Below are 144,179 nucleotides of genomic sequence, written 5' to 3' on the forward strand. Positions count from 1 at the left end.
CTGGCTTCATCTGCCCAAGGCTCTCTATTTGATCCCCAGGGTCAGAAAAAAAACAAACTCTGACTCCGATTGTAGCCTTTTCTGAGACTGTGGTTTAAAAACTCCATGGATAATTTTATTCCTGTTTATTAATAAATAATAATGATGATAATAGTGATTTAAGGTAATATTTATTTTTAACTACACAAAGCAATCCAAGATGGCCACAGCAGACAGGGATGGCAAGGTAGGGAATGGGGTAAGAAGAGTAAGAATTTACCCTGCAATGCTGTCAAACAATACACTGTGTTCTAGAAAATTGAACTAACAACCCCTAAAGAAAAACTAGGTCACAAAACAAAACAAATCAAATCCATTAAGGGGCTGCCTGCCTGCTCCAAGCCTCCCAGCTATCAGCTATGGTGAGTTATAATACACAAAGACAGGTGTCAATCATGACAGCCACTCAACACCACAGCTGGGGTAACGCCATCAAAATGGAGCGGAGCCTACCCAGATAAGATTATAAATCATATATGTGTGTGTGCATTTTAATGGGAACTGTATGAATAAATAAAATAAATAGATTGTGTTCCTCGGTCGGAGGATTAAACATGATACAGATGTCAACCTTTCCAGTTTCATTAAATTCAGCACCAACTGCCACCAGATAGGAGCTGCCCTGCGTAACTAACGGACTAATCCTTGAAGGTGAAAACATTCAGGAAGAGCAAAGTCAGTCATCGGAAAGAAGAGCAGTGAGGTGAGAATTTAGACACAGTCAGACTGTGTAACAAGCGATCACCAAGACGCAGGAAAAAACCTCAGAGCCAGAAGAGGGGGGGGGGCCTGCCAAGTGCCGCCTTCCGGTGTGACAGCCATTGCAATCATGAGCGCACAGCAACAAGACTGACCCTGTCGGCAGTCAGGAGGGCATGGGGAAGTGGAGGGACCCTGGCCCTCCATGTTGAACTTCCGGCTATGAATACAGTCTGGGAGGGAGCGGTCAATGTCTTCTGTTGCATATCCACTGAGGAGCTCAGAGTACGTAAGCCAGCCGGATACACGACGTGGGTTATAAACTAGCCAGGGCTGTGTAGTGAGGCCCTGGCTCAAAAACAAATGGACAAAATGGCCTTTTAAAAACTGGGTGGCTCAGCACAGTCATCACAGTGTTTGTATGCATGAGACCCGAGTACAGTCCTCAGCACTGGGAAAAGATACTGCACCGACTAAGGGCACTGTACTATCATAAATAAACAGCTATCTCACAGCACTAAAAATCCAATGTGTCTACCAAAACTGTGGCAAATTGGGGCCAGTGAGAAAGGTCAGAGGTTAAGGACATTAGCTGCTCTTGCAGAGGACCCTGGTTCAAGTCCCAGCGCCCACATGGCAGCTCACGACCATCTGTAATTAGTTCCAGGAGATCTGGCAACCTCTTCTTACCTCCAGAGGTATCAGATGTGTAGGTGGTACAGAAACATACATGCAAGCAAAACACGTATGCAAATCAAATAGATAAATTAATCTATGGTCCTCGTGAGGAGCATTGTCAGCGTAACTACCTTATCTCTGTGTGTGTGTGTGTGTGTGTGTGTGTGTGTGTGTGTGTACACATACTTGTATTGTGTATTATTTTAGGTAGATATATAAAATAGTGTGATTGATTCCTTGTGGCTTTATCAGACAGCCTTGGTGTTTCTTCCGCCTCATCTCTCTTTCTCCTTCTGTATTGACCTTGCTCCCCATTTTTCTATTCCCCACCTCATATCATCTGTGTATTGCTAGTCCCTTCCCAGGCCCCAGCTCCGCCAGCTCCCACCCCCCCTCCTGGCCCCCTTATATTTTCCTGGTTCCTGTGGCCACTCCGTGCTGCACACTCACAACCGAGGGTTTGGACTCAGGAACTGCAGACCGGCAGGAACGTGTGGCTTCTGTCTTTCCGGATCTGTGTTACCTCACACAGTTCCTCCCATTTACCTGCACATTCCAGAGTCTGGTTTTCCTTTACAGCTGAATAGTATTTGACCGTGCGCTCATTATCCACTCCTCTGTGGAAGGACATTGAGGGTGTTTCCTCTTGGCTATGTAAATAGAGCAGCTGTGAACATGGCTGAGGGAGTGTCTGTGGAGTGTGATGTTGAGTCCTTTTGGGCACATGCTAGTGGTCTAGGTGGGTCATGTGGTAGATTTATTCTTTGAGGATTCTCCATGCTGATTATCAGGGTGACTGCACCAATTGGTAACCCCCCCAGCAGTGAGCGAGGTGAACGAGGCCCCTTCCTCACACCTCAGTTATGTTGGTTGCCAGCTGTTCTGTCGACCTTAGCCATGCTGACCGGGGTGAGATGAACTCTCAAAACCATTTTCATTTTCATTTTCCTAATTGTGAAGAATAGATGAATTCTTTTGGGGGTATATCTTAACCATTTTTATTTATTCTATTGAGAATTCTGTTTAGATTCCCTATCCCATTTATTAATTAGGTCATTTGATTCCTTGACACATACACATGCGCTCGCTCTCTCTCTCTCTCTCTCTCTCTCTCTCTCTCTCTCTCTCTCTCTCTCTCTCTCTCTCCTGGATATTAATCCTCTGTCAGAGGTACAGCTGCCAAAGATTCTCTCCTATTCCGTTGATCATCTTTTCCACACAGGTGACCATTTCCTTAGCTATACAGAAGCTTTATAATTTTTTGAACTCCTGGTTGTCAATCATTGGCCTTAATTCTCTGGCAGATAAAGTCCTGCACCGGGCATGACAATCCTCCTTTCAGGTGGTGGTCAGGGTAACTCAACTAGTTCCCAAAACAATACAGACCGTACCTCTCAGGAGCTTGGTTGGTGGGAAAGATACCACGCACTCAGTACACAGGACTCGGATGATGCAGCTGGATCTAACCCGAAAGCCTCTTTCCCATGGTCTAGCTTCTCTGGGACCAGAAAATACTATGCAAGTTTCCAAGGGAGAAAAGTACTTAAACAGTTCTATCCAGCCAGAATACCTAAGACCCTCATCAGTGACCGGCGTGACAAGCTATCCAAAAGACAATGTGACGCTCACATGTCAGTGGTTCCCAACAGCGTCTAATGGAACCTAAGGCCTACTCAACAGGAGGGAAATCGGGCCTGGATTGTTTCAACCTGTATTTCCCTAATTGCAAAGAATGACGACCACTTTGAGTTATCTCTTAACTATTTCTATTTATTCTATTTAGATCTCTGTTTATATTCCCTAGCCCATTTAGATTCCCTAGCGTCCCACGGCCAGTGGTCATTGGACCTTAGAAAAGAATCTCCTACTGCCGCTTTGCAGTGGCAGCTAAGTGTGAGGCTGTAATTGCATCCTTTATCTTATCCCTTCACCCACAGATAAGTGCGGCTTCCGCCTCTCATCAAAGAAGCCTGTCTTTACAGCAAATGGAGGCCATCGCGGAAAACCACAACTGGACACAATACCGAGATCAATGGATCATTAGAGCCCAGTCCTGATAGACGCCTCTGCAGATTACAGCTCCCGCATCTGTGGCTCGGGGGATATTGTGGAAGAGGAGCCTGAAGGGTTGTAAAGGTCAGAATACCAGGAAGTCTGCTGTGAAACTACCTTTCATGGAAATGGTTGCATAAGTCAGACTGGAAGAGAAAATTTCTCACGCGGTGCCATTCCTAGACAAAGAGTTACAGGCAACTACTGACTTCTGAGAAGAGAGTTACGCTCTCCCAGGGACCAGCCCCCTTGTTGGTTGTCCAGTGCATAGCAGTCATCCCTGAAACTATGTACACACTAACAACAAAACACACTCGGGGTCATGTGTGTGCATGTGTTCCTACAGATACATATGGACACATATGTAACGACAATGATCAAGAACAAGAGAATGTCGGTGAGAGTGGAAGGAACATGGGTAGGATTGCAGAGAGGGTGAACTGATTCTATTTCGATTAAATATATATTTTTAAAAAAGAAACAATTAAAGTTTTATGAAACTATGGCAAGTCAGGCCTAGTGGCCCACACTTTAAATCCCAGCATTTTGCAGGGATGGGGGGTGGGGGGAAGGCAGGTGGATCTCTGTGAGGTTAATACCAACCTGATCTACATGGTGAGTTTCAGGGTAAAGACTGTCTCAAAACAAACAAACAAAACCCATGGCAAATTTAAAGTAAGCTGTAAAGTGTAAAATTAAAGAAAGGATTTTTAGGGGGCCGGAGAGATGGCTCAGCAGTTGAGAGCACTGACTGCTCTTCCAGAGGTCCTGAGTTCAAATCCCAGCAACCACATGGTGGCTCACGACCATCTGTAATGGAACCCAATGCCTATTCTGGTGCATCTGAAGACAGGTACAGTGTTCTCAAATACATAAAATAAATAAATCTTATTTAAAAATGAGTTTTAAATGCATTTGTGGATGAAGAGACTGTAACTGAGGCAGGAAGGCCAGTACTCTGAGACCTGATGATGGTGCCTTGACGCAGGGTGCTGGGAGAACCAGCAGTCTCTGTAGAAGAAGACTGTACCTGTCAGCCCCCACAAAAACCAGTTCTAAATGTACTGGACTGGTAGAGACAGACCTGAAGCCTGGAGGCCGCTAGAGCAACATTAGGCCTAAGACTTCAAGACAGAAGGGTAAGCAAGAACTTTCTGAAAGACTCGACAGCACAAGAAGTAATTCCAAGACTGACAAACGAGATGACATGAATTCGAAAGTCTTCTGCACAGCAAGAAATAATGATAATAACAATCACCGAAACGATTATAGAGTGAGAAAATGATCTTTGCTAGCTACATATCAGTGATGGGATTTATATTTAGAATATCTGAAGGACTGCAAAAATTAAGTAAGTACCCTCAAAAAAATTATCCAATCAATAAATGGCCTGGTAAACTGGATACGCAACTCTTCAAAGCACAAATGACCGCATGCACTTGGAGAGGTGTTCCGTGGGAGTAGCCATCCAGGAAAAGCAAACTAAAGCTGTTTCCATCTCACGCCACTCAAAATGACTGTCATCACGGACACGATGGCCACAAGTGCCAAGGAAGATGTGGAGAAAGAGGAGTCCTCGTTCCCCACTGGGAGAAATGTCAATGTCTGCTTCTCGTTCTGTTGTTGAGATACAAAAACAGCGTCAGGATGGGAGGGTTTGTTGTAGATCACAGTACACTAGAACCATCACGGGGAGTCAAGGCACTTGGAAGCAAGTGGTCCCATTATGGCTGAGGTCAGAGGAAGACAGCGATGAGTGCACACAACTGCCCGGTTCCCATTCTTGAGAATTCCCCGCCCAGGGGACAGTCTTGCCCTCACCTCAGATGGCTCAGCATCTCAGCCACGGCAGCTGAGACTGATCCGGGATGCAAGGATGACTTCCACAGGAAAACACACACACACACACACACACACACACACACACACACACACACACACAAATGAATAAAATTTCTAAAAAAGTTAAGATGGGGGTTGGGGATTTAGCTCAGCAGTAGAGCGCTTGCCTAGCAAGTGCAAGGCCCTGGGTTCGGTCCCCAGCTCCGAAAAAAAAAAAAAAAGTTAAGATGGGTCTTCCTCCATCAATGAATCAAGATAGTCCCCAGAGGCATGCCAGAGGCCGTCTCCCAGGTGAGTCTGCATTCTATCAAGAGGACACTAACCACCACATGCAGCCACTGTAGAATTCTGGATGGATGGGCCTCAGAAAACTAAAACTAGAACTATTGCCATGGGATGCGTTATACCACTCCCAGGTGTATCCCTGGAGAACATAAGTCAACATACCACAGAGACAGTCCTGCCGCCATGTTTACTGCTCTACTACTCACAGTAACTGAGAAAGGAACAAGGGTAGCCATCCAGCAATGGATGAATGGATAAAGAAAATGCGATCTACACACACAAGGGAGTCTTATTCAGCTGTGTGGTGAAATTTAAAAGGTGACCAAAAGAGGGAAAAGGATGGAAGGAAGGAGAGGAGAGTGGGAAAATGTAGTAAGGGCATCCCAGTGCGAGGGACTATTTGGGGAAAGGGAGGGGAACGCAAGAGTGGGCAGGAGGTGGAAGCAGTAGGAGTGAAGCATCGCAGGGCTGGAGAGGTGGCTCCACAGTTACAAGCATGGGGTGCCCTCCGAAGGGTCGGGGCTCAAGTCCCAGCACCCACATGGCGGCTCGCAATCATCTGCAACTCCAGTCCCAGAGGATCTGTTGCCCTCTTCTGCCTCTGCAGGCACAGGGCACACAGATATACATCCAGGCAAAACACCTAACACATTAAACTTGAAAATTAAAGAAGCACAGTGATACATTTATGAAGCACCATAATGAAACTCATTAGTTTGTATGCTAACTTCAAGTATTTTTATTTAAAGATTTTGTGTGTGTGTGTGTGTGTGTGTGTGTACACTGTCGCTGTCTTCAGACACCAGAAGGGCATTGGATCCCATTACAGATGGTTGTGAGCCACCATGTGGTTGCTGGGATTTGAACTCAGGACCCCTGGAAGGGCAATCAGTGCTCTTAACCGCTGAGCCATCTCTCCAGCCCCACTAACTTCAAATTTTAACTTAAAAAAGGTAAGTCATGGGGAGGCCACACAGGAGCATTTGATAGGCAAAGCGCACCCTGACACATCAGTGAGGTAAACCAACAACTCAGTGGAGAACAGGTGACCCTAAGAAGAATTCCAAACATTGGAGCCTCGGAAACACGGGCAACATACAAAGAGCATGTTCACTTGTCGGTTGACGAACACTGGTGAGGGAATAGTTGGGGCAGTGTTTGGAGAACAACTGAACATAGCTATTAAATCAAAATGTGCGAGCCCTAGACCAAGAGTCCCCACCTCCTACACAGAGGTACAAGGACGCTCCTTTTACAACTGTCTGTAATCACAAAGCATATATATAATATATATATAATGAAATAACCCCTATGCCCGTCATCATAGAAAAGTGCAAATAAGTGGTCCGTGTTCATCTCCTCAGGAATAAGGGTGCCCTATATGTACTAAGATAGAAAGTTCTTCCCTGATTATATTAAGCAGAGAGAGCATATTGCAGCAGTGTGGATATGTAGGGCACCGTTTGTGTTAATTCACACATGAAGCCCAAAATATGCAAATGCAAATTAAACAGAAAACCATCGAGAAGGAGGGACACACCCACCTGTCGCCTTCAGGGAGGGCTTCATGCTTGGCCAAGGGGCAGGTGGCCATGCACCAGAGCTTCTGCAGTCATTCAAGTCGTTCCTTTAATTAACAGATGTTCCTGTATTAGCGATGTAATTTGCATATGGCCAAGTGAAAGCAGAAAGGATTCGATGTGGTTTGGAGCCAAGAATCAATGCACACTTTAAAGCGTGGGGGAGAGGGGCAGATGAAGTCCTGAGCGCACGCCTGTTGTTGGTACGAGCACAGAACTCTAATGCCTCAGACCCATGGGAATGGCAAGGTCTTCCCCAGGTCCAGGCACGGAGGTTGACAGTGTGCAGGAAGTGTCCATCACAGTGTCCAAGCACACATCTCCAAGATGACCACAGCCTGAGACGGCCTCCCTACCGAGAGTCGCTCACTGGCCTCCTCGTCCAGCGCTGTATAATTTCTTACTGCGTCTCCAGTACAGGCTGCTGCTCCGTCTGGGCACACGGCTCGCTGGTCTCAGCTTTATGTTACCGTGTCTGTCATTTCATTGGTCCCTGTCACCTCAGTCTTGTCAAGACCAAAGCTGTGCAGGTTGTAACATCAAAGCACCTCCCCAGCCTTGTTGATACTTAACATGGAGTCCTGGGATGTGTTCCCAGGCCATAAACTCCCCAGGAAGCATTAAATGTGTCAATTCAAGTGTCTGCTCTCAGTAGCCAAATTGGTCACTTTGTCTTTTCCCAAAGACGTGTTTTACTTTCTTAAAATCAGCAGTGGGGGGCAGACGGGGGTCCATTTTATATCTTCGTGTGTGAGGGAGGAATAACTTTATTGTGTTTTGAGGCAGGGTCTCACAGTTCAGCCCAGCCTGGTCTTGAACTCATGACCCTCTTGCCCCAGCTGCCACACCCAGCCTGGTGTTTACTTCCTAACTCTGAGATTGGTGTCCAGGTCTTTGCACACAATGCTATGTGCAGGAACATGGCGTAAGGCTCCACTGTGGAGCCTACCCTGTTGTCCCTTGACTCTTCCCATCCCCTCAGGAGGGCCAGACGCCATGCTTTCCTGATTTCACTGAGATCAGGGTCAGCAGAACATTCCCAAAACTTCTTATCACTCTTGCTTACTCTTGCTTCTTCACTGTCCTCTGGGGGTCTGCTGAGGAACAAGCTGGGGTTCTTAGGGCAAGGACAAGTCCACCAAATGGCATCCCTTCAGGGCATTCCACACGTCTATGGAGAGCTACATGTTCCTTCCTGAAACACAAGTCTGAAATGTTCCGTCAGGACCCAATGTCCCATGTGTAGAGAATCCTAGGGTCAGGAAGAGCCTTCTTGCCACTCCGTTGTATGATGAAGGCAGGTCACCCCAATTTCACAGAAGCTCAGGTGAGTCCGACCCTCAGAGACTTGCAGAGGAAGGGTTTGAACTTAAGACCTGCGGCTCTGAGTCCAGTGCTCATTCTGCTTCTACCCTGAGATGCATGAAAAGTGTTTGCCACCCCCTGTGACATCCTGAGGGCTCAGCATGCTTTTCCCTGTTTGTAGTCAGGAAGTGATGCTATTAAAGTCATGGGATGAACCCCAAGCTGTGTTACAGGGACCTGCTTAGTACTGTTGTAGCCCCCTCCTGCTCATCTTGCACCAGACCTTCCCCTACCCCCCGTGAAGCCACCCCACCTTCTTGATAGACCCAGGGCCTCTGAGAGCCCCAGAGATACAGCTCTGTGATATCCCCAGAAGGAGCACGTGTGTGGTGCTTACTTCCTCTGCCTGTGGCTTGAGGATCTAAGTGCCGTGTCTAGGTTGGGTATCCTGGGTTGGAGTCTGTGGAAAGGCTAAAGTTCTTGTTGGTCCCCTGGGTCCAGGAGGCACTGTAAAGGAAGCCTCTGGCCCTGGGAAGCTGGTCGTGTCTCCTACACGTGGGCATCCGGGCTACCTTCTAGGAGCCCTGGATCATGGAGGGAAAATGAGAACACAAAGGACTCGTCCTATCACCAACAGTGAATCCTCTCTAACCCTAGACAAGCTCAGGGTAGCTAGAGGTAGGCTTTCAAGAGTGGCTGCTGTGGGAGAGCAGCGGCAGCGGCGCGGGGCTGCAGTGGCCGTCACGTGGCCGAGACCATGGCTAGAGGCAAAGCTGGAAAAGACAGCGGGAAGGCCAAGGCTAAGGCAGTGTCTCGCTCACAGAGAGCCGGGCTCCAGTTTCCTGTGGACCGCTTCCACAGACACTTGAAGACTCGCACCACAAGCCATGGACGGGTGGGCGCCCCTGCTGCTGTGTACAGTGCTGCAATTCTGGAGTACCTCACAGCCGAGGTGTTGGACTTGGCAGGTAACGCTTCTAAAGATCTCAAAGGAAAGCGCATCACCCCACGCCACTTACAGCTTGCAACCCGAGGTGACGAAGAGTTGGATTCACTGATCAAGGCTACCATAGCCGGGGGCGGTGTGATTCCGCACATCCACAGGTCTCTGATCGGAAAGAAGGGGCAGCAGAAAACTGCTTAGGACGTGAGTCACTGACCTGCTGTCCTCACTGTGTGTGACTGGGCAGAGGGTACCAGTCGGTGTGTGGGGAAGCATAGACAACTGCTGTAGACAGAAGACACGTTTGTATGTTTTTAGACTCTCGAAGTTTGATGAACTCCTATCCCTGTGGTCAGTCATGTGTTGATTGGCCAGGTCTCTCCCTTGTGTTTTATACAAAAAAGAATTGATAAACATTTTTTACAGAAAAAAAAAAAAAAAAGAGCAAAAAGGTGAGACCAACCAACCAAAGACACTGCTCACCCTCCCCTCCTCAGACTACTTCACTCCCTCCTCTGGTCACCCGCCATCTTGGTCCCTCTCCTGTGAGTACCTGCCCTCTTGATCAGTCTCTGTTTTCTGGGATCTTCTGCCTTCCGGCTGCTTCTCTCAGCAGCCCGTGTCCCTCTGCCCACCCTCTCAGAGCCTCATTTCTGTGAAATGGCCGGATCACTTTGCTTCCAACCATGCAGGAATGCATGAAGGCTCGCCTGGTCCCTGACATGTGTCTAAGTCTTCATAACGGAGGAGTTTTTATCCAAGAATGGCCTGCTCTGAAGTGCACAGTCAGATCTGGTTTCCTGCCATTCCCCCAGCAGCCCCCTCCCATCAGGATCAACCCACACAGAAGGCAATGATAAGGTTGCTTTGGCCAAAGAGACACAAGAACATCTAGATGGCCTCTTCCTCCTCTGAGCAGAATGTGAAGAGACAAGGAGTTGTTGTCAACCACTGGTCTCCATCCTTTCCCACAAGCCCCATGGGCCCAGGGCGTGACCTGCATCTCCACCTTGAGCCTCTGATACTGCAGACTTGGGCAGAGCCGAGACTGTTAGTCTCCTGAGACAAGGGCATGTGGGTAAAAATTATTCCTGCAGGCCAGAAGCCACTGGAGTACAGGGCATTTGTTCCATCTGCATGCTTTGGCTGAATTGTGTGAGTACAAGGCTCTCTCCATCTCTGCTTGAAGGATGAGAAGATATTGTGCTTCCATGAGAGCAATTAGAAGGTAAAAGCCCAAGCCGGGGAGGGGGGCTTTTAATCCCACCGCTCGGGAGGCAGAGGCAGGAAGAGTTGAGGTTAGCCTGGTCTACAGAGCCAGCTACAGAGAGCAGAGAAAACTTTGTCTCAAAAAAAAAAAAAGAGAGAGAGAGAGAGAGATTGAGAGAGAGATAGACCAAGCCCCAAGGTCCCAAGGTGCAGCAGAGGCAGCGTGATAAGACCTTTGGGAGTAGCAGGAGAAGGGCCATGATCTGGGGATGATGCAGTGGAGGGGTGGTAGGATGTCAGGCTGGGAGGCTCAGAACTACGACTCCATCACCCTCTAGCAGGAGGAAGGTGATCAGCATGTCTGGAGACATACAGAGAGTAACTGATGGAGGTGGGTGTCTTGGCCGTTTCAATAACCGGTTGCTGGACTCCTCTTCCGGGCTGTTAGATATGGGTGAGATTGTTCTGTGCCTGTTTGGGAAGGTGGACGCTGAGGGTGTGAACTAGGAGCCTGCTATCTAGTCAGAGGCTGAGGCTAAGCCCAATGATCAGGGACAGGTGCAACAGGTGGGTGCAAGACAGGGCCACTTAGAAAGTTCTGTCCTTGCCTCAGGCTCTTTCACAGGCGAGCAGGTAATAGAGCAAGCGGCTGGGGCCAGGCTGGCCTTGGTGCTTTGTAGAAAAGTCGTCCATCTATGTTCTTGATCTGGAGGAGAGAGAGGACCTCTGGTGCAAGGAGGGGCAGCAGGCACTAGGGCTGGATCCTCAGCAGAATCCTATATTCTGATTAGCATTGAAAATAGTGACTCCAAGAAAGAATCCTTCCCTTGAAGACATGGGGTAACCCCATGGGAGACCTTTATCTCGGCAAATGTGAAGCCCAGACACAGAGATCTGAATGGAAGGGAGTTAGATGAACCCCTTGCTAATTTCATGGCTGACTTAACCCCTGTGATGATGCACTCAGAGGCCATTCCTTCCCCAGCCTTTCCCCTCAATCTTTATTCCAAAAGGTTCAACCTCTTGCCAATAAGTTCAAGGATACACGGGCTCCCTCCTTTATGAGAACATGTTTATTTTTGTTGTCATGGGAGACACACTATAGAGAAAGAGAGTGATAAGGAAGCAGTGGCTGCTGGGAGCCAGGCTGGGCTGTGTGCACAGTTTGTGTATTGTCTCCAAATTCTCTCAAGAACTGATGAGTGGTGGCATCTGGAATGAGAGGTTCATGGGCACAGCCAGGCATCTGGAACAAGGCCTAGCACACAGTAGGTAGTCAGTAATCACTCTAAAGGAACATCTCTACCACTTACACTGTATTTATTTTTTAAGAGATGGTTGTTTCAGGCTGGGGAGAAGGCTCAGCAGGTAAAGGCATTTGTCACCAAGCCTAAGGACCTGAGTTTGGTTCTGAGAACCCAGGAGATGGAAAGGGGGAGCTGACCCCAGCTGGTCCCTGGAGCTGGAGAAATGACTTGGCAGTTAAGAGCACTTGTTGGGCTGGAGAGATGGCTCAGTAGTTAAGAGCACCAACTGCTCTTCCAGAGGTCCTGAGTTCAATTCCCAGCAACCACATGGTGGCTCACAACCATATGTTATGGGATCTGATGCCCTCTTCTGGTGTGTCTGAAGACAGCTACAGTGTACTCATATAAATAAAATAAATAAATCTTTAAGAGCACTTGTTGCTCTTACAGAGGACTCAGGTTCTGTTCCCAGAATCCATCCAGGAGATCCAACATCTCGTCTGATCTCTACAGATATCAGGCACACACATGTACACATACAAACATGCAGGTAAATTCAAACACAATAAATAAATACATGTAATAAAATTTTTAAAGAATGATGGGGGGGTGGGAGTGGTGTCTTAGGGTTTTCCTGCTGTGAACAGACACCATGACCAAGGCAAGTCTTATAAAGGACAACATTTCACTGGGGCTGACTTACAGGTCCATCAAGGCGGGAGGAGGGCAGCATGTAGGCAGGCATGATGAGAGTTCTACATCTTCATCTGAAGGCTGCTGATGGAAAACTGGCTTCCAGGCAGCTAGGTTGAGGGTCTTAAGCCTACGCCCACAGTGACAAACCTACTCTAACAAGGCCACCCCTCCTAATAGTGCCACTCCCTGAGCCAAGCATATACAAACCATCACGAGTGGGCTTGATAAAGTGCCCACGCAGGCCATAAATATCTTGGCCTCGAATCATCCTCCTGCCTCGGTTTCTCAAGTGTCTGGGAATTCAGATACGTATGCCATCCTGAGGCTTGTGGGGTCAGGAATTGAATCCAGGTTCATTCAGCTCATAGGAGACCGAATAGGAATGAGAATATCTCTCGGACGCACATGCTCTCGATTCTGTAGAATACACTAAGTCATTAAGATAGCCGTCTAAGGGGCTAGAAAGATAGTTCAGCCATCAAGACCACGTGTCGTTCTTGCAGATGACTAAGGTTCAACGTCCACTACCCATACGATGGCTCACAACCATCCTGAACTCAGAATTCCATGGACACCAAGCATGCACACCTTACACATACATACATGATACATACATGTAGGCAAAACACTCACATAAACTCACATGAATAAGCCTAATTTTAAAAGCTTTAAGAGAAAACAACTGCCAGTGAAGCATTTGTACGACTGAAAATGCCTACTCTGTCACTTACCTGCTGTGTACCTCCCAGTTGTCTGGCCAGCCTTGTCAGAATAGAGTTTGTTGAAGACTTACAAACAAAAGTAGGTTTGGGGTAGGAGCAGGACAAGATGACCACCTACGTCCCATACCCCAAAGCAGGAGGAAGATGCTTCCCAAAACCGTTAGGTAGCTCACAGGTTCCTGTAACATCAGCCCCAGGACATCAGATGCCCCTGGCCTCAACTGGTACCTACAGTCACATGCATACACCTACACAGAGACACATAATCAGAAAATACTCAAAATACGTCTTGAAAACTCCAGCTCAGGCTAAGGGAGCCTCAGGCTCAGCACCAGGCTCCCTCTGGTGACCCAGACCACTTTTCCCCTACAACCCAGGCAGGTCACATGCCCCCTTCTCTTTCCAGACCCTTACAGCCCCAACAACTGACTCATGAGTAGAGTTAGCTTGTGTCCTACAAGGAATGCTCCAAGCTGTCACCTGCCTTGTGTCCCACAACTCCCCATGGGTCATGAGTATGAACAGAGCTTCACCCTGGCTATGCTGTTCCACACGGGGGCTTGTGAATGCTGGCCACATGAAGCAAGGTACAAATAGCACTGTACAAGGATATCCAGCTGGTCCGACATCATCAGCTGAAAAGCCATTCCTTCCTGGGCTGCCTTGTACTTAGGTTCAAATCGAATGAATGCGCGAGTAGGGCCTGTTTCTGGATTTCTGTTCCTTTCCAGTAATTGACTCATGCACCCTTACATGAGAGGCACAGGATCAGGGTTACTGCTGCTCTAAGGCAAATCTTGTTATGTGTGTACATGTGTGTGTGCATGTGTGAGGAAGAGGGGAGACCAAAAAAAAAAAAAAAAGACATGTGAGAGAGAGAGAGAGAGACAGAGACAGAGAGAGAGACAGAGAGAGACAGAGAGACTAGGGAACCCAGGACCCTTGCACATGATAAGCAAGGACTCTACTACTGACCCACACTCCCAGTATTTTTTTTTCCGGAGCTGGGGATCGAACCCAGGGCCTTGCACTTGCTAGGCAAGCGCTCTACCACTGAGCCAAATCCCCAACCCCTCGGTATTTTTTTTTTTGAAACAGGGTCTATTTAGTCCCCACTGTCCTGGAATGTGTACGAAAACCAGACTTTTCTTGCACCCACAGAGCTCCTCTCCCCCCACCTCCTACACGTGGGGATTAGAAGCGAGCACTGTCAAACCCAGCTGCTCCTAAACTTTCTCACTTTTTATTTTGAGACAATTCTGCTTCACTGCCCAGGCTGGCCTTGACCTCACTCGGAAGCCTATAGGCCTTGACGTTTCAATCCTCCTGCCTCAGTCTCCTGTGTAGCTGAGATTACATGTACATATCACCAGGCCTGGCTAAAAACTTAATTATTAATGAGGGAAAAGCACAAAAGCTTTAATAAATTCTCAGTGAACACACACCGTAACTTCTGACGTAACCTATGTCCCTAGACCGACATTTTGATGGAGCAAGCCCACCTGCTGCCACCTAGGAGATGAGCCCAGGCCTTTGAGCCACTCCTAAGCTCTGTGCTTTTCCTCCTTTGTGACCATCTCCTTCCTTCCCTCTGCCATGTTCCTGCATCAGGTTAAACCCTTGAAGAACGCACGGCTGGCTCTGCGTGCCCTTCACTAGCCTTCTTGGCTGCTTATGATTCAGCCGTGAGTCCAGTCTATTCCAACAGGCACTTTAATGTCTTATGACCAGACACTAAAGTTAGAGGAGGGGAAATCAAGTGCTAAATCAGTTCTTTTCAACCTGTGGGTCTTGACCACTTTGGGGGTGAGTGACCCTTTCACAGGAGTCACATATCAGATATCTTGTATTATCAGCTATTTACATTACCGTCCATATTAGTAGCAAAAATACAGTTGTGAAGTAGCAGTGAAAATCGTTGTATGGTTGAGGTCACCACAACATGAGGAACTGTGTTAAAGGTCACAGGAAGGTTGAGAGCCACAGATGCCTCCTGGACAATCAAAGGCTGCAGAAACTTGTCCTTCTTACCACTGTGGCAGGGCAATCCCACACAAACGAAGTCCTAGAAATGACGGGCACAGTGGCACTCTTTGCATTTAATTAGGTCCAGTTTTTGATCTGCTTACTATTCAAGAGCTGGCCTGCTGACCTGTTTATCTGGTCCATGGGCTAGAAGGATGCTCTAAAATGTGAAAATGAAGTCCAAAGATTAACTTTGTATGTGCAAATGTACAGAGTATTAATAGAATGGGGTATTAATAAAAATGACCTAGAATCCTTACTCTTCAGGGTGACTAGAGAGCCCTGGGCTATTAGTGTCCTCACGGTTTTGCTCCCTGAGGACACCGTTATGAAATAGTTCTGAATCAAACCCCAGAAGAGACGATTGCTTGCTTCCTTTCTTCAGTAGCTGGTTCCTGGATGCATTTAACCAGGCCACTCAGTCATGCCACCCTTGCCAAAACATCTCTTCATCATTCTTTTCCTCATTCTGTAGAGGGAACCCAGGCTTAATGCATGCCAGGCAAGTGCTCTACCCCCAAATTATACCTCCAGCTGAAAACCACTCTATGCCACAAGCCAAAAATTGTATCTCCAAAAAATGGTCATCTCAGCGACAGAGTGGGAAGGACTCAGCAAACAGTGTTATATGAAACTGATGGTAGGCTGGGCACAGAGCATGGGCCCATGGAGCAAACTACCTGGAAGGCTGGGGGAGACGAGTCATCTTGACCCTAGGGAAGTTTGACGCCAGCCTGAGCATATAAAGACCCTGAAAACAAGCAAGCAAAAAAAAGCAGCCAACTGTTGATAGCATAGATGGATGGACGGACAGACAGACAGATGGGCGGACGGGCAGACGGATGGATGGATGAATGGATGGATAGATGTACCTGTGCACATATGTGTCTCATGTTTAGGGGGAGGTGTTATCTGCATGTATGTATGTGTATCACATGTATCACATCCTAGTACCTGCAGAGATCAGAAAAGGACATCAGATCCTCTGGAACTAGAGTTATGAATAGTTGTGAGCTACTACATGAAGTGGAAACCTAAGGGTTCTTTGGAAAATCGGTTGGATTTTGCTGGGGCAAACTCGTGAAGGAATGTTTCGTTAAAGTGGACACAGGTGTGAAAGGCTAAGGCCGACTCCTCGTGAAAAAATGTTTCACTGAAGCAGACCCAGGAGAGAGAATGTTCTGTTAAAGGAAACACGTGAAAGGACACGTGATGAAGGATTCTTTGCTAACAACACAAACTAGCAGCATCTGCTGCAAAGGTCGCTGGCATAGCCAAGGCTGCTTTCATATATGGCTATCTTATGTAAAAGTAACAGTGAACCAGGCTCATTCCTTTGCTGTGACATTGCCCAGGACTCCTGAGCAAGGAATAAGGGTTATCAATGGAGATTCAGCCCTGTTTTACGTAATCTGGCCTCACCTGCCCCTAAGGAGTCTGTGGGGATCTCTCTGAGCAAGGCAGCTTCCTGTGGCAAAGGGGCACAGCTATGGCTGGCCAGGTGTTAACCATACCACAGGAACGAAGCATCTGGAAGACCCTAAGAGCCTCTGGGAGCTGCCAGAGTGAGCGCCTTCCTGACTGGGCAAGGACAGGGCTGATCCCACAGAGGAGAGGGAAGGGCTAAGAGGCCTCTGGTGTGGGAACAGTTTCTGCATGCCTGTGTGCAGATAATGTTACTGAGAGCACAGGATGTACCCTCTGAGCTCCTACATCCCCAGAGACACAATCTATAAATGAAAGAAAAGGAAGGAAGGAAGGAAGGAAGGAAGGAAGGAAGAAAGAAAGAAAGAAAGAAAGAAAGAAAGAAAGAAAGAAAGAAAGAAAGAAAGAAAGGAAGAGAAAGAGAGAGAGAGAGAGAGAGAAAAGCAGAGGTATGAGGACACACACTTGTAATCCCAACAACTGAAGATTTTCTTCTGGGATGGTTAATGGCTGAACCACTAATAAGATAAAAGATATTTTTAAAAAAAAAAAAAAGCCAGATTCTCTATTTAAAAAAAAAAAATCAGGGTTGGGGATTTAGCTCAGTGGTAGAGCGCTTGCCTAGCAACCGCAAGGCCCTGGGTTTGGTCCCCAGCTCCAAAAAAAAGAAAAAAAAAATCTTAACCATCTCAGAGTGACAAAAGACAGTAGCAGTCATGGCCCAGTGGCTGACTTAGAGTCTAGACCATGCATCTAGACAGCTAGAAAGGCCTGGAGGGGCTCCAGCAGGATGGGTGCTGCCCACCAGGCACTTATTGGGCTCAGAGGTTGGCCCTGCTCAGTTCTCTGCATGATGTCACACAGGGCTTCAAGAGGCTTTTCTGCCCAGAAGTCTGAAACTTGCCTGTTAGGATCTTAGAGTGTATTGTTTTGGGGAACCATTTTCTTGGTTTTAAAATTAGTTGTTACCAGATCATTGGAATTTTTGTGGAATGTATTTTGAACATATTCACTATCTTCCCCAAACTCTTCCCAGACCTGCACCCCCTAACTCCCCAACACCCTTCCCCTGACTCCCCAACAGCCCCCTTCCCTGCCTACCCAACTTCAGGTCCTGTGAGTTTTTTGTTTTTGGGGTTTTTTTTTAACCCATTAAGTCCACTTTGCACTGGCCATATACTCTTGGGTATGTGACCTTCCACTGGAACATGGGTGACCCACCAGGAACCTTACCCCTATCAGACTCAGTGGGTTAGAAAAGAAAAACCAGAATCCAGAAAGCTGGGAAGGAGATGTGTTGAGGTGGGAGGGGGGGTGGATATGATTAGGATAAAATGTTCTTTTTAGTCCTTTATTGCATTTATTTATTTATAGCTGGCATATGGGGAGGTTGGAAAACAGTTCGTGAGGGTCAGTTCTCTCTTTCTGCCATCTGGGGTCCCAGAGGTTGAACTCGGGTCCTCAGGCTTAAAGTCAAGTACCTTAACCCACAGAGCCATCTTGCTGGCTATGGAATTGTCAAAAGATAAATAAAAAAATTTAAAAAGAACTTAAAGGGGTTTAGGGACATATCTCTGTTGTTTTAAAAAGGAAAAAAAGAACTTTGCCTAACATGTAGACGGTTCTGGATCCAATCACTAGCAACACACACACACACACACACACACACACACACACACACACACACGGTGGAGGTTTGAGTGAGAATGTCTCCCATAGGTTCACATAGTTGAATGCTTCCAGTTTAGTGGACTGTTTAGGGAGGATGAGGAGGTGAGGATCAGCGTCTTCCTTTCTCTCTGCCTCTGTCTTTCATATAAAAATGTAAGCTCTCGGACTGCTCCAGCGCCATGCCTGCCTGCCTGCCTGCCTGCCTGCCTGCCTGCTGCCCGGTTCCCCACCATGATAACAATGGACTCATCACTGAAGCTGTAAACAAGCCCTCAATTAAGTGCTCTCTTTTATAAGTTGCCTTGGTCATAGTGCCGATTCACAGCACTACCACAGTCATTATATATATTTATATAATTTACATAATTGTTTATATAAACATAATATATAAATTTAATGCTTCTAAAAACATTGAAAACAAACAAACAAAGAAGCCAGGCAGTGGTAGCTTTTAATCCCAGCACTTGGGAGGCAAAGGCAGGCAGATCCCTGACTTTGAGGCCAGCCTGGTCTACAGAATGATTTCTAGGACAGCCAGTGCTACACAGAGAAACCTGTCTCAAAAAAACAAAAAACAAAAACAAAGCAAAAGAAAGAAAAAAAGAGAAAAGAAACAAAACTATAAATTAGTCCTTATTTTAATTCTAAGTGGAGACAGAGCAATATAAAGATATGCAAATATACACACATTATAATTAGCAAAGTTATACATTTGCATATACAGTGACTAGATAATACAGTGCTTTTCCAGGAACTGTATATAAAGACTATGCATATACGCTCATATACATATTCATCTTTTAAAAACAATGCTCAGGATGGAACCTATGGTACAGTCCTCACTAGGCAAAATGTGCTGGCTAATCTTATGTCGACTTGGCTACAAGACAGAGTTGTCTGAAAGGAAGGAACTTCAGTTGAGAAAATGCCTCTTAAGTCCAACTGTGAAGCATTTTCTTAATTAGTGATTGATGGGAGAAGGACCAGCCCATTATGGGTAGTGCAATCCCTAGGGTAGTGGTCCTGGGTTCTATAAGAAAGCAGGCTGGGGGCTGGAGAGATGGCTCAGCAGTTAAAAGCACTGACTGCTCTCCCAGAGGTCCTGAGCTCAATTCCAAGTGACCTCATGGTGGCTCACAACCATTCATAATAGGTTCCAATGCCCTCTTCTGGTGTGTCTGAAATGCAAAAAATAAGTAAATAAATCTTTTTTAAAAAGAATGAGAGAGAGAGAGAGAGAGAGAGAGAGAGAGAGAGAGAGAGAGAAACAAAGAAAGAAAGCAGACTGAACAGAGACACGGGAAGCAAGCCAGTAAACAGCAATGCCCCCTCCATGGCCTCTGCATCAGCTCCTGCCTCCGGGTTCCTGCCCTGATAGAGTTCCTGTCTTGACTTCCTTCTATCATGAACAGAAATATGGAACTGTAAGTCACATAAACCCTTTCCTTCCCAACTTGCTTTTTGGTCATGGTGTTTTGTTGCAACAAAAGAAACCTTGAGACACAGGTCTCTACCATTGAGCTACATGGGGCCCCATCCATTTCTTTTCAGACTTATTTTATGCATATGAGTTTGAGTGTTTCACCTGCATGCATGTATGTATGTGCACCACATGGGTGCATGACCCACATAAGCCAGAAGAGGGCATCAGATCCCCTGGCAATGGTGTTATGGGTAATTGTGAGCCAAATGTGGGTGCTGAGTATTGAACTCAGGTTCTGAAAGAGCAACAAGGGCTCCTAACTGCTGAGCCATCTTCCCAGCCCTTGTACTTTTTAATAATACATATATATTAAAAATATAAAATATATCATGACCCAATTAATATTAGACAAGATACCTTGTATTTGGTTAAGTTTAGTGGTCAAGGCACCTGGATGGTGTGAAAACGTTCCTGCCCCACTAAACATTCCTGTCCCATCCCTGCCTCTACTTCAGTCAGATCAAGCCGTGAGTGGTCCCGTCCAGTCCTTTGGGAAAGCTGAGCCCGTGCCAGTCTTTGAGCAAGGGAGAGCAGCAGCAGGCAGGGAAATGGATGGGAAACGCACAGCGTGCAATGTGGCCCAAGTTCTCTGTGTATGAAATGCTGGGCTGCAGCCTATGCAGGCATGTTTCCTAGTAGTGTTCTGACAGCCTAACCGGTGTAGCATTCACCTTATAAACCTCTACAACAGCATGAGCGGTGGGAGTCTAAGGCCGGGAGTGAAGAAACATAACAACTCCAGCACTCAGGAAGCTGAGACCAGAGGATTGCCATCACTGATGTTGAGGCCAACCCGAGTTACATAGTGAGATCCAGTCTGTCCGGAGTTACATAGACCCTGTCTGTCTTAAAACCACAAGCAAGTCCTGACTCTGGACAGAATTTCAATTAGATGTTCAATGACCAGGAAAGGGGCAGGGAAGTGAGACTATGGCACTTCCTGTGGGCTTGAACAGATTTGTCGACCCTGAATTCACTGCCCCCTAACCTGGGGATGGGTATCTCGGCCGGGAGCACAGCAGTGGTGGGAATGAGGCTGAGTCTGCTAACTGTCCCTGTTCTGGTCACCAGAAGGGGACCACTTTCCTCAGAGACCAGGCCCAGCCCACAAAGGCAGTCCAGCACTCAGCGGGCACACGAGAGAACTGTGAGTATCCAGACAGAGTGTTGCTAAAACTAGCTCAGAGGATCAGGGCATCTGGAGTCAGAAATTTCAACAGACAAACAAATACGGGCAAGCCCCATAAAACCAGGAAATTACAGAGGTGGGATGAAGAGGTGGGAAGTCACGCAGAGGCTGGAGAGGAAGGCACAGACACAGGCAGACACAAAGAGAGGCAGAGGAGCAGCGTCGCAGACATGAAGGCAGAGAAGACAGGACTTCAGGACCACAAGGGCCATGCTTCATTCCTGAGGTGAGAGTACAACAGGGAGAGCCCCATCAGCTTTTCCCATAGGTCTCCAGCCGACCCTAACCCCGTCTGAACAGCCAGCTCCAGGAGAGTTGGCCCTGAGGACAGGTTGTTATAAATGGGTTGTAGGACCTTCCCCAGACGGAGCAAGGCTGTCGCTCTGCATGGTAAGTCCAGTCGTACGTTTTCCCAGACTCTGCACCTTACCTCTTCCCTGTTAGAGGAGATACAGATGAGCATCACTTTCCCCCTTTGCCATATAGAAATACAGATGTGCATCACTTCGCCTCTTCTCCATTGTAGGGAAGACGGACATACATCGTGTTAGTCATATTCAGGAGAAAACAGAGCTATGGACCTGGTAGAGTACCTGCTTAGCCTGTGTTGACCCCTGGCCTACACACAAAACAAAAACAAACAAAAAAAAAAACTAAAAAAAATTTTTAAGGATCTGGGCTTGCCAGGTGTGATAGCACACAATTTTAATCAGCACAGCACTTCGGAAACAGGGACAAGTGGATCTCCGTGATTTTGAGGCCAGCCTGGTCTACATAGTGAGATCCTGTCTCAAAAGAAGGGGCCTGGCTTGGTGCTGCATACCTACACTTCCAACACCTAGAAGGATCAGGAGTTCAAGCTAAAAAATGAGCTTGAGGCTAGCCTGGGCTCCATGAGTCAGAGACAGAAGAATTTGGGTGAGGTAGTGGTCCTTCCTGGGCTTGACTACAGACCTCTGTAGGCCTGACAGCCTGCAGGACCTGTTCCAGCCTTTCTGGACAGTCCTGTGTCCCCATGGAGCAGTGACCCATGAGTATTTCATGCTCTGATGCATGCCAGGAGTATAGGGGGAAGGACTTGGGGGCAGTAGCGAGTGCAACTCCATGAAATCGTCATGGGAGAAATTCCTGCATGAACCCCTTTTGCCTCACTCACTTGGCCCACATTCAGGCTTCCTGCACAAAAGCTGCCACTACCAACTTCTGAAACTGACTACCCACATTCCAACTCTGCTTTGACCGCTTAGCAACAGGTGACACTGCCACTCGGTGCCTCTATTTTCCGATATCACCTGCTCCCCTGCAGGAAGCTGGGGCTGTGGAGACGGATGAGCCCCGCAAAGTCTATCCTGTCCAAACTTCAAGTTCTGTTCCGTAAAGGAACACAGGGATTCTTAGCCCTTGGGGTACATGAAGCCAATTAAATGCACTGAGAGCCCCTGGAAAATGTCAAGCACTGTTAGAGGCTTTCCAGAGTCCTCCTCCCCCTCCCCACATGACCAGCTCTTCCTGGTCCCCTTGGTCCTTCCTCATGCCTCCAGCCTGCCCAGCCACAGCTGCTCCCCGCCACATCCCGCCCCCAACAACCCCTCTACTGCTCTTAACGTGCAGGTTTCCCAGGCCACAGGTTCTGCCCGTGTGGAGAACAGACTCCAAACACCAGTACGCCCCCTTCCCAACTGGCTGCACCACCCCGTCAACCGCCCATGCGTTCCTCAAATTAGCCATGCTGCTGCTTCTTCAAATGGTGAGTCGGAAGACTCTTAACTCTGCCAACAGTGCCTTGGCGCTGTTTCGCCTACATCCTAAGCTGCAGTCAGGCAAAGAGGCTGCAGCGGCAGACAGAAAGACCTGCTGTTGCAGGTATGTGGAGGTGTGTAACACCCATCGCTCACTCCAGTTCTCGCAGCTTGAGGTGAACCCAGTTTCAACTGTGCACTCGTTTTAAAACTTGTGTCGATTCAGTCCTCCATCTAGTTTATATGACAGTCTTAACTCCGCATAGGTGATGTGTTAGCACCCTGCTTCCCATCCATGATCTGCCACCTACATTAACCCTCGTAGATACATACGAGTTCGAATCCATTCAGTTCGTAAGTCCAGAGGGAAAAAACCCATTTGCTTCATAGATAACTAAGCTCCCAGCCTGAGAGAACTTATGACTGTCTTCTTCTGGTCAGTGTGGACACTCTTTTTTTTTTTAAAAAAAAAAAAAAAAAAAAAGATGTATTTATTTATTATATCTATAGCTGTCCTCAGACACACCAGAAGAGGGCATCAGATCCCATTACAGTGGTTATAAGCCACTATGTGGCTGCTGGGATTTGAACTCGGGACCTCTGGAAGAGCAGTCAGTGCTCTTAACCACTGAGCCATCTCTCCAGCCCCGTGGACAGTCCTTTAATGCACATTTACATTGTTTTAGTTGGTTTTTTGTTTCTTTGTCCTTTTTTTTCTATTCAAAATAGCCCTCAGTAGAGACATTTCTATACTGACGAAGCTTCTGTATTTTAAACTCTGCGTCTTCCCCCACACTGACACACACACCGGTGTCCTGACCCTCCTCCATGCCCAAGTCTAAGCCCTTGTCCCACAACCAAACCCTAACACAGTCCCACTTTACATAGCCAGACAACATCCAAGTTCTGTCACTGAGGAAGGGGGATTGAGAATCTCATTCCATGAACTGTTTTTAGTATGGATCCTAAATCAACTCTGATGTGAGGCAGCGCGTCAAAGGAAAATCGCAGCCTCCTAGAGTCAATCTCTCGCCCATCAAGTTGCTAAAGACAAACCTAGATACACCTTGCAGGCTCACCAGCTCTCAGCCAGCTTAAAGGTGAGTTATTTTACAGGTCACATGCTTGGCAGAGAATAGCTCTTCTGCCGTATGTTATGATGTTTACCTAAGTTACTTTTCATGGTCTTGAAGGCCACTTCTGTGGAATACAGTCATTTTTGTTGCTGTTTTAGGAATTGTTTTTGTTTTGTTAATCTACCTTTCTTTTCTGTGCATTGGTGTCTGTGTGAGGGTGTCAGAAGACCTGGAACTGGGGTACAGGCAGACGTGAGTTTCCACGTGGGTGCTGGGAATTGAACCAGGGTCCTCTGGAAGAGTAGCCAGTGCTCTTAACCACTGGGCCATCTCTTCAGCCTTTGGTTTTTTTGTTTGAAATCAGGGTTGCCCTGGCTGGCCTGGAATTCCTTATATACACTAGGCTGGCCAGACTCTGCTCCCAGAATGCTGGGATTAAAGGCACACACCATCACATGGGGCCCACGCCATCACACGGGGCCTACGCTGACTCCTCAGTGGACTTGCAGGTGTCCAGTGAGTGCCCGGGACAAGATGTGAAGGCTGAACATTTTCCAGTCTGTCCCTTTGGCTGCCTTTACATTTTATTAACTATGCATATTTCTGTGTGGGTGGTATGGGTGTGTGAGTGCAGTTGCTAACAGAGGCCAGAAGAGGGTGTCAGATCCCCTAGAGTTGTTGTTATAGATGGTTGTAAGCAGCCCAATGTGGGTGCTAAATACTGAATTCTGGACTTCCAGAAGAGCAGGAAGGGGTGTTAACTCTGAACCATCTCTCTAGCACTCAAAAACAAACATACAAAACCAACCAACCAAACAGGGGCTGGAAAAATAGTTCTGTTGTTAAGAGCACTGACTCCTCTTCCAGAGGACTTGGGTTCAAATCCCAGCAGCTACATGGCAGCTTATAACTACCTGTAATTCCAGACCCAAGGGATCGATCGCTCTCTTCTGGTCTTCATGGGCACCAAGCACAAAAGTGGTTCACAGATATACATACAGGCAAAATACCCATACACATAAACTAGTAAAATAGAAAACTTAAGAACATGCTCCATGTTCCAAAGTCATTTGATTGACTGACTGATTGATTGATTGATTGATTGATTGAGTGTGGAGGGTTTGCACAAGATGTGCCTGTGGAGGTCAGAGGACAACTTAGGGGAGTCAGTTCTGTCCAAGGATCCAACTCAGATCATCAGGCTTGAAGGCAAGTGGCTTTATCCACTGAGCCCCATCACCAGCCCTGCCTTAACCTTTAATTCAGCTACACAGCTCTTATGTAGACTTGGTGATCACCAAGAACCGCCTGTCTCAAACTGTAATACAGGGTTAACTTATCCTGGATTTACCCAATCTTTCTTTGTCCCCTTGAAGACTGCAGACACCCACCAGCCACCATGACTGAAAACAGAGGAGAAAGGAAAAGAGACAACCCCCAATTCCTAGAAGACACCCAACTGGTCCCAGAAAAGACAAGAATACCCTTCTCCCTAAGCCCATTCTGTGCCTTCACTATTTCTGCCCTACATCTGGAGCCTCCTAAACTCCTGAAATGGAGAAGGTGCCCTGTGGGCAAAGCTCCCTCCACTCCACTCGTTAGCCACGCAGAAAGCCCTTCTTGCTCCCCACTTAACTCCAGGACATGGGCTTTCTGTGGCACGAGCTTCTGGGTCAGCGTCCAGGCAGCTCTGCTTCCATTACGGCCCTTCCCCAGACTTGTGCACCCCTCCTGAAGAGTCTCTCCCAAATCCACCTCCCAACCTCATGACCTGATCCCCCTTCAACTCCACCTTCCCTCCATGCCTAGGGCCTTCACTGCCAGCCCCCGATGCCCTACCCCTGTATTCTAGACCCCTAAGCCTCGAACCCAGGCCATTTCCCCTGACATCCCAGATCCCCAGGTATGACTTTACCACACTCTGGCCATTCCCCAAGCTATGGACCTACCCCTAATCTGCCCTTTCTCCAGCTCAGGACTGTGGTTTGTTTGGTCAAAGCGACACAAGCTAGAGTCATCTAGAAATGGGGATGCTAATGGGTGCATTGCCTTCATAAGACCGGCCTGTCGGCAAATCTGTGTGACTTTGTCTTAATAAATGATAAATGTGGGAGGTCCCAGCCTACTGTCAGTGATCTACCGCTCAGCAGGCAGATGTGCCCGGGTTTTATAAGATAGAAAACTGAACAAACCAGGGTGATCCAGCTCTCAGCCTTCCTCCACATCCTCTGCCTAGCTTCTACCTCCAGGTTCCTGCCGTATCTCCTTTTTCCGTCTTCTCTCAGTGATGGGTTTTGATGGGGATGGGGTTTAAGCCGAAGTTTGTCATAGGCACAGAAAGCAAACCAGGAACAGGTACCCACCCAAGCCTGGACCTCCTCTGCGGATTGGGCCTGCTTCAAGTTCCAGGACTTGAACTCTTTTAAGGGCTCTCTTAAGGCCATTGAGATATAAACAATATTCTTTTTTAAAAGAGTTATTTATTTATTTTATGTATTAGAGTACACTGTAGCTGTCTTCAAGCACACCAGAAGAAGGCATCAGATTCTATTACAGATGGTTGTGAGCCAGCATGTGGTTGCTGGGAATTGAACTCTGGACCTCTAGAAGAGCAGTCAATGCTCTTAACAGCTGAGCCATCTCTCCGGCCCAACAATACTCTTAAAGACCATCGCCTACTCAAAGTGTATTTAAGACCGGGCACTGCACAAACAAGCATGAAGTACCTACCCTTGAATCTTGCTTCTTATGTTTCTACAGTATTTGGCCAGTGTTCCCAAATTTGACAACATTCAAACATTTTACATATTAGCAATAATAAATGATAATCCAAAAGCACATTTCCTAATCCATCAATAAAACTTTTAAAGGAATCACACTGGGAGACCTATTTCTCTTTCATAATTTCTTGTAGAAATTAATTTCATGTTCTGAGTCACTCCCCCATGAAGCAATGAGCACACAGGTAATATTATCAACAAAGTTAAAATGTGATAGGCAATTAATGTTAAAGGTTTTTTTGATTGACTAACGGCTTAGTTCCCACTTCTAGGTCTCACTGTGTTACTGAGGGACGTAGGGCACAGGATGCTGGGCACAGTGTCTATACAAGTCAAGCTTTCAGATGCAATGCTGGTCTGTTTGTCTTCTCCAAGGCAGATAGACCAACTCAGAAGTGGACCTGAGGCTTGTGGACCCCGTGCTCAAACCAAAGAGCACAGCAAGGAAACAGAGACAGATGAGCTCATCCCATCTCTTCAGGACAAATGGTTCTCCAGCCCCGTGCTGCAGCTTCAGAGCCTCAGTGTGGAGGATCACAACGCTGCTCATGAGAGGTTACTATATTAATGTCTGACTAGTTTGTTATAAACAACTAGGAGCTCTCAAGAATTTACATGATGGCTGGATGAGGTGGTACGCACATTGGCTTGACTAATCAGAAGGCTGAGGTAGAAGGATATTGAGCACAGGGCTCGAGGGCAGTTTAAACATAATGGCCAGGGCTGGAGAGATGGCTCAGCGGTTAAGAGCACCCGATTACTCTTCCAGAGGTCCTGAGTTCAATTCCCAGCAACCACATGGTGGCTCACAACCATCTGTAATGGGATCCAATGCCCTCTTCTGGTGTGTCTGAAGACAGCTACAGTGTACTTGTATATAATAAATGAATAAATCTTTAAACATAATGGCCAGCCAGGCGGTATTGGCACACGCCTTTAATCCCAGCACCTCGAGGAGCAGAGGCAGGCAATCTCTGTGAGTTAGAGACCAGCCTGGTCTACAGAGTGAGTTCCAGGGCTACACAGGGAAAACCTGTCTCAAAAAAAAAAACAACAAAACAAAGAAATCGTAATGACCATTTCTCAAAAAAGTACCACATATATTAAAAACTACAAAATCTTTTCATTTGATTTTATCTTCCAAAAAGAGAGGTCAGTGGGTAAACTGTTAGCTGTAGAAGCACTGGCCCTGGGTTCTGATCCACAATACCCATATAAGAGCCAGTAACACTAGCACTGGAGCACTGCGGATGCAGACAGGTTGGTCCAAGGTCAGGCCTTTGGCCTCAGCCAGTCTAACAGAAATGGCAAACTTCAGGTTCAATGAAAAGACGCTGTCTCAAAAGATAAGGTGATGGGGCTAGAGCGATGGCTCTGGAGTGAAGAGAACATAGTCCTCTTGCAGAAGACCCAGGTCTAATTCCCAGCATCCTCGGCAGGTGGCTCTCAGCTAGCTGTAATGCAGCTCCAAAGGATCTCATGCCCCTGCCTGGGAAAGCGCCTGCACTCATGAGTGCACACCCACACATGCGCGCACACAATTTTAAAACTAGTGAAATCCTTTTTTAACGGTGAAAAAAGAGGAAGATTCTCAAAATTACCTATGACCTACACAGGCATGCACACACACACACACACACACACACACACACACAGAGTCAAGTCACTACACACACATACACAGGAGAAAGAAGAAAGGAGACACTGCATATACATGCATACACTACACACACACACACACACACACACAGAGAGAGAGAGAGAGAGAGAGAGAGAGAGTCAAGCACATCCCCATATACATATATATATATAAACATATATATATATGTATATATATAAAACACATGTATCACTACACACACATACACAGGAGAAAGAAGAAAGGAGATATTGCATATACATGCATACACTACACACACACACACACACACACACACACACACACACACACACACGGAGGAGAAAGAGAAAGAAAGGGGCCACTGCACACGAGAAATAATCCCAGCATTTGGGAGTAAAAGTGACAAGGTCGGGAGGTCAAAGTCAACTTCAGCTACAGAACAAGTTCAAGGACATGTCGGGCTCCTTGTGACCTGTCTCAAAAAAACAAAAACATTAGCCAGGAATGTACCCATAACCTCAGCACTCAAGAGGCAGAAGGATGATGAAGTCAAGACCAATCTGTGCCTGTATATAGAGGACGACCTTCAATCTGATCCCCCTGCCTCCACCTCCCAAGTGCTTCATTACAGCTGAGCACTCTAAGCCCCTCTACTACAAAACTGGACACACACACACACACACACACACACACACACACACACACACACACACACACAGGGGGGGAGGGGGAGGGGCAGGGGGAGGGGGAGAGGGAGAAATAGAGGGAGAAAGAGAGGGAGAGAGAAGAGAGAGACTATCTTGGTGTGAATCATCTTCACTGGCACAGGGATATTTGTCACTGTGGCTGACAACTGTCCCATGAAATTGTTTGTTGTTCGGTGCTATGAATTGAGCATGCTAAACCTTCCCTCCCACCAATGAGCTGCATCCCAGACCCAAAGCGGTTTTCTTATTATAAGAACTGGCTGTCATTGTTTTGGTTTGGTTTTTTGAGACAGGGTCTCACTATAGTGTGGCCTGACAGTTCACGCTGTAGACCGGGCTAACCTGGAACTCACAGAGATACCCCTGTCTCAGCACAGGCCTTTAATCCCACATTCTGCTGAAAAAGCAGGGGGTTTTGTGTTTAAGGAAAAAAAATGAGTGTAAAACGTTTGTGAATCATAGAGGCTGCAGGTATGGGCAGCCCATTGGTAACGCACACACACTCGGCATGCACAGGGCTCTGGGGTTAATTGCAAGCACCAGACGAAAACTACAGGAAATTGAAACTAAAACTAAAGAACATGAAGGCAGAGGAGGGGAAGTTGAGACTGTGCCCTCTCTGTCCCTCCCAGGTTGGGACAGTCCCTATGCTAATTAGGCCATTCCCCAGGGACTCCTGTTTTAAAAACACATGGGATTCCACTCTGAGGGCAAAATTGGGAGGCCCAAAGATCCTGGATCTGGCTGTGCAGATTGAAACGCAACCCATCTAGAAGCAACCATGAGGCGCGGACTGATAAGTGTTTCACACCTGCAAGGGAGAGGCAGCGCAGGGACACAGCAGGGTGCTTCGCAATCCCCGAAAATTCCCTTATCAGAAAAACCAGGCCCAACACATCAGGCCAGTGAAGAGTGTGGCGCCCTCACGTGGACCCCCAAGAGGAGGGCGACCTAACACCTACCCACCTGTCATCTGCTACTTAATGTATGGAGGGAGTGACAGAAACTCCCCATTGTCTCTGGAGCGTTAGCTCATGCTTGACGTGGCCTCAAGTTGTTCTCTCCACCCGCCCAGCCCCAGTCCTTGCTTCTGAGACTTGGTATGCCTCCACTGCTCTCAGCAGCTTTCCGGCTGAGTCGCTAGTACCTTATCTAGCCACGCCAGTCCTTAGCTAGTCAGTCAGATGTCAGCAAGCTCGGAGACCATTGAGAATGGATTCCCTCCGTCAGAGTCAGCCGCGGGGCCCAGCCCTGGTAGCCCTGGTAACACACTAATTTTGAGGAAGGAGGAAGTATTATAACTGCCCTGTCTCAGAACTTGAAATTCCATGGTCATTCATCGGTGACCCCTTTTACAAATGGCTTGCTTGGCGATAAGATAATTCCTTTTGATAAAAAAAAAAAAAACACAGCCAGGGTTTCCCTTGGCCAGGCAAGGCCCAGGCAAGGCCCAGGATCACCAGGTTGTAGCTCACGACCTCAAAAGAACGGTCTGCAGCCAGGTGGACGAAGCAGGACTTGTTAAGGGGCCAGGACCCACTGCTATCCCCTTTTAAAGAGCTATGTACTTGTACAGGCCAGAAACCCCTCCCACAGTGCAGGGCTGACACTCCCTGCTAAGCCCGCAATAGCTTTTTCTTTTCTCTTTCCACTCCTAAACCAATGTCTGCCTCAAAACAGCTTTACTCATTACCAAGAAACCCTCCCCTCAGGCTCCCACACTCAAACTTCCATTGCCGAGTCAGCCTTCTTCCTCGACTCCTAACTCAAAAGCCATGACTTTTCTTTCCTTCTCTCTTTTTATTTTTTGAGACAAGGTCGTGTGTATAGCCCAGGCTGGCCTCAGCCTCACTGTGCAGCCATGGACCCTATCCCTGAACGTCTAATCTTCATGCCTCCACCTGAATGTTGTGTCACAGGCTTGCACCGCTCCTTACAGACTTGGGTCCCAGGATGTACCAAAAAGGCCAAGTTTGGCCATCCATCCTTTAAGAAGCCAATTTTTAAAACCCAGTTACCAGTAAAAAGCAGAAGGGGGGGGGGTGTCTGCTTGGTAAGGACACACTGGGGAAAGGGACAGTGACTCAGTGCAGTCTGTCCTAAAGTGAGATGACAGTTTAAACAGAGGCCTGCTATAGTCACACCTCAGCCGTTCTGACCAACCACCATTAACGCCTCATTGTCTGGGCTTGGCTCATTCCGTAAGAAGGCTGGACAAGTAGTTAGAACTGTATGACATCTCTTTCCAGTAAGGCAAGTTTTCCCTCTGTCTGGCACCTTTCCCTTCTGCCACCATGAGATTCCTGGAGAAAGTCCCATTGCGTGGAGTGTCCTGCATGGAGAAGCATTCTACCAACCAAGCTGCGTCCCCACTCAGTCCGATTTCTTTATTTCTAAAACAGGGTCTCACTGTGTTTGCTCCGGCTGACCAAGAACTCCCTGTGGAGTCCAGGCTGGCCTCAAACTTGCAGCAATCCTCCTGCTGCAGTCTCCCAAGTATAAATAGACGGCACCACTCCAGGCTGAACTGTACACTTTACATAAGTGAATGTCATGGTGAGAGAATCAGATCTCCTTTTGCTTGTTTGTTTCTTTGGGAGTTGTTTGTTGAGAGAAGTCTTGCTATGTACGGTGTACCAGCCCGACACCTGCTATGTACCGTGTACCAACCTGGAATCTGCTATGTACCGTGTACCAGCCCGGCACCTGCTATGCACCTGTGTACCAGCCCGGCACCTGCTATGCACCTGTGTACCAGCCCGGCACCTGCTATGCACCTGTGTACCAGCCCGGCACCTGCTATGTACGGTGTCCTAGCTGCCTTACGCCGGCTGTGTACGGTGTGCTAGCCTAGTGCTTGCTATGCAGGTCAGGCCTTGACCTTTTGGCCTTAGCCTTCCCTGTATTGAGTACAGCATGTGCCACCACACCCAACTAGAATCATATCTCAATAAAACTGTTTTATGTCATATTAAAAATAAATTGGGAACAAAGCAGGTGAGGAGAGAAGTCCAAGACCTGCCTGCTACCAACCTGCATGGGCGGGCCAGTAGACTCACAGAAGACACCTCTGTCACCAGGCAACTTGGGAAGGGAAAGAAGTCCAAAGACCCGTCCAGCGCCATGCCACACAGGCAGTTTGTAGACACCTAGAGGCTCCCCTGCCACCATGCCATACTATGAGGGCAGAGAGCCCCCAGCCACACGGCCCACCTGCAGCAGGAGCCACTACGATGTACAAGCAGTGGGCAGATGGGAGAGAAAGAGAATTATGAAGCATTATGAAGAGGGAACGAGAGACGTTAGGGTGGAGAGGAGAAGCCTATTGTGAGTGGCCAGCCCTGCCACCTGAGGCCATGGTGAAGTTCCAGTCTGTGCTGCCACTCAGGGCCATGCAGCAGGAGGGGTCGGTGTCAGTGTCACAGCTCATATTACCACTAGGGATCATGGAGACTGCACTGGTTGGAACAGCCACCTGGGACCAAATAAAACAGCCAAGGACTATGCAGGACTGGCCCCACCCCTCACTGGCTGCAGCACTCTGGAAAGCTGACCCCTCCTGGCCTTGCACCTTGCCCAGGCAACACAGTGGAGCTGCTGGCCCTGGTGGTCCAGGTCTGCTGTGAGGTGGGCGGGTGGGGAAATGATGCCCTCTTCCCCCTCGCCACCTGAGGCAGCCAGAACAGCTGACCCTGGGGTCCTGAGGGCAGATGAGCTGGCTCGACACTCATCTGACATGAGCTGGCTTGGGCACGAGGGCGATGCCCTCCCTCTCTGGCTCCTTATGAGGACAAGTGAGCTGGCCCAGCTCCTCACTGGCTGTGGCACTTGGGGAAATGACTCTGCACCTTGCCTGGGCAGCACAGTAGAGTTGGCCCCGGTGGCATGGGTGAGTGGGCCCCAGTGGGGCGAGAGGGAGAGCTGACCTGGCTGCAGCAGTCGGGAGAGTGGGCCCCATGCCTCACTGAGCAGCATAGGGATACTGACTGCGGAGGCGTGAGGGTAAGAGAGCAGAGCCTGCCCACTGCTGGTGGTGGCACTGGGTGGGCTACTCGGAGCAGTGCTGTTGCGCTCACCCTGGGGGTGCAAATGCAGGAGAACCGGGAGGCTGACCAGCTCAGCTTCCGCCCAGGTCAAGATCCAGGGCTAGAGTTGGCCGGCCCCAACGTCTACGCCATCTGTGAACTACTGGGGCCCAGGAAAGGACCAGTCCTGCTGATCCAAAGCTGCAGGACTCCATGACACAGGGCAACAATGGGATAACCAAGAGTCCCCGTGAGGATCCAATATTGACAGCGCGGCAAAAGCCAGAGGCCTCAAACCAGACCAATGATTCAGTGCAATGAGCGTTCGCAAGTGAAGATGTATGGACAGAGGGACGCACTGTGGGACACACTGACACACTACAGCTTCCGCGATGAGATCTTTCCTATGCTTTGCTTTGCTGTGTTTCTTCTTTGTTTGTTTTGGTTTTTTGTTTGTTTGTTTGTTTGTTTGTGTAGTTTTATTGTGTGGCTGCAAAGGCCAATATGTGGAAACAGGGAGGTGAGTGGGACTGGGGTGCACAACGTGAAGCTCACAAAGAACCAATAAAATGTTGTAAAAATAAACAAATAAATAGTTAAACTGGGGACAAGGCTATTAGAGAGACTCTATCTCAAAAAAGATAAACTACATTAGAGACAGTGAGATAGTTCAGCATGGTAAAGCACTTGCCACCAATCCTAATGACCTGAGTTCAATCCCCAGGACCCCTATTGTGGACTCTCACGGGTTATCTTTCTCACCACCACCACCACCACCACCACACACACACACACACACACACACACACACACACACACACACACTTAAAATTAAACCTTTTTAAAGAAATAAAAACAAACTACATTTGCAGTTGTACTGGTCATGAAGCCACCTCTGGGGACAGACAGCTATGTGACTTGGGCACAACACTTAACCTTTTCAACACATTTTCTTACCCTAAAATTGGGGTGATGAGTCTCTTTTTGGAAAGTCGTATCTGGAAGCTGCCTTCACTTGCCGCTTCCTCTGGCCCAGCACTCTAAATTCTAAAGGGAACCAAGGTTCCCCTAATGGTTAAGATGTACAGACTAGGGCTGCAGAGACGACCAGACGGTATGAGCACCAGACTGCTCTTCAAAGAGGACCTGGATTCCATTCCCAGCACTCACACAGGGGCTCACAAGACATCTGTAACTCCAGTCTAGGGGTCTGCTGCCCTCTACTGGCTTCCTCGGGCAATGTACACACATGCGGTCAAAACACCCAGGCCCAGAAAATTAAAAAAAAAAAAAAAAATGATCTTTAAAAAACAGAAGAGTTGCAACTGCTAATTAGTCTTTCTTTAGATGTAGCAGTCAAACCCAGGATGCGTGATGACCTTTGTAACACCTTTTTAGCCTTCATTTTCTGTCTGAAGAGAACTGTGGGAGGAAGCTAAAAGGGGGCTGAGTTCCATTGCTATGGCCATTTCCTGACCCAGTACAAGGGAGAAACCACATGCCAGGATGACGGGTAAAGCCCTCACAATAGCCTTCTGCTCGTCTCTTTCCCTGTGAAAACCTCTTGTGCCCCTAAGCCTCCAAGATGGAGTCTCGGGGGGGGGGAGGAGATTCTTCTCAACATTGGCAACATTGAAATACACCCAGTTCCTCCCTCACGACTCCCATCTCTCAGATGTTGACCTTTGAGAGGTGGGCAGCCCTGAATTATAGTAGCAGCTGTAAAGGTGGCATGCGTTAACACGTGGGGGGTTCTGGAAAATAGCCCACAGAGAGCAGGTACTAGATAAAGGAGAATATCCTCCTCGCTAAGAGGCACACCAATGCTGTGAGAAATTGTGACCAGTGCCAGGTGAGAGGGCACACCTTTAATCCCAGCACCATGGAGGCAGAGACAGATGCATTGGAGGCCAGCCTGGCGTACTTAACCAGTTCCAGGGCAGCCAAGGCTACAATATCAGAGACTTTTTTTTTTTTTGAGAGGGGGGGGAGAAAAGGGGAAGGAGGAGGAAGGAGAGAAGGGGAGGAAAGAGAGAGGGAAAGACAGAGAATTTTGAATGGTAATTAATAAGACTTTCAAGGATAAAAGAATGAAGTAACCAGGCGATTAACACCTGCCATCCCACAACTCAGAGCTTAAGTACAAAAAAGGAGACTCTGGAACCAGCTTGGAATACACAGTAAGTCTCTGCATAGGGAAGGGGAGGAAGGAAAAGCAAATCGGGAGGCTGGAGAGTCGGCTCGGTGGGTAAGAGCACTTGTTGCTTTTGCAGAGGACCAGGGTTCAGTTTCCCAGCGTCCATGTACTAACTCACAAGTGTCTGGAAGTCCAGTTCTAGAGGATCTCATACCCTCTTCTGGTCCCTGTGGTCACTGCAGGTTTGTGGTGCACAGACATCCAGGCAGGGAAAAACATTAATATACATAAAAAATAAAGATAAATATTATCTTTAAAAGAAAATAAAAATGTTAAACATGGCATATGCCTGTAATCCCAGGACTCAGGAGGCTGCAACAAGATTCCTGTGAGTTCAAAGCCAGTCTGTGCTACACAGTGAACTCCAGGATTGTTGGGGGTTGGTCTTATGCCCTATATATTCAGCTGCTGGTCTCTGTGTCCAGAGATCTGGTTACAGTCCGTATAGTAGCGTTGTTATGGTTACTGAACCATCTCCTGTATCAGGGTTGTGTAAAGAATCACTGACTGAATAATAAAAGCTGGTCAGCTTATGACTGGGCAGAGAAGAGAGAGAGCAGGACTTCAGATCCCCAGGCCAGGAGGGAGAGAGAGGCAGGGGGAGGAGGGGGCCAAGGGCGTGGGGAGAGAAGGACCGTGAGGAAGAAGGTGGAGAAGGCTGTGAGGAAGAGGGTCCAGGAGAAGCTTGATGAGCAAATTGCCAAGGGATTTGCCATGAGACACACAAGGGGCAGAGCAAGCCAAGGCGAGACTCAGATCGAAGGTGGAGGGCCATGCGGCTGGGGAGTAGACAGCTTAGAGGGCTAGAATAGATGGCTATCTGCCCAGTCATAGTGCTTCCAGCTTGCTAATCAAAATACCAGGTCTCTGTGTCAGTTGTTCCGGAGCAAAGATGGGCTGGGGCAGGCACAGAAATGCCCTGTAGGTATTCAGATGCAAAGAGGGAACAGGAAAACCCCAAAGAATTACAGTTACACAGGATAACCTGGGCTACAGTGTGATAACCTGTCCCCTAGTCCCCCAAAAAAGTGTGTGTGTGTGTGTGTGTGCATGTGTGTGTGTGTGTGTATGTGAGTGTGTGTGTGAGAGTGTGTGTGTGAGTGTGTGTGTGAGTGTGTGTGTGAGTGTGTGTATGTGTGTGTGTGTGTGAGTGTGTGTGTGTGTGTGTGTGTGTGTGTGTGAGTGTGTGTGTGTGTGTGTGTGTGTGTGTGTATGTATGTATGTGTGAGTGTGTGTGTGTGTGTGTGTGTGTGTGTGTGTGTGTGTCTGCAGGTCAATATAGTCTGAGATCCCAAAAAACTATGAAACAAACTAATGTTGTTTCTGTAAACTTCAAATGGATTATATGGTACAAAATAGTGTGGGTATTCGGAGCTTTAATATATAATAAATTCTTCGCAGCTGTTTAAGCTTATGCTAAAGGTTTTAAATAGCAAAGTCAACAACATTTGTATATACTTGAAACTGCAGCACTTGGGAGATGAAGGCAGGCAGGTCAAGAGTTCAAAGCCATCCTAAGTTAAATAGTTGAGCCAGCCTGAGCTACGTGGGACCCCACTTCAAACAAACAGAACAGAAACTTTAAACATCAACATAAAATAGAATGGTACCACTTTTCAAAAGAGAGCAAATACTCCTTTTCGAATAGATATGTGTAGCAGGAAGTGCCCAGAGGAAACAGCACTTGCCAAAAAAGCACTTGGTCTTTGGGACAGGGTTTCTTTGTGTAGCCCTGACTGTCCTGGAACTCTCTGTGTAGGTCAGAGACCCACCAGCCTCTGCCTCCAAAAAGCTGGGATTAAAAGGTTGGGCTGAGAATGTAGTTCTGCTGCTACAAATGAAAGAACTCCTGAATCCGGTTTCCTGTGTCTCATATACTCTGCAAGCTGAGCTCGGTCTGTAATCCCAGTGTTCAGAATGTAGAAATATCCAAGGCTCAGGGTCACTCCCAGTTACACAGAGTCACAGAGCCTAGGACACGAGACCTTGTCACCCCCGTTGCATACAGAGTTACAGACAGCCTGGGATACTTGAGAGCTCGTCATTTAATTTTTTTTTTTTTTTTTTTTTGGAGCTAGGGACCGAACCAGGGCCTTGTGCTTGCTAGGCAAGCGCCTACCACTGAGCTAAATCCCCAACCCCTGAGCCGCCATTTAAAAAAACCAAAGAACAAACTTTTGAAATCATCCTATAGCAACGCATACACATGGAAGGATGGCTCAGTGGGTAGGAGCACCTTCTATGCAAACACGAGGACCTAAATTTGGATCTCCATGCAATATATCTGGGCATGGCGGATGCCTGTAACCCCCGGTGCTGGTATAACCTGTGCTTAGCATCTGGGTCTGCGTATTTCTAGGTTCTTGGTATGTGAGTCAAAGGATTAAAATAAGAGCTCACCGAGATTCCAATGTAGCAAGCATCCTTTATTCAGAGAGAAGCAACGGAACAGACAGATGTACTGTCGAGAGTGACAGACGGACGATCACACAAGTCAAGGTGTCTGATTATTGTTTGAGGCTTCTTTTTACAGGGCTCAAAGAAAAGAGGAGTTTGGTTAACCAGGGTAGTTTGGGTGGCTCTCTATTTTGATTGACAGATTAAGTTATCTAACCATTCTCTGTTGTACACGTCCCTTCCCATAATGCATCTGATTTTAATCATACGCATGCCCAATTATGCATAAGCATAAGATGGTAAATACAGGAATTTCCCCATAAAAATCTACTCAAGGAAACATTTTGCCTTATTGCACATACACCCCAAACTAGTTCAGGCCAAATCATCCGTCCTTCCTTTGTATCTGGATATAACTGGACTATGACTGAGTGGACTCTAAGGTGGATGGTTGCCATGGAGAGGAGAAACTCATCCCACTGTTAGAGTGGGGTGTGCACGCAGCTTGGTGCAGGTGGGAGGTCCTAGGTCACTGGCAGGTGGGGAGGTGCATTGTTTAAAAAGGACTGTGTGTTCACAATACATGCAAGTAAGGGCCTTGGATTGCATTATTAAGAGAGGCATGCGCTGTTCCCTAGGCTTGCCAAATAAAATGAGTGTGGAGGGGGAGGGGCAGGGAAAAAAAGGCCTCCTGCTGGGGCTTGCAAGCCAGTCAGTCCAGCCAAAACTTTTGTTCTCCATATGCAAAGAGATCCTACGTCAAGGAAATAAGTCAGAAAGTAAGGGAGCAGATACTCCCATGAACACACACACACACACACACACACACACACACACACACACGTGCGCGCACACACAGACACCATGTAAAGAAAGGTCTGGAGGCTGGGTTAGGTAACATGCACCTGTAATCTCAACACTCGGGCAGCTGAAGCAGGAGGATCACTGACACTCGAGACTAGCCCCAGCTGGGGAGATGGCTCAGCAGTTAGGAGCAGTGTCCGCTCTTCTGGAAGACCTGGGTTCCAGATCGAGCAGGGAAGCAGCAAACCACAATTGTCTGTCACTACAGTTCCAAGGGATCTGACACCCACCCTCTTCCGGCCTCCAAAGGCACTGCATACATGTAGCACACAAACATGCAGACAAAACACCCATGTGCATAAAATAAGTCTTTAAAAAGAAAGACTAGGCCCGTATTTAAAAAGAGAAAGCCTGGAGTTCCCAAAGGTTTCGAGGGTTGTTGGAGCACAGTAAGCACAGAAAAGAGCTGAGCAAATAAAGAAGTGTGGGGTCTCAGAAGCCAAATTATGTATTTGTGGGACTAGCAGAGCAGCAAGGGGATGATTTACAGCTACAGGCAGCACCAGTGACTTGCTTGCTGTTGAATGAAGAGAATGTGGTGGTACACGCCTTCAAAACTAGCATTTGTGAGTCAGCAGCAGACAGACCTTTGTGAGTTCAAGGTCAGCCTGGTCTACACAGTGAGCTTCAGGTCAGTCAGGGTTACATAGTTGAAAGGACCACATAAAACCCATTTGTCTTCATTTATGGACCAGGCCTGATTTCGAAAAGAAGGCCATAAGGCACCAGCTCCAGGAAGAGACCGTAAGTCCCAGGAACTGGGCCATAAAGCACTAGCTCCAGGAACATACCATAAAATTCAAAAACAAAGTCATAAAACCCCCTCCCAAAGAACAGCCCTCGGATAACCACAAAAATGGGGAAATATCCCAGGATGGGTCGTCTGTGCTGGGCAGCCACATCTCTTCCTGGGGTTAAGCATTCATGACACAGGAATGCAGACCACTGACTGCCTGGCACAAGCCAATCAGAAGACGAACCTGTGACCCCCTAGCACCCATCAATGAAATTTTAGATTACCTAATCCCTCTAGAAAATTCTCCTGATTCCCTTCAATAAGGGTTTCCATTTCGAAGAATGGTTGACCCCCTCATGCTGGTTGTTTCTGCAGAATAAACACTCTTTTGTCTTGCATACTGAGTCTGGGGTCCTCCAATTTTCAGACCCTGATATAGTAAATCCTGCTCCAAAGGAAGGATGAGAAGGAGGAAGGAAGGGGGAGAGAGAGAGAGAGAGAGAGAGAGAGAGAGAAGAAGAAGAAGAAGAAGAAGAAGAAGAAGAAGAAGAAGAAGAAGAAGAAGAAGAAGAAGAAGAAGAAGAAGAAGAAGAAAAGAAAACTTAAACATTTAATGTATAGATTCTGGGACAGTCGGGTTTCCCGTTTTACCGCTGTATAGGTAACAGACAGTAGGCAGGAGGGTTTAAGGGGAAATCCAAGCGTTTATTCTGAGAAGTGTTTGTCTTAGCAGTTGTACCCTGTAAGGTGCTGGTAGGACATGAAAGCAATGCCCAGAGCTGAGAAGTCATGTGATGAACATGCGTAGTACAAACACTGCCCCGACAGGTGACCTGGGGCAGGAAAACACGCTTGTGAAGGACGGAGTCTCGGGATAGCATTTGACTGTTTGCAGTGGTTCTGTGGATCCTTTCGGGTCTCTCTTCTCCCAGATGCCTACCTTCTTAACAGTGTCCAAAGACCCTCATCAAATACAAACCAGGGGCTGTGGGAGGGCTCAGCTGGTAAACTGCTTGTGACCTGAGTTGATTCCCCAGCACCCACATTAAAAACAAAACAAAACAAAACAAACAAACAAACAAAAACAGATGTGGCATGGTGGTGCATGCTCACAATCTCAGCACCACAGAAGAGAGAAGGGTAGGCACCTGAGAATGGACAGCCAAGGTGTGTACATATACACAGATGTGTGCACACACACATACATATACACACACAAGCACATACACAAATGCACACAGAATGCAAACCATTGTCTCTCCTTGAAAGTTCTCTCTGATCCCACAGAGGTGGACCCTCTATAGCACCATAAGGCTCCAATTGCCTCATCCACTCACACAGGCAGGCAGGCAGGAGGGCAGAGTCAGCTGCCTTGCTCTCAGGCGTCTCAGGAGGGAGAGAATTCCACGTTTATGCCTGGACAGCCATATAGAACTGAGAGAGGAAACAGGAGAGCTTCGTCTCCTTGACACAACCTGAAGAGCCTTCCTTCAGAGAGGGTGGGCATCCCTCTGGCCTTCCTCTGTTCACTTAGGAGAGAGTAATTTTCTTTCCTCTGTGAGATCTCCAAATACATGCTCCCTGCTTCCTGGTGCTCGCTGACCACATGCAGGCCATCCAGGGTCAGCACTCAATAGATAATTACGGAATGGAACTTTCTAAGCCGGAATGGGAAAAGGAAAGCTAGTTCCTTTAACCTCTGGATTCAGAAGCGCCACCATCATCGCAAACTCTGGACGCAAACCCAGGCTGAGATAGTCGCCTGCACATTGCAGTAACCAACATATCTTCTTGCTGCCTGTTTGTGCATCCAGGAGACAGGAGAAAAACTAATCTGAATGTTCACCAAGACAGCATTTGGGGACAGCAGAGGCTCATGCTGCTAGTTCTTAGTGCAGAGGGCAGGCCGTGCAGAGGGCTCCATGTACAGCGCTGTTTGTGGGCTCTCATACACACACAGCAGATCTGCAGCCTGGAACAGTGACTGAAAGAGGAACCTCTGAGGAAAACTGTTCATAGAAGGGAGGCCCGCCCTTGCCCACCCCCGCTCCCCCAAGTCTCATTTTTGTTCTGTTTTCTTGTAGCCCACACTTGTCTCACGCTTGCTATGTAGAAGATGACCTCAAACTCCTGGCCTCCTGCCCTAGACTCTACCACTGCTCCCAGGAAATAAAAAGGGGGTGGGGGGTCTTCTATTTGCCAGGTAGGGCCTCAGCCTGAAATTCCTTCTCCTCAGATAAGTTCTATCCCCTAGGCCATAGAGGGTAATAACCACAACACGGCAGTTACCTGCAGGCAGGAAGACTTTCCTTCGAAGGAAAGGAAGGTAACTTAACTTCCTGCTCCAACAGAAGGACAACAGGAGAACAGCGCTTTTGCATAATTTCTGCCCTCTTCAAAGACCTGATCTCATTTCTACTGCCAAAATATTTAGTAAATAGAAAGAAAACATGTCCTCGTTGAAAGCAGAGGACTGGTGGGAGCTGGACAGGAACAGGAATTAGGAGCCGAGTTCCCTGTGTGTAACTTTGCCAAGCACAAAAGGGGAGAAGCCACTTCATCTATGGGATGCGTCCTGCTTGGACACTGCGTGACTCCTCTCAGAGGCACCCATGACTGACCGTATACTCAGTGGCTGACAGTCATGCCTTTGCGTTCTATGCTATGGCCAGCTCCTATTGCTAATGTACCTATCTTTTGTAGATGTCATGCCTAGTGTTAACCAGGCGTGGGGAGGCAGAGGGAGACAGATCTCTACAAAGACTGCAAAGTGAGTTCCAGGACAGCCAGGGCTACACAGAAAAACTCTGTCTTTAAAAGGACAATAAAGAAATATTGGGAGTGGGACCGGAGAGATGGCTCGGTGACTAAGAGTAGTTAATTGCTCTTCCAGGGGAATCCAGGTAATTAACAGTCACCTACAACTTCACTTCTAGGAAATCCAGTGTCCTGACCTTGGACACCTTCACATAGTTGATGCACACAAACTCATGCTGGCACACATACACATAAACCCACTAACACACACATACATACACATAAAAATAGTAAACTTGTCTTTTTTAAGGAGCTGTTAAGGAAATAGTGAGATGGCTCGGGGGGTATAGTGGTTTGAATGTTAGATGTCTTCCAGAGTCTCAGATATTTGAATACTTGGCCCTGGTTGGTGGCACTGCTTGGGGACGCTTAGGAGGTCCGGTCTTGTTGGAGGATGTCACTGGAGGAGGGCTTTGAGAGTTCGAGACTTGTGCCATTTCAGGTCGGCTCTCTATGTTGATAATAGAAATGCTCAGCTGTTCCTGCCACCATGCCTGCCTGATGTCATGTTTCCCTGCTGGGATGGTGATGGACCCTCACTATGAAACCGGAAGCCAAACTGCCTTGTCCAGATAGCTTATCACAGCAACAGGAAAGTAACTGATAGTGGGCCCAGGGGCTTGCTGCGCAAGCCTGACAAAGCCATAGAATGGGATGGAGAGAATTCTGCAAAGTTGTCTTCTGACCTCCACAGGTGTCTCTGTCTGTCAGTCTGTCTGTATGTCTGTCTGTCTGTCTCTCTCTCTCTGTCTCCCTCTCACACACACACGATGATGATGATGACGATGATGGTGATGATGGTGGTGGTGGTGATGGTGATGATGATGGTGGTGGTGATGGTGATGATGATGGTGGTGGTGATGGTGATGATGATGGTGGTGATGAGGAGGATGGTGGTGGGATGAGGAGGAGGAGGGGGGAGGAGGAGGACGGTGGTCATATGAAAAAGAAGTGCTGCTGGGACTGAGGAGATGGCTCAGCTGGTGAAGTGTTTGTCAATCATGTGTTAGGACCGGAGTCACAATCCCCAGCACTCACATCAAAAAGCTCGGTAGAGCAGTTTCCACCTGTAATCTTAGTGCTGACACTGGAGAGGTGGAGACTTGCTAGACAGTGGCACTTGCTAGAGAGCCAATGTAGCCTGATTGGCAGGCTCCCTGGCTCAAAAAGCCAAGATGGTCACCAGACCCGATAGCATACACCTCCCGTCCTTGAATCGCATAGACAGAAACAGGTAGAATCTCTGTGAGTTCAGAGCCAACCAGGGATAAAGAGAGACACCATGTCACATAGAAAAGAAAAAGAAAAAAGGAAGAAAAGCCAGGACGGCTCAGTAGGAAGAGGCACCTGCCTACAAGTCCGGCAACCTGAGTTCCATCCCTGGAGTCACATAAAGGAGGAAGAAGAAAAGTAGCCCCCCCCCCAAAACTGTCCTCTGACTTCCCACATGCATCACCGCACGCACCATGCACACACACACACACACACACACACACACACCAGGCACATACACAAACATATACAATAGCTATACACCAGAAGTGCAGGGCAAAGTGGAAGGATTAAGGGGAACCACCTTACAACCTCTTCTGCTGGAACCCCAAGAACGCACACCACCACATGGCCTCCTACAGCCAGAGACACCTGAGAATTTCACCTTTACCTCAGCACAGATGTGTCAGCAACTAACTCAACTGCATACTTCTTCTTTCTTATTTCCTATCAGTAATAATCTCCAGCTTTCGAGTGAGTGTGTGTGTTTGCTGTAAGGATTCCACACTGCTTGCCGGGCACCTCTCAGAGCTGCCACTCCTCTTCCTATGTCATTCCTTCCTTTGAACATCTGTGTCCCCTCCTTCTTTTGCTAATTATCCAGAACTTCCCATAGCTTTAACAACCTGTAAATCTAAAGCTTGTGGACCCCAACTTTCCCCTCTACTTTATTTACTTCTTTTCCTTTTCAAAGTCTTTTTTTCTTTTTTCTTTTTCTTTTGTCTTCCAAGGCATGGTTTCTCTGTGTGGCCCTGGCTGTCCTGGACTCACTCTGTAGACCAGGCTGGCCTCAAACTCAGAGTAGTGGGATTAAAAGCGTGTGCCATTACCTGGCTCGGTCCAGAAAGACGGAGCTTCTGTTAGAAAAACCGCCTCCATCAGATTGGCCTGTAAACAAGTGTTTGGGGCATTTTCTTGAATAGTGATTGGTGTGAGCAGGCCCAACCTACAGTGGGCAATGCCGCCCCTAGGAAGGTGGTCCTAGGAAGGTGGTCCTGCGGTGGGCAGACAGAGCAGCACTTCCGTGGCCTCTGCCTCAGTTTCTGCCTCCAGGTTCCTGCCCGGCTGGAGTCACTTCAGTGATGGACTGTGGTGTGGAACGCACAAGCTGAAATAAACCTTTTCCTCACCAAGCTGCTTTTGGTCTCGGCACTTTTATCTCAGCCATAGAAACATAACTAAGACCTCTGCTCCCCACTCCCACTCTCCTTAGCTAACTCTGAGCCTACTCTGCTCGGTCCTTGGTTATTTATCTTCCCGCAGTCATGGAGGACAAAGCAAGCGCTGCACTAATCTGCTAGCCCAGAATTCGAGAGACAGCGTCACAGCTGTAGTCCCTCTCACGGCTGACGCCTTGCTCACGGAGTGATACTTTATGGCCTGAGCAACTGTCTGAATTACACACTCAACTATACCACTTCTGAAAATCAACTCCAAACAGAGGGAAGATGGCACGGAGGATTCTGACGTAAGGCCTGAAACTGAATCGGTGTGTGAGGGCGGGGGAGTAGAGCGCACACTTCAAGACGCAGGCATAGGTAAGGACTTTCTGAACAGGACTCACATGTTTGCTCAGAAAAAAAAAAAAATAAGACCAATAATAAACAAAAGGAACCCATGGTGGCTCACAAATATAAAAAAGACCTTGTGCACAGTGTACTTATATAATAAATGAATTAAAAAAAAAAAGACCTTAGTGCAACAACAACAACAAAAAAAAGCCCAAACATTCAGATTCAGTTAAATGAAGAAACTGCTTGCTGAATTGGAGAAAATTTTAGGCAGCTAGAAATCTCACAGGAAATCTAGAAGATACAAAAAATTTTTCAAAAAACTGAACATCAAGAAAACTAACACCCAATAAAAAACGAGCAACAGGACTGAAGAAAGTTCTCGGAAGGAGAACTACGAATGGCTAGTAAGGATTTCCAAAGTGTCGAGCACCAGGCTTATTGAGGAATGAATTTAACCCCATGGAGGCAGGTGCGGCTCCGTGATTTTCAGGCCAGCCTGGTCTACAGAGTTGAGTTCCAGGATAGCCTCAGCTACACAGTGAGATCCTGCCTCAAAACCAGCAATCGAAAGAAAGAAAGAAAGAAAGAAAGAAAGAAAAGAAAGAAAGAAAGAAAGAAAGAAAGAAAGAAGGAAAGAAAGGAAGGAAGAAAGAAAAAAAGAAGGAAGGAAGAAAGAAGGGAGGGAGGGGAAGGGGAAAGAGGGAAAAGGGGAAAGGGGGGGGGAGGGGAGGGAGGAGGAGGGCAGGCAGGCAGGCAGGCAGGCAGGAAGGAAGGAAGGAACATTGTTGGCTATCAGGGAAATGCAAATTAAGACTATTCAATGATTCCATGATTGCCATTCAATGATTCTTGGTTGCCCAGTCAGAATGGCTATTATTAAGAATAAATGACCGGCTGTAGAGAAGTTGCTGCTCTTGCAGAAGATCCTGGTTCAGTTCCCAGCCTCCCTATGGTGGCTCACAACATCCGTAGCTGCAGTTCCAGGGGACCTAATACTCTCTTCTGACCTCCATGAGCAGCCATGTGGACACAAGCACACATGGAGACAAATCAAGCTTGTACACAAAAATAAATAAAATCTTCAAAATCGATCAGGCTTCAAAACAAATGACAGCAAATGTTGGCGAGGATGTGGGGAACGGGGAAATGGCACTCACTGCTGGTGGGGGATGTCCTTCAGTACAGCCGCCATGGAAGTCACTGTGGAGCTTTCTCGGAGAGCAGAAAATAAATCTACCGTGTGTTCTGCTACACCATCCCTCAGAATACAGCCAAAGCAAGCGGCCACGTCTACAGAGAAACCCGCACAGACGTGTCTGTTGCCACTCTATTCACAACAGCTAGAAAACAGAACCCGCGTGGAAGGCCAGCAGCTGACCAGTGGACAGAGATGAGGACACACACACAACGGAATTTTATTCAGCCGTAAGAAAAAGTGAAACTGGAGGGGAAACGGGTGGGACTGGAAAAATATACTAATTGAGTTAAGAGAAGTGTACTGATTGGTTTTTATCAATTTGACTTAAACCTAGACATGTCTGGGAGGAGGGGATCTTTATTGAGAGCATGGCTTCATATCTAAGGAGAAATGGAGGCAATACCTCTGTAAGATTGACTTCCAGACAAACCTGCAAGGCTCTTTCTTGATTAACAGTCAATGCTGGAGGGTCCCGCTCTCCTGGAACGACATCATCACCCTGGACAGGTGGCCCTCTGTAGTAGCATAAGAAAACGGTCTGATGCTGGGTGTGATGTCACACATTGTTAATCCCGGTACATGGCAGGCAAAGGCAGGTGGATCTCTGTGAGTTCGAGGTCAGCCTGATCTACATAGTGAGTTCCAGGATAGCCAGGGCTACATAGAATAACTCTATCAAAAAGAGGGGAGTCCGGGGGAGAAGGTGGTGGCACACACACCTTTAACCCCAACACTTGGGAGGTAGAGGCAGGCACATCTCTGAGTTCAAGCCCAGTCTGTCTATAGAGCAAGTTCTAGGGCTACAGAGAGGAAACCTTGTCTCAAAAGACAGAGAAGAGGAGGAGGAGGAGGAGGAGGAGGAGGAGGAGGAGGAGGAGGAGGAGGAGGAGGAGGAGGAGGAGGAGGAGGAGGAGGAGGGAAGAGAGAGGCGAGAAACAAAGACTGAATGAATCCAGGATGGGTAAGCCATGAGGAATAAACCAATAAGCACTTCTCCATGGCCTCTGCTTCAGGTCCTGCCTCCAGGCTCCGGCCCTGACTTCCTTCAGGGACAGACTCTTACTGGAAGTGTAAACTGGATAAACCCTTTCCCCACTGAGTTATTTTGGGCATGGTCATTATCATAGCAATAGAAACCTTAACTAATACACCGGACCTAGAAAGAAAAATGCCAGGTGTATTCTTCTTCACATGTGAATCGTGGCTTTGTGTTTTTAGATTTACGTGGTTAATAGGGAGTGTCTGTAGAGACCAGGAAGCTAGGAAGGGCCCATGAGGGGGAAGAGTGCTCTTAAAGCGATAGAACACATATGATGGGAAGGTGTGGAGAATATTGGCAGTTAGACCTTTCCCCTGAGATATGGAAAAGAAGTAGGGGGTGAGGGGTAGTGTAGGTAAAATAAAAGTAAAGGTAAAAACACCCTATGAAAACCCACTACCTTCTAATATATTTAATAAGCATAATTTTAAAAATGGAAGGAATTTGAGCGAATATCCTACGTGGATGGAAAATGACTGCCACCAAATACTTGGGTTATAAAATGAAAATCTCAGTTCCAGACATGGGACCTCCCAAGGAGTTACAGGTCAGTGAAGCTCTCAGGGGCCCCAACCACACAGGCTATTGCTGTTGGCTCTTGGTTGCCCAGCAGAACCAGGCAGTGAGACCCTAATGCTGAAGACACCCCACAGTTTGCTTGCAGGACAGAGAGAAATCAAGCTGGATCTGACCTAAAAAATGTCCTTCTGCTGACTAGAGTTCATAATGCCAGAAGGCACCATGCAGGGCGCTCGGGGAGAAAAGCCATCCATGACATCCTTGCAGTCAGCCCTTCAGCTGTAAATCAACCTGCCTAGATGTGTGACAGTGGCATGACGTTCATGGGGTAACCAAAGTGCGTTTGGATTTGATTTAAGGCCTGCTCTGAAGGAGGGAATTCAGACCTGGAGCTTTAAACCTAGCCAAAAGCCCTGGCTCAAGAGGTCACAGGTTCTGGGAGGAACCTACTATGACTGTTTTGCTTAAATGGATGTTTGTCGAGCCACATTTTAACTATTCACGTGTCTACCCCTAGATCACTGCTTCCCTCAACCTTGGCCAGAGAAGCATCTCTCTTCAGTGGTCAGCAGTTAGGACAGACTTGTAACTGGTCAGAGTTCTGAGGCCATGTGACTGCCAGAGTGCTCAGCCCTTGTTTGTTTGTTTAGCTAGTTGTGTTGTGTGGTTCTGTGTTGTTGAGACAGCGTCTTACTATGTATGTAGTCCTGGCTATCCTAGAACTTTCTATGTAGGCCAGGCTGGCCTAAAACTCCTGGAGATCCTCCTGCCTCTGCCTCCCAAATGCTGGGATAAAAAGCACACACCACACCTGGCAGAATGCTCTTAACAGGGACTTCAGCATCAAGAAGGTTTGGGGAGCCCTGAGGAAGAGAAATGGAAAGAATATTAAGAACAGGAGGATGAGGCGTGGGGAAATGTGCTCTCTCGGGCATGACATGGCCACTGCAGTCATGAACTTACTGCCGCGTGTTTACCTGCACAAGAGGAGCTAACAAAATCAGTCAACAATCCAGCAGACAGTACTAATGCAAGAGAGAAGAGGAGAGGGAAGAAGAGGAACAAGAGGGCAGAGTTTGGATGGATATGATTAAGATACATCATAAGCACCCAAGAAATTGTCAAAGAATAAACAAAAGACATCCTAAAAAGGAAAACGCTGAACGGTGGTGGTGGTGGTGGTGCATGCCTTTGATCCCAGCAGAGGCAGAAACAGGTGGATTTCTGTGAGTTCAAGGCCAGCCTGGTCTACAGCGCAAGTTCCAGGACATCCAGGACTACACAGAGAAACCCTGTCTCAAGAAAGTATAATAATAATAATAATAATAATAATAATAATAATAATAATAATAATAATAATGAAGTAAAGGACAAACTGTAATGAAGTAATGAAATGCAATTTTGTGAAGTGTCCCACTTTTTAAAAAAGTACTCAAGGGAGGAAGGGTGACTGGAGAGGTGGCTCAGCAGTTAAGAGCACTGACTGCTCTTCCAGAGGACCTGGGTTTGATTCCCAGCACCAACATGCCTGTTCACAACTGTCACAACTGTAACTCAAGTTCCAGGGGATCTGCCACTCTCTTCTGGCTTCTGTGGGCACCAGATACTCAGACAGTATAGATAAACATGTAGGCAGAACACCACATCTACGAAACTCAAAAAAAGTTAACTGTTGAATCCTTTAACAACCCTTTCCACACCTACCCAAGACAGACAACCTCAACTCTTCTTCAGTGACCTCCTACACAGGCACAAGTTCCCCTCACTTGGAAAGGAGCAGAGGCCAAGTGTCATCCGAAGGCATGGTAGGATGATTCTGGCCAACATCGGACAAAGCTCTCCTCTGCCTGGCAATGTCCCTCCCTCTGTGTGAGGCAGGCAAAAGTCTACCTGGGAAAGTTTCTCATTTCAGCTTAAAGCAGGTTCCCCAAGTCACAGGGTATCCAGGTCTAGCAAGAAGATGGTAAATGAACCAATGGTCCCCATCAGACCCAGCCCCCTCTCTCTCTGAATACCAGGTTCAAATAAAAATAGTGCAGCTGTCAGTCTCTGTTATCTACGTCACTGTCCCCAAGGTACTCCCCACAGCACAAGCAAGCGGGGACCCAGGGCTTTTAAAATTTTTTATTTGTGTGTGTGTGTGTGTGTGTGTGTGTGTGTGTGTGAGAGAGAGAGAGAGAGAGAGAGAGAGAGAGAGAGAGAGAGAGAGAGAGAGAGAGAGAGATCAGAGATAACTTCTGAGTAAGCTTTCATTCTAAATTGTAGTTTCTGGGCTCAAATTCAAGTCTTGGTAACAAGCACTTTTACCTCCCAAGCCATTTTACCAATCCTGGAGCTTTAAGACCTGGGTAGACTAAGGAAGCCCCTTTTCCTCTGGAGCAGAGACTGAAATCCAGTAGTCCCAGTTCTCCCTTCTCTCCCTCATTCCTTAGCTCTAAGTAGCCAGGACCCAGCGCTGGCTCTACCCTGGGTGTGGTGAGTTACGGCCTTAAGAGCAGGTGGGGAGGGCTGCCTACAGGAGCAGAAGAGGTAGGACCAGTTCCCTCCAGACTGCTGGTGTGTGGTCAGGGCGGAGCTCCTGGGTTTAAAGAGCAGAACCCAGCCAGGCTATCCTCAGACTTCCTCTCTGCACCATTCACCTAGCTCGGGTCATCTCCAGGGTAAGTAGATATTTGCAAGGACTTAAGTGTGCTCCTTGGAAGAGGTGGCCGAGAGACCATCTGAGGAAGGGGTGGTGGGTGCCGACTCCAGGACTCTGAGAACTGAGTAACTGGGGATTGTGAGAACAGAGATGGCCTCTCCAGGCCTGGAGAGTTCTGACTTTGTAACTGTGTGGCAGCGAGTTCAGGACTAGGGGAAGTAAGAGCCAACCTTTAGCAGAAGCAGAAGCAAAAAATGAGACTTAATTCAGGAGCTGTGGGTTTATAGGAAGCAGGAGGAGAAACTGATGAAGGGCCAAAGAAAACCAACTTCAGAGACTGGCCAGACCAAAAACCCCCACGTCCAGAAGAATTTTTTTATCCAGTTTTCCATCTTCGGGCCCATGGGGCTCATATATACTGTAGCAGGCTTTCAGGGCTGGGTATATATATGTTTAAGGATTGGCTTATCATAGCTCCCTCAATTTCATCTGCATAAATTACAAGGTTGCTATTATTTACAGGGCACTGAAACACTGAGGCATTACCTACTAAGTCACACACCTGGTAAGTGGATGTGAGGGAACTGAGCCCAGCCAGTAGGTATTGGATCTGTGATCTCATTAGTAGACCAGAGCTAAGTACAGTAGATAGTAACCGGGACTTCAGAACGGAACCTTTGACAACAGCTGCCATTATACAGAAAGAAGGGATAGGGCTTTTTCTAAAACTTAGCTACACGAGGGCTATCACATACAACTTGTAAATGGGGCCTGGAGTAGGACCTACTCACAGGAGAAGGGGGCTATGTCTCACACACTAGTAGACCTTTCTAGCAGGTACCTGTGCTCTGAGTAGATCTGAGGCTGCTTGGAGCAGGCAGAGTTCCTGGCTGTAGATGAGGAGGCTGGAACTGCACCCTCCAGACCTGTTGCTAAATTCTGAGATAATGTATGACCCAACCTGGCTCCTCTGGGGCCAGATCTTTTCAAGAGTCAGGGCCCAGACACCTGGTTAGGAAAGCCTAGCTTAGGACAAGACATCTCACTCCTAGGTAGCACAGACAACTCCCTTGGAGTGTTTGATTTTATCTTTGTGAGTTCCCACCTCTGAGAAAGAGATGATAGTATCTTTATAAAGCTCTTCACGAAGCCCAATGTGGTCACTACAGGGTGTTCTGAACACGTAACTAGAATTAAGCAATCCACATACCCAGGTAATCACTAGTGCCATATGTAGATGTTAAAACGGAAAGCAATCCTTTTCTTCAGATAAGCGCTTGCCCATGTGGAATTCGCATACCTAATTTTCACACCAGTTCTGCCTCCTCCTAATGGGGTGAGCTGTGGCAGGTCACAGATCCCAGACCCACCTCTGCTCTGCAGCCCACCCGGCAGCCTGCAGCCTCGCCCTGGGTTGAGATGGAGGGAATAACCTGTGCCTTTCTCCTGGTGCTAGCAGGTGAGTTCTCCATACACTCCACCTACCAAGGCAGTAGACACCAGACAGCCTCTCCCCAGAGTAGGACTGGTGCCCAATAAATGTGTTCACCTTTAACCTGTGTCAGCTGCATGAAACGCTAGTACAGGAGGAATGAGGATACTGAAAAATTGCTCAACGGCCACTGAGTTGGTGAACTGTGAAATGGACAATGCTTATCAAAGTAGGCTTGTTTCCTCATGAGGCGAAGAGCCTGGCTCTGTCCAACACTTCTCAGACAAGGTTAAAAATGAATCAACCATCCTGTTCAGAGCAGACTAGCAGGGCAAGCTATATGAAGGGCGGGCTGGAGAGATGGCTCAGCGGTTAAGAGCACTGACTGCTCTTCCAGAGGTCCTGAATTCAATTCCCAGCAACCACATGGTGGCTCACAGCCATCTGTAATGGGATCTGATGCCCTCTTCTGGTGTGTCTGAAGACAGCAACAGTGTACTCATATATAATAAGCTTTTTGTTTTAAATCCACCTCTTTAAAAAAATAAAGATATACGAAGGGCTGTGAGTGGGAAGCCATGGGCCTCAGGATGAGTTAAAAAAGCCAAGGCCTGCCTGCTTGGTATCTGGTAGGCCTAGGGTCAGGGTCACTTTGCAGACTCCTCTAGACGCTGGTTTTTTGACCCCAAAGTGACAAATAATCACTTCTGCTTCTCTCACCCAGGTCTGCCTGTCTTGGAAGCCAATGATCCAGTTGGTGAGTAGCCACCATTGTACACTCCAAAGTGACACCTGCCGCCTGCCTGCATTTCCCTCCTGAGACCCCATATCCTATCTCCTAGATCTGGTACTTACTTCCTTATTTTTCATTTACTGCAGATAAAGGCAGTCCCTTCTACTATGGTAAGAGCCGACACCAACCCCCCTCCCTACCCACGCTATCATAGTCAATCCTTATATCAGAGTCAATGCTTTAGACCTCCTTCACCAGTCAACTGATGAGGAGGGTATATGATCCAGTAGTCAAGGTGGGTGGGACACAAAACCTGTTCTTCGATAAGAGCTCAACAAAATGAAGGGAAAAGGGTACCTTGGGTCATGGAGCTAGGGTTGGTCCAATGAACCTTGTCCTCCTTCCTCTCGGTTTGTCTCCTTTGTCTCTCATGGCACTTGTCCCCACAAGGTACTACTATTATATGATGTACCTATTAACCCACTTGGTCTTTTTCACAGCCATGTGGGCAAGCACGTATTTATAGGGCAAGTGGGTGCTTGTAAAGGTGCCCCACAAAGCCACACTCCCAACCCATAAATACCTCTTGAATGAATGTGTGAGGGTACCGTGAAGCAATGTCTCCTCTTTGCTCCCACCCCTAGACTGGGAGAGCCTGCAACTGGGAGGAATGATCTTTGGGGGGCTCCTGTGCATCGCTGGAATTGCCATGGCCCTGAGTGAGTAGAGGGATTGGCGGTGTGGGGAGAGGAAGGTTCAGACTCTCGATGAATCTATGTTCTTCCTCTCCTAGGTGGCAAGTGCAAATGTAGGCGCAACCATACGCCCAGGTAAGACAGGGACCCAGTTGTATGCATCTTTGGCCGAGCACTTGTACATGGTGATAAAGTTCTAGGGCCAGCAGAGCCATTACACCTTGCTTATTCATTGGGCTAAAAGTGGGATTTATTTGAAGATTAAATTCTCATAGGCCTCAAATGAGAGAAAAACCAGTCCTTTGATATTAAAAGTCACTATGGAAGAGTATTCCTGTTTGTGCCCCCATGGCAGTACACCTGCAATCCTGGCATTTGGTAGAGGTAGGGAGATCGGCAGGCCGTCCTTGGTTACATACCAAACATAAGACTTGCCTGAGCTACTACATGAGACTACGTCTCAAAAGCTCAAATACATAAATGTAAAGTATGCCCTTGTAGGAGAGTGACATGGGAAATCCTGAGGCAATGTCCTGATGCTTATCTGCGTGTTTCCTTTCTCTAGTTCCTTACCTGAGAAAGCCACTCCACTCATCACTCCAGGTGAGCTGGGCTTCTGGTGGGATTCAGGGAGAACAATAGGGTGGCAAAGGGAATAGGTCACTGAAGAACTGACCCAATTCTCCACAGGCTCTGCCAGTACCTGACGAACTGAACACAGGACCAAGTTTGGAGGCAGCTTTTTGATGACTTCCTGCTGTATCTCCCCTCTGGAGATCTTCCTCTCCAAAATGGCTTCCCGAGAGCACACTAAGTCTTCAGTGACAGGGAAGGGTGTTCCAAAGTTCATTTTATATTAAACTGGTCTTGCTGCTCTGTCCTGTGGTCTTGTGACCCCTCTGTGATATGTGGGGAAAGCAAAGATGTGGGAATGCCTGAGTTGTCTGTCCCTATGGCTTTTTATAAGGAAGCTCATTCTCAGCTAGATCCTACATTGACAGCTTCCTAATCATCGTGTGCCTCCAATGCTCTCCCATGGGTCAAAGTCCAGCAATGGGAATGAACTTGCCATAAAAGATACCACAATGTCTTATCCAAAGACTAGAATTTGTGCCCAGACCCTAGCAGTTCTGATGACATGGATCACCTCCACATGATATAACCTAGAATGATGGCTTAGTCACTCTAAAATCCCAATTCAACCCAGTGAGACTTCATTGACTCATCTGTTTTGATAAAATTTTGTGTAGCCCTCGGATTGACACATAGGAAACCTCCTCCTCCAATACCCTGGGATGTGAGTGCATCCAGCAGTCTCAAAACAGAAGAGTTGAGCAGCAAAAGCCAGAATTCAGAGGTTCCCAGGGTCAGGGACCTCTTGGTGTCAGAGATAGCAGCCCACCTGTTGGGTAGAGTGCAATGTCGGGTGTTTGGAAAAATCAGGCAGCTAGAGGCAGAGGCCCAGCATCAGACCCTGAGGCATCTGAATTTCACCTTTCAGGTTCAGAAAAGCATGAAAACTGTGGTACAGAATTGCCTGGGGGTGGGTTGGGGGTCGGGGGTACGAGACACAGACCTGCCCTGGTTGAGGGAACAGGGAAGGCAAATGGCCAGGGCACAAAACTGACCTGGGCTGTGCCACTGTAATTGGTGAGTGCCGTGAAGGTGAGATCCCAGCACTACAGCAGCTTCACAGCAGCACCCCCTTGAGGCGCTTCTCGGTGCTCTTCCGCCTGGTGGAAGCCTGCTCAGCAATGCAGGTGCCTCAGGTGAAGGCTTTAGCTAGTATTGCACCTTTCCTGGAGATGCAGGCTTTCCAGCCACACATCCGGCTTGGAGAGGCTACCATAGGTCCCCACACTTATCCTGAAAGGCTATTCCTGTATTTGCTTTATGGTAGCAAAAGAACTCACTTAACTGTGTTTTAAGGCTACCAAACATCGCACAAGATCCAGGTTGGCCTTGACTTTGAAGCTCCATTCTACTTGCTGTCACCTCCCAAGTATCATCACACTGGTTTATGTGGTGCTGAAGCACACACCCAGGGCCTCACGAATGCCAAGTGCTCTAAAAATTGGTCAAATATACCCAAACTTGTTCGTGAAATTTAGATAGTCACCAACTCCTATTGGCAACCATTCTGAGATGCAAGGCCACAGTGTCCTGTATATGGCTCTCTTGACAGTAAATGGTACCAAATTACAAGTTGTGCTGCAGCAAAGGTGGCAATATATGGAAGAACATATGGAACCCTGCCTTTGAAATGGGGCAGGATGTAGAGACAGAGAGCTGGTGTTAGCCAGAGAGATGTTTAAGTTCTCCTGGGCCTTGGACAGCAAGATTTCCACAAAACAAAAAACCTTTTTCCTCCTCTGACAAGTTGTTCAGGTAGAGAACTTCCTCTCCCCTGCCCCAGGCTTCCTTGAGGTCACTGAAGTTCTCACTAGACTATTGCACCCTGGCATAGGGCAACTTCACAGGCCCTCTCCCTCTCAGAAATGGGGGTTCTGTCCCAGTTCTTTTTTTTTCCCCCCGGAGCTGGGGACCGAACCCAGGGCCTTGTGCTTGCTAGGCAAGCACTCTACCACTGAGCTAAATCCCCAACCCCGTCCCAGTTCTTAAACCTGTGCATTTCAACTCCCAAACCAATGACCCCATCATATGAGTTACCTGAGACTATCAGAAAGATATTTGCATTATTATTTTTAATAGCAAAATTACAGTTGTGAAGCAACAAAATATGATTTTATGGTTGGGAGTCATTACATGAGGAACTGGGAAGGTTGAGAACCACATTATCCCAACTTACATAAAAGTTCTATTAACAAGTACCAGGACTCAAACCCAGTACTGTTCTAAACCCACGTTCCCAAAGTACCATGTTGCTTCTGAGATTTAGGGCTGTTCCAACGACTCTTCCTATTTTGTAGTCAGGTCCCTTCTACTTATTTATGTTGCAGATTATCATCCACTTTTCCCCCTTGGGGCAGGGTTCCCTGTAGCCTAGCTTGACCTTGAATCCTGATCCTGAGTGCTTTTAAGTGCCACTACATCTTTTTTTACTGTTCTGGGTATGAAACCTAGGGACTTTGTTGAGTGTGCTATGTTGTTCCCCCTAGCCTAGTACTTAAAACTGTAGTACTTAATATACAAATGAATAGAAGTGTGATGGGCAAGCACCCACTATTTCTGCACCTGGAAAACATATTTGAAAAGATCAGACCAAGTTTGAGGATAGCCTGGCCTAGTGAATGTCAGACCAGCCAAAGCTACATGGTAAGTTTCTCTCAAAATGAAGAAGCTGGGGAAAATGGCTCATTTGGTAGACCTGAGTACTGATCACCAGCTCTTAAAAGCCAGGCACAGCAATGTATAACTATAACCTTAAGGATAAATGTGGGATTGAGCAGATGGATATGTGAGAAACTGATCAGCCGAACTGAACTTCTGAGCTCCTGATTGTGAGATACTGTCCCCAAAAAACAAGGTAAAGAATGATCAAAGGCACCAACTTCTGACATGTGAATATGTACCTGCATTCACATCACACACATACACGCACATACACGCACGCACGCACGCACGCACGCACGCACGCACGCACTCGCGCACAACAGAGAAACGGGGTGGGCTGTATTGAGTCATCCCTATTGCTGAGTAACCCTTTACCTGTACTCGTGAGAAGAAAACATCTGGTCCACCAACTCTTGCATCATCATAACTTTGGTCTGCAGTGGGACCCCTGTCTAGGGTGAGGTGATATTCTGTGAAGTCTTTCACACAACCTAGTAGAGGTAGAGCCAACGCTTAAGTTTTCTGACCAGGCCTGGGAAAGCTGGTCATGGTGTCTGTTCGCAGTAGGAAAACCCTAAGACAGAAGTAAGATTTTCAAACTTAAGTCAGGGTCGCACGTAGCCTAGGTTGGTTTCGAATCCAAGGAAGAAAGGTAACTAAAAATAATCTGAAATACCACCTGTCCAATTAAGAGAATTTTAAAAAAGCAGATTGGCAGGAGTGGTAACACATGTCTAAAATGAGTCATCTAAGGACCAGGAAGAACTAGTCTGGGTCCCAGGCTTGCCTGGGTTACAGTTGAAACCTTGTGTCAGAAACAATGAAGGCAAGCAAAGCACTAAAAGATGTTAGGAGCTAAAGAAACTTTCTTCGAAGATATTTTCAAATAAAAACAAAACCAAAACCTCACTTGGCCAGGCATGGTGATACAAAATCCCATGCACTTAAGCAGCAGATGAGAGTTCAAGGCCAGCCTGGTTTGCAAAATTACAGGACAGCCAGGGATACAAAGTGAGACAAGTGTCTAAAAACTGAAAACAAAAACCTATTGACCACAGGATAAAGCTAAAATGTCAAACAGAGCCAGAGAAATGGCTCAGTGGGTAAAAGCCCTGGCCCAACAAGCCTTTAGACCAGAGTTTGATCTTAGGAACCAATCTACAGGGATGAAAGGTGGAGATGAAATGGTTGAAAGCTCAAGGGCCAGCTAGGCACAGTGCAGAAATCTGCCTCAACAAGGTAGAGAGCCAGAACTTGAGTTGTTCTTTTATCTCCACTTACCATGGCACACGTGTGCCTGCACTCACATGCAAACAGCAAAAAAAACCAAAAAAAAACCTCACATAGTACAATGTCAACACTTGGGAGGTAGAAAGATCAAGAGTTCAAAATCAGGCCAGAGTTTGAAGTTAGCACTGGCTGGGAACCCTTGTGGGCCTTCAAGTAACTAGAAGGCAATCTTTCAAGTGTAAAGCCAGTCTTAAGTATGCTAGCAGAAATTTAAATTCTTAAAGACCAGTTTTTCCTTCAGTGCTAGGAATGAACACGAGGCCTTACATAAGTCAGTCTCCAGCAGATACATGCCCAGTACAACATGCAGTATTTTTACCTCCGTCTTATAAAATGTCCACTGTGCTGAAACAGACAGGTTTTGATGCTTAAATGCTGTGATATACAATTACTAAGCTCCTTGGTTTCTTAACAAGAGTTAACTATAGGCAATGAATGGATGACCATGGCTATTTGAATAAATTTAGAAAGGAAGTCAGATTAGCTTTACACTAACCCAACTCCTCTCTGCTACTGAATGGACTTTCCTGATATGAGACCTGAGTTTGTCCAGCCTCTACTACACAGGTTGGGTCATAGGCAGTCCCTCATTCCTATGTAAATCCAGTCAGCACACCACCAATCTAGCGCATCCTGAGCAGTGTAAGTGGTCTGAGTCCACCAAGAGATCTTGAGTTCAGTAGCTGGTGGAACCATTTCAAAGTGCAACCTTCCGCAAGTGGGACCTAGGTTTAATTGGTATATTGGAGAATTACTTATTTATACCTTCCTTACTGTCCCACCCTTCCCTTCACCTTTTCCCACTTCCTGTGTGCCAGGGTCTCTTTCTACCACTAGCCACTAATAGTTCATCCTAGCTCTGGGGTGAAGCAATCAGTGAAAATTCTGAAAATGTGGACCAAGTCTTTATTAGTACTGAAGCCTGAGGGAATGGTATTAGGGTTCACACTTTGGACACTTGCTGAGTTGAAGAAACTGTCAGGAGGCACAGGTACTTGTTGCCAAGTTCAGTCCTTTGAACACATCCAGAACAAACTTCTGCACCTTATTAATAACTGGCATGCATAAGCTCCAAGTAGAAACATACAGGAGCTACAGTTGGCTCTATATTTAATAGCACTTCTCAAAAAGAAACATCCACATGGATGCAATGCCCACTCGATCAGAAAAGTAAAGTATGAGACCCCTCATGACTCAAGTAGGGTTCCCAGTAACCATGGCACTCCAGTTACTGGCGAACCCAATGCCCTCTTCTGGTCACCATCTAAAGACACAAAGCTGTACACACAGCATCCTTCTATACATGCAAGAAAAAAAATGCGCAGTTTTTCAATAGTTTACAGTGTATTATATACAAGAAAAGGACTGAGCTTCCTTGTCTATGGTGGACTGTTTGTGGTCAATGTCTGTAACAAGGCATATACCACTTATTTTAAAAGCCGTAAATGCCTGGCCTAGAACTATGGAGACCAAGATGACCACCTTGAGCTCATGTCATCTTCAGCTTCCCAATCTTCCTGAGACACCACCCAGCTACCACTACTTTCAAGTCCCCTTTGGAAGATGACGTTAAGAAGTCTTTCTCTTCCACCCAGGTTGCTACCTTTTGCTGAGTAGATAAGCTGTGCCAGTCATTGTGAAAAAGTCTTTATTTTAAGAAAAAAATTTAGTTAACAAAAAATTTAACAAGTTTCACTTAGCAAAATACACCCAAAAGGAAATCACAGTACAAAGAAAGCTTTAAGTCAAGGCCTCACCAATTCCTACAGTATTAGTATTGTGTCTCAATTCTCAAAACTAAGTTTTTTAAAAAGCTTAAACTTTTAAAGTTTTAAATGAAAATATAAACTAGAATGAACATGAGAAATGCTTCTCTTTGCATCAGGGATCTAGCACCTTGAGTTCTCCAGAAAAGTACATGCCCCCAGTATGTTCACTGTGGTGTGCGGAAAGATCCACTCACCACACTTAAACTGCTTAACTCAGATAACAACACTCTTAAGTATACTACCAAAAATGTTAATTGAGAAAGGCAGAAGAAAATAGTTTTCGTTCACTCAGTATTACATGCTAGAAGAAAAGTTTGCATGAGAAACACTGAAGAGGTAATTTTTTAATCCAGATTTCACAAACTCATGGTGCAAAAGTGGGTCCCCAGCTTCCACTAGAGTTTAAACTGCTCTTGACTGTTTAAGTTGCCTGGGAAATTTTCTGATTGAAATAACCCAAATGTTCCTGCAATACTAATCATGGCTGTTCTCTGGCCCCAGAACAGCCCTCACTGACTGGTTCCAGGAATTCAGGGGCAGCTGACACACCCATGCCCTGCATCACCTGGCTGCTATAAGCCCCATTGCTAGCTCCTGTTGTTGAATTCAGGAAGAGTTCTATGTATCTGACATGTTGGCCCTGTCCTTGGACATAGGGCTTCTTCATGAGTAGCAAACTCAACATCAGCTTCTCCGGTCACTCTTCCATCAGGACCAATCTCAGTATGAACCTCACAGGGTTGAGTGGGAGAGAGAAGTTGTAAATGTCGTTCTCCTCTTTGTAGGGCAGCCCTCTCATGTGGACGCAGTGGCCGGTGGTGCTCTGCACTGTGAACTCGCTGTCTCCGTATCTGTGATCATACATTCCTGAGAGACAATAGCTGAGGTCTCTCCCAAACAGGTCAGTGGTGAAGCCATAGCCATCACTGAGGCCACTGTATTCTTCATAGCCCCCATAGCCTGCACTATAGGCACCAGACCTCATCCTATCCAGGCCTGCCTGTTTCACAATGCCAATGTACCTCTGGGCTGTGCCAGGCCTGTCATAAGGCCCAGGCCTCTGGACAGACATAAACTTCAGAGGTGGATCTGAGTGTGACCTAACTTCCTCCTGACTGCTCCTGAACACTGCTCCTGTGCCCTATTCTCTCCTTGTGCCTCCCTAAAGCTTTCTCGGCTAACTCTTGTGAGGCAAACTGAACAAAGGCCTCCCCTGTAATCTTGCCTTTCAGGCCTAGAGGTAGTGTGATCCCGTTTGATACAATTTCCAACCCTGAGAAGAACTGAATGATTTCTTCCTTTGTGCATCCAAACGGGAGTCCCCAAGCCTCACAAAGCCATCATTGGCCTGTTTGGACCACTGTTTGGACCATCTCAGTTCTGCTTCAACACCCAATCCATCTCGGTTCTGTCTTTTTGACTTGAATTTACCTCAATATACCGGTGTCCCATGCTTTCCCTGTCATTACAGATTTTTTCAGGAGGAAGCCAAGTGCTCTTAACCACTGAGCCATCTCTCCAGGCTCCCTGTTTGTTGTTGTTTTTTTTTTTTTTTCAGAGCCAATTTTACATCATCTTCTGACTCAAGAGCAGCAAAAACCTCACCACTCTGCCTGCCTTCTCCAGTCTAAATGAAGTGAACACCTGCGACTCCATCGTGAATTGTGCAGTCGGAAAGGAGATTTTGTACGACCTCAATTGAGCAGGACCCAGGTAGGCCACGGGGTTTGACCACATAGCCTTCACCTCCCTCAGGGCCCAGCATCATGGACACTTGACAGGGCTGATGTCACACAAGCTTGGGCAATTTTTTGTAGCTGAAAGAAAGAAAAAAAGCCTACTTTATACAATATTCATTTAATGCACAGTAAAAATATTCATTAAATTGTTTCCCATTTCCCAGACAGAAAATGAGTAAAAATAAAACATTACAAATGTGCTAGTTATAGTCATACTCCTTTTTTCAGACAGGTACTGTTTTCTGTGAGTTCCAAGCCAGTCTAGTTTACAAATGAGATTCCCCTTCTAAAGGAGGCAGCTAGCAGCAAAGCTCCACTCTTACGTGGACCTGATTGGCCTAAACTCCCCACCCCGCCCCAATCTTTAAAAAGTAAACTCCCAAGGTGGACTTCCACACCAGGCCTAAATCACAACAAACAAAATCCCAGACAGTCAAAAAAGCCCCCACCTGATGGCCTTTTATAGAAATGTAGTGCTAAAGCAAAAAGAGAAAAAGACCAAGCAGGGTGGGTTATAGTTCTGTGGCAAAGCTCTTGTCTAATATAGGCCAGGTTTGACTCAGCATCAAAACGACCTATTACCACAAAAGGCCAAAATAATCAAGACCTTTAAAGCATGGATATTTGACAGGTATTTGGGGCGGGGGTAACTAGGTAAATAGTTCCAGCTCTCTTCAACAAATTAGAGGCCTACATGGGACTCTCTCAAAAATTAAACTAGGGGATAGCAAGACAAGAAGAGTGGGTAAATAAGATCCCTTGTCACCAAATCTCAATCCCCAAGTTTCTTTGACCCCCTAAGGCCCATAGTGGAGAGCTTTAATTCTTCCCCTGTCCTCCACAAGCACACTCACTATACTTATAAATAAAAAAATACATTTAAAAAAATGTAAGAGCCAGGCTCGGAGGGTGGTAGCACACACCCTTAGTCCAGTACTCAGGAAACAAAGAGGCAAGTATGTAACTAGTCCCAGGCCAGGCAGAGCTATAGAGCCATACCCTGTCTCAAAACATTTAAGACTAGACAGACAGCATGAGCCAGGGAAGGCAGTACACACTTGTAACCAACACATAAAATTCCAGGATATAGAGTTCATGGTCTGTTCTGGCTACCTAATTAAACCAACAGGAACCTCAGACTTTATTTTTAAAATTTAAGAAAAACTTTACTCTTAAATATGTAAGAGTATTTGAAAAGGAAACATGCTATCATTTTAACCCTAATCTGCTTACTGACAAAACTACTTACCTGTGTCCCAACAATAGTGTAATGGCTCTAATGGCACTAAACTGGCTTTTGAATATTTTACATTAAAAAAAATCTGCATTGCCTGTGGCCTGAAGATAAAAATATAGTGCAAGCTCTAAGAGATGAGTGGGGAATAGCCTGTAGTCTTTAATATGCGTAACTATATAGAAACAAACATGTAAATTGAACTGTAAGTTGCAGGCACTTGGAAGTTGCCCAATTCTAAGCTTTTTTTTTACCTGAAGTCCACTACAGCAAAAATAACTAATCTCATGTGGTGTTGCTATAAAAATGTTCTAGTACTTCTCTTTGCTCACTAAGAATCAGAGCACATGTGTGGCTGTTGGAGTAATGGGTTTATGATTATGATGCCAGTGTCAGATAGGGGTAAGTATAGCTCCATTTTCAAGTCTGTCCTGTCATCAGAGATCCCATTTTTGGTCACACGGGTACGTATAGCTCCATTTTCAAGTCTGTCCTGTCATCAGAGATCCCATTTTTGGTCACACTTTTATGGAAAAATGGATTCTGGTTCCAGATTTTAGAACCAAACACCTGTTGGGAGATCTAAACATCTATTTGCTGTTGAACTCCCTAGACACTGCTACCAATAGTTTACAAATATCTAGGTAAAAAATCTCACTGTGCAAACCCCAAGTATATCCTGTTTTTCCAATAGCCTTTGTCCTTCAGCCTTTTCCTCCCTCTTCATTCCATATAACCCACCTCAAACTTTCTATCATTTTAGCCTCTTCCAATCAACAACCTATATGCCGTTTTTAAATGTACAGCTAGGTTGATTCTACTGAACAGACCCTTGGCTGTGGGGAGTAGTTCAGCTGTACCAGAGAGGCGGTCTTTAGTTCTCATTCAGACGACTTCAGACATTTTGAACCAGTCCATTTGTTTCTGAAGGTTGACCTGTGCCCTGCTTATTGCCTGCAACCCTTGACTCGACCCACTAGAGGGCAGGAGCACTCCTCAACCCACCTTCCATAATCTATCTACCACTGTGTAGTGAATGCTGGCTCTCAGGTTACTATCAGGCCTTAAATACTACCTAGTTTGAACTGGTGGTGCCTTGTTGCCTCAGATCCTCTGGAGTGCAGGCCAGTTAAGTTCAAGGCCAGTAAGTTCAATTTGAGATGGCATAACTTAGTGAAAGTCTGCTGGGGAGTGGGGAGGGTGGGTGTGTAAGAAAGAGTATGAGGCCTACAGTCCCAGCATCTGGGAAGAATCAGGACAACTAGCTCCAAGGCCAGTTTCTGCCAATCTAATCTACACTGCCCTAGATATCTCAAGACAAAGCACCCCCCCTCTCCAAACCCCAAAAAGAAAGCTTGTATAAACTATCAAATCCACAATATTCTTGAGCTGTCCCTTCAGGTGCCTGGGCAGCTTTAAGTTGTTCTCTACTTCCAAAGGGACCAGGAATTTCCCAAAGCAAAGCCACAAAGTCTGTAAGTTTTATGAACTTATATTTCACAAGAGTTTACAACTCTACTTAGGGACCCAATTTAGAGAAAATCCTCTATAGTCTAAGCAGTCTCTTCGCACTGAATGTGAGTAGTACTAACCAGTCATTGTTTAAAAAGACCTTTGGCCAGTTTTGCCTCTAGCTACTTACTGATTTCCCCCTTTTTAAATGCAGAATCTCAAAGACCCCTCTATTGTTTCTTCTGCTCACTGTTCTTACTAAAGTTCTATCTTCATCTGCTGTCTCCACAGAATTTAACCATTCCTTCCTGGAAATCCTCTTTAGGTGTTCCAATCAGCTCCCCCACAAATGTAGCTGGACTCAATCTTTGAAGGCCTTTCAACACACAACCCTACCACAAATGAACATGGCAGTCTCAACTTCTATACCTCGTTTCACCTGAATCTACAAAAAAACTAATTGATCCAACAATCTTACATGAACATCCCATTCTCACCCACACAGGATCCCAGCACTCATCCTTTTTACTAGAGACATTTTTTTCTAGAATCTTCATATCCATCACAGGCTAACCTAGAACTGTCTCTTCCTTGATATTCCTGTGCAGTGATACATGTGGTGGTTCAGCGTGCCTTAACCCTATATTTGATCAATTATACAAATGATCTTATAAAAATTTTACATTCCAATAAATCCATCACAAACTGAACCCACCTTAAGCAAAATATGCACTTGATGTGTGCAGGCAGGACCCTATCAAAATTAAAGCCTAGACTAGCCCACCTTAAATGTTATCAGAAAACTTCCCTTAGCAAATAAACTCCCCCAGGCAAACAAAATACTCCTCTACTGAGCCATAAATCCTCTGAGCCACTTTTAAATGATTCAATTGTGTGTATAGTTGCTTAGGCGGACCATAATAATAAACTTAAGACCTTTTGCCTCACCACCTCCTGGTAGATGGAATTGCAGCCTTGTGTTGCCACAGGGCCTCGTTCAAAATTCCTGACTCCTATATTCCTAGTGTCTCTTAACTCTAATGAAAACACTTAACACTCCCTGCTACTCTATCACAACCTTAAGATTTATCTAACAACTGTAACCCAATTATGTCCATGCCCCACTTCTAAGCCCTATTTCCCACTGGTTATTAGAACAGAGACTGAACTAAAGGAATCCTTGGATCCTACAGATATTCTTAATCTATATCCATCATTCTTTTCTCCTTAGTTCCTTTAATTTCCCCACTGTCCCCTGGAGGATTTGACACATCAAATAATTCTCCACCCAAATATCCTCTGCCCAACCTTGTCCAGCTAAACCTTGATAATCCTCTGGGTCTAAGCGCAACTACCATTCCAAAACATCTTCTCACGTTCCACAATAAGTCTGACTTTCTACTTTCACGTTCCACAATAAGTCTGACTTTCTACTTTTATAACAACCTTCTCTGTAGTTTTAAAAGGTCTTCAAAACTACACTGGGACCCTACCTAGGACAATTTTCTTGTCCAGTACTTCATCCTTAGCAGAGGGAACAGACCACAGCAGGTCAAGGATTAGCTAGGGATTTACTGTCCACTTGGGGTCAACACCTTCCTTCAGAGTATAGCAGCTTAGTCAAAGCTAAAAACATGTAAGAAGCATAAAGGAACAAGTACTTTATAAGCAGTTTCAGCAACAGGGGAAGAAAGCATTCTTTTCTGTAACATGTCAACCAACACCTACAGCTTGCTTTTACTCAACCCCCCCCACCCACAAAGAAGTTCATAGTTCTTCAGTTTGACTTAACTGTAAACTCACCAGGCATTTAAAGAAAACTAAACTTTGCTTAACAAATTAATCATCTTACAGTTAAATGTATCTTTTAGTAGCTTACCTTAAAGAACCACCACAGATGCCTTCTGTAGGAAACACAGAATGGAAGATAACAAGTTTTCCTTAAAAAATAAAAACACAAAACCCAAGATTGGTCTCGTGGCCTCAGATTCCATTCATCATCACACAGAAGGGGACCTCCTGGGAGCTAGGCTCAGAGCAAGCTAAGTTTCTTTCTCAAATCCAGAAATACATTGTAGCCCTAGGACCAACATATTTAGGTTTCCTGGTTATTTATATTTCATCTTTTCATGGGTAGAGGACATCAGCAAACAACTTAGCAGAACTAATTTAAGCTTAGTTTAAATGTAGGAGAAACTTAAAATTTAAATAGAGCAGGGTTCTAGTGGGCACTTTATGCCAAGACTTCCAACCCTTTCAGTAGCATAGGAATCCAGGCCAGCATGAATTTCCTCTGGAAATGCAAAAACACTCCTGTTATTTATCTTCTCCATGCTGGAGGTGGGGGAGGGTCTCCAATGCCTTTTGCTTATCATAACCTATGTGACAAAGCTTCTCCCAAATGGTGAGGATAGGGGCTGAATCCTATGACAAATTATGCTGCATTCTTCGTTTTGGAAATGTGGTAGGCTATTCTGCCTGTTGTCTTAAAATAGGGGTAACTGCAGTTGCATTGTCTCATACTTTCTAAAATTACGCAAGATACTGGGGTGTCGGTGCTAAAAACCCATTTTGAAACAAAATAGTTTCAAAGACCCTGAAACAGGGCTTCACTTTAATGAGTTTCAACCATATTCCTGTCCATGAAATTCTAATGACTCGATCCCCTTTTTCCAACCTTTTACTTCCAGTGTGGTAGACAATACCTGTGGGCCTCCCTGGAGACACTATAGTGCATGCAGCTGGCAGCTAGACCTACATTAAGCCACTGGCACAAGACCCGTGAACATGTGAACTGTGGAGACATGCCCAGTAAAAGAGAAGATGGCATGGTGGGTCTTTGTAAGTACTGTTAGAACACCCAGACATTTGATTTTAATTGCAAGACACGCTACTGAAACCATTTGCATCATTTTGGGCGACTGACTCCTATACTCTAGCCAGGCAAGGCCTACATTTCCACAAGTTAAACACTAAAGAAAATGCAATATTAAAACAAACAAACAGGCTGAGACTTTTTTCTAACAAGCTACCCAGTCAGTGATACTGGTTAAACTGGATTTTCACTGCCTTCAGGTAGATCCAGGTAAGATAAAAGAGGTGCGCCCTCTGAATCCTGGACTAGTTAAGTTTATCGGCTGAACAAACAGGGCGGCTCAAGCGCCACCCACCTAGTTCTTTTGTTCAGGCCCGCTTGGTGGGAGCCTTGCTGCACCCTCCTCTATGCATCTTTGTGTTCCAGGAAGTCGCCGGAGTTTTCACTGGGAGCCCGCCCTCATCCTCCCTCCATTTTGTAAATGAGTTTTAACCTCCGGAACGCCGGGAGCGCATCCAGGCAGGTTTTCTTACTCAGAAAGTTCTACTCTTAAGACCAGGAGAGCCGCGGCTTCAAAACTGCTGCCTTTTTCTGCTCTGAAACTTACCACGGGAGGAAGGTAGAAGTGACTTCTATTTTCAATAACGAACGCGGCTTACGAACCCCAACTCCACCCGACGCCTTAAAAACGCAGAGGGCTCCGGGGAAAGTCCAGGTGCATCTTCTTTTTGTTCTCAACCTGAAATGGAAGTTCAAATGACCGGGGGAAACGCTTTTGCGGAAGCGGAGCCCCTTGAGACGAGCGTTTTGGCGGGAAGCAGGGCGGAGGGCAAGGTGACGCCGCTCCGCGGCCTTCGCCCGGTAGTCGACCGCGCCGCGCAGCGAGCGCCGGCCGGGCAGGAAGGTCCGCCCCGGGGCCTGCGCGGGCTCGGGCGGGAGCTTCCGGGCGGGGGCGGGGGGAAGGGAGGCTCCTGAGCCTCGGAGGGTGGGGGAGGGGAAGATCCAGAGGGCGGGGAAGAGGGCTGGAGTAAGAACTCGCGCAGGCCGAAGCGTGGAAAAGCTCGAAGAGGGAAACTTCTAAGGTGAGCAGGTCAAGTACGCAGCCGGGAACCTGGGGCTCGGGCGGGAAGCGGGGCTCACCACGCCGAGACGGGCGTTCGAGTCCGGAGTCCGGGAAGCAGCAGCCGCGTGATCTACAGCGGCAGTCGGACTGGGGTCACGGGGTGTAGAGGAGGAAGTGCCCTGCCGGGCCCGCCAATATGTCACCAATGAGAAAAGCGTGCCTGCAGGTGTGGCCCGCGAACGGTGGGTTTGGCCGGCGCCGGAAGTGGGGGAAGGAGGGAAAGGAAAGGGGAAGACTCCTCGCTGAGTTCTGGGTAAAGGAGCCACCTGAGCAAAGTACAGACTACCCGCTACAGTTGGAAAGGCGAATGCAACGAAGCGTTGACAGACTCAGCCAAGTAAAACCAAATCACCTCGGAGTACAGAATGGAAACCTGCAGACACCCTATACTTTTTTTCATTTGACCGCGGACTCCACGATAACCTAACTTTTAAAAACTCTCGACTCGACTTGGTAGCGGCACGCCTTTAATCCCATCATTTAGCCTTGTCTCAACTTTTTTTTACATAAACTAATGACGGGTATGGTACATGCATTTTTTTAATACCAACACTCGCGAGGCAGAGCCAAGCTGATTTCGAGACCTGCCGGGACTACTCGAGTTCCCTCAGAGCCCTAGAGGCTGACTAGGTTTGGATCCCTAGTATCGCCGTAGTGGAAAGAGTGCTTGACTTTTAAACCTAAGTTGGCCCATATGTATAAAAAATGAACCTTATAGGGGCTGGAGAGATGGCTCAGCAGTTAAGAGCACTGACTGCTCTTACAGAGGTCCTGAGTTCAATTCCCAGCAACCACGCGGTGGCTCACAACCATTTCTAACAGATTCTGGTGTTATCTAAAGACAGCTACAATGTACTCATATACGTTAAATAAATATTTTAAAAAATGAATCTTATAAAATCTGCACCCAACAGGCAACCACAAATCTTAATTCAAAGCAATTAGGCCTTTGAAATAATCCAGTCACTTCTTTTTTTTTTTTTTTGAGGGCCCAGAAAAAAATGGGGCAAGGCACTAGCCACCTAGCTTGTTTGACACCTGAGGGGAGAACCATCCACAGACCCACACAAGAGAAAGGGCAAAAGTTGTTCTCTGACCTAAGCACCTGTAGAGGAAAGCACTACTATAGAAGCAAGCACTACTATACAAATACTTTGAAGTATGTTGTAACTAAGGTTTTTTTTTTTTTTTTTGCAAAACCTGAGAGAAACATGGAACAAAATGGCTGCACAAAGACTCCAGACCAGCTCAGCTACTTCCCTCCCACCCTCTGGACCCAAATGAACAGACCTCAAATTTCTATTTGTACTATCTTGGGTGTTCCAAAATAAAGGAATTGGAGCTGTCGATGGAGGCACTGCAGATACCTATTACCTCAACGTTTGGGAAGCTGGGGAAAAAGAACTTTTTTAAAGAGAAGGAGGAGGAGGAGAGCCAGAGAAGGAGGGCGGGGGTTTCAAAGAAAACCATATGCACACCTTCTTGTTCTTCCAGAAGGCTGAGTGGAATGTAGCTCTTAAACACAAGTCAGGCAGCTCTTCTGGCTTCTGTAGGTACCTTTCATACATTGCTACACACAGGATGGTATTAACTAATAAGTTGGTTTTCAACAGACAAATTCTAAAACAGTTATAAGTGAGATAGTAAGATACTAAGGTTTGTCTACAAGTGTAGGAAAATATCCAACACTGGAAATCCAACAGGAGCTAAATGGCGGTTCATTTTCTTCCTTTGTTCAAAATAGCCCTTTGTAAGAATGCTCCAATTTGGCATGGCTCAGTGATTAAGAGCACTGCCTGCTCTTCCAGAGGTCCTGAGTTCAAATCCCAGCAATCACTTGGTGGCTCACTAACATCTGTCATGAGATCTGATGGCTTCTTCTGGTGTTGGTGTGCCTGAAGACAGCTAGTGTTACTTATATATAAGAAATAAATCTACCAATCCCAAAGCCTTGTTTATAAAAATTCAAATTTGAGTATGTTAGTTCAAGTATCCAAGTAGTATAGTAGGCCTAACATGACTCAAACCCTAAGTTCTACCCCTACTACCAAATAAGCCTAGTATGGTGACTGAGCAGTGCCTGTCTGATGTGCCAAAGGCAGCTCAGAAACTCAAGCCTCGAGGTGAAAATGACTGTGGCAAAGTCTGACCACCTCCTGAAGCTAACACAAGAATTGACTTCTACCTGATCTCACACAGAGAAAGAAAATAGGGGTTGAGGGTGGCTAACACTCAGAGGCAGTGCCCAGCCTGGTCTACACATCCAAAGCTACATAGCAAGATGCTGTTCTCAATAAGCAGTTTAAGATGGTCCCCAAGAATACTGAGTTCCAGGCCAACCAGGGGTTACATAAGAACTACACGTATTAAAATCCACCTAATTCTAAATCCTGTCATCAAAAGTAGATAATTCATATCATAAGGTAAAACAGCACTAAATGAAAACTTTCAATTTAAGTAGTTTGTCACTTTGCAAGTATCACTACTGTTTTTCAGTTTCTGTTCTATTGTGCACTTACAGAAAAGGAAAAAGTTAAAAGTTTAAGGTGTGATATCACTGTGGAGACTGAAGCAGAAAATTGAGTTCAATATGCCTGAGTTATAAAGTCTGAGGTGAGCACAACTGCATGAGGCTATAAAGTATGGTATGTTATTTTTCATTCTAAAGTCAATGTGGGCCATTAATGTGTTATGATTTGACTTGTTTCTCTTGGTAGATGTTCTGTTTGTTGAGTCATGGTTTTGTAGCACAGGCTAGCTTTAAAACTCAATTCTTTACCACCACCTCCCTAGTAGTACAGATCTATCATCTCAGTTTTCACAAGGCTGACTCAGGAAATGATGTTGTCAAGGCCCAGCTAGACTACACAATAGATTCAAAACCAGCCTGAGCTATGGAGACTGTCACAATGCAATCAACAAAAAGCACCTGAAGATGGGAAATAGTTATGAGGGATAGCTAGAGAATGGTAAAAATCTCTCACACACACACACACACACACACACACACACACACACACACACTTCCTCATCATCCAAGACTATGTAGTATTGAAACCCTGTCTCAAAAAAACAAAATAAATGCATGCAATGATGCCAAGAATTTATATTGAAACCCTGTCTCAAAAAAACAAAATAAATGCATGCAATGATGCCAAGAATTTACATGGAAAAGACTGGCATAGTTCTGCCTTCCTGGGATGAGTTCGGTCAAACAAAATTATTAACTAAGAAGTGCATTTAAAAAAAAAAAGTGGTGACAAATGAGCTGATCATAGTTCTAAAAATGTGATAGGCCATGGCAATTTATCCCAGCCCTAAGAAGGCAGTCAGATCTGTCAAATCCAAGGCTAGGTGGGGCTCATGTCAAAAAAAAAAAAAAAACCATTTAGCCAAATAAGACAGAAGCGACAGAATTCCATGTACAAACAAAACCAATTGCTTAAAAATTAACTGAAGTATTCATTCTCCTTTTCTTCATATTGCTATTATTTCTTCTCTCTGAACAATTTTTCAGACTTTTATTTAACAGACTAAAGTATACCCTTGGCCAGGATATTCTAGTACTTTCTACAAATGTTTGTCATTTCATCACTTTTAATATTTTATTAAATGCATAAAAGAATTTGGAATACACTTCTTTTTCTACCACTGACAGTCTACTCTTCAGGAACTCTAAATAGGCCTAGGATGCCATTATATTTAAAGCACAACCTTATAGATGTCTTGGTTTTGAAATAAACTGGTTGCAGGGCCTCAAACTTTTTTTTTTTTTAAATGTAGTGGAGGAAAAAATACTATGTAGCCAGACTCACCTCAAACTTTACAGGTATTTGACCTAGTCCTGACTGCCTCCCACTATAGGCATGCAACCAAAGCACACCCATCTTTTTAGCTTTATTTTCTGGTACTAGGGAATGGAGTGGGGGGCCTTGTACATGCTAGGCAAGCACTAAAATCACTGAGACAACTCTCAGCCCTAGACTAGCTATTTTTGGTTCAATTCAGGAACTCAATCATTTCTTCCTGTCATGAACTCACCTAGAAATTATAATAAAAATCTTAAGGTATTAAGATATGCACCAACATACACATATTACACTTAGTTTCTTAAAGATGGATCTAAGATGGACTACATTTCAAGTCCAATACTCTAAGCCACTCTAAGACAGTAAAGGCCAAGAAGCTACTGACAAACATTCCAGTGTTACTCTAGCACTATGCTAGTATTTACCAAAGGGAAGTCACAGCCTACCAAAAAAAAAAAAAAAAAAAAAAAATGAAGCTGTTTCCCACCTTTCAACTACAAAGACTTTTAACTTACTTACTTTACCTGTTTCCCCTAATGTTCATTTCACTAAGCCTGTGCTACTATTAAAAAGTTCTAAATACTAATATAGATCTTTTAGGCTTACATTAAAGTTAACCAAAGGAACAAATTCATAAAAAATAAAACACTGAAACTATCCCTCAAATTTGTTATGTAGCCAATACTTACCTTGAAAAAGTCCTTATCCTTATCCTTGAGCCTCCATCCCAAATGAAATTGTAGGCATACACACCACCAACTGGCCTATTGCTACCTTCGTATGTCTTAAGATTATCTATAGTAACAATGGAAAATAAGGCAGATGTAGTCAAACTATGAAGTTCACTTAAAATGTTTATGGAAAAAGTATTACTAGACCTGACAATTGACTTAAAAATTCCATTATTTAGATTGGCTGGTACCTCTCCCCCCCATAGTTGTACAGTAACTAAAGAAACTACAACTGAAATGGTAGAATATACTCCCAGATCATGAGCCCCATTTCCCCGTAACCATTTCCAAAATGGTCAAAGGCTCGGGTTACCTGTGGCTTGGGCCCCAGGTCTCTGAACAGACCTCCATACCATCTCAGAAAAGGATGGGTGATACCATAGAACACTTCACAAGGTCTCATGTGACTGGCTACAGGAGCTCAAAAAAACTACTGTAAACTATACAAACAATACACTGCTGTGATGGAACTCAATTACAGATGTATGAGAATAGATCTAAGAAACATAATACATAAGAATACATAAGAGTGGATCTAGCAGGGACAATTACCATACTTTACCACACAGTTTCAGGGAACAAATGCCTAACACCACCATAAATATTTTAAGGGGAAATTACAAAACACAGCACTTAAAGATGCTCTATTATGGAATCAAAACTTCCTAATATTTAAACATTTCCTTTTTAAAATTTCACAATTTTATTTCACGTATATTTTATATGCATGCACCCACGCACACCCATAGTATATGCATTCCTACAGATGGTTGTCAGACACTCTATGGGCGCTGGGATTTGAAGCAGATGTTAACCTGTGCCATCTCTCCAGCCCCCTTTTATTTCATACTTAAAATCTGAATATTTTACCTGTAGGTGTATGAGTTGCATGTTTTACTTGATGCATGCGGAACTCAGACAATCTCCTTGAAAAGAGAGGAGTTATAAATACCATTTGGATGTTGAGGATCAAACCCAGGTTCTGGGTAAGAGAAACGAAATGTTCGTTCTTCCGGGGCTATGCTATCTTTCCATTTCCAGTACCTGAATTTTTATTCTTCTACCAAAGTACTCTGGATTCTGGATTCACTATGATGTCCTGGATGTTGAGGTTTTAGGCAAGCTACTCCTACCTCCACTCAATTTTGACCCAATTTTGAGTTCATACCAAGAACAAGAACAATGGTCTTCCTACAAAATTAGAGGTAAAAAACTTGAAAATGGCAGTTTCTGGAAATAAACTTTTTTTTTTTTGGCGGGGAGGGGGGTTGTTTTCAAGATAGGATTGGTTTCTCTATGTATCTCTGGCTGCCCTGGTACTTGTTTTGTAGGCCAGGCAGGCTTCAAACTCAAGAGATCTGCCTGCCTTTGCCTTCCTAGTCTGTTATCCCCCACGCCAGGTGTACTGTGGAGGAAGGGAAAAAAGGGGGCTACATACAGGGACAAAGGGGGGAAAGAGAAGGGAAGGTCCTACTTCTGTACCACCATCCTGGCAATAAAACAAGGTTTTACTGCAAGCCTGGCTGGCCCAGAACTTGCAGCTATCTTTTTGCTTAATGCCTCATTCTAATGGGGTTCCCCCACCCCCGTTTTTGGAGGCAAGGTTTCTGTGTAGCCCAGACTGTCATGGAACCCAGAGATCCACTTGTTTCTAACTCCCAAGTGATGTTAGATTAAGTCCTTGTGCTACCCATGCTTGGCAAATGCTGGAATTGCGAAAGATCAAATTTCAAAGACACACACTTTCTAAATTTCTCTACTTTTAATGTCTTACAAACATGCCTGCATTGTTTTCATTATCCTGAAAACACCACAGAATCAAATGTTAAAATCTCCTTCCTTAGCTGTTCTCTTACCACCTTGCCAGTTTTTGTCTTTTTCTCCTTCTGAGATCTCAATTTTGATTTGACTAGTGTAGGATGTACCAACCAAGGTTATGCCTTCATCTTTTTTCCCTTCATCTTAAAAAAACTAGCTAGCAGAAGACAAACTTCTGATAAGCCACCCGATTTTTTGGTACTTTTCATTTCCTCTGCACCCAAGAGATTAACTGGCGTCTGCTTTCCCAAGTGCAAGGATTAAAGGTGTGTACTATCACACCTGGCTTTCTTAAAGACTGGCTCGGGCTAGATAAATGGCTCAGTGGTTAAGAGCACTGAATGCTCTTCCAGAGGTCCTGAGTTCAAATCCCAGCAACAACATGGTGATTCTCAACTATCTGTAGTAAGATCTGATGCTCTCTTCTGGTTCGTCTGAAGATAGCTACAGTGTACTTATATATTATTTAAGTCTTAAAAAAACATGGGCTCAAGAACCCCTTATAGCCTAGGCTTACCTTAAAACTCCAGTCCCAGGTCCCCCAATCCTCCCCCCAACTTCTTAAGTTTTAGGACCATGGACAGAAATGAGATACCTCGTATCTAGTAGTTTGTGTCTTTACTTAAAAGGCAATCCTCCTAAACCAAAGCTATCCTGTATTGTTGCTATATGCTGTTAACTATAGCCTTCAAGACTTGGATCTTTTAATCAAATGAAACTGATTATCCATCTTCAAAATTAAATTAGTTACATACGATAATTTCAGTTGGGAAAGCAGATTTTTAAAGTCTAGAAAACCAGTTCAAACCCAGCAACATACAAAGCAATTAACATCTTGACCAAGGGGGAGCAATACCTTAAAAGTTTAACTATTACTCTAATCCTACCACTCAGGAGGCAACCATAGGTGAATCTGAGTTACTGGCAAGCTAGGGCTACATAATAAGGCCAGGTCTTTTTATAAAGGGAAAAATTAACCACTACACATTAACAAAAGATCCTTTCTTCAGTGTTTCCTAAGCAATGCTATGTTGGTCCCTTACTCAGGCAGGACCCTGTAAACTATATGCTAACAAATAGAATGTGAAGTTGAAGGTATATTAGGAAAGAACTACACACAACACCCAGACTGTACTTACACTGGAATCCCAGAACCTAACAGGATTACTTGGAGTTCAAGCCTGAGCTACACAAGCTTCTCTCTCGGTATGTAGACACAATGACTTTAAAAAACATTAACCAATACTAAAGCTGGTTAGTTAAAAACACTGACTGTGGCTTAATTTGAAGTACAAAGACACCTGCCTACTTACTTAGAACCTTGTTTGGATACTGACTTAAGCTGCACATGGTGGCCCATAGCCTTCATGTTTCACTCCTGCACTCAAATCTTAGAAGTGAAGACTAAAGCATACTCCACTTTTTTTTTTTTTTTTTTTTTTTGGGGGTGGGGACCCAAACCCAGGGCCTTATGCCCTTGCTAGGCAAGCACTCTACCACTGAGCTAAATCCCCAACCCCCATACTCCACTTTTTGATTGAAGTTGAAGAGCTAAATTGATTTGTACCCACCTTTAATCCCATCACTTGCAGGAGCAGTCCAACTTCTAAATTCAAGGACAATCTGGTCTACAGAATTCTAAGACAGCCAAGGCTAGAGAGAATCGTAGGAAAATCGGGGGAAAAAGAGCCTAGAGTGGTAGTGTATATCCTTTAGTCCCAGCACTCAAGAGGCAGAGAGCCAGAAGGATGATTTTAAGGCCAACCTGATCTAAATAACCAGCTACAGGACTACAACAGAGAGGCTGCCTCGAAAGCAAAAGATAAATAAAATTCCCAAGTGAAAGAGATGACAGGGAGGAGACAGGCACCTGCTCAAAGCCTGATGACCTCAGTTCTATTCCAGAACCCACCAGTAGCAAAGTGAGCCAAAAGCTGTTCTCCTCCGACTCTGCATGTCACTGGTAGCATGTGCCCACCCTCAGTCACTCATGGGTTACACAAAGATCTAAAACATGGAAAATGAGAGCACCTGCCTAGCATTTAAGTCCCCAGTTACAATCTCCAGCAATAAGCTTTACTTTGCTGGGAAATAAAGTATGGTGAACTGTGCTCAATTCTTCCTCTGCTATCAACCCTGTAAGAACTCTCAACACAAACAGTAGAGACAGGAAAAGTAGAGGAAGGCTGGCCCTGTTAAACCTAAGTCCCAGCTTTGAATGTAACCCTGGCAAGTGGATTCTTCCAGCCTCCATTTTCTCATCTGCACCTTGAGCTTTATACAACCTTGGCTTGCTCTGTAGACCAGGCTTAGCCAGGAACTCAAGAGACCCGCCTAGCTCTGCCTCTGCAGTGCTGGGGTTAAAGGTGCGCACCTCCCGGGCTTAGTCAGGTTTTATTTAAGATTTTTTTAACACCACCTTTAAATAAAAACCCTTAAAAGGTACCCATTTAGTAGATGTGCTTCGTGGTGCATGCCTTTAATCCCAGCAATCCACAGCACTGTGGAAGCAAATCAGGTGGATCACACTTGAGTTTGAAGCCAGCCTAACCTATATATATACAGTGAGTTTTGGAGCAACAAAAGCTCAATATGAGACTCTACCTCAAGAAACAAAAAGTAATCACTTTTGCATTTACTTTTAGAATCAGGGTACCCAGGCTTTCCTCCAACTCAAACCGTAAATCTTTAAAAAAAATTACTACCAAAACAGGAGCATGATACAGACATGGTGGAGTTGACACATTGTGCCTGTCTGCCATACCCAGTAACTACTAATGGGGTGTGGTCTGGTAATCCAATCTAGTGAAGCTAGGTGATCTGGAATTCAAGGTCATCCTCAGTGACTAGAGATCTGGAATTTCAAAAAGAAAAAAGGGGGAAGACATATAAGACTTTCTAGTGCCCGTAATCGCAACATCAGGTAGACAGAAAAGGCAGAAAGATCAAAATTCAACCCAGGAATACTGTTAAAAATCCTCTAAAGTTGCAGAATAGTCCCAACATTCAAGAGGCAAAGGCAGGCAATGAGTTCTTAGGCTAGCCCGTTGTACATAGTTCCAGGAAAAGACAAGCTACAACTGTCTTAACACTTCACCGGAAATAGAAACTTACTTAGAAAAAGTAAAAGAATGTCTAGAAATTAGTACTAAAAACTCCACTTTTTACTGTTTTTTGTCTACCCGAAAATCTGCGATATTTTTACTTTTACTAGAAACTCAAGTATCTTTGAGGGGAACCAAGGGGGTTTGAGTAACCTGGTTGTCCCGGAACTTGACTATAGAATAGACTGTTCTCGAACTCAGGTTTGCCTCCGAGCGCTGAGCGCAAAGGCATGCATTACATTATCTACCACCCGGCCTAAGCCCAACCCAAAAGTACTTCCACACGGTTCAGTGGCTTAAGGCACTTTTGGTCAGACCTAGGTACCTGAGCTCAGTCTGAACAAAGATGGAAGAACTGAACCACGTTTTCACCTCCACCCCGCAGCACGAAGGAAAAAAAGACTCATCGAATAAATGAACTATTTTAAGGTTATCTTTACCGTGATCAACTAGAGGATTTTTAATTATTTAAAAACTCCCGGCGTGAGAGATAGATAGGGACCCTCAATTCAATCCCCAGGATCCATCGCTGGAAGAATCAATTTCTCCATGTTGTCCCCTTACCTCCACACCACTACACACAAATATTAAGGGAGACGGGCCAAAATAAAGCCCAAAAGTTTCGTAGACAAAACTGCCCAGGCTCGGGAGGCTAATTCCACACAGCCACATGGCGGCTACATGCGCTCGCTCGCCTGATCACTCACCAGCCCCAGTTGCAGGCTACAGCATGCAACTAACTGTGGCAGGTAGAAAGGAGGCCCACTTGTTTGTTCCGGGGTTGGCAGGGGCAGAAAAAACCGCCAAGGTCGCTATGTGGGTGTCTTAGGCCACGTGGGGCTGCCTCACGGATATCAGCAGGATGCCTCGGGCCAGCGGCCGGCGGTGTCGGGAACGCTCAGCAGAGCACGCGCCGAGCGAAGGCTGAGCAGGCCCTCAACTTTCACCAGAAACATGAAGCTCCACAAACACAGCAAAAAGTACACGGAACTGAAGCAAACAGCGGACTAACCTCCCTAGGCAAGGACTCTGCACCCCCAAATGCAAACGCGATACCTTCAGGGGACCGGGCCAATGCAGACAGGCGCTCCAGACTCCCAGCCCGCCACGAGGAGGAAGCCAGGCCCTAGGCTCGGGCCGGGCGTGGGAGGTGGGCGGAGTCGTCCCGCCCAGTCTTGTGAAACTTTGGGCGCCTCGGGCCACGTGAGCGCCCGCTTTCCTTTCTCAAAACTGCAACCAGCGCCCGGGCCTCCCCGGGGACTGGCTACAGAGCGTGACCCGCGGCGGGTGAGAAACGCTCCACCCTCACCCCCAAATATCCGGGCAAGACAGCCGCGCGCGAGCAGCGCCCGGGGGTTAGGGTACGGCCCTCAGGAAAAGTCGCGCTTTCTCCAGGCGTGCGCCTCAGACGCGGTCTCCGAGGCCCACACCTCAGTCCGCGGCCCGCCCCTACCGAACTCAACTCTTAGACTTCAGTCCCCGTTCCCTGACGGCACACCTCAGCCACGCGGCCCAATCCCTGTCAGAAATGCTCTAAACTTCGGATCCCGACCCCAAACACCAGCCACGCGGTCCCAAGCTCAGTGGGCCGCCTTCGCACGGCTAGAGGTGTGCGGCTACGACCTCGGACCCGTTCTTCCGGAGTCCGAACCCCACGCCCGCGGTCCAACGCCCGATGGGCCCAGTCGCCAGCACACCCCGTTGGCGGCCCTCACCTCGGGCTTCTCGTCTCCACGCTCCTACTCACATCCGGAACCTCGCCGGCCCTCAGAGCACCTAGAGGAGGGTGGAACCCCGGGGACTTGGCAGTTGTAGCTGAGGCAGTTGAGGCTTGTTTACTGTCACCATGGAAACCCCCACAGGCGCGCTCGCGGTGGGGCCTCCGCTGAGCGAGTCAACCGCGAGGCCGGCCTGGTCCTCAACTCCCGCCTGCCGAGCGCCCGCGGCGCTTCCGGAAGCCCTCCTGATCCCCGGTCCGATCCCCGCTCGGCCCACGCCCCGAGCACCCGGAAACAGTAGCCCGGGGAGCCCACTTTCCCTTCCCACAGCCGGCGTGACCGCGGGCTGGCCTTCCCCGAACCCCACCTTCAGGAAGACGAGGCGCAGTCCTCCTTCCACGACGGAGCCGGAAGGATGCAAGACGGTGGTGGGGCGGAGCCTCAGGCAGCGGACATCCGGGCACAGGGCCGCCACGGCGCCATTCTGACGAGCGCAGAACGGAGCCCAGGATTGGCCAGGGGGACGAGGGGCGGGACCAGAGGGTGTGGACCTGCCTCTGAGTGCTGGAGATGACAGCGACGGCGCAGGCGCAAACTTTCGGAGATCCGGGGGGAGGGGAGTAGCTGGGGGAGGGGGGAGGCGAACGGGGTGGGGGGGGGGAGGTGGAGGGGGTTGTCCATAGATAGCCTCAAGACCCATCGACTCTGGGAGGACGCTGAATGCTGCACGCGCGTCTCCGCACCCCGAAAAGCGATCCCAAAGGATTCATTGACCGCGTGCAAGCTGAAAACTAGAATGGAGTCTTATGTAAAAAGAAAGACCGCCTAAGGCCATCCCAGAGAGTCTTGAGAGATTTGAAGTTGCTCAAAGCCCCCAATCAGGGTTTTAAATTTCTAACTGCCAGCACTATCTGAATGCTGGGGTAGATTTTCTGGATGTGTAGTAATTTGGGAGGTCTCTCTGTGAGATGTCGAGATACAAGCTAAGCTGAAGATTATTTTTGAAACTTCCAGAGCCGCCTAGGCGAGCGTGGGGACACGAGCTGGTAATCTCCGTACGGAGAAGGCCGGGGCTGCATTGCATGGTCGTGAGCTGCTGTCTCTAAACACTGGAGAAATCAAATGACAAGGCAGTCAGAATAGTCTCAGGTTATAAGTCAACTATAATGATGAAGGAAACGTTTATACAACAACACACAGCAGACTGACTCCAGAAAAAGGAAAGAAAACTTTCGGAGGGAAACTCTTCAAGAAGAAAAATATTTAGAGGTCAAATGATAAAAAAAAACAAAACAAAAAAAAACAGATGCTACAAAAGTTAGATTAAGTATTCTTGAGCAGTAAACTCAGAACCTTGTACTTAGCACGAGTTTTACAAACTGTGCCCCCCCCCTCTGGTGTGTTGGTTTTGTTTTTTGTGCCCAGAGGGTGGGGCGTTAAAATTGTTTATGCGAGTTGCCGCTGCACTTTCAATGGAAGTCAGGACAAACCTTTAATATTCTGTTCCCTCCTTCCACCCTGTGGGTTCCTGATCAAACTCTGGGTTGAAAGTCCTGTGTAGCAAGTACCTTTATCTGCTGAGACATCTCACCCTGCTCCTTGGGTGGGTTTTATTTATTTTTAAAGTGTGTTACTATTGGCAGAGATTTCCTTTTTTTTTTTTTTTTTTTTTTTTTTTTTGTTGCCCCCAACCCCCAAAGAGTTTCTTTGTTGTAGACCTGGCTGTCCTGGAACTCACTTGACTCATCTCACAAGGATCCACCTGCCTCTGCCTCCTGAGGCATAAAGTGAGGGATCAAAAGTGTGCTCAATCACACCGGGGCTATTATTATTATTATTATTATTATTATTATTATTATTATTATTATTATTATTGATGATGATGTTGTTGTTGTTTTAGAAAAAAGTAAAACTTCGAGAAGATATGTCAAGGAAAAGAGGAGTTACAATCTGTACTAGGGAGTACATCTTAAATTTAAATTGAAACTTTAAAGTTTCCAGATTCATCCTGCATAGTGGCCCAAGACTTTAATCCCAGCACTCCTGAGGCACAGGCAGGCATGTCTTTGTAAATCCAGGTCAATCTGGTCTACAAAAATCGTTCCAGGCCAGACAGTGCTACACAGCTCTTCTACATGTCTCAGAATAAGAACTGAAGTGATGTCCCAGGCCTTTCATCCTAGCACTGGAGAGGCAGAGGGAAGAGGAGCTCCTTGAGTTGGAAGCCAGCCTGGTTTACATACTGTGTTCCAGGACAAACAATTACATGGTGAGACATTACCAAAAAAAAGCTACTGAATATCTTACTCAGGTGGATTTCTGTGAATTCCAGGATAGTCAGGGCCTCAAGGTGGGAGGGACCCAGTCTTTAAAAATGAAAAAGAAAAAAGTATAACAAATAAATGTAATTTAAAAAGCAAAGTTTGAAGGTAACAATAAATAGGGGGAAGGGGTCACAGTTTTTGGCCCAGGTTATTCAGATGGTTCAGGGGGTAAAGGCACTCATCACACAACTCTGGCGACATGAGTTTCATCCCCAGAATCCACATTCTTAAGAAGTCAGGTGTGGGGTTGGGGATTTAGCTCAGGGGTAGGGCGCTTGCCTAGGAAGCGCAAGGCCCTGGGTTCGGTCCCCAGCCCCAAAAAAAAAAAAAAAAGAAAAAAAAAGAAAAAAAAAAAAAAAAGAAGTCAGGTGTGGTAATTCATATTTGTATGCTGTATCAAGATGGGAAGTAAAGAAGATTTTCCTGGAAGGTCAGTGGCCTGGACTGTGCATCATGTTAGAAATGAAGGATCCTGCCCAAAAAGGTGGGAGGAGAAAACCAATCCCTGAAAGTTGGCTTCTACGGCCATTTAGGTGCTGTAATATACACACACGCACACCCAATAGACACCTCACAGAAGGTAATCAAGATTCAGGATCAGAAAGCTAACAAAACTGTTCTCCCTTTACATACATTTCTCTAGAATACTGCTCCCTGTTAGAGTTTGCATAGTTTGCGTATGACTGTATGTTGCCTTGACCCAGTTTTTATATCCTGGCCACTCAGCTCCTCATGTTGCCACTGAAGAATTCCAGGAAGCCCCAGCGAGCTCCCTTATCAGGGTTCCTTTACTACCCATCCCTACTCGTATGAGAGCCCAGAACCAGACAGAGACAGCCACAAAGCCTCTAGGATTTACTCAAATGGGCTAATCTTCAAGCTTCAAGCTGTGCTCTGCTTAACCCCATCCCCTGTCCCTGCCCCCCCAACAACAGTGAAAACCTGTGCCCTTAGCTCCCCTTGCTCCTTCTGCCTTTCCTTTTGAGATAGCGTCGTCTCTTCACTGTGTAGCCAGGCAGCCCTTGGCCTAGACATCTTTCTGCCTTCTGAGTGCTGGAATTATTCACGTGTGCTGCCGTGCCTGGCTTTCCCTGAACCTCTTGACTTATCTAAGTAATCCAGGAACAGGGTGCTGCATTCGCCCCATGAAACTCAGTACATCAATCTCCTTCCCTGAATACCTGATTTTGCTATGTGTAGTTTCAGTTACCTCTGACAAGCCATGGCCCAGAATTGGGGAATTCTAGAGAGAACTCATGTTGTATTGTGCCTTGTTCTGAGCAACAGTGACATCTCAGGTCATCCTTCCCACTCAGGCCCTCAATCTTCCCTTCATCCAGCACATTTGCTGGATAATTAGTTAACTTCCTATTAGTAAGTACAGTATAGTCAGATACAGGGGACAAAGAGGATTGCTGCAAGCCCAAGGCTAGTTGGTCTAAATAGTGAGTTCCAGGCCAACCTGGGCTACAAAGAGAAACCCAGTGAAAAAACAAGATTTCTCTGTGGTTAAAAATACCTGCTATTGGGGCTGGAGATATGGCTCAGCGGTTAAGAGCACTGACTGCTCTTCCAAAGGTCCTGAGTTCAATTCCCAGCAACCCCATGGTGGCTCACAACCATCTGTAATGGGATCTGATGTAATGCCCTCTTCTGGTGTGTCTGAAGACAGCTACAATATACTCATATATAAAAAATAAATAAATCTTAAAAAAAAAGAAGACACCTGCTGTTCTTCAAGAGGACTTGAATTGGATTCAGTTGGCTCACTACTGCCTGCAATACCAGTTGGTAAGGCGGAGGCTTAAAAGGTCCAACTCCCTCTTCTGGCCTCCATCACTCACACACACACACACACACACACACACACACAATAAAAAATTAAAGATTATATATATACATGACATGCATGCATACACAAGGCTAATTTTCATTTTCTTTTTTTTTAAGATTTATTTATTTATTTCATATATGTGAATACCGTTGCTGAAGAGGGCATCCGATCCCATTACAGATGGTTGTGAGCCACCATGGGGTTGTTGGGAACTGAACTCAGGACCTCTAGAAGAGCAGTCAGTGCTCTTAACCACTGAGCCATCTCTCCAGCCCTAATTTTCATTTTCAACCGCTGAGCATGTTTAAGAATGTTTCCATAGCACATCCTGAGAGACTTGGCGCCTAGACCTGACTGGGCGATCAGTGGAACAAAGGGCAGTTACCACAGAAGGACAGACTCCTGTGCACACGGGAAAGCTGAGGCGAGTGACTTGTGCTTAAGGATGGAGCCGCACCCACTACTGCAACACCCCCTCCCCCACACCAGCCTTCTGGAGGTTGTGTACGGCAGAGGCAGTGACGCTAGCTAGGCTCAGTAGGTCTCAGTAGGAGCAGTTCCAGCTAATAACCATCCCACCCAGGAGGCGAGAACTACCATTGCTAGTTTTTGCATACCCGGCCGACGGACATTCCCACTCAGGCTAAGGGAAGGTTTTCCCGGTTCCCAGCCTGCCCCACGTGGGAAAGGCTTTGCCGTTTTTCTAATGGGTCGGAGGCATTGGTTCTTGACAAGGCTATGCCCGTGTCAACAGTACATAACCACTCAAAGCGTGCTCTGCTCCTCACAGAGGTTTAGCAGAGGATGGAGATCCACTATGAATGTCAACGGGACCATCCCACGGGCTAGAGTCCCAGGTTTAATAAATAATGGTGGGAGGGTTACACAAACATGAAGACCGAACACCCATACACATAAAAGAAATCCTTTTGAATTTTTAACAGGGACAGAAGAGAAAGCAAGGCAAGGGCCAGCAATCCTCTCTCTCTCTCTGACTCTGGGTTACAGACTTAATATATCCACTTAGTGCATGCATTCTGCCCAGACCAAGGATGACAGACTGCAGCCTGAAACTGAGCCAAAACAAATCCTTCCTCAAGTTGCTTCTTAAAGCTGCTCATCACAGCAACAAGAGAGTGACACATCTGAGAAGGACCACAGTCATCTAACCTACATTGCCATGCGTTATTTTTAGACAAGATCTTCTCCTCTCTTCTTTTGTTTTCATTTTTTTTCTTTGTTTTTGTTTTCGAGACAGGATTTCTCTGTGTAGCCCTGGTGTCCTGGAACTCAATTTGCAGACCAGGCTGGCCTTGAACTCACAGAGATCCACCTGCCTCTGCCTTTGAGTACACTACCAAACCTGAAAGACAGGATTTTTTTTTTTTTACGCAGAGGCCCCAGATGGCCTTGAATTCCCTATTCAGCCAAATCTGGCCTCAAATTCTGGATCTTTCTTCTCCATGAGCTTTGGGAGCACTGGGATTGTAAGAAGTACCACCACACCCAGATAGTGTTTCCAGAGTTTCTCTGCGGAGCCCAGGCTGTCCTGAAACTTGCTCTGAAAATCAGGCTGGCCTTAAATTCTTAGAGGTCTGCCTGCCTCTGCCTCCAGAGTGATGCAATTAAAGGAGTTAGTCACCAGTGCCTGATCCAATTGTTAATCTTTACTGTGGCTGAGTTATAAATTTTGTCATAGTTATGTATGTATGAGGGAAAAGGCATATAGTGAGGCCTAGTGGCACAGCATAGATAATGAGTCTAGTTACTTTCAAGAATGGCACAGGAAGGTTGAAAGGTCAAGACCCGCCTGGGAAACTGTCTCCAAATAAAAATAGAAGGGTGGGCAGCGCTCTCCTTTAGCCCCAACACTTACAGACAGAGGCAGGATGGTCTCTGAGGTCAGCCAAAACTATTTAATGAGAACCTGTCTCCCGAAAAACTGATACAACAAACTTTCGTTCTACTGCAGCTTCATTTAAAAAAATTTTTTTTCTATTTTAAAGTAATGTGCACGTGTGTTTCTGTGTCCAGTATACTGAGATGCTAGTGCCCAAGGAGGCCAGATCCCTTGGAGCTGGAGGTACAGGAAGTTGTGAGTGGCCTGATATGGGTTCTGAGAATCAAACTTTGCATCCTCTGCAAGAGCAAACCTGTTCTTATCGTTGACCCAGCCCTACTGCAGCCTCTTTTTTTGTTTTTTAAAGACTTCAGCAGACTCCAGGGTGACCTCAAACTCACTATGTAGCAGAGAGTGACCTTGACCTGATTTTCCTGCTGGGCCTCCAAAGAGTAGGGTTGTAGGTGTTAGCACAACCGTCTTTGGTAGGTGTTTTGTTTTGTTTGGATCTGGGATTTCCTCTGTACTGGGCAATCTTCTGTCTCATCCTGAGGGCTGGAATTACTGTTGTGTGCCCTTGTGCCCATGTCCATTGTGGCTTCTCTTTTACACCCAGCAAGGTTGGATAGGTGGAAAGGACACTGACCTTTAGAGCCCTCCCTTAGTCTCACATTTCTGACTGAACACCAATCCCTGGCAAGTGTAGGGGACAGTGATTTGGACAGCCAAAGGGAGGTACTTGAGCCTTACTCCTGTAGGAAAGAGGGCTGGAGGACAGAGCCAGGCCAGCCAGGAGGGAAACTTCAGGGCTCCCTGCGAGAGCTGACAATGTGCTCTGCATTGGCTAAAGCCCACCCTTTGGTACAGATGGAAGGGGAAACTACACCCCTGAATGACAGACATTCTACCACGGAGCTCAGTGTCCAGCCCTGGAATCTTTGAGTTCTTGTTTATCTCTACACCAATAGCCCATGATCCTCTTGCCCCTTAGACAATAGTGTTGTTTGTTTTGTTTGTTTGATCGTTTTGGTTTTTCCAGATAGGGTGTCTCAGTGTGGCCCTGGTTGGCCTGGAACTCTTCAGGTAGACTAGACTGGCCTCCAACTCATTGGCCTCCAGACCACTGGGATTAAAGTTGGCACCACTCCCGCCTGCAGCCTAGTCTCGAATCTTAGGATTACAAACTAGAGGCACCATGGCAGCTCTTTCCTTGTGCTTTCATCAGGAGACATTCTTTCTCCTTGTTAGGACTTGATAATACTTTTTAAAACTACTTCACGAAAGTCATATTTGGCCTTGAAGGTACAGGCCTTTAATCCCAGCAACAGAGGCAGAGGCAGGAAGATCTCTCAGTTCCAGGCCAGCCCTGGTCTACAAAGTGAGTTCCAGGAAAGTCAGGCTCCACAGAGAAACCCTATCTTGAAAAGAGAAAAAAAAAATTCACATTTGAATGAAAAAAAGAAAGAAAGAAACACAAAGGCCATGACTGTCCAAAGGTGTGGCAGAGAAGGCTTATTGCAGAATCATCTGGAAGGGTTCAGAGTGAACTTGATCCTGAGGCAGGCTGTATGTGGACAGGGGCTGGGGTGAGGGGAGAGCCAGGAGAGTAAAGGGTAGACAAAAGGGGCAGGAAACCAAAACGACTGGAGCACACATAGAGGAGGGGAACTGGGGGAAGAGCAGCCCAGCCCTGAGCTGCAGAAGTTCAGGGTAGGGGGACTGGTATGACAGCCAAATCCCGGAACATCCTGAGGGATGCTGGGAAAACCTGGTGGCCAGTTTTGATTTGATATGTTAAATAAACACCACTTCAGTTAGCCCTTTGTCCTTGGGGTGAGGACTGTCTGCAGAAGTGTTACTGTTACATCTTTGTAATGATGCTTTTGATAATGTCGACCTTGGAGTTTTCTGATCCACAACAGAGAGGAAGAAAGTCAGAGATAGCTTTAAATTAATGATTAGTTAAACAAAGTAGTTTGGTATATGTGACAATGAGAGAAGGGTCAGGGTTGATCCCAGAACTGAGGAGGCAGATGCAACAGAATGACAATCTGCAGAACAAAATGCATACATGTATACATCATACATACATACATCATACATACACACATATACCATACATACATATATATATATATATCACGTGTACACCTATATTATACATATACATGCATAATACATACAAACATACATTGGACCTGCTGATAATCCCAGGCTGCCTGGATTACAGAGTGAATTCCAAACCGCTTTGGCAGTTTAGTGAGACACTGCCTTGCAAAAATAAAATAATAATAGAATAAAAAGCACGAAGCAAGCAAATCTTGGTGAGTTTGAGGCCGGCTTGGTCCACATAGTTAATTCCAGACCAGGCAGGACTACGTACTCTATCTCAAAGAAGCAAATTAGCTAGGTCTGGTGGCACATGCCTTTAATGCCAGCACTCTGGAGGCAAAAGCAGGTAGGAGACCAGCCTGGTCTACCTACCAAGTACTAGGTGTGTCAGGGCTCTTATCTTGAGATTCTGGCTCAAAATAAATTTTGTTGAGGAAAGAAAAAAAAAAAGAGGGTTGGGAATGGTAAAAGATTCAACTAGGCCACGGTACCAACAACAACAGCAAAAAGACAAGCAAGCCAGAGAAGCCTAGGGTGGTGGCTCAGAATATAGAGTTAGTTGCTCAAGCACGAGGGCCTCAGTTTGGATCCCCAGCAAGCACTTAAAAAGGCCCAGGGGTTGGGGATTAGCTCAGTCAGTGCTTGCCCTAGCAAGCACAAGGTCCTGAGTCCCCAGCTCGAAAAATAGAAAAAAAAAAAAAAAAAAAAAAAGTGGCCCAGTGAATTTCCACATCCCAGACATGGGGCTTTGGAGATGGGAAACATGGGCTTCCTGGCCGGCCAGTCTAGCTGAAGCCCAGGAGCTCAAGTTCAGCGATCGACTATCTCAGGAAATAAGCTAGAAAGAGACTGAGGAACACAGGTGACATTGATGGGTGACCTGAATTAGGGAGGGATGTGGGTGGGGGATAGGGGTGGGACAGGGGGGAACTCAGCCAAATCAAATAGATAGGACTGGAGCCTCCTGCGGACAAAACCAACTTTCCTCAGAAGCATAACAGAATGCCGGCTGCCCACAGAACATCCCTAGATGTTGCAAAGTCACTATGTCTGCTTTCTACAGAGCATTTCCTAAACCACAACACCCCTGCTGGGGATGGGGATTCAGAGATTGGGCAACATTTGGAGGACCAGCACATTGTTGTCTGTGGCCTGAAGCAGTTGCCATTCTCTAACTATAGTTTTGGCGCCTGGTGTCCCCCCTCCCTTCACACCCACTCCTTGGAAACGCAGGGCAGGGGATTGAGTCACTTGGTGTAGGAGGCCCGCCTTCTACACACCCCACTACCAAACTCAGAAAGCTTCCGTGCCTGCTCCTCCGTTGTGTAAGGACAAATCACTATAGCAGCCCATTGCATACATTTCCTGTGGGTGTTTCTCCCTTGAAACCGTAACAGATAAAGGAAAGGTCAGTACCGGTGCTAACTAGCTGACATACCCCACGCTTCAGCAGCTGGGGCTCACTGACAAGCTAGGGAGTGTCCTCCTCTGTCTCCACTTAATTTCCTCCCTCCGTTTTTTTTTTTGTTTTTTTTTTTTTTTTTTTTCTACAGGCTTTAGCGGATGTAGCTCAAGTTGTCCCCAGACTCATGCTCCACCGGCTTCCACTTCCTCAGCTGAAGCGCAGGAACTTCCGGTGCCAGCACCAACTTCACAGAGTTCTCCCAGCCGTGCTCCTAAGAGGTGACAAGTATTGATTTTATGCCTGTCTTGAAGTACTGAAGCCTTCTGAGCTGGTAAGGTGTTGTCTTTGTTTGAGACAGGTTTCATGTAGCCCAGGCTGGACCCAACTTTCTATGTAGATGAGGATGACCATGACACCATGATTTTTTTTTGGGGGGGTGCGTGTTGAGACAGAGTTTCTCTGTGTAACCCTGGCTTACTCTGTAGACCTGGCTGTCCTGGAACTCAGAGACCTGCCTGCCTCTGCCTCCCAAGGGCTAGGATCAAAGGTGTGCAATACCATAGCTGGTATGGCTTCCACTCTGCTAACTTTTAATTTTTTTCTTTTTTTTTTTTTTTTTTTTTTCGAGCTGGGGACCAACAGGGCCTTGCACTTGCTAGGCAAGCGCTCTACCACTGAGCTAAATCCCCAACCCCTTCACTAACTTTTAAAAAAGAGTATTCAGTTGTATATTTTTCTAGATTGTTGTATCATAGCCTTATGATTAAGTTGTGTGTCAGTGTGTTCTAGAGGGAGGCTAAGGCTACAGAGTAGAGAGATGGACTGGGAGTTTAGAGAACCTGCAGAGGACCTCAGTTCAGTTCCCAACACCCATACACCCATGTAGTGGCTCACAACCATCTGTAGTTCTGGCTCCAGAGGACCCAATGGCCTTTGCTGGCCTCTGTGGGCACCAAGCATACACACATGGTACACAAATATATATGAGGCAAAATACTCATATGCATAAAATAAGTAATCCCCTTTTAAGCTCTAGAAGGCTGTATGGAAGCATGTTAACAGTGGTTTTGCACTACTCTTCCTCTGGAATCCTCAGACAAACTTCAAAACAGCTCTTTCTCCTTCACTTGTTGTCTAAACTCAGGGGCCTCCTTGCAGCTAACTCATTTGCAGGTCATTTGTGTACCCTGCAGGGATAAACTGCTTCTCTTGACTCCTAAAGGTCTCCAGTGGCCCTTACAAACAGGCAGTGCACCTAGCTACCAGCAGAGTCTGGGGAACAGGGTAGTCTTCTGAGAAGTTCTCACTCTCTTCTGAAGACTTGGGGAAAATATTACCAAAGATCATGAGCTATGGACTGTTGCTGTCCTTATGCATGAGACTCATCAGTGTTTCTGTGCTTCCATATACAAAGAGCAGTTTTGGAAAACAATAAGGGTATACAAAACTAAAATCAAGTTGAATATAAGGGTGTCTGACTTTAATCCCAGCCGGTGATGGATCTCTAAGTTTGAGTCCATCATGGTCTACAAAGCGAGTTCCAGGACAACCAGGGCTACACAGAGAAACCCTGTCTCAAAAACACCGAAAAGAGAAGAGAACGAAAATCCCTCCAGCTATTTAGGAGGCTGACACAGTAGGACTGCAAGGCTGAGGACAGCCTGGCAAACAAACAAAAATCTCAAGGGGGAAATAAAAGGAGAGCAGACAAAGAAAACAGGAAGGAACAAAGCTCGAATCATAGAAACATAAAAGGCAAGCTAAAGTGGCAGAGGTGTAAGTCCGTGGCAGAAGCCTTGCCTTGCAAGCCTTTCCCACCTCTAGAACAGTAATGGGACCACCCTGAATAATGAACAACAATAAATATAATTTAAAACATACTACTTGTTCCTGGAATGTTTTTATTTTGACACATGGGGATGAACTACCTGTGAAATGTTCAAAAACTTGTCCCTGTCGCCCACCCACTCAAGGCCTGAACCAGGCTTTCAGTCCGTACAAGTTAACTCTTACATGACCCATGCACCGGGAAGTTTGTGTTCCAGGAACTCAGAGGCGTCATGAGATCAGATAGCTGTACTCAAAGGGAGCAAACGACCTCCTCCACCCTGTAACCAGAGTTCCGAGAAAAGCCACAAAGAACATCTGTGGGACCCCAGATATCCCTTTTGCCCGCTCAAAACTTGCTTAAGTTTTGAATAAGCTCGGGGACCAATCATGTATCGCCCCGCCATCCTTTTCCCGCTCCTTATCCAAAACCCTATATAAACTCTGTGCTTTTGTGGTTCGGGGCCAATCCCTCTGCCTCCTGCGAGAGGTACGTATTGACCCAGAGCTCTGCCCGAATACAGCTTGTTGCTTTTTGCATCGAACTCAGTCTCTTGTCATTCTTGGGCGCCGCTCCTTCCCGAATTGAGTGAGGCTGAGGAAGCCGGACTGAACATTTGGGGGCTCGTCCGGGATTCGAGCGAACGCCCCATGTGACAGAGACTCTCTGGAAGTTCGGAAGCTGTTTCAGTTTTATGTGTTCAGTGTGTTGCTTTTGTGTCCTCAGTGTTGTGGTGTTAGTCTTGAGTGTTGTTATTGGTGGCCTTCTTCTGTGGTATTTTCTGGGACGACCATAGAGGGGCTCCAGGTAGGAGCCAAGGAGCAGCTGCCCAGGGGACCATGAGGACGCCGGTGGCTGCGGGGAGCGGACTCGCAGGCTGTGGCCCTGGAGGGACGCCTCTGGGAGGATTGGGGAGACATGGAATCCTCCCCGTGGGGTGACGTGGAATCCGCCCCAGATGAGAGGGAAGACGTGGAATCCTTCCCTAAGGAACAAGGCGTGTGGGAGACGTGGAATCCTCCTACTTCGGTCCTTTTTGTGCCTCGAGAGGAGCGTCTGCTCCTCGTCGGAAAGACTCACGAGTGAAGTTGCTTTCAGTTTCTTGTTTGAGCGCCGCCCCCAAGGCTTTGTCTCGGCGCCTTAGTGTTTTTGTCTCTCCTAGTTATTTTGTCTTGTTTTCTGTATTTTGAGGCGGGGATGGGACAAAAGGTATCCACCCGCTTTCCCTCACCCTGGATCATTGGGCCGAAGTGAAAACTAGAGCCCACAATTTGTCGGTGGAGGTCAGGAAGGGACCATGGCAGACTTTCTGTACCTCTGAATGGCCGACTTTTGAGGTAGGATGACCCACTATAGGAACTTTTGATATAGCCACCATTAGCAACGTCAAGGCCATAGTATTTCAAGAGGGGCCGGAGAACACCCTGACCAACAACCTTACATTCTGGTCTGGGAGGATTTGGCCTTGAATCCTCCACTGTGGGTCAGACCCCGGGTAAGAAACTGGAACCCAGGGTACTGGCCGCCCGAGAGGCAGGTGATAACAAGAAAAGTAGAGACCCTGAGTCCCACAGAGGGACCCTCAGCCCCTCCACCCAAGATTTACCCCAAGATTGAGGAGCTGCCCGATTGGCCAGCTCCCATGCCTCCCCCATACCCCCAGGGCCTCGATGATGCTGGTGCCAGTGCCCTGGCAAGGGGACTGGCGGTGGCTGGAACCCACAGCAGGAGGGCTCAGAACCCTGAAGGGCCTGACTCGCCCACCACCCTCCCGTTGCGGTCGTTTGGGCCACCTGTGGGCCCCCCTAGGATCCAACCCTTACAGTATTGGCCTTTTTCATCAGCTGATCTTTATAACTGGAAGACTATCCCTCTCTCTCTGAGAACCCAGCCGGCCTTACAAGCCTTCTGGAATCCCTCATGTTTTCCCACCAGCCTACGTGGGATGACTGCCAGCAATTGTTACAGGTCCTTTTCACTACTGAAGAGGAGGAGAGGATCTTGCTGGAAGCCAGGAAAAATGTCCCCAGGTATGAAGGCGTACCTACCCACCTCCCCAATGAGACTGATGCCGGATTTCCCCTGAACCGCCCGAACTGGGACTACAACACAGCCAAAGGTAGGGAGCAGTCAACCGTCTGTCGCCGGGCTCTGGTAGCAGGTCTCAAAGGGGCAGCACGGTACCCCACTAATTTGTCCAAGGTAAGAGAGGTGATGCAGGGGCCTGCTGAGCCCCCTTCAGTGTTTCTTGAGTGCCTGATGGAGGCCTACAGAAGGTATACCCCATTTGACCCCACGGCCAAGAGTCAGGCGACAGCGGTAGCCATGGCCTTTATAGGTCAGTCGGCCCCTGATATTAGAAAGAAACTCCAGAGAATAGAGAGACTGCAGGATTATACCCTGCAGGACTTAGTAAAGGAAGCGGAGAAAGTGTATCATAGGAGAGAGACAGGAAGAAAGGATGGAGAGAGAAAAGAGAGAGAGAGAAAAAAGAGAAGACAAAAGGGACAGAGAAAGAGACAGGAGATTGACCAAGATCCTGGCGGCTGTAGTGGAGGATAAGAGAGAGAGAGTTAGACAGAGAGGGTACCTGGGCAACAAAGGAAGAGAAGAAAGAGGCCAGTAGCCTACCTATCTAAGAAATTGGACCCAGTGGCTTCGGGATGGCCATCTTGCCTAAAGGCGATTGCCGAAGTGGCTGTCTTAGTAAAAGACTCTGACAAGTTGACTCGAGGCCAGAGAGTCACGGTTGTGGCCCCGCATGCCCTGGAAAGCATAATCCGGCAGCCCCCAGATCACTGGATGACCAGTGCCTCCATGACCCACTATTAGAACTTGTTATTGACAGATCGAGTGGCCTTTGCCCCCGCCAGCCATTCTGAACCCTGCCACCTTGCTACCAGAAGCAGAGGAATGAGCTCCCATCCATGATTGCCAAGACATACTGGCAGAAGAAACCAGCACCCGGAAGGACTTGACTGACCAGCCATGGCCGGGGTGCCCTAACTGGTTCACGGACGGTAGCAGTTTCATGGTGGAGGGTAAGAGGATGGCTGGGGCAGCGGTGGTAGATGGGAAAAGGACTGTCTGGGCTAGCAGCCTGCCGGAGGGCACCTCTGCTCCAAGAGCTTTGCGGCTGGCCAGCAGGAACTGTGTCAATATCTATATGGACAGCTGTTATGCCTTTGCCACTGCCCATGTACATGGAGCCATCTACAAACAGAGGGGGCTATTGATGTCGGGGGGAAAAGGAGATCAAAAATAAAGAGGAAATCATAAGTCTTCTCGAGGCCATCCATTTACCCAAGAAGGTAGCCATCATCCACTGCCCTGGACATCAGAAAGGTACAGATTACATAGCAAAGGGCAATCGTATGGCTGACGAGGCTGCCAAATGAGCGGCTCAGGGCCCAATGGTTCTGGTTGCTCGACCACGAAAATATTGGGACCTGGAGGCCATCTTCCTGGAGACCACCGAAAGGTTTCAGTATACTCCAGAAGACCTAGATAAAATCAAGAAAAAGGTTGGGCCCTGTCTAGAGAAGACACCAGGGATTAAGACCAGCCCTGATGGACACATGATCCTGCCCAGCAAAGAAGTTATCATTATGTACAAAATCTCCATCAACTAACCCATCTGGGCTCAAAGAAACTAAAGGAACTTGTCCAAGGCTCTGATTACTACATCCTGGATTTGCCCGAGGTTCTACAGAAAGTAGCGTCCGAGTGTCAGGCCTGTGCCTTCACTAATGCAGGCCACCACCATAAGGTAACCGGGACCAGGCTAAGGGGAGATAGGCCAGGAGCTTACTGGGAAGTAGACTTCACAGAGGTAAAACCAGCCAAATATGGATATTTTCTTCAAGAGTCTAAAAGCCTCCTCTTCTTAGGGAAAGTTTCAGTTTGGAAAAAAATAGCTACAGAACACTGTCAAAAAAAAAAAAAAAACAAAAAACTGTAAAAGCAATGAGAAGCAAATGTGAAGTGGAAACTCATCATTTCTACTGGGATGTTGGCTCTCCTTGGTCCTGGCCATACTTGGCAGAAGCCCTGTTTCCATGGCTAAATTCTTGTGGGTTGTTTTGTTTTGTTTTCCTTTGTTTTGTTTTGCTTTGTTTTGTTTTGCTTTGCTTTGTTTTGTTTTGTTTTAATTTCAACACAGAGGTTCTCTGTGTAGCCCTGGCTTTCCTGGAACTTGCTCTATAAACCAGCCTGGCCTTGAACTCAGAGATCCAACTGAGTGTTGGGATTAAAGATGGGCACCACCACAGCCCAGCGATGGTTAAGTTCTTGTAATCATGGCTTTTTTTCTGCGGACATGCACACTGGGAAAACATGTTCCTTTTATGTGCCTCTAGATTTTTTAAAAACTCTGACATTGAAGACATTCAGTGTTTCTCCTGTTTTGTCTTTTTTTATTTTCCCATTTGTGTGTGTGTGTGTGTGTGTGTGTGTGTGTGTGTGTAGGCCAGGGATCAGTGTTGGGTGTCTTCTCATGTCTCCTGCCTTATTTTTTAAGACAGATTCTCTCACTGAGCAGTCTGGCCAGCAAACCCATGGGCTCTGCTGTGTGTGCTCCACAAAGTGCTGGAGTTACGGATGTGTCCAGTCAGGCCTGGCTTTTGTGTGCTGCTGTGGCATCCACACCTGGCAGGCACTTTGCTGACCTAGCCATCTCACCATGCTCAGTCCTCCTTTATACATGAATAAAATAATGGTGGGTGTAAATGTCACCTCTTCCTTGTCCAGTCCCCTACTGATGGACATCTAAGATGATTTGGCTACTAAGAATTAAGCCACAATAACATGGATGTGCAGGAATCTGTGTTCTAGGCTGACTTTCATGCCTTTTGGGTTTATTATACGTAGGGAACATAGGAAAGTCTCAGTGACTGACGTCCTGAGTGGATGTATCATAGACATGGGCACAGCCACAACACAGATCCATGCCCGGAACCCACGGGAAAGTGGAAAAGCCTTCTTTGGACGGAGCTCAGAAGGATGAAGCAATGAAGAACAAAATGTGAAGTGGAAACTCATCATTTCTACTGGGATGCTGGCTCTCCTTGGTTCCGGGCATACTTGGCAGAAGCTCTGGTTCCATGGGTAAATTCTTCCCAGTCCAAGGTCCAGGGATTGACCAGCACGTACACAAACTTCTAGGAAGCCAGCCTACAGGGACCTGGTGCTGAGACTCGCAAACTCCTCCCCTGAAGGTAATAAACAGGCTGAGGCAGGGGCAGTAGGTGACAGTCCCTTAGGTGCACACTCTCTCCTGACTCCAGCTTTCCTGTACATGTGTCTGTGTGCGTTGCCTGCTTTATTACCTGGCCATCCCTAGTGAGGGATCCAGGGTCTGAGCCAAGAGGGTTTCGGCAATTATCCTCAGCAATTATGTAGCTGGGGCATGAATTTAGTTTTTCAGGGACCTCCACACTGATTTCCACAGTAAGTGCACTAACTTACATCCCACCAACACCGCTACATTTGTTGTTTTTCTCCATAACTGTCTTAGTTAGGGTTGCTGTTGCTGTGATGAAACACCGTGACCAAAGCAAGTCGGGGAGGAAAGGGTTATTTGATTTATGTTTTCACAGCGCTGTTCATCATGGGATAAACAGTCAGGACAGGAACCCAAGCAGGGCAGGAGCCTGGTGGCAGAGCCGATGCAGAGGCCATGGAGGGTGCTGCTTACTGGCTTGCTCCTTGTGCCTTACTCAGCCTGCTTTCTTACAGAACCCAGGGCCACCGTCCCAGGGGAGGCACCGCCTCCCATCAATCACTAATTAAGAAAATGCCTTACAGCTGGGTGTTATGGAGGCCTTTTCTCAGCTAAGGTTCCTTCCTCTCAGATGACTCCAGCTTGTGTCCAAGTGACATAAAACCAGCCAGCACAGGGACAGACAGTCGGACTCGCTCTGTCTGGTTCACATTTCTCTAATGGCTATGGGAATATTTTTTCCTATACAGTCATTTTTTTTTCCTTTGAAAATATTTATTTTTATTTTATGTGTATAGGCCTTTTGCCTGCATGTATGTTTGTACTCCGTGTGTGTGGCTGGTGCCTTGGGAGACCAGAAGAGCACATTAGATCCCCTGGAACCAGAGTTAGGGATCACGCTGAGCCAACATGTGGGCGTTGGGAATTGAACCTGGGTCCTCTGGAAGAGCAGCCAGTAATCTTCCGTGCTGAGCTGTCTCTGCAGCCCCTACTCATTTACTTTTAAAAGTAGCCACCTTTCCGGGTGAGCATGTAGCTCTACATTACAGCACGTACCCAAGCATATGCAGGGCCCTGGGTTTAGCCCCAGCACCAAGAAACAAAAACAGGAACCAAACAAAATCCCCAGAAAATAAGCTTGGGTTTGATGAGAAGTCTAGAGGCAGAGGCAGGAAGATCTCTGTATTTCTTTCTAAGTATTATTGTTCAGGTGCAGTTGGATGCCAGCCTGGTCTACGTAGGGAGTTCCAGGACAGCCAGGCTACATAATAAAAATACACATACACAAACCAAACCGAACAATAACACTGGAAAGGAAATGTGACACTTAAGCTGGCTACAGTAATCTCATACTCAGGAGGCTGAGTCTAGAGGACTGTTAAGACTAAGGCCGGCCTACATTGCATAGTGAGCTCCAGGCTTTCAAGGGCCACAGAGTGAGACCTTGTTTCAAAACCCACCTGTGCCTGTTTTTGTCTACTTCAAGCAAACTAAAGTCATTTGGGAAGAGGGAGCCCCAACTGAGGAATTGCCGTCATCAGGTGGGCCTATGAGCAGGCATTTTCTTGACTAATGGTTGATATGGGAGGGCCCAGCCCACGGTGGGTGGTGCCCAGGGCAGGTGTTCCTGGGCTGTATGAGAAAACAAGCTGCCCACGCCAGTCCAAAAAGCTGAGGGATGAGCTGGACATTATATTTTCTTCTTTTCTTTCTTTCTTTTTACTTTTGCTGTTTGAAACAGGGTCTTAGGTTTCAGATTGCCTGTAGCCTGGGCCTTAAACTCATGAACAAGCAGAGGGTGTCTTTGTACTCCTGGCCTTCTTACTTCCCTAGTTACCTCCCTAGAGAGCTGGAGTCAGAGGAGTGCCCTGCACCTTGCTATGTTTTCAGAAATAATACAAGTTCTAATCAACTTCAAGTTCAAGGCCAGCCTCGGCTACAAACCAAGTTCAACAGAGGCCAGATTTTGCGATCCTGAGACCCTATTTGATGTATTTCTTTCTAAGTATTATTGTTCAGGTGCTGATTGAACTCAAAACCTTAAGAATGCTAAGTGCATTCTCTACCATTAGAGTCTTTCCAGATTCTATTTACTTCTCTAAGAGACACAGATGCATTGGCTAAGATAGCCAGCCTATAAGTTCTGATCCTCCTGCCTCAGCCTCTTGTGCTGTTTTCCTACCTTATCACTTTGATCCAGCAAAACCCAGGTCCTTGCTACTGTTCCCAGGTACTTGGAGGTGGGCTGAGCAGGGGTAGAGAGCTAGGGATCTCGGGGCTTCCCCAGGCTCTGCACAGGAGGGAATTGTGGACCAGGCCCTATCTGGAATGGCGCCTGGGAGTTTCCACGGTGACAGTAAACAAGCCTCAGCCTCCTCAGCTACAACTGCGGAGTTCCTCCTCTAGGTGCTCTGAGAGCTGGCGAGGTTCCGGGTGTGACTAGGAGCACGGAGACAGAGAGCCCGAGGTGAGGGCCGCTAACCCGGTGGGCTGAGGACTGTGCCCATGGGATGTTGAACCGCAGGCGTGGGATTTGTAGCCCTGCTGAGTCCTGGCAGAGGGAGAAGTAATTGGCCCCAGCGAGACAACAGTGTGTTTGCCCTGGAGAAAGGAGAGGAGGAAAACTAGGAGAAACCTATCCTGAGGAGGTCTAGCAGACACACTATGCCCAGAGACCTATGGCTGTGTAAGGACTTGGAGGGCAAGATGGCTGCACTTATCCCTCAGGATACCTTCAAGGGAATTAAACAGCAGCGGGAGCAAACTCTTCATAAGTTCACAGTCCTGTGCTTTCCCTCGGCTGCTTATGGGAGGGTGGCCCCATCAGAATGCTGGGTGTTCTAACTCCGCATTACTCCTGTGAGACCAGGTCTCAAAGATTGAACTTGAAGCTTGCAGTTTTCTCGCAGCTGGCTGACCAGCGTGCTCCAGGGATCTGCTTGTCACTGGTCCCAAAGCTGTAGAACCACACACAGCTTCTAAAGGGGTACCTGGGATTGGAACTCAGGTCCTCTTGCTTGCATAGCAACTGGTCTTCCCAGTGAACCATCCCCAGCCTATAAGATGTTGTTGTTGTTGGCCTTGTTCTGTTTTAGACAACACACGTTTGCACAAGGCTGTGAAAAATTTGTCCTCTTGGCCAGGCATGGTGGCCCATGTCTTTGGGTCCATCACTGGGGAGGCAGAGACCCGTGGATTTGAGTTGGAGGCCAGACTAATGTACCCAGTGAAGTCCAGGACAGCCAGGAGTCCATTGGGAAACCCTGTTTCAAAAAAGAAAACCAAAATAACCAACCGACACCCTCACCTTGTCATCCTACCTCTGCCCCAGAGATGTGTTTATCATGTGAATGCTTTCTGCCTGCGTGTATGCATAGGCACATGTGGTGTCCAGTGCCTGAGGAGGTCAGAAGAGGCTGTCAGATGGTTGTGAACCACCTTGTGGGTGCAGGGAATTGAAAGTGGGGATCCTCAGCCTCCTCCAGCTTCATCTTTCCCATTATTCCCCTGAGGGGATGCTTTCAAATCTTTGAACTTTCTTTTACAATGTTTTATTTCTAAGCTAGAAATAATGGTGCACACCAGGGTTTACAGCACTCCTGGGGCTCCTGTGGGAGGATCTGGAGTTTCTGTCTATCCTGGGCTACATAATGAGCTTGCGGCCAGCCTGAGCTACATAGAGAGACTCTGTCTTCACAAACCAAGCCCTGGAACTGGAGAGAGCTCCATGGTTAGTTCTTGACCTGTCCCATCAGATCGCTAGCACCCACCATGGGCTGCTGAGAGGCATCCAACTCCAGCTGCAGGGGCTCTCGTTCACCTCTCTGGGCTCCTGGGGCACATACACACAGAGACACATTAAAAAAAACCTCCTAAAACAAAATCCCAGGGCTGGCGGGATGATAGCTCACCTGGTAAAGGCACTTGTGGCCAAGATGGACCAACCACCTGCGTTTGATCCTCAGAACCAATATGGTAGATAGAAGGAGACTTCTGTAAACCTTTGGCCTTCATATGTGCTTGATTGATGGCCCATGGCCCTTCCCCACACCAGATAAATAAAATATTTTTAAAGTGCAAAAGAAGAAGTGATAAATAAATAGGAAAAATCCCCAAATTTATTACTCACTTTACTCCAATACGAGCAATTTTCTTTGTGCACTTTTCACCAACTCCTGGGTTCTTTTCTGTTTTCTGGATTTTTTTTTTTTTTTTTGAGCTGGGGACCAAACCCAGGGCTTTTGCGCTTGCTAGGCAAGCACTCTACTACTGAGCTAAATCCCCAACCCCTCTTTTCTGTTTTTAATGTCTATTGGGGGCCCCAGAGAGGTGACTCTGTGGTTAAGAGCACTGACCGCTCTTCCAGAGGTCCTGAGTTCAAATCCCAGCAACCACATGGTGGCTCACAACCATCTGTAATGAGATCTGATGTCCTATACTGGTGTGTCTGCAGACAGCTACAGTGCACTTATATAATAAATAATTAATCTGTAAAAAATAAAAATAAAAAAAAAAGAGCTTGCACTGCTCCTTCAAAGAAGCTGAGTTCAATTCCCAGCAACATGTCAGGTGCCTGTAACTCAAGTTCTAGGCCAGAACCTCTGCCCAGACATACACATAACTAAAGATAAAACATGCTTTGGATATGCTTCATTGAATACTTTCTTTTTGGGACAGGATCTTGCACTTTATCCCTGACTTGTCTGGAAGAAGAACGTACCTGTCCTCCCTCTCCTGAGCGACAGGGCTACAGGCATGCAGGAGTATGGCTGGCCTGCTAAGGTTGTTGTATACATTACGTTGGGCTCACTAATTTCCTTGGCCTCCTCGTTTTTTTCTGTTGTATGAATGCAGGGTGGCATAAAATGAGTTGCCTGGGAGAAACTTTTTTGTATCTCCCTGATGTTGCAACATCAAGGCTGATAAAGGCTCCTCCCAGGAGGCCTTCCCCTGCCTGCCTTCCGAAGCCTGTGCAGAACTGATAACCCTCCCTAAGAAGAGGGATGGGTGCCCGGACAGTGGAGGCAGTGGAGCTGGGATGGCCTGAAGGCTTACTAAGAGAGCTGGGAGCAGCAGTCATGGCTAGAGAGAGCCCATGTTCCTGCTTCACAGCTGAAGAAGTCCTGGCAGCCTCACAGGAGGTCCCAACAATTCATGCCTGGTTTCCCACCCCTATTTGGGGGTACTCAAAGCTCGGCTGGGGGAGCCTCCTCCCTCAGCTCCCAGAGCAGATCGTGCACAGCCAGTGCTTCTAACTAAAGAGGACCTGGTGCTCCTCCCCAGGATTCTGATGTCTGCTCTCTCTTTGCTGCTAGGCTCTCAAGTAGCCCAGCTTGTCACCAGTGCCAAGTTTCCAAGCTCAGAGAGAGATGGCAACTGCCGTTTAACTGTTGAAGAAATTTCGGGGGGTCTGGGAGCCTCTCATAGCGATGTCCCTGATGGATAGGTGATGCTGGACCCCGCCCCTCTTCTCCAAGCCCTCTGGGTCCTGAGTGATAGTGGGCTTGAAGGCTCACACTCTGGCTCCAAACTGCATTCTCAGCTGAGAGAGGTAGCCTGAGTTGTCATCACTGAGTTTTATGGAAAGAGCCAGACACAGGGTGTCTGTCAACTAAAGAAACAGCTAAACAACTTAAGAGAGGCCAGGGCAGGAAGAGAAGAAAGAAAAAAGAACAGAAGACAAGAAAGCTGGGAACTTATAAGACCTAAGTGGCCAAGTCAGAACCTGCAGGTGCTGGTCCCAACCAAGTTCCAGAGAGCCTACCTCCCTACCGGGCCGCTGTAATGCTGATGGCTGCCAAGGGTCAAGGGTCGTAGTAAGGAAAGTCTGCACGGAGATGGTAACATTGTCCTAACAGCAGCGTTTCTGCCTGCCTGCTATTCATGTCTGCAGCTGCCAGGTGCTGAGCGGAACGGAAACTGTGGCGGCTCGCATTCACTCCCTACCGGCCCCTTCCCTCCCACTCCTGCTCAGGTGGAGCCGAACAGCACACCTGTAACCCCAGCATTTAGAAGACTGAGGCAGGAGGTTGCAATTTTGAGAATTGACTGGGCTATGTAATGAGAGCTTGCCCCTATGCCACCAAAGTAAGCGAAGGCAAAACTTCCGGCTGTAGTTGTAGTTTCCAGAGTGTGGGGCCCGGCTTTAATCCCAGCACCCAGGAGGCAGAGGCAGGCAGAGCTCGTGAGTTCAAGGCCAGCCTGGTCTACAGAGTGAGTGCCAGGATAGCCAGGGCCACACAGACAACAACAATGAATAGATGGAGCAGACATCACTTCGTGGTCGCACACATTCTCTCTTGCAGAGTTTTTATTTTATGAATATGAGTATTTTATATGCACGTATGATTGCTCACCATCTGTGTTTCTGGTACCAGGAGAGGTTGCCAGAGGGCATCTCATCCCCTGGATCTGGAGTTACAGATGATTGGGAGCCACTGTGTGGGTTCTGGGAACCAAGCTGAGGTCCTCTGCAAGAACAACAAATGCTCTTAACTGCTGAGAGCTAGCGCTTGTGCTCCCCCCACCCCCCCGTTTATATGTGTCTGTCTATGTGTGAGGGGAACAGAAGAGGGTGCCCTCTATCACCCTCCACCTGTTCTTTGGATCAGGGTCTTCCCCCTCCCTTCCCCCATCTTTTTTTTAACCCAAATAACCTTCTGTCTTTGCTCCACTGGCGGCTGGGATTACAGGCATGCTCAGGACACCCAGTTTGTTAGATGGGTCCTGGTCTTAACCACCAAGCCATCTCTCCAACCCCTAGTAAGTTTGGTTTTGTTGGAGATGAAGTTTTGCTTGTGCCCAGGTGGTCGCAGAAGGCATTAACCCCTGCCTCTGGCTGGGCTTACTGGGGCCCCTCCCACACCTGGTTCTGTAATCTTTATTGGATGCTGGATTTTTATTTTTTTTAATTCCTATACATCTTCAACTTTCTTTGGGGACTATATAAGTTCCTTGAACAGGGCACGATCTATTTGGTCCTCCTCTCCTTACACGATTTGTTAGACAGGTCTGTGACATTGCTTCATCTTAGGCTAATTATTCCACCAATGGCCATGGTTTTCATACATGTATGTACTGATCAATCAGTAAATTTTCTGCCGTGACCTGAGTGGGCATGTAGCTCAACAATAGATGTCATGACTTTTGGGGGTGTCTTTTGTTTGTATGTGGTTTTTGTTTTGGTTGTTGTTGTCGTCTTTCTTTCTTTCTTTCTGATAAGATTTATTGGGGAATGGAGGGGAGTGAGGAAGAAAAGAGGTAGAGGTAGACAGATGGAAGCAGAGCCACGAGGACAGAGAGGCCAGAGGGAACATGTGGGGGCAGAGAGAGAGAGAGTGAGTTTGTGTTGTTTTTCAAGACAGGAGCTCTCTCTGTAGTCCTGGCTGTACTGGAACTCACTCTGTAGACCAGGCTGGCCTCAAACTCAGAAATCCACCTGACTCTGCCTCCTGAGTGCTGGGATTAAAAGGGTTCACCAGCACACCCTGAGGTGTTTTAAATTTCTATTCATTAAAAAGAAAATGCTCGGGGCTGGAGACATGGCTTGGCGGTTAAGAGCACTGACTGCTCTTCCAGAGGTCCTGAGTTCAAATCCCAGCAACCACATGGTGGCTCACAACCATCTGTAATGGGATCCGATGCCCTCTTCTGGTGTGTCTGAAGACAGCCATAGTGTACTATGATAAATAAATAAATAATAAAAAATTTTTAAAAATGCTCTGATGTCAGTGGTTGGCCTTGACACTCCCTTGTAGCTGATGATAGCTGACCCTGAGCTCCTGAATTCCCTACCTGTATCTCTCAAGGACTGAGACCACAGGCCTGAGCTACTGCTCCCATTACCAATACAAATTGTAGAATGCTTCTGCGCTGCAGATCTGTGGACCTCGCTCACCGACTTTCTCCCATGCAAGTGTGTGGGCTCTAAAGTCCACAGTCTGTGTCGGGGAGTCGTCCAAGCCGCAGCTCCCAGTAGCCTAGGGAGCATAGTGTTTCCGCCTCTCAAGGCCTTGAGCTGGGACACGGGTGAGCTCATCTTTGTTCCCTGCCTCCAAAGGATACTCTTTGCTGCCTGGTATCTAGACTCTTTGAAACAAATTTTCCTTATATTTCTCCCATTTTCAAAAGTCCTTTCAGAAAATAGGGTTAATCGGTTGCAGATTCTCAACCCAGTTTCTGCAGAAGCGGAGAACTGAAAGTATCAAGCGTTCATTTCATCTTGATCTGAATTCTGTGTCAGGAAGCTTATGAAATGGTCTGAAGACAGAGGGGCGTGGTGGCACCTGCCTTTGTCCCCAGCACCGAGGAGGCAGAGGGTGGATCTGAGTTCAAGACCAGCCCGGGTCACAGAGTAAACTTTCAGGACAGCTAGGACTAACCACATGGAGACTCACTGTCTCAAAAAATTAAAAGAAAGAAAGAAAGAAAGAAAGAAAGAAAGAAAGAAAGAAAGAAAGAAAGAGAGAGAGAAAGAAAGAAAAGAAAAAAGAAAGAAAGAAAGAGAGAGAGAAAGAAAAAGAAAGAAAGAAAGAAAAGAAAAAAGAAAGAAAAGAAAAAAAGAAAAAAGCGGAGGAAAGCTTCTTTGGAACATAAGTCAAACAGACTTAAAATGGATTGGTATTAAAGCTAGCGACACACGTAAGCAGCATTTAGTCAGAATAGCCCACACTGTGAAGCCAGTTTTGTAAGAAACCCCCCTTACCTCAGTCTAACTCTGTATAGGTAGCCAGGCAACTGCAATCCGCTGCTTCACAAAAGAGGGGCTCACTAGACGCTTGTAAAATCCTCCTTTTTCATTGTCTTTCGGCATTTTGGATGCCTTAAGAGGTCTTTCGACGTCATCTATGGTCTACAGACTTCGTTTGCTAATCTACATTATAAAGTTTTATACTGTGTTCTAGTGAGGACATGTGAAAAGCATGTGCCTTTGAAAAATTAAAGCTATTAGATCCACTTTTTTTTTTTTTTTTTTTCGAGCTGGGGACCCAACTGCCTTTTTTTTTTTTTTCGAGCTGGGGACCGAACTCAGGGCCTTTTAAAATCCCCAACCCCTAGATCCATACTCTTTTAAAAATTGATGATTTCTACTTTTCACTAATAATTGCGTGACAGGTCTGTCTGTACACATGTGTCTTGTTACACATTGTATGTGAATACACATTGTTACTATTGCTGTGAAGAACATGCAAAGGCAACTTAATGCAGAAACAGTTTATTGGGTGCTTACATTTCCAGAGAGTAAGTGACTCTTTAGAACTATATTTGTTTTTTTGATTTTCTGGGTGTGTGTGTGTGTGTGTGTGTGTGTGTGTGTGTGTGTGTGTGTGTGTGTGTAGCCTGGCTGTCCTGAACTAGCTTTGTAGTTTGGTAGCTTTTGTAGTATGGGTCCATAGATCCATCTGCTTCTGGCTCTGGAGTGCTGGGGTTAAAGGCTTGTCATGCACCACTACTGCCTGGCTTTAGAGCTGATTTTATAAGATTATTAGATAAATGTGGTGGTACAGAACTTTAATCCCAGCATTTGGGAGGTGGTTGCAGGAGAATCATGAGTTTGGATTTATCCTGGCTTCATTTTAAAACACTGTCTAGCCAGGCATGGTAGCACACACCTTTAATCCTAGCACTCCGGAGGCAGAGGCAGACAGATCTCTGTGAATTCAAGGCCATCCTGGACTATAAAATCTGTTCTAGGTAGCTGGGTCACTTACACAGAGAAACTGTCAGAAAAAAACTACAAAAAAAAAAAAACAAAAAAAAAAAAAAAAAAAAAAAAAAAAAAAAAAAAAAAAAAAAAAAAAAAAGGGGGGGCCCAAGAAGGGAAAGGCCCGGGAAACAAAAGCCCCTGATGGGCCCCCCCCCCCCAAAAAAAAAAAAAAAAAAAGAAAAAGAAGAAAATGACACGACTCAATTTTTTCCCTTGGAGGGGGGTGCAGTTTAATTCACTTGATAGACCGGGCTGGCCTTGCCTCCTCCCCTAAACTAAACCAGACTTAGTCATGCTCATGGCTTTGATTTATTACACTATAGGGATGCAAACCAGAATCAGTAAGAGGGAAAAGTATGTATGAGGTGCAAGTCTGAGGAAAACCAGTTGCAAAACTCTGTGGTGGTAAAATCCGATCATGATCCCAGCACTTTCGTAAGTGGAGGCAGGAGGATCAGAAGCTGGAGGCAGTTTGAGATGGGGGGGAAATGAGGGAGAGGGGAGAGAAACAACCAAAAAAAGAAACAAGGTGAAACAGAAAATAAAATCAAATATAAGCGTCCTAGAGCTGCCCCAACCCCACCCTAGAGGTGTCACATGGGCTCACATGTGCTGGGGCAACAACTGGAAACTTGTTTAAGTGTTGCCTCCTGGAGGAGCGCACCTGAAGCCAGTAGTCTAAGGTTTTCTCATTGGAGTTAGTCCAATAGGCATAGAGTATCGGTGTCATTGACAGAGTCAATGAGTTTCCACACACCCAGAAGGAGAACAGGTCTCTTGTAGCTGTAAGGAGCAACTTAAGGGAGAAAGGGCTTAATTTAGCTCACAGTTCAAGCCCACAGTGGGCAGTCACAGGGAGGCAGATAATCATGTTAGACCTACAGTAATTAAGCAGAGAGTACTGGATGGGTATGCATGATCAACTTTTCAGACGGGGTTTCTCTGTGTAGCCTTGGCTGTCCTTGAATTCTGACGGTAGACCAGGCTGGCCTCGAACTCATAGATCTGCCTGCTTCAGTCTCCTGTGTGCTGGGATTACAGGTGTGTGGTGACCAGCCTGGCCTATTGCATCAGCATATTTTGTGGGCTGACCTAGGGGAAGTACTTCCCCAGGCAGCTGCTTTTGAGGAACAGGAACCCTTTCAGCTTAAGCTGTCTTCCTATAACAAATTGGTTTGGTCTGTATTCATGGACTATGAAAAGCCCAGAACTGTGAGCTAGAAAAAAAAAAAATCCCCACCTAAAGTTGACTTTGTTGCAATATTTTATCAAAACAAAAGGAAGGAAGGAGCAGCTAGCTATTCAGCATAACCCACACTGCTTGCATAATGTATGCACACTGAATCAATCACCTTTATTATTTAGGGTAAGTTTTATATCAGTTAGGGCACCAGTCCACGCACATACTACCTAAGCTCCCAAAGGCCAGCCAAGGGCTCCCCTTGTAAGTAGAGCTTTCTAAACAGTATCTCTCTCAGGCCTACACACACACACACACACACACACACACACACACACACACACACACACACACACACACACACACACACACCCTGTGTCTGTATAGGCCAGTGGATTGGACTCAGTTAGCTGTCCCGAAGGCCTCCAGGGATCCTCCTGCCTCTGCTGGCCCCACACGGAGATTACGGGTGTGCACTACTTTCTCATCTTTTATCGAGTGAGGGGGCTGAGGGGCCTAACTCGAGCTTCCTACTTGCACAGCAAGTACTTTTAAGAACTGAGCAGTCTCCTGAGCCCTAAATTTGCAATTTTTAATTCTCTTAGGGAAAAACATATAAATGGCATAAACATAATTTTCCGTGTATTTCGTCTTCCACTTCGTGAGTGCTAGGCTTTCCCAGCTCTAGCTCATGACTGCTACTTTTAAAGGGGGCCTACAGCAATCTTTTGGACGCATTTATGGTGCTAGAAGCTATGTATGCCATAGTATATGGTATATGGTATATGGTATATAGTATATAGTATATAGTATGGTTTCAATGCAGGTTCAGGCAGGTGCTGGGTGTCAAGGGTTCAGCAGTTGTCTGTCACCACAGCCGTTTATCACTGAGGCAAGTTCACAAACCCATGTTTCTGTCTCTGTGAATTTGGTAATACATTTACAACCACCACCAACACCACACAAATAAGTGGTGTGCCTGGTCACTGCTCATCTGGGTTTAGCACAAGTGTTTGTAGACTGAAGAGTTAACAGCTAAGTGTGTACTTTTGTGCTTACTCACAATTAACGTACTCCAGGAACTAGGGATCTGTGTCATGTTGTTACACTGGGGCTCACTAAACCAAGATAACCATAACTCCTTCGTGTCAACAGTAGTCGTGTCATGTATGACAGTCTGAATTGTGCAAAGTCAAAAAATGTGAATATTTAAAAGTTGTATATTTCCCTAAGTTCCAAATACTCTGTTTCTTAATGTTTTGGGCTTTGTTTTTTTATATTCAAAATGGCCTCTGTGTACTCCAGGCTGACCTCATATTCAAAACTAATGAATACAAATTATTATTGCTATACAGTGCCTGTTTAGCACAAGACACACTTTTTTTTAATGGGTGCTTTGAGATTTTCGTGATTTGCTATCTCTGCTTCTATTTTAATACTCAGTTACCTTTTTAAAGCTCTAATATTTATTAGGGTTTTTTTTGTTTTTTTTTTTTTAGCGTTTCTGGAATCGGACTCAGGGTCTTGCACATTCTTGGCAAGCACTCCCCCCACTGAGCTCTGTTCCAAGCCCAGGACAAGAAATGTTAGTACTGTTTTCTGAAAACAGTCATACCTTTCTTGTTTCTTTGCGTTCTGAACTTTATGTTTTTGTACAAAGGCCTAGCACGCGCCCATCTATAGGAACAGAAACTGCGTACTAGGTTCGTCCTCCATTTCCGGATCTGATCTGGGACGGATATGACCCTCGCGGCTTGAGCCGACGCAGAAAGAGCGACAACCCAGGCGGATTACTCATCCTGCTTTCCCGCGTCCAACCAGGGAGAAGGAGCAGGATCGGACGCGCATGCGCTTTCCTAAGTTTGTGTAGTTCCGTTCCTCTGTTTTTTGTAAAAGTCACCTAGGGAGAAGAGGCTGAGTCACTTCCTCCATTCTTTTACCTTGAGGCGCTGGGAAGGGAACCTCAGGGCCTCGCGAGCACTCCAGCCACTTTCTCGTTTCTGTTGCACCGTTCTGCTAGGCCGGCATGTCGTAGCATGTTATTGTCATCACTACTTCCGCCGCGATCGCCAGCGCCACGTGGCTCCACTCCTAGGAGAACACGGCTGTCAATCTGATTTTCGTCCCGGGGGCCCGCACGCGTCCCTTCGAACCAGGGCGCGGCTGTTTCTGCGCACGCGCAGCGATGTTAACACCATTGGCGGGAGGGCACAGCTCGCCCCCTGGCGAGCAGCGCCGGAAACACAAATGACACGCAATGATACTCTTGCGCACGCGCAGTGCAAGCTCGGCCCCAGCGCGGGATCGCGGTTTGGCGCCTGGGAGAGGGCGCGCTGCGCAACCTGCAGCCAAGGGCTTGTGCGCAAGGCACACGCGCCTCCAGGGGTTTCGGGGAAGCTGCGCGTGGGTCGCACAGTGCGCATCATGCCACTCGCCTCCGCTGCGGGGTCTCCTCTACCTTGAGGCACTTGTTTTTGGGTTTTGTGGTGTCTCTGGGCTTTTGCGTCATACTCCATAATGGAGGGCGCCAGACCTAGTGCGAGCTACTAAACTTAGGGGATAGAACCGGGTAGCGGAAGTTCCTAGAGCAGGCTCCCGGAAGTGATCCAGCAAGTTCCTAGTCCGGTAAACTTTAACTCTGTTCCCCGGACCGCAAGAAGCGGTGTACGGGTGTGGAAATGTGAGAGCACAAGGGTTTCGTGGAGAACGCGCCCCTTCACATTTTGCCCCTATTCCTCTCTTAAGGTGTTGATGTAGAAAGGGAGTTTACTCTGGAGCTACATATAAGTGACTGGCCCGGGATGACAGATTCGGGTCATTTCAAATTCCATTTTTAATGTAGTAATGGTTTGATCGAGTGATTTATATGACGGAACCAAGTTATAAATCAAGAAAGACACGTTTCAAATCCTGTGTTCCTCACATTCAGTGCTGACACCCGAACCCTACCTTAGGGAGAGGCAGCTGTGTACATGAATAAATACGTTTGCTTTAATAAATTGGTTGCTTTAATTAATTTGGCCAAGATGGTTTGAGTCAGTGGTCTTTCTTCCATCTTTGGGATTAACACTTTCCCACTAGAGTTGCAGGTGTGTGTGTGTGTGTGTGTGTGTGTCTGTGTCTGTATTCTCGGTTGTCAGATGTCTGTCTGTGCCCACCCTACCTGGGTTCCCAGCCAGGGCCTTATAGCAAGATGTCTCTGGCTAGCTAGATCAACCCCACCCTACATACTCTTAACTATTAAAAATGTGCATATTTGCTAGGCTGGTTGCACTCACGTTTAATCCCAGCACTTCAGAGACAGATGGCAGGCGGATCTTTTTTTAAAATTTGAGATCAGCCTGGTTTACAGAGTGAATTCCAGGATAGACAGGATTTTACAGAAAAATCCTGTCTCAAATGAATAAACAACAGATAAATAAATGTGCTCTTCTGTAGGGACTAGTTTTTTTGCCTTTCTTCTTCTTTTTTTTTTTCCTTTTCTTTTTTTTTTTCCGGAGCTGAGGACCAAACCCAGGGCCTTGCGTTTTCTAGGCAAGCGCTCTACCACTGAGCTAAATCCCCAACCCCTCTGCCTTTATTCTTTAAGATTGCCTTGACTAGTTAATCCTTTTTATTTTGGTGTAAACTTTATAATTGTCAATTCTCTCCTTATCTCTACCCTCAAACTGATGAAATTTAGTATTGCTTTAAATTATAAGGTTGACTTAGAATGGTCACATTGATAACATTGATATTAACTTTACAATTTATGAACACTTAGTCTTTGATGTTGTTGTTTTGCTTTGTTTTGTTTTGTTTTGTTTTGAGACAGGGTCTCTCTTCATAGTCCTGGCTATTCTGGAGCTCCCTATGTAGACCAGGCTACCTTAAACTCACAGAGATCCTTCTTCCTCTGCCTTCCAAATGCTGAAAATTAAAGGCATGCACTGCACTTAAGTATAATTTAATTTCTCTCAACAATAGTGGTCATCTTCTATGGGGATTTTCCTGTTTTGGCTTACAAAAATTATTTGTATTTGGGTATTATTAGTGGAAATTTATGGTATATTGAACTAGAATCTGGTGACCTTATTGCCAGTTCTGATATTTTAGGTTCAGATTATTTTAGATTTTCGCCTTTTAAAAGACTTACTTGTTTTATGTGTATGGACGTTTTGCCAGTCCCCTGGAACTGGAGTTAGAGATGATAGTGAGCCACCATGTCAGCGCTGGGAGCTGAACCTGAGTTCTCTGCCAGAACGACTAGTGTTCTTACTGACTGAGCCATCTTACCAGCCCATAGGTTTTTAGCTGTTGAGATAGGCTGTTGCTACTTGTGTTTGAGAAGGTTCAGTAAAGAAGGGTAAGGTTTCTATTGTGGACAACAGAAAATATCCAGAGGCATCTGGAAGAGTCCAGAACTGAGAGAATAGAAAGCAGACAGGACATGGCCGGGGCTAGGGGAAGTGGAAGACAGGGGAGAATAGTGAGGATAGTGAGAGAGAGATCGGGGTGGACACATTATACAGATCATAAGGATGAGTAGTAGCTGGGGGAGAGATTCCTTTTGGGACCAAAAACCCTTTCACAAGTTCCTAAAGGATGCTGGGGGTTTTGTTTTGTTTGCTTTTGTTTTTCAAGGCAAGGTTCCTTGGCTGTCCAGGAACTCTGTAGACCAGGATGGCCTTGAATTCACAAATTCACAGAGTTCTGCCTCTGTGTGTGTGTGTGTGTGTGTGTGTGTGTGTGTGTGTGTGTGTGTGTGTGTGTGTGTGTGTGGTTGTGTGTGTGTGTGGTTCTTTCCACATTCAGGGTTCTGGAGATCATTCAAGTTCTGGGAGATGACAAATGCAGGTCATCGGGATTGGTGACAAGCACCTTTACCTGTGGTACCATCTCTCCACTCCTAATTTTTTCTCCACTAATTATTCCTTAATTTCTTTTTGTTTGTTTGTTTGTTTTGTTTTTTTTTTCCGTAGCTGGGGACCGAACCCAGGGCCTTGTGCTTGCTAGGCAAGCGCTCTACCACTGAGCTAAATCCCCAACCCATTCCTTAATTTCTTATACAATTCACCAGGAAATGTATCTGAGATCTGCAGTTTCTTTTCTGGAGTTTATTGTCATTATCATTTTTGAAACTGTCTTGTGTATCCCCCCACATTATGTAGGTAACTGAGCTTCTGATCCCCCTGCCTCTTTCCCCCCGGGTGCTCGGATTTAAGCATGCCTTACTAGCAGTAGCTACCCTTCGTTATGTAGAGTTTTTAAAGTTACATACTTATGATATGTCCTTTAGAATGTAGGTGTGGCTGTTTCTTCCTAGGGACACCATTTATCATCCTTAGGTGAAAGGTGCTGTCTGTTCAGCGATCGAGTGAGACTTGTGCACAGTTCACATGACCCTCTAAGTCACACTAAAGGCTTTTTTAAAATTAATTAATTAATTAATTTTTCCATTTTAAAAAAATTGGGTATTTCTTATTTACATTTGGAACGTTATTCCCTTTCCTGGTTTCCTTGTCCATCAGCCCCCTAACCTCTCTCCCTCCCGTTCTATAAGGGTGTTCCCCTCCCCATTCCCCGCTAGCCACTCCCCCCCTCCACAATCCCCTACACTGGGGGTTCAACCTTGGCAGGACCAAGGGCTTCTCCTTCCATTGGTGCCCACCAAGGCCATCCTTTGCTACATATGCAGTTGGAGCCCAGGGTCAGTCCATGCATAGTCTTTGGGTAGAGGCTTAGTCCCTGGAAGCTCTGGTTGGTTGGCATTGTTGTTCTTATGGGGTTGCAAGCCCCTTCAGCTCTTTCAGTCCTTTCTCTAATTCCTTAACCAGGGTCCCGTTTTCATTTCAGTGGATCGCTGCTAGCATTCGCCTCTGTATTTGACATGTTCTGGCTGTGGCTCTCAGGAGAGATCTACATCCAGTTCCTGACAGCCTGCATTTCTTAGCTTCATCCATCTTATCTAGTCACTAAAGGCTTTTTATAGTTAGTCTTGCTTCTAGTCTCTGTGTGAAGCTGAATCAGAGGTCAGCGGAGACTAAAAGCCTTAGCTTTGTCCTGTTCCTTAATATGTCAGTGGATATCAGAGATGACTCCCTCCCTCATGACCTTCGAGCCCATTGATTACTTTTTCTTTTGATTCTCTTCTTTGACTTCCAGGGTGTCACATGCTCTTTAAGGTCCTTCCTGGTCATCCACAGGTGGAACCTTTTGTTCCCATGTCTGAATATCTGTATGGTCTGCTAGCCCTTCCTGTCTCATCCTCACTCTGTCTCAGCCTCCAGTCTGGGCAGTGTCCCCTGTTCTCATCAGTCCTTCTGGGGGCAGATCTTGGCCATCTCCTTAGTGATGCTCCATCTGATCTCTCTGCATATCCTCTTGAATGTTCAGAAGACCCAAACTACCTGATCAAACCTTGCCTGTAGGCCTCCTGTCCCCAAGGCTGCCCCTTTCTCTTGTTTAACATCTCTCCTTCCACCATGTAGGTTTGGGAGACTGAACTCGAATTCAAGTTGTCAGCTTTGGTGGCAGCCACCTTTATCCCGTGAGCCATCTCACGTGCAGCTGGCTTCACCTCTTCTTTGTCCTCACTGACTTGGTGATAGAGGCCCAGGCACTTCTGCATTGTTCAGAATTGGTCTCTGATCCCTTGGTTTCCTCTGTGTTGCAACAGAAACAGGAAAAGGCCTTGGGATGCCATTTCCCTTAAGACATGGGCAGCTCCAGTTCATTTCTCCATGTGGTAAAACATCCACATTCAACTGTCAACTCTACCATTAGGAACTCTGTGGTCTTCTTTGTTTACAAATATGATTTGCTCTTTCAGGAGTATAGCAGGAAACAAAAGTCCACTATGATGTGGTGGTGCCTGTCATAATTCCAGCTACTTGGAAGGCTGATTCAGGAGGACTGAAAGTTCAAGGCCTTGCCTGGGTGTAAGGCCCTTCCTGCTACTCACATTGCTCTGACTTTCCAGAAGAGAATTGATATCAACCATTGTGGGGTTTCTTTTTTTCTTTTAGGTGTGGTTTCACTGTGTACTGTTAATTGCACAGGCACTCACCAAGTGGGCCAAACATACTTCATTGATTAAGTTGTACTTTCTTATCTTTTTAAAATTGAAATCGTGTCTTTACCATTTATCATTTCTGTATATTTGAATCTGTTTCTGGACTTTCTCTTTTCTTCACATGATTCTCTTCTCTTTCCTTTCCCTTCCTCTCTGCTTCCCTACTTCTCTCCAGCCTTTCTTCTCCCTTCCTTTCCCCTCCTTCCAATCTGTCTTTCCCCTCCTCTCCTGTCCCCTCCCCCTGTGTTCTCCCTCCCCCAACCCTTTCTCTCTGACAGAGTCTCAGTGTGTAATCCGGATACTGTGTAATTTTTGTACCCCCCAAAGTGGCCCTACCTCAGGAGCACAACTCACAGAGCACAAATTGACAAAGTGATTGCTGCAATAGCAAGAGGGTATAAGGTTTTTAATCCACGTACGTGGAGTTGCTCATCCACTCAGGGAGAGGCAACTCTGAACCCAAAATGCACACAACTTTTATTCATTGCAGAGGGCAGACTTCAGCAACAGGGTTAGCTGGCTCATTCTCATTGGTGGAACACAGGACAAAGGATCTGGTCAGGTATTGGCTGACCTGCTCAAGGGGCTGTTCTTGGCTCAGTTGGTCACTTTCCTCATCCAGCCCTACCCCTGGCCTTGGTGAATCACTGAGAAAGGGCTAAGTTGGCACATCCCTTGGGGTGGGAGTGGGGGCGAACTGGGTGGCCAGGCAGGGTCAGGATGACACCCTGCGGTTGTTTTTGGAATTTACCACAGGGAGGGGTAGGGGTTGTTATTGTTTTGCCTTAATTAGCTTAGAATTGCCTCAATATCTTGATCACTAAAACTTTATCATATCGCTGGGCATCCTGACGTCAGATGTATCTCTCGGAAAGGTCACGAGTTTGTCGTAGGCATCCTGACCACCAGGTGCATTTCTCAAAGCCTTGTTTTCACAGCTTCGCTTTTCACAACTACGAAACTTTATTTCTTCATAATATCTGGAGCTTACTATATAAACCAAGCTGCTCTCAACCTGGGAATCCTCCTGCCTCTGTCTCCTGGATGTGTTTCTTTTGATCAGAGGAGCTTTGCAGTAAGTAGTGACATCTGGAAAGGGAAGCCCCTTGTAGCTCTGTTAAGCCACGCTCATAGTTAAGGTCTGTGATCTTGGAGTTGACTTTTGGGCAGGGTGAAACATTGGACTCTAGTTTCCCTGTACTATTTGTTGAAGAAGACATGTCCTTTTATTCATGAGTATTTTGGGGAAATCTTTGCAAAAATCTAGGTAGACCTAGCTGTATGAGTTTTGTCTTTTGTTTCATTGATCTACGTGTCCACTTTTATATCAGTATTATGCTATTTCTTTTCTACATTAGCTCTATAACTTCAAATCAGGTATAGTGACATCTCCAACATTATTGTCTTTTTATTTTTATTTAATTTAGTTTGTGTATGGATGTGTTTGTGTGTTCATGCAAATGTGAGTACAAACGTGAATGAACGTAGAGGCTGAGATTATTGCTTTCTTTTCTTTCCTTTTCTTTTTTCTTTCTTTCTTTCTTTCTTTCTTTCTTTCTTTCTTTCTTTCCTTTCTTTCTTTCTTTCTTTCTTTCTTTCTTTCTTCCTTCCTTCCTTCCTTCCTTCCTTCCTTCCTTCCTTCCTTCCTTCTTTCTTTCTTTCTTTCTTTCTTTCTTTCTTTCTTTCTTTTTTTTGGACAGGGTCTCTTTTGAACTGACTAGAGTGGCAGGCCAGAAGCCCAGGGATCATCTGCCTCACCTCCCTAGAGCTAGTATTACCGGCTTGTGCTGCCACACCCAGCTCTTTTCATTGTTTATTTGTAGGTGGTGGGATAGAACTCAAGTCCTTGGGGAGTGGGGAGAGGGCAGGTGGGTAGGGGAGCACCCTCATAGGATGGGAGAGGGAGGGTGGAAGAGGAGGTTTCTGGAGGGGAAATTGGGAAGGGGGATAACATTTGAAATGTAAATAAAATACCCAATTTAAAAAAAAGAGGAACTTAAGTCCTCGTGCTAGTGCAGTAATCAGTTACCAGCTGAGCCCTCTCCTACCTGCCATTGTCATTAATCAGAGCTGGAGTTTTGTAGATCCCTAAACCTCACAAGAGGTATTCTTTTGCTTCGGGTTGGCTTAGGCTATCTGCAGTCTTTTGTGCTTCCAAGTAGATTTTAAGGCCTTTTGTTTTGTTTTTCTGTGGAGAGTAGAGGAGAAGTCCTGACTAGGATGGTATTAAGCCTGTAGATGGCTTTTGGTAGGATTTTCACAATATCGACTCTTTTGCTCATGAGCGTGGGACTCTTTCCCTTTTGTAGTCTACCTCAATTTCTTCAGAGTTTTGATTTCATTAATTTTCCTGGCCTGTCCCGCCTCCCTCCTCCCCTCCCTCCTTCCCTCCCCTGCTCTCCCTCCTCCCCTCCCCCTCCGGAGAGGTCACGGTATTGATGTAGAACTTAGTGAAGAGCAGACACACTGTCAGCACAGCACATAACAGCCCAGAACTCCTGAACTCAAGTGACCCTCCTGCCTCAGTCTCCTGAACAGCTAGGGCTATAGGCACGAGCCACACCACATGGCCATTTAATTATTAAAAACCACATTTTCATTTATTTTGTGCATGAGTGTGTGTGTATGTGTGTTTGGGTGCATATGTGCCGATGTGTCATAGGAGGCAAGTGGAGTTCAGAGGACACACCTCCTGGTCTTTAATTTTTTTTGGGGGGGGGCGGGTAGAGGGTGGTTTTTTCCCAGACAGGATTTCTCTGTGTGACAATCCTGGAAACTCTTTTTGAAGATAGGCTGGCTCTGAACTCACAGAGGTCTGCCTTTCCTTCCCGGATTAAAGTTATATGCCACCACGCCCTGCTCAGAGACTGTTTTTTGTTTGTTTGTTTGTTTGTTTGTTTTTGAAATTCGGGATTGTTTTGGTTCTCCTGGGTCTTTTGCATTCTCATGGGAAATTTAGAACTTTTTCAATTTCTGTGAAGAAGTGCACTGGAATTTTGATGTGGATTACCTTGAATCTATAGATCGCTTCTAGTGGGGTAGCCGTTTTCACTATAATAATCCTGTCAATTCGTGAGCAAGTGAACTGCTGTGGTTTGAATGAGATGGTCCCTTATATCTTGGGCGTTTGGATACTTGGTGTGAGTAGAGTACAGAAATAACACACTATTTTTTGTGATGTAAGCCAAGCATTAAAATCACTCACTATCTTTGTATTAGAGTCAATCTGTGTTTTGTTTTGTTTTTAACCTTTTTTGACTCTCAGGACTCTTGTATTCCTTATAATATATGCTGGTGTTAGGCCTGTATTGGACAAGTGTCCGATGACCGGGAGAGCTATGTGTAGTTTGGTAGCCTCCTTTCTTTAATACTAGGATTGACACTAGCCATGTTTGTGTGTGGACTGAGTAAGTCTTCCTCTTCCCCCATGGCCTCCTAGCTCACACCTCCCATGTGGCTAAGGTTCTAGCTACACCATGCCTCTCAAGTGTGTTGAGAGACGAGACAGCAAAGACAGCATGAAGATCTGTGCAGGGCCTATCTTCATGGTTGTAAAACCCTAAGCACCAACCACCTTGCCAGAGGCAGCTGTGCCTCTTCAAGGAGCCTCTCAGTGCTTGACCTCACAGCACGGAATGGCAGATAGGTGACTTTAGAGGTTGAGAGCACCCGCTGACCTCAGGTTCAGGGTGATCAGACCTCACTCTCAACCCAGGTCTGCTCCTGGTGCCCAAACTGCCTTTCTCTTGAAGGACCCTAGTTCTTACTGAAGTGTAAGATCACTTAAGAGGCTCGGCCTGGTAGAAAGTAGGTAGGTTATAGAGTTCCTGTGAAGGACCCTAAGGGCTTTCGCCAGCTTTATACCCACCGCCTCAGGTCAAGATTAGACCAAGTACCAGTTTCCTGCCTTGGGTCAAGGCTAGGCCAAGTTCCATTCTCCGCCCACAGTTCTGGGAGGCGCAGGGACATTCTTAAAAAACCGCAGAACGTATGGACTGATAGTCGCCTGACCCTCTGGTCCCAGATAGAGTTCGAATGCATGTCATATGCTTGCTAGCCAATAGATTCAAAGGTCAATATGCTTAGCCAATAAGTTTAAACTGTAACCTTGCTGAGGTAACCTGTACCCCTAAAAAGTATAAAAACTGCTTGTTATAGTCATTTGGGGTCACCTTGTAGTCACTCGCCACTAGGAGCTGATTGAAGGTTGACCCTGACATGCGGGAAAATAAACCTCTTGCATTTGCATTGAACTCCGTTCTCCTGTCTCACCTGGGGGGTCTCCCGGTAGTTAAGACTCACTTTGACCCTTGCACTTTGTCACTTCACTGACCTAACACCACCTGCACTTTGTGACTTGTAAGCCTTTGGTCGTCTTGCTCACCTAGCCACCTCCTGTGCTTTGCTTTTCAACCTGGGGTCATGGAAGGTTAAATTCAGGCTTCCTGCATTGAGCGTTTATTGTTTTCTGGACTCCACAATAGTCCAGATTTAAACAATAGGTTCCTTCAGGTTCCTTTTCAAGGTGGTGCCTGGCCATTGTCTTCCAAGTCACATATGTAGTCAAGATAGGATTTCTCTCCCTGACCTGCCCAGCAGTGGAATCACTAGCTTTTCAGAACCTGCAACTGAATTTGAGGCCCCTGAGCTTGTCCTATGGTTTAGTACTGCTACTCTCTCCACAGAGTCACCTGTCTTACCTTTTGGTTGATGCTTCTGCTTATCAACTCTAAGCCAGAACAATGTCTGGACCAGCTGTCATATCTATCACTCCTGTGTGAATTCTCTAAGGTTCTCTCTTTGTAATAGTCCTTTCCCCTTATTCTGCCTCCTTCACCAGATCACAGACTTGTCTGTCATCCCCCTTAGAATTCACCATCTTCCCTTCCTTCTCTTCCTCTTTCATGGTGACCAAACCCTGAGCCTCCTGCACACAGAAATACTCTACCCACTGAGCTTTTTTTTTTTTTTTTTGGTTCTTTTTTTCGGAGCTGGGGACCGAACCCAGGGCCTTGCGCTTCCTAGACAAGTGCTCTACCACTGAGCCAAATCCCCAACCCCATACCCACTGAGCTTTATCCCTAGTCTTGCTTTTTAAAAAAAGATTTATTTTTGACACGGAAAAAAAAAACCAGATTTATTTTTATTTTGTGTATGACTGTTTGTCTGAATGTATATTTGTGCACTTGTGTGCATGCCTGGTGTCCATGAAGCCAGGAGAGAGCATCACCCCTTCTGAAACTGGACTTAGTGGGTGGTTGTGAGCTGCCTTGTGGGTGCTTTGATCTGAACCTGGGTTCTTTGTAAGAGCAGCAGGTGTGCTTAATGCCGAGTCATCCCTCACCTTCCTCTCCACCCACACCCCATTGCTTTTCCACTGGTGACGTTCCCTTACATTTCCAGGACAGACCTTACTTACTTTATCATGACACATTATTATGCTTTAGAGATTGCTGGTTTCCTTCAGGCTTATTAAGAGGTTCTTGTTAAGTGGACCAGACCAGGCTCTAACTAGTTCTGCCAAAGAAGTGCTGGCAGTACAGGTGTGGACGACATCTGTAAGATTATTGTTTTGAACTTACTATGCTTTTAAAAAGACAATCCCTTCCTTCCTTCCTTCCTTCCTTCCTTCCTTCCTTCCTTCCTTCCTTCCTTCCTCTTTCTTGGTTTTTCGAGACAGGGTTTCTCTGTCTAGCTTTGGGTGTCCTGCAACTCACTCTGTAGACCAGGCTGGCCCTTGAACTCACAAAGATCCGAGCCTGCCTTTGCCTCCTGAGGGCTGTGATTAAAGGCTTGCACCACCATTGGGCTATTTTTAATTGTGTGTAAGGGAGTGTATGTGCATATGAATGCAATGCCCATAGAGGTCAGAGGTGTCAGATTCCCTCCGGAGCTGGGGTTATAGGCAGTTGTAAGCTGTCTGACGTGGGGGCTGGGGATTGAATTCAGGTCCTCAGGAGAAGCAGCTTGTGCTCTTAACCATTGAGCTTTCTCTCCATCTCTCAACTTAGTATGTTTTAGCAAGTAGATTTGTGCTTTATGTTTATGAGATACTCATATAGTTTCCTTGTGATGTCTTTTGTGGTTTTGGTTGCTGGGTCAAACTCATCTCACAAATGGATTAAGAAGGGATTCTTCTTGGGAGATTCTATGTAGATTTATATTTTTCTTTTTTGTTTTCCAAGACAGAGCAGGGTTCCTCTTTGCAACAGACCTAAGGACTGGCAGTAAAGGCATGCACACCCAATATGGATCCTTCTTTAAAACAAAACAAAAAACCTGTTTTATGTGTGTATGGGTGTTTCACCTGCAAGTATGCTTGTATACCAAGTTCATGTCTGGTGTCCAAGGAGGCCAGAAGACGTTGTCAGATCCCTTCAGTTAGAGACGGTTGTGAGCTGCCATGTGGATGCTGGAAATCAATCCCAGGTCTTCTGGAGGAGCAGCAAGTGCTTTGAACAGCTAAGCCATCTCTCCAGCTCCTATCGTATCTTTCTTCAGTGGTTGGTAGAACTTACTTGTAGCATCAAGGCCATGACTTCTTTTCTTCTCCTTCTCCTTCTTCCTTCTCCTTCTTCCTTCTCCTTCTTCCTTCTCCTTCCTTCTTCTTCTTCCTTCTTCTTCTTCTTCTTCTTCTTCTTCTTCTTCTTCTTCTTCTTCTTCTTCTTCTTCTTCTTCTTCTTCTTCTTCTCCTTCTCCTCTCCTCCTCCTCCCTCCTCCTCCTTAGATTTTTTATTTATTTATGTAGTACACTGTAGCTGTCTTCAGACACACCAGAAGAGGGCATCAGATCCCATTACAGATGGTTGTGAGCCACCATGTGGTTGTTGGGAATTGAACTCAGGACCTCTGGAAGAGCAGTCAGTGTTCTTTACTGCTGAGCCATCTCTCCAGCCCGGTCATGAATTTTCTTTGAAATAATGTTATCAGCTACCAATCCAGTTCAGTAGGGCTACTGAGATAAGGCTACTCAAGGGCTGTGGAGATGCTTCAACAAGTGGGGGTACTAACAAGTTAATGACCTGAGTTCATTCTCTGGCATGTGGTGGAAATCGAGAACAATGTCTTCTGGCTTCCCTCTGCAAGCAGCACTGAAATGCCCAAATGCATGTGAAATAAATAAATGCACTAAGATTCGTTATATTTATTCGTTTTACGTGTTTTGCTTTGCATATATGCATATGTACCACGTGCATTCTTAGTGTCCATGGAAATGAGAAAAGGGCATTGGATTCTGTCACTGGTATCAGATGTATCTAGTTTTCAGTTACTCTGAGGGTGCTGGGAAATGAACTTTGATCCTCTGCAAGAGCAGCAAGTAGTCCTAAGTGCTGAGCCATCTCTCTAGCACCAATCGGTGTCGTTTAAAACTGGAGATAGCTGTTTAAGGTATCTCGACTGATTTGTTGGTGTGTGCCTTTAACAGGAATTCTCGTCTGAGCTGTGCACTTGGGGCTACCATTCCTGTATTCCCCTTAATGTCTGCAGGATCTGGGTGCTGCTCTTCCGTTCCTGCCACCATCGACTGCTATCATTTTTCCACAAGTCAGGCTGTAGTTCTGTATTTTGTGTTTGTCCATCTGCTAGTTCATAAATTTTAAGCTCCTGCCTTTATCAGCTCTTTCTCCTTGCTTTGTGTTAAGTGTGCTATGGGCTATGTAGCCCAGGCTAGCCTTGAGTTCATGATCCTTCTACCTCAGTCTTTACTACCCCTGTCCTTTTCTAGTTTCTTTGGGAGTTTGGATCATTTTGAAATTTCTCCTGCTCTAAGGTACACATTAAACACCACACCTTTTCCTGTAAGCATTGTCTTAACATGAGTCTCTAATTCTAATACAGTTATTCAATTCAAAGTATTTACAAATTCTCCTTGTTTCTTTTCCTTTAGCCTGTTGCTCACTTAGGAGTCAGGTGCTGTTTAATTTCTAAATATCTGGAGGTTCTTCCGTTTCAAAGAGAATGTATCTTAGATGGTTTTTAAATTAAAGAAAATTAATTTACATTTTTATTTGGTGCATGTATATTCGTGCACACACATGTGTGCCACATAGTGTATGGCAGGTCAGAGGATAACTTTTGGGAGTTGGTTCTCTCTTTCTACCCTGGGAGTTCTAGGAAGCAAATCCAGCTTTTCAGGCATGACTGAGTCACTGCCCCCTCCATTCAAATTTTTAAAAGAGATTTGTTTTCTAATGATAATACACGCACTTGAAAATATATAGTATGATGTTGCTGAGTGGACTGTTGTACAAATATCAGTGAATCCAGTTAGTGGACAGTGTTATGTAAGCCATACCCCCACCCCCCGTATGTGCTAGCCAGTTACTTCAGAATATGAAAATATCTCTAACTGGAAATGAGCCTGTACTCACTTATTAACAGTGAAGTTTTATGTATATAGGAGCTAGAGAGCTGCTCTGCTGTTGGATTCCCAAGGCCAGAAGAATCTCCAGTTATGCCTCAGAACTTTTACTGGAGGGTAAGTTCTGGCTGGCTCTACATAGCAGCTGTGGAGAATAGTCCATGTATACATGGGACAAAGGGAATGTTCCACATAGCCTTGGGCTTTACTGTCATGGCTTTCCCAGCATGCTTCATTTCCATCTTTCATTTTATTAAACACGTTTTGACCTAAAACCATAACAGATCTGTCTTTTCCTTAACCCCTTACTGTTAAGCCTCTGCACTGATAGAATGCCCACCCACCCATCTTCCTAGCCTGAGAGTTCTTGCTGAGATCTCATTTGATGATTATCTTCCTCTTGTTCTCGTAACTGCTGTAGTTTTTATAAGCAAACATTTACTACTATTTTTGGGACTATCCTGAAAATAGATTAGACCTGTTTAACAAAGGCACATTCTTTAGTAGTTTCTCCATTAGTTAATAATACACACACACACACACACACACACACACACACACACACACACACACACCCTCCCTGGGTTTCTCTGTGTAGCCTCATCCCGGAACTCGCTCTGTAAACCAGGCTGGCCTTGAACCCAGAGATCCTCTTGCCTCTGCTTCCCAAGTGCTGGTATTAAAGCTGGGAGTGGGGCACCTCCCAGCTCCACTAGTCGATTTTAATTTATCAAGTCTGGCTATGGTTTCTGAAGCCTCTGATTGGCTGCCCCCTGTTCCCCGTGGACTGTTCCTCCAGCTCTGCCTCAGCTCCTGTGCTGAGTCACCCATTCTCCGTAGCACCCGATGCTAGGCTTACTCTCCTGACTTCTTTGGCTATGTTGCTTTGGGATTTCACCCTTGTTTTTCCTACGGAAGTAGCCCCGACAAACTAACTTCACTTGGTAAAAACTGATCGTTCGCATTCCTGAAAGCTGCCAGGGAGGAGGGACTGAATGGATTTCCCATCACAGTAGCATGTGGGGAAGCACTTCCTGTAGCGTGAGCGTAGACTGGTGTACATTTTTGTATTAAACACGACAGATCGCCATGGCCATTATACCCCCAGCTCCCCCACCCCACCCTCGAATGGACACATTGTGTGATCATAGGTTAAAGAGGGCTATTTAGGACTTAAAAGGAATATGAAAAACAAGGCACATAATTTCAGAGAAAACATGAATTCCAATTTCTCGGAGAATATGAATAAAGAGAACCATGCTGTGCTTGGAAAACTACAAAGTTCTTGCAGGTAAAATTGTGGAATATACTTCGAATAACACTAGCAGAATTGCAATATATGCTCTACCCAGGTGAGGAGCCGGGACAGTCCATTCCTTGTATAACATAAAAAGTGCTGGGGTAAATGGGATTTAGTCTTCAGTGGGGGCTATATGCCTAACAGGTGCAAGGCCCTTTGAGGTCCCCAAGGAAAAAAAAGAAAACTGGGGCCCTCGGAAAAAAAAAAAAAAAGTTCTTGAAAGCTTGAGACAGAATCCATGTAAAAAGTGTGGTGGCACACACCTGTAATCCTAGCCATGGTGAGGTGGGAAGTGGAGACGGATAGATCCTGGGACTCTGGCTTGGCTTACTTGGTGACATTCCATGCCATGACTAACAGACAAATCTCCAGTCTCAAAAACAAACAAACAAACAAACAAACAAACCCGTGGTAAGCATCTGCGCACCTGAGATGTCCTCTGATCTCCACACACGTGCACACGTGCATGCACACACCAGCACAATGCATGGATGTACCCCTCTCTGCATGAACACACATTCCTACATGCACAAAGTACTAAGCTGGAAACTGTGGTGGGGTACTAGAGCTCAAACTCAGGGCTTTATACATGTTAGGCAAGCACTCTACCTCTGATATGCACATTCAGCCATGAAAAATATTTTTCTTACACTAAAAGTATTCTGAACTCCCGAGGGGGGCTCATGTTACTTAGGGAAGCTCCTTCCTGTGAACCCGCTGGTGGATGTGGAGGTTGGAGCTCTGGCTGAAGCCCTTCCCACACCTGCTGCATTCATACGGCTTCTCTCCCGTGTGGACTCTCTGATGGATGAGGAGTTTGGAGCTCTGGCTGAAGCCCTTCCCACACTTGCCACAGTGGTAGGGCTTTTCCCCAGTGTGCACTCTGAGGTGGATTCGAAGGTCTGAGCTCTGGCTGAAGCCTTTCCCGCATTCGTAGCACTGGTACGGCTTCTCTCCTGTGTGGGTGCACCGGTGGATGTGCAGGTTCGAGCTCTGGCTGAAGCCTTTTCCACACTCCCCGCACTTGTAGGGCCTCTCTCCCGTGTGGACACGTTGGTGGATATGCAGGTTTGATCGCTGACTGAAGCTCATACCACACTCCTCACACTCATACGGCTTCTCTCCAGTATGGACTCTCTTGTGGATGTGCAGCTTTGAGCTCTGACTGAAGCCCTTCCCACACCTGTCACACTTGAAAGGTTTCTCACCTGTATGGACTGAATGATGGACAAGCAGACTTGAGCTCCTGGTGAAGCCCTTCCCGCACTTGTCACATTTGTACGGTTTCTCATCCATGTGGACTGCTTGATGCGGAAACAGACTTTGTGTAGCCCCGCCCACAAAGCTCAGAGCAGCTGAAGCCCCTCCCACGATGCTCACGCCTGCAGGCTTTTTCTTTTAGGTGGTCTCTCTGATGACACATTAGTTTTGAGTTCTGAATGAAGTCCTCACCACACTGACCACGAGGGTATAGTTGTTCTGACGTGGGGATTATCTTGAAGAGATGACCATCTGGGTTGATGATAAGCATCCCCTCGGAATCACCAGTCACAGGATTCCTCTGTGTGGTCTCTCTGAAGACTCCAAGTGACTAATGGCGACCTCCATTTAAAAACGTCTTTACTGTTACAGTCAGAGGAAACTAAAGAGTCTTTGAACGGACATTTTGGCAAGTTGTCTCAGCAGAGAATGATGGAGGCGCCAGTTCTTGACGACGGTTCTCAGCACAGTGGTGTATGGGATGACATTACTCCTTATTCCTTTTCTCTCCCTCCTTCTTCAGTTACAGAGACCTTTTCCCCACCGAGGCTCCTTACACAAGCTCTCAGAGGAGTCCCGTCTGGACATTTGGCTCGGGATTTCAAAGATAAATATTTTTTTCCACTTTCAATATGTGTGAGATAACTTTAAAGAGTCACCACAATTTGTGGTTTTTGGATATATGGCAAGACACTTCTCCCCATTTTTGACAGCAATCTATTTCAATTATCCTTGTGTACTTCTTGAAGATTCACAATACAAACTCAACTTCCAGTTACTGACTGGCCATTTCTTCCCAAACTAGCCCCCAAGAAGCCCACTATGGGAAGGCCCGAAGTCTTTTCTCTTTCTCCTGTGTTAAGAACTTTTATTTCACGTGTTAAGTGTGTCTGAGCTGAGCATGCCTGCCTGGTACTGCTGGAGGTGGAAGAGGTCACTGGAGCTCCTCGAACTGGAGAGACGGATGCTGAAGCACCGTGTGGGTGCCGGGAACTGAACTTACATGAGCCAGGGGAGCTCTCAGTTTCTGAGTCATCTCGCCAGACTCTTGAAGGCCTTTCTCTTGAAGATTCTCCACAGAATTGTGTTTGACTCTCCTAGGAAACAGAATTTTGTGGTAAGGACAAAGGATTCCAGACTAGGAGTAGCTTAGGCCCGAACACTTGATAACTCAGAACTTAGCTAGCTTTTTTTTTTTTTTTTTTTTTTTTTTTTGAGCTGGGGACCAACCCAGGGCCTTGGCGCTTCCAAGCGCGGCTCTACCACTGAGCTAAATCCCAACCCTGCTAGCTTTCTTTTATTGTCTTTTTTCTTCCCTTCCTTCCTTCCTTCCTTTTTCCTTTTCCTTTTCTTTTTCTTTTTTTCTTTCTTTTTTTTTTTGTGGGGACTGAACTCATGCATGATTGCTCTACCACTGAGCTAAATCCCCAACCCCCTTTTCCTTTTCTCTATGGATTGAACCAAGGACCTCATGCATGTTAGTCAAATATTCTAGCATTGTTCTGAAACCTCAGCCCTTAGTTTGTGCTTCTAGTTATATCTTTTGGGTTACTGTCAGAAGAGGGAAACCTGGGTTCACAAGATAGGCAATTCTTCCGATTATATGTGTGTGCGAGTGTGTGTGTGTGTGTGTGTGTGTGTGTGTGTGTGTGTACATTTACTATTGTGAAAGTACCGTACATGAGTCTTGTACCGTACCACAAGTAACATCTCATTCCATTTCACTTTATTTTTGACTAAATGTCTATTTAATCAGTCTGTTACTTTCATAACTGTTAGAGCTATAAGATATAAAATAGAAATCTTTTTGCCTGACAAGCCTGGGAATGAAAGACAAATACATCAACAACAATAACACCAAATTAACGTCTATAAGCATACACAATACGAAATACCATACATAATACGAAATACTGTACACCAACCAGCTGTGGAAGCAGACTGTGGGCACGAAAGCTCAAATGTTCATGTCTTTAGAATTCTGAAAGGAAAAAAAAATAGGGAAGAAAGGTACAATAAGGAAAGAAACTATGACCCGTTTAGGAAAAGTCAAAGTAGCTCACTGTGAAGGAATGGGAGCCCAGACCTCAGCCACTCCTCGTACGATGACAGTTGGCCTTGGAGACTGTGGTCCTTGAGTGACATCAAACTTATTCTCCGGACTAGCTGCTGCCCCGAATGTTCTTTCCCACCTCTCACGCCTGGCTCCTTAGCACCAGGCCTCAGCCAAGCTGCCGCCCCCCAGAAGTGTCCTTGGCCATCTAATCCAGAGCGCACACTACCATGCTTCTGGTTTTAATTTCTTCATACTCTCTATATGTCCGATCCAGCCCCGTCAAAGTTCCCCAGCATAGAGGGGATGACATCATTTCTCAAGGCCTCAAGCAGGGCCTGGCACACAAAAGGAAACGATTACCCATTTAACTTCAGGAGTCTCCTCTCGAGAATTTCGTCTGATGGCAGTATTTCTCAAACCACCTGTGGTGAAGAACCGTTACCTTGTCGTTTAACAAACATTTATTCTCAATCTCTATGGCTTATGCCTTCTCGGACCTCGGGTTGCCGCTAGCCAAGAAACCCCACTTCGCCAAGTTAGTGTGATGGAACGTGTTAAGAATGGAAGGAGCGGAACAGAGCCCAGAGTGCAGTGATACAAGGAAGTGCTCAGTAGCCATCTCTGTCTTATAACCCGGATTAGCTGAGGCAGCTTTCACCCAGGGCAGAGGCAACCGAGCAAACAGGACAGCCTGCAGCACGGGTGGCTAACTTACTGTGGGAAAGTGGACTCAACATCCTAAGGCCAAGGGCAGCAGAAGGTGAGGATACCAGGAGTCTCCTGTTCCTCCTATTCCTATTGGACAAATACCGAGCTGTCTGGTGCTACAGACAGGACACCAGATAACCTTCCACCTCCATGTCTGAGTCTCTCCTACTGTACCTAGCAATTTAACTAGGGGTGGGAAACAGTAACGCGGATGCCGAGAAGCGTGGCATCATACCTGGAGACATGGCATAGTCTACTACGGTGGACTTCCTTTTATGCTTCTGCCTGTTCATTCATGTCTATCCATCCTAGAAATGCCAGCCTCAGAACAGTTCACGAGTCTCTTTCTCAAGCATTACGATGCATCGGGGCATCCCCCCCCTTCTCTGCCACACCCTTATTATGACAGGCTGTACAGTGCTCAATGACAGGGGACATGCTCATCCGAGCTTTAAGTGCTCCAGCACCTAGCACAGTGGACTTGGAATCTAGGTGACAAAGACCCGCTTTAAACGATGACATGATACAAGTAACAGAGAACCTAAACATCTCACAGTTAATGTCTCATTTCAGAGATGCGGAAACCAGGGTTCATGATGATGAGATGCCTTTCCCATGGTCACAGAGGAGGAGGAGGTTGGCCTTACAGCAGAAATCAAGGACAAACTCTGGTACATAGAAGAGTGCTGGTTAAAGTAATGCCCTTACATCAGAAGAAATTCGAGTGTGTGCACACTGTGTGTGTGTGAGCACGTGCTTGCCACGGAATCTGTGTGAAGGTCAGAAGAGAACTTGGAGGAGTAGGTCCCAGAGATTGAACTTGGGTCATCAAACTTTGTGGTGAAAAGTGCCTTTCACTGAACTTCCTTTTTTTTTTTTTTTTTTTTTTGGAGCTGGGGACTGAACCCAGGGCCTTGCGCTCTACCACTGAGCTAAATCCCCAACCCCTTCACTGAGCTTTCTTTCATGCCCCAAGAATCTACTGTGCCTGCAACCAATAACTGTGTGAGTGTTGAATAAATAATCGTCATGGAACTGACAGATGGGAAGAGAAGGAAATGAGCTGAACCAGGGCCTTACACATGTTCATCTTTAAGTCCTCGTTACTTTCCAATCTCCTAGTCTGGAATCCTATGTTCTTACCGCAAAATTCTGTTTCCTAGGAGAGTCAAACACAATTCTGTGGAGAATCTTCAAGAGAAAGGCCTTCAAGAGTCCAGTGAGGTGACTCAGAAACTAAGAGCACCCCTGGTTCTTGTAAGTTCAGTTCCCAGCGTAAAAGCTCTAGTTAGGCAACTCATCTTACTTCCCATTAGAATCACAGCATTACGCATATGTGGAGGTTCACAGTAACACTGGGTGCACGGAGATTGGGAGAATGAGTGAGGAGTTCTGTTCTCCTTCCATCAGGGCTAGGAATATAAAGTTTTAAAAGCCAGCATGTGGTTTTGATGCGCCTTTTCAGGCATGGCTTTGTGGCCACTAAGCAGCTGTTTAATTATGTTCCTCATGTCCTTCACTTTCACAGCGAACAATGATCACCACTTGCTTTCTTGTAGCTATAACCAAGTACCCAAATGAATGACTTAGGGAGAGAGTTATCTCAGTCCCCATCATGGTAGGGCATTGTGGGAAGCCTGCTGTTCAGCTCGTGTCAGGCATAAAAGAGGGCAGAAGAGCAGGAAAGAGCCAGGACGAAATAAGACTCACAAGGATAAGCTTCAACCCAGTGACCTGCCTCCTCCACCCAGGCTCCACCTTCTACAATTCTGCCACCTTCCAAGTCTCAAAGTTTCGATTCACAATGAAACATTCCTGAGGCTACAGCCCTCATGATCTAATACTCTCTGGAAACACCCTTAGAGGCTCAGGAAGAAGTGTACTTCACTAATTCCTAGGAATCTCTCAATCCAAGATTAACCATCATACCCATGATGGTTACATAATGTCTGCTCACCAAGAAGATGAGTTCTTTGACGACGAGATTCAGTTTATGATCGTGCTTTCCCACTTAGCGTTATACTAACTTTGAATGATCTCCGACAGCTACAGTTTAGATCTCAGTTTTCCAAAGGCTTTGTTCCTAACCTCTAACACCTCTGAGGTTAGGAGGAAGTGAAACCCTTAGGAGGTAGGACCTCATAGGAAGAATTTAGGTCACTGGGGATGTGTCCTTAAAGATGATATTGGGATCTAGGTCTTTCCCACAGGAGGTGAACCAAACTCTGTTTCATAGGTCCAACGACTGAACTGTGAACAGACAAAAATCTTTGCTCCTTACAAACTCATTACCTAAGATAGTTTGGTCTCAACAACGAAGAGGTAACATACACAAGTGAAATATCTGACAGGACAAGTCAACTTCCAGACTACAGGGCAAAAATGCTCTATGGAGGTAGAGCCTTTCAGAAGAGTTTGGTTGGATGTTTCGAGGAGTACTCCACATGGTGGCAAGGGAGTGTAGAAAGAACTAATGTGGAACTTCCGGGTTAGCAGACCCTATGCCAAACCTGTTGATACCGTTTGCTAATACATAATAATTTAATGTCCCAAATTCTCTCATTCCCTTGTATAAAATAACAAACTCACAACAAAGCTTGACAACAAAGAGAAAAACCACAGGGTACACGACCTCATTCTAGGCAACTACTCAATGGTGATTTCCTATTTCATTCTAAGAAAAGCTGTATCTAGCTCAGAGATGAGGCATTTTTGGTGAAAAAAAGACTCCGAGTCACCTGAAGCGTGGTCATATTCTCAGGAAGGGGCAAATTCTTTGAAAGATAGTTCTGGCATACATGCCCATCTCCTCAGACTAACTTATTTCTGTTCTGGAGTAGCTGTTCTCGGGTTCTACACACCTTCTCTTACTGCGTGTATTACAGCTATCCAATATCCCTCGCCAGACCTTATTCTCAGAAATCTGACTGGTTTCTAGGATGCAGAGGGAAGCGCTGTGCAGCGGAAACCTTAGTACCCTTCGAGTCTCTTAGGGGTCTCAGGAGCCTTTCATGGTCTCCTGATGTCTACTAACATCATCATTGGAAAAGGGCCAAGTCACTCGATCGAAGAAGGCTGACCATTCAGTCCTCAGACCCACGCAGGCCAGAGCTTGGCCAAGCAAGAGGAGGATGTCTTCAGAGCTGCGGTTTGCTCTGGCCCTCCGTTAGGGTGGCCTTGTTCACCGGGTGTGACTGGGGGTACCGCGGCTGCTAACTCGTGGGACCTCAGTCGCAGGGCACCTTCCCAGCTTCTGAGCCTGGCTCTGAGTAGCGATGTCCCTCTCGTCTGGACCAGGACACCGCTGCCCGCCCCTGGGGCAGCCCAGCCCTGCTCACCTCTTGCGTAGGTAGAACCCACACCTGGTAACGCAGGACTCCGGGGCATCATCCAGGACTCGAACTACAAGTCCCAGCAGGCCGCAGGCAGGGAAGTGCTACTTCCACTTCCGGAGACAATGGGCCGCCGCTACTCTTGCGAACCCCCAGTTTGTGGTTGTGGCTGGTCCCATTATTGTTCACTCTTTTCGTTGCAGACACATACAGTTTCATAATACTTCCCAAGGTGTCTTTTGCTTGTTAAGGTGATGCTGGAGGATAAATAACCAATATAAAATTATCTTCGACCTTAAAATTATTATGAAGCCGTTACCACTTTAAGTGAACAGTGTAGTGTATGTAACCACAGCATATAATCTCATCATTAGGGAGACTGAGGCAGGAGGTTTGTGGGTTCGAGTAGTCCGTGTCAAAATTTAAAAAAGAAAAAGAATCGATCATTGGATAGATATTCTATGTTCTTATCTCTGGAATACAGTTTCCAGATACATATTGTGCTGCTCACCAATGTCTGTAATTCTAACTCCAGTGAACCCAACACCCTCTTCTGGCCTTAGGTTCCTGTGTTCAAGTGTACAAAGTTACACACACACACACACACACACACACACACACACACACACACACACACACACTTAAAAAACGGAATTTTTTTTTTTTTAAAAAAACCAACAATAATGTATTTGGATATAAAGAACTAAAAAAGTGGATCATAAGATTGATTTAATAGGACCAGTGGATTCCCAAAAAAATGAATTTTAAACATAAAACAGATTGATTTTAAACATAAACAGACTAAACAAAACATTGATGCCATTAAATCTGAAAGGAAATGTCAACAAACTTCTAAGGACTCGATAGTACATGCAGTTAAGTTTCACTTGCCAAAAGGATTTCAGAGTGCTTTCTGAGTGTGTGCAATCCTCTCCCAAAAGGGTCTTTCGGTCAGTCTGTGCCAAGTACATCCAACCTGTAACCAACATGTGCCCCAGGAAATCCGTGAAAGCCCATCACATAACTCGTAAACCTCAAACATGAGGCTATTTTCACTACTCAATTATATAGTTATTTTTACCAATATTTTTTGCTATTTGCTTTCCTCTGTGTGTGTGTAGGTACCCTTGCCACCCTGTGTGTGGCAGTCCACACTGGGACAACTTGCAGGAGTCAGCTCCTTCTTTAGGGATTGAGCTCAGCCTGGCAGGTGCCTTAACCAGGACAGCCCGATGGCTCTTCTGCACGTGGCCTTTGTAAACGACAGCGGTGTGTCACAGAAGGTTGGACACACTGATGACAGCTGCCAGAGCACTGAATTTTGTTCTGCCCAAGAGGGTCTTAGGTATTTCATAGCCGAAACTAGTAACGGGATGGCGGCTGGGGAAGGCCTATGGATAGAGCCAATGCTATTTGGAGTAATTAAATTAGGTGTTGTGCTTTCAGATAAAAATAGATTATAACATTTAAGCCCAACATTTATGGGATCAACTTCCACTTTAAGGTGCATGCTTTCTTGATAATTTTTATTTCTATGATGTTCAAATCAACCTGAGAGTCCTGTCTTTCCAAAGTCAATACCACTGAGCTAAATCCCCAACCCCAGGTGCATGCTTTCTTAATTTATTTTTTAGAATTTATATGATGTTCAATTCAACCTAGAGTCCTTTCTTTCCTTTTTCAATTTTTTTTTTTTTAGAACTGGAAAACAGAAATTTCTCTTAATTTATTTTTTAGAATTTATACATAGGTAAATTGTATTTACATACATTTTTTCTTCTTCCCTTCCCTCCTTCGACACTGTTTTAGTTTGCTTTCTATCGCTGTGATAAACTATGAAGACACAAACAGCCTGGGGAGGGAAGGGTTTATTTGGCTTACACTCCCCTTCCTCATTCCATTCCTTGGCTGAGGGAAGTCAGGGTGGGGACTATAGGCAGGAATGTTTGGGCAGGGACTGAAGCAGAGGCTACAGGCTGTTCTGCTCACTGGCTTCTGTGGGCTGTGCTGCCCACTGGTTTGCCTTCATGGCTCACTCACCTGCTCTCTTATTCTTCTAGGACCGCCTGCCTAGGGATGGCACTGCTCACACTGGGCTGGGCCCTTCCACATCAACCAATAATCAAGAAAATGTCCCACAGACTCGTCTAGATGCCCCACTGATGGAGACATCACTCCATTTTGGTTTCCTCTCCTAGATGACTCTAGCTTGTGGCAAGTTCATAAAAACTAAACAGCATAAACATTCCTCCCTGTCTGCCTCAGCTCAAATTTATGGCCTCATATTCTTTATTATTAGCTCCCTCTCATCTCATTGTATGTATACAAATGTGTTCATATATATATATATATATATATATATATATATGTGTGTGTGTGTGTGTGTGTGTGTGTATGTATATGTAACACATATAAATATACTTAGTATTGCTTGTGTGTTTCTAGGGCTGACTGCTTGTATTGGATTACCAATTATACGGCCCATGCCTTGAGGAGACCGAGTCCCCCTTTCTCAGCAGTCATTGCTGTAGCTCTTCATGTAAGGGTGGGTCCTTTTCAGATTTCCCCTATGTTTCTGTGTTGTTTAGGCTACCATATTGTTGATATTTTTTTTTAAAGATTTTATTTATTATATATAAGTGCACTGTTGCTGTCTTCAGACACACTAGAAGAGGGCATCAGATCCCATTACAGATGGTTGTGAGCCACCATGTGGTTGCTGGGATTTGAACTCAGGACCTGTGGAAGATCAATCAGTGCTCTTAACCACTGAGCCATCTCTCCAGCCCTGTTGTTGAGATTTTATGGGTGCAGTTTCTCTATTATTCCTAGAAGACACAAGCTCACAGAACACATCCTGGTCCTTTGATTCTTGCAAACTTTTTACTTTTTTCTTTTCTCTTCCTTTCTTTTCTATTCCCTTCCCTTCCCCTTCCTTCTTTCCTTCTTTTCTTCCTTCCTTCTTTCCTTCCTTCCTCCCTGTCATTTATTTATTTATTTATTTATTTATTTATTTATTTATTTATTATATACAAGTACACTGTAGCTGTCTTCAGACACACCAGAAGAGGGCATCAGATCTCATTATAGATGGTTGTGAGCCACCATGTGGTTGCTGGGATTTGAACTCAGGACCTCTGGAAGAGCAGTCAGTGCTCTTAAGCACTGAGCCATCTCTCCAGCCCATCTGTCTGTCTTTCTTTTTGTGTCATGGTGTGGATGTATCAATTGTCATTTCACACTCTATGGAAAGCAGTTGTCTCCATTTTGGTCAGTTGTAGCTTTCTGTAATTGTCTCTGCTGCAAAAGAAACTCCCAGAGTGAAGGACGAGAGCACATGCATCTATGTGTATAAGGATAAGTATTAAGAGTGCTGTTAGAGGGGGCTGGAGAGATGGCTCAGTGGTTAAGGGCACTGACTGCTCTTCCAGAGGTCCTGAGTTCACTTCCCAGCAGCCACATGGTAGCTTACAACCATCTGTAATGAAAAACTTCTGGTATGTCTGATGACAGCTACAGTGTACTCATATGCATAAAAATTAATAAATAATTCTTTAAAAAAGAATACTGTTACAAATTATACTGTTTTGGGGACATGCCTATACTAAGTTGTCTATGCTCCATGGACTTACAGGCCACAGATAGGCTTATAGTACCAGATATGTAGCCCATTCTTTTGTTTGGGTCTTAAGTCCAATCAGATGGCTGTTGGCTACCACTAAGACAAAAGGGCCATTGCTGAACCTTGGGGACATCTATTAAAACGATTTATTATTTATTCTCTTACAGGAGTGCTTTGCCTGCATGTGCAAATGTGCACTGTGCATCCTGCCTGGTCCCACAGAACTCAGAAGTGGGAGTTGTCAGATCCCCGGAACAGGAATTACAGATTATTTGCTTGCTTGGTTTTTCAAGACAAGGTTTCTCTGTGTAGCCCTGGATATCTTGAAATGTACTCTGCAGAACAGGATGGCCTTGAACTCAGATATGGCTGCCTCTGCCTCCAGAGTGCTGGGATTTGTAGAGGGTCCCTGCAAGTTACAGCAGGCAGGGAAACCATCCTTGAAGAGACAAGAATGAAACTCGGTTCAGCCTGGCTTAGGTACCAGTCCTAGGCCAGGACACCAGTTCATTTATTTTAGTCATATTTAAACACAGCACAATTTTGGAAACAAGTTTTCTGGTAACAACTCAGCCCAGTGAGTGGTGAGTACACAAAGTTTAAGACATGCTTCCCTGATGCTCTTTACAAGGCATATATGACTTTGTTCTTACGATGGATTCTTGTTGACTTAGAAACAATGCTCAAGAAAAGGGTCTAGGGAGGATGACTGAGGTAAACATAACGCCCACAGGAGTCAGGATCACCCTGGCCCTACGGTTACACAGAAGTCACAGGCCATTGTAAAGTACAACTTACATCTCTCACAAGAGTAGCTTTTATGACCTAGAAGTGATGTTCGAGGATTGAGGAGGAAAGGGTCTAAGATAAGTAAAACGAATTCTGGGAGATGTGGCAGAGCCTAGCTCATCCGATACCAGACGATTGCCAGGTTATAAACTATATCCGTTCCTAGCATTCCAGGAAGAAGAGAGGTTAAACATTCCTCCCTTTGAAGGATGCCTGTGCAAACTTTCCTGGCTTCTCCAGTACCCACTGTGTGCACAAGGGTTCTTTCGTCCTTTATAGGGATTAAAGGTGCACACACCTCGTGGGCTATAGAAAGTTGTTAACTCCATAGGTGTTGGAAACTGAATCCAGGCTCTCTGCAAGAACAACAAATGCTCTTCACCCCGATCCATCTCCCCAGCTCCATTTTGGGGGGATATTCCTGCTGTGCTGGGCATCGTGGTTTATAGGTATCACAGTAGGACTATCCTTAATGGGCTGACCCTGCAACCATAGTTGTTAAATCAAGAGATGCTCCACAGATTTGCCTGTGGGAGGAATTTTCTCAACTGAAGGCCCTTTCCAGATGGCCAGGGCTTGTGTCAGTTTAACAACCACCACCATCATCACCACCACCATATACCACCACCACCACCACTACCTACCTAGGTGAGCATGGTGCTGCACACCTTTTATTCCACAATTCAGAAGGCAGATGCAGGGGGAATCTCTGTGAGCTTGAAGTTAGCTTGGTCTACATAGAGTTCCAGGACCACCAGGACTGCATAGAACTTATTTCAAAAATTATATCATGTAGAATATTCTGTGTGTATCTCTTCGTCCATTCGCTATATCATGCCATTTAATGTATGACATTAAATGTTCTTTTTTTTTTCCAGATGACCTTTCTATTGGAGAAAATGGGGTGTTGAAATCATGCACGAGGGGCTGGATTTATTCTGTCTTGAATTGGTAGAGCGCTTTCTATGAAAAGCGCTAGGGTTTGGTGGTTAGGTTGGAATGTCTTCAAAAAAAGAACCTTAAAAAAAAAAAAAAAAAAAAAAGCCTTTCTCTCTCTTTCTTTTCTCTGAATTGGGGTCTCTCTCTGTCTTTTCTTTCTTTTCTTTCTTTCTTTATTCTTTTTCTTTCTTTCTATTTCTTTCTTTTTTTTCTTTCTTTAGGTTTTCTTTCTTTTCTTTCTTTCTTTTGTTTATTTCTTTCTTTTGGAATTTCTTTCTTGGTTTTTTCTTTCTTTCCCTTTTTTTCTTTCTTTCTTTTCTTTCTTTCTTTTCTTTCTTTCTTTCTTTCTTTCTTTCTTTTCTTTCTTTCTTTCTTTCTTTCTTTCTTTCTCTCTTTCTTTCTTTCTTTCTTTCTTTCTTTCTTTCTTTCTTTCTTTCTTTCTTTCTTTCTTTCTTTCTTTCAAGACGGGCCTTCTCCAAGAAGTTGTGGCTCTCCTGGAACTCACTCTGTAGATCAGGTTGGCTTTGAATTCACAGAGATCACCTGCCTCTGCCTCCTGAGTGCTGGGATCAAAGTACACATCTACTGCCCAGCTTGAAGTAACTTTCTTTTATCGCTTCTTTTTTTAATGAATTACTCTTTATTTGCTCTGATTTGATGTCAATTTTATTTTTTTTAATTTTTTTCTTTTATTGGATATTTTCTTTATTTACATTTCCAATGGTATCCCCTTTCCAGGTTTCCCCTCCGGCAACCCCATTCCATCCCCTCACCCACTCTCCTTCTAGGAGGGTGCTCCTCTACCTACCCACCCACTCCCTCCCACCTCCCCGCCTGGCATTCTCCTACACCGGGGCATCAAGCCTTCACTGGTCCAAGGGCCTCTTCTCCCCTTGATGCCTTGATGCCCTGGGGTGTCTGGCTGGTTGATATTGTTGTTCTTCCTATGGGGTTGCAAACCCCCTTTTATCTCTTCTGGTGAATCTTAGTGTGAGGTCTGTTTTGTGAGCTATTAGGATAGTATGATGCTTGTTTCCTAGTCTTGGCTTGGGGTATTTTCCAATTGTTTTACTCGAAGGTGGTACCTGTTCTTGGTAGTAAGCTGAGACTCTTGTAGACAACAAAAAGATGGGTTTTCTTTCTTTTTCTTGTCTAGTCCTGACTGTTCTGGAACTCACTCTGTAGACCAGTCCTGCCTTGAACTCCGAGATCTGCCTGCTGAGTTGTGAGATTAAAGGCAGGCACCATCGCTGTCTGATTGGATTTTGTTTCTTAATCATTTCAACCTATTGGTGTATTTTTTTCCTTTCTCACTGGAACTTACTTTGTAGACCAGGCTGGCTTGGAACTCAGAGATCTGCTTGCCTCTGCCTTTTGAGGGCTAGGATAAAAAAACTTACATAATCTTTAGGTGTAGTTCCTCGGGAGCCGTGTTTTGTTTTGTTTTGTTTTTGTTTTTTTTTTTGCTTTTTTCTTTTCTTTTCTTTTTTTTTTTTTTTAAAGACAGAGTTTATAATTGGCCCCGACAGCTCTTCAGTTTGGCTAGGCTGACTGCTTGTCTCTACCTTCCTAGTGCCTTAAAAGTGCACACCCCTGTACCAGCTTTCTTCACCTTGGTTTTGGGGATCTATGTTAAAGAAAGAACTTTACTGACTGACCTATCTTCCTAGCTCTGTGTCTGTTTTTAAAATAACAATATTGGGTCCGGAGGGTAGTGGAGTCGGAATTCGGAGGCCCAAGCCTATATAGGCCCTGAAGAATAAAGATTTAAATACAGAGCCATGGCTAAACATCTGAAGTTCATAGCCAGGACCGTGCTGGCTCAGGAGGGGAACGTGGAAGGTGCCTACAGGACCCAGAACAGAATCTTCACCACCGACGGGCTTATGACGTCATAAAGCGACGACACCACTGTGAGAAGCCTTGCCGCTGCCGCTGCCGCTAGAGCTCCCTCTGTGAAACATGCCGGAGGATCTACAACAGGGAAATGGCTCGAAAGATTAAAAGAACCAAGTAGACCCATGGCTGGGCTGCCAAGGCTTGGGGATAGAAGCCCACATTAGTTCTATGTTCAGCTCATTTTTTTTTTTTCTCGGAGCTGAGGACCGAACTCAGGGCCTTGCTCTTGGTAGGCAAGCGCTCTACCACTGAGCTAAATCCCCAACCCCGCCAGCTCCTTTCTTTATCCAACCAATTTCTGTTTACAATAAACTCAATCACAGGTGAACAAGAAAAAAATAATATTTATTTTATTATATATTGTCAACAATTATTTATTGCTTTACCTGTTGTTTTTCTTTTTTTCGAGATAGGGTTTCTCCGTGTAGCCATGTCTGTCCTGGACTTTCTCTAGACCAGGCTGGCCTAGAATTTAGAGATCTGCCTGCTTCTGCCTCTGGAGCTCTGGGATGAAAGGCTTGAGCCGCCATGCCTGACTTATTAATAATTATTTTATTTGTATCTTTCCTAATATTTCATTTCTCCAGGTTCATGACAGAATATTCCCCACTAATTTCTATAAGGTGTTCTGTTACATTTATTTATACCATCCTCTTGAATTTTTCTTATGTGTGATATAAGGTAGAGTTAAAGTTTACCCACATTACTAATTGCATTGAATATGAATTAAACCGTAGATAAAACAGCAAAATGCATCGATGCCACATTAGGGAATGAAAAAAAAAAATTTCCCCTTGGAATAGTTTACTGTCTCCAGCAGGAATGTAGGACCTTGTAGTCGGTATAACAAAATCCTATTTTATTAGGCTGAGTGTCATCACCCAAGGTTCACACTCTTATTAGTCCTAAGCCTATCCCCCCAAAGTGCTCACCTGTGCTTCATATCTTAGCAGAAGGTCAGGTTCACTCTCCCACGGCTTGAGAGTCAGGATCCAGGGGGCAGAGGCTCCACTTGTAGGGCAGATCAAGGTGACATCTCTCCAGTGTCCCCAGCGGTCCTGAGCATGTGCAGAGCAGAGCACTGCTCTCGGTCTCTGCTTGTGTACTGTGTATCTGGCTGTCTTGAGTGAGTGATGTCCCTGGGTTCTGGATAGCAGGTACAGCCTTGGGTGTAGTGGGGTTCTTGATTAAGCAATTTTTACATGTCAGTTTTTATTATGTTTTTTCACATGAACCCTCAGGTATACTGAACTTTGAATTCTCTATTTCTCTTCATCTGTCTTCTATCTGTCTGTAGTTTGGGGTCTGTAGCTTGTCTGTCTTTGTGTATATGATCTGTTGGCTTCTGTTGCTGGATAGTGTTACTTGTCTGTGTATCTGATCTGTGTCTGTCTCCAACAAAGGATTGTGCTCTGTATTTACTGAGCAGCACAGAAAACATGGTGTGGGAAATGAAGGAGGAATTCTTTTAACAGAGCTTTACAAGGGAAGACATTACTTTACTAACCTGGATGAAATACCACTCAAATCCATGAATAGATGCTACATGTTGATCCCAACATTTATGGGACGTTCATTGTTTATGGCTGCTTTCAACCTGTGGACTGCTTTCAGTGAATGTTCCCAGGACATACATTACTCGGAGGTCGGAAACAGTATCTAACAAGCTATGCATCAGTTTACGTTGTAAGAGATGATTACATGGGTAAGCCAAGGCATAGTAAGGTTACATGATACCTTTTTTTTTCTTCTTTTTTCTGGAGCTGAGGACCGAACCCAGGACCTTGTGCTTGCTAGGCCAGTGCTCTACCACTGAGCTAAATCCCCAACCCCTACATGATACCTTAAAGGCAGGTTAAACATAAAGTTTGTGGGCTTCTGGGATCTCTTGGATCCAATGTGCCGCAGGCTCCCCTGCTTCTCTCCTTTCCCTGGAGTTGGGAGTGGGGGTGTCTGTGACATCTGTTGTATTCATCTGCCAAGGCCTTGGTGAGAACGTGTATGGCATTTTGGTCATAGAGACACCGGTTGGATTGAAGTGGATATGGGCTTCCACTTTAGTCAGTAAGTCTCTTCCTAGTAAAGGGGTACAGGCATTCGGGGATGACCATAAAAGAGTGAGATGCCCACGGAAGAGTGAGATACCTGCCCCTTTCCCAAATCGACCAATCCAATAATATGAGTCCACCTCACTGCCCCCCCCCCCCGTTTTTGAGACAATAGTCCCAGAAGTTGTTTTAGGATGGAGTGTTGTTCCTCTTTGTTCACCAAAAACTCGATGGGCTCCCCCTCTACTTTTAGGGGCGCTGCACCTGTCTCCCCTAGTCGCCCATTTCCTCTATCTCCAGCCCCTTTGCCTCCATGAGGGGTTTCCACTCCGGACGTTCACTTTCCCAATGTCCTACCTTCTTACAACAGACACTTGATCTTTCTGTAATCCTGACCCTACCTCTCTCTCTCTCTCTCTCTCTCTCTCTCTCTCTGTATTTCCAAATGCCACCTTTTCTTTAGTTGTTCTCTTTTTTCATTAGGCCCTGCGGATGCTGCCAAGAGGATCTTGGCCAATCGCTCTGTCTATCTCCGGAGTCTCTCTATTGTTATACTCCTTCTCTGCCATTGCTACCACCAATCTCTTACCCCGAAACCTTCTAGTCTTTGCAATTTAAGATGAATATCTGGCGCTGCCTGGTTGACAAAGGCCATATTTACCACCGATTGGTTTTCCTTGGCTTCTGGGTTGAGGGTGTGACAGTTCGGTGAGTTTCTAGCAGCTGTTCCAGGAAGACCCCTGGGGATCATTCTGTTCCTGCTGTATCTGGCTCACTTTGGACAAATCTGTGGGCCACCCTGAGACATCCTCCCCCCATTAGAGTCTGGCACCGTGTTGAAGTCCCAATCAGTCTGGGTGAAGAGGAGCCTCTTGCTGATGTAGTCTGGATTTGTAGTTGGTGTCCTTTTTTTTTTTTTTTTGGTTTTTTTTTTTCGGAGCTGGGGACCGAACCCAGGGCCTTGCGCTTGCTAGGCAAGCTCTCTACCACTGAGCTAAATCCCCAACCCCAGTTGGTGTCCTTTTGACCCAATTTCCTGGCCTAGGTCAGGATCTTCTCTTTTTCCTCAGAGGTTAAGAGGATCTGGAGCAACTGGTAACCACCATCCCCTGTAGGCTGATGTGTGTAAGAACAGTCTAGCAAAGCAATACATTTTCAGGCTTTTCAGAGAATTTGGGATTTTGTAACTTCCAATTGAGAAAGGTCACCATAGAGAAAGGCCGGTGAGCAAACTTCCCTGTGTGTTGGAGGGGACAAATGTCCTCAAGGGAAGTATGGTGGATTCAGCTTCTGGAGGCTATTCTTCCTGCCGACTACATTCTCCCCATGGCTCCCTCTTACCTTAGCTTCACTTTCCACAGCCCCCATCCCAGCCCCCAACCCTGCCCCCTGCCGGTTCCCCCTCCTGCCACACCCTCCCCAGGATTTCCAGACGGCCTGTAAGGTAGGGGTGGAGAGAGAATTTCCTCTTCAAAATCTTAATCAGGCTGGAGGCTCTTCCGCCAGGGTCTGCCTGATGGTTATACAGTCAACCTGGTTCAGGTGGCCTGACTTTCCATAGACAACGTCCTTAACCCTAAAGTCGGTGGTGAGGTCATACATTCCTTCTTCAGGCCATCCCACATTGAAGATGGATCAGTCATTTCTGCAAAAGACAGACATCTGTTTTCTTTTCCACATGAAGTCCTTGTCTCCAGGTAAGTCCAGGCCTCAGAAGCTGCCCTACCACTGGGCCTGAGGCAAGGACAATGGGTCAGCAGCTGTTTCCAGACTTCCTCAGCTACTTCCTCAGTAAAGTTCCCAGACCAGCCTAGCAGGTTTCCAGCTTCCACACCCGGGTAATGGAATGTCCATAGAGATGGACCCGACAGATTAGCATAGAGGTCACCTACCCAGGAATTCCCTGATGTGCTTTGAATCAGGCCTGCACGCTCACTTAGGTGTCTCTGTCTTAGTAGCGGGAGACCCCAGCATGCTGGACTTCTGTTCCAATTTGTTTTCTTTCCAGCTTTTAATCAGAATTCATTCTCCAGGCTGGAAAGGAGTGGAGGAGTTGGAATAAGAAGGCCTTGTAATCTAAGAGAGAACAAAATGAAGGTTCCCGAGAACCTGGTATTTGGTTTCCGTGGTGATCAGTGGCTCTTCTCGGGTAAAGCAATGTATATAGCATTTCATAAGGGGATAGTCCAAGTCCTTCTGAGGGGCTGTGTGGATTCTAAGCAAAGCTACAAGCAAACATGTTGTCCCAGGCAATTTAGTCTCTAGAATTAATTTAGTAATTTGCCATTTAAAGGTCTGATTAATTTTTACCAGCAAAGGGGGGTTCCCAAGGAGTATGATCGTCCCAATTAATGTCTAATTCATCCGTCCATGAGGTCTTTTAGATTACTGGTGATAAGGTGGCATTTACGATCTGAGTCTGTAATTTCCTTTCCTTTTTTGTTTGTTTGTTTTCACAGACAGTGTTTCTCATGTAGCCTTGGCTGTCCTGAAACTTGCTCTGTAGACCAGGATGGCCTCGAACTCATAGAGTCCGGAGATTAAAAGTGTGTGCCACCACTACCCAGCAGAGAGTCTGTATTTTCTACAAGGGCTAATTGTGTCACAATCCTAACCGTATCAGCCCTGTAGCTGGGAGGAGGAAGGCCTCTACCCACCCGAGGGGTTCCCACAGACATAGTCAATGCTTCAGGTTTTCTACGTAGGTGATTCTGTGCAGTCCTCTTGGTTACTTTGAAAGGGTTTCAGTTCAGGGGGTCTCCCTTCTGGGGTTTGTCATCCGCCCTTCGCTGGTTAGAGGTGGTGTGGACCCTCATCCCATTGTAACTTTGCATTGTAGCACACACACTCTGAGGTTCCCAGGACTCCCCACCCCCCTTTTATGAGATGCAACCCTGCTGGAGATTTTTGGAGCCTCTCTGATCAGTTAGCTCCTCTCCTTCTCTGGGTCCTGACTGACCTTGAGGCCAAGGGCTAGGAGGCTGTCCTTTGACTTTCTTTCCTCACTGGTGCAGGCAGGCATCCAGACTTCGTTGGACACCCCGAAGGATGGCGTCACCAGTCTTGTAATTTTAAACTTGGTGTAGCATTTAAATAAGGCTTAGTCAAAACAACCCGATTTTAAAGAACCTTTTGTTTTGTTTTGACTCAGTTTCCCCAGGTGGTTAAAACCTAAGGATGCAACAAGACCACAGGTAACGACCTTGATTATCCTTAACATCCTGTTCTTTTAAACCAGTTCTTGTGTGTTACCATGGTAAAGTACAGTGTGCATGTATTGTGTGTTACAGTTTAACAAGTATAAACCGGTTCTCGTGTCTGTAGAGCACTATAATCTTGGGGATTTTCTGCTGGCTTCTGCCATGAGCATTGAGATTAAAGGTGTGGCCATCACATCTGTCTAACCGTAGGGATTTTTTCTGCCTTTGGTTTTCCTTGTGTGGCCCTGGCTGTCCTGGAACTCACTCTGTTTACAAGGCTGGCTTCGAATTGAGAGGTCTGCCTTCTTCTGTTCCCCGAGTGCTATGATCCAAGGTGTGTGCTACCACTGACCAGCACCTTAGAGAGTTTTAATAAACTTTAATCTTCTAACATATATCATCCTTAAACCTCATTTTCAGGGCTGGAGAGATGGCTTAGTGGTTAAAAGCACTAACCGCTCTTCCCAGCAACCACATGGTGGCTCGCAACCATCTGTAATGGGATCTGATGCCCCCTTCTGGTGTCTGCAGACAGCGACAGCCTCATCTCCATAAGCCTTGTGCAGCTCGCTCAGATCTTCGATGGGACTTTTATGCCTTTGTCTTCATCTTCTGTTTAAAATTCCTAGGATAAAAAACCCCATCATTATCTAAAACATTCTCCTCTTTTTTTTTTTTTAAAGAGTTTATTACGTTTATGTATATGAGTACACTGTAGCTGTCTTCAGACACACCAGAAGAGGGCATCAGATCTCATTACAGATGGTTGTGAGCCACCATGTGGTTGGTGGGAATTGAACTCAGGACCTCTAGGAAGAGCAGTCAGTGCTCTTAAGCACTGAGCCATCTCTCCAGCCCAAATACACGGTATTAAAAAGGGTTTATTTATACAACTAACAGTTAACTGAATAAAGACGCACCAATGTCGAGGGAGAAAATCTTTGCCAGCTATACATATTACAGAGGACAAAGATGTAGACTATACAAACTAAACAACTTAATACCAAAGAAAGCCAGCAATCCAGTCAAAAATGGACTGTGCCATTCCTGTTGAGATTGAAAGCAAAACTGGAAGGACACACTCCAGTCTCCACTCTCTTACTCCACACAGTGCTCGAAGTTTAGATAAAGCAGCAGAGCAGAAGGAAAAAGAAGGTACACGAGAGGAAGAA

The 144,179-nt window shown here is 46.1% G+C and overlaps 3 protein-coding genes, 2 long non-coding RNA genes and 2 pseudogenes across 5 annotated transcripts; 4 read left to right on the plus strand and 3 right to left on the minus strand.

The window, feature by feature from the left end:
• Positions 1 to 9,206: 9,206 nt before the first annotated feature.
• On the plus strand, positions 9,207 to 9,720 carry LOC116904613 (histone H2A.V-like). Its single transcript, XM_032907406.1, has one exon. It carries the CDS (start codon positions 9,238 to 9,240, stop codon positions 9,622 to 9,624), a length of 387 nt encoding a protein of 128 aa, XP_032763297.1. The 5' UTR covers positions 9,207 to 9,237; the 3' UTR covers positions 9,625 to 9,720.
• Positions 9,721 to 53,040: 43,320 nt separating this feature from the next.
• On the plus strand, positions 53,041 to 53,968 carry LOC116903355. The gene is made up of 4 exons (XR_004388273.1): positions 53,041 to 53,116; positions 53,191 to 53,227; positions 53,658 to 53,695; positions 53,783 to 53,968. It is a non-coding gene; the product is annotated as an uncharacterized LOC116903355 (long non-coding RNA).
• A 5,955-nt stretch (positions 53,969 to 59,923) lies between these two features.
• On the minus strand, positions 59,924 to 60,846 carry Hnrnpf (heterogeneous nuclear ribonucleoprotein F). The gene is given in 7 exon segments (XM_032906736.1): positions 59,924 to 60,075; positions 60,078 to 60,101; positions 60,104 to 60,175; positions 60,178 to 60,410; positions 60,718 to 60,769; positions 60,772 to 60,796; positions 60,799 to 60,846. Coding segments are annotated over 7 exon segments (606 nt in total).
• Positions 60,847 to 61,050: 204 nt separating this feature from the next.
• Positions 61,051 to 79,381, minus strand: LOC116903354. Its single transcript, XR_004388272.1, has 4 exons — positions 78,986 to 79,381; positions 67,293 to 67,424; positions 65,750 to 65,810; positions 61,051 to 61,262 (listed from the first exon to the last, which is right to left on the minus strand). It is a non-coding gene; the product is annotated as an uncharacterized LOC116903354 (long non-coding RNA).
• Positions 79,382 to 91,249: 11,868 nt separating this feature from the next.
• Positions 91,250 to 93,163, plus strand: LOC116903957 (annotated as a pseudogene).
• A 30,211-nt stretch (positions 93,164 to 123,374) lies between these two features.
• Znf239 (zinc finger protein 239) lies at positions 123,375 to 130,600 on the minus strand. The gene is made up of 2 exons (XM_032905829.1): positions 130,517 to 130,600; positions 123,375 to 125,511 (listed from the first exon to the last, which is right to left on the minus strand). Exon 2 carries the CDS (start codon positions 124,448 to 124,450, stop codon positions 123,845 to 123,847), a length of 606 nt encoding a protein of 201 aa, XP_032761720.1. The 5' UTR covers positions 124,451 to 125,511; positions 130,517 to 130,600; the 3' UTR covers positions 123,375 to 123,844.
• A 7,041-nt stretch (positions 130,601 to 137,641) lies between these two features.
• LOC116904252 lies at positions 137,642 to 143,627 on the plus strand (annotated as a pseudogene).
• The last annotated feature ends 552 nt before the right edge of the window (positions 143,628 to 144,179 follow it).

This window comes from Rattus rattus, chromosome 6 (genome assembly GCF_011064425.1).
Source record: "Rattus rattus isolate New Zealand chromosome 6, Rrattus_CSIRO_v1, whole genome shotgun sequence".
NCBI lineage: Eukaryota > Metazoa > Chordata > Mammalia > Rodentia > Muridae > Rattus > Rattus rattus.

What these genes read in the sequence shown, in the direction of transcription:
- LOC116904613 (XM_032907406.1), top strand. Translation starts at nt 9,238, where the DNA reads ATGGCTAGAGGCAAAGCTGGAAAAGACAGCGGGAAGGCCAAGGCTAAG.
- Znf239 (XM_032905829.1), bottom strand. Translation starts at nt 124,450, where the DNA reads ATGGATGAGAAACCGTACAAATGTGACAAGTGCGGGAAGGGCTTCACC.